The sequence below is a fragment of the Sceloporus occidentalis genome, unplaced genomic scaffold (genome assembly GCF_023333645.1).
Source record: "Sceloporus occidentalis isolate IW3139 unplaced genomic scaffold, rSceOcc1.0.p SCAF_271, whole genome shotgun sequence".
In the NCBI taxonomy this organism is placed as follows: Eukaryota; Metazoa; Chordata; class Lepidosauria; order Squamata; family Phrynosomatidae; genus Sceloporus; species Sceloporus occidentalis.
This window is the reverse complement of record NW_028317251.1, coordinates 616,489-760,667: the sequence shown is the minus strand read 5'-3', so window position 1 is coordinate 760,667 and position 144,179 is coordinate 616,489. Positions and strand designations below refer to the sequence as shown.

Sequence of the window (144,179 nt, the reverse complement as noted above, 5' to 3'; positions counted from 1 at the left end):
AAATGCTTTTGACTTGATAAAGGGAGGACTCCCGAAAGCTCGTCTATTATTTTAAATACTGTTAGTCCAATAAAAAAGGTATTACAAGATTCTGCAACATTCTGTTTTTTTGCATTCTAGCCTCAGAGAATAACGGCTTCAGAGACACGGGGGGGAGACCGGGGATCCGGACCTGAGGCAGGGGGTCTGGACAGTATGGAGGGGTATTATGGGGCTAATGCTTTGTGTAGAACAAGGTACATTACCATGCGCAGGAATTATTTTATGCCGTTTCAAAACGATACAATGTAACACACATTTTAATAAATATACGGGATTCCTTTGTCTAAAACCCACGCTCCTGCCGACACATGACCCGACACACGGCTTCTGCATACATTGGCACATACAGATAATCCACGCCGTCAGACTTTATCATCATGGCTCAGACTCTCGGGCTGACGGGGGTAGTCGTGCCGGACGTTTCAATTTTCTGACATATTTCTCTTTATTTAAACCCGAGCTGTTTAAATGGCAGAAATTCCCACAGAATTGGGCCGAATTTGGCAGTTTTTATGAATCTCCTGCATTTGCTCCGGTTACATTCTGATTTCTCACGGGGGATATGTTTTGATAAATGACCCTGGCTGGGAATTTGCTTGTAGATCTCAGAATTTCCCTTTATCTGGGTCACAGAGCGACACACACCTCCCTGCGTTATATTCCTGCCTGCGTTATATCCCCTTTACAGACCGCCGGCGCACGCTTTGGGGTTTATTCGGTGTTTATTTGCCAGTATGGCACGCGGCTTTTAATTCCAAATGATATTAACTTAGTGTCTGTACCAGGGCTGATTAATGGAACTGCCTGAGCGTCCTGGGAGTTGTAGATAGCAGCAGCTGTTCTACCTGCCCCTGCGTGGGTAACAGAGGAGGTGGAATCGCGGACTTAAACGAAAGAGGAGGATTTAAGAAATGCGTTGGTCTGAAGGGCATGGAGGGGTGGGTGAGGGAGGGATACTGTCTCGGGGTAAAAAAAAAAAAAAAAAAAAGACAGAGGAGAGGACATTCTGAAAATATTTCTTAATTGTGCCCCCTCCCCGCGGACGCCTCGCATCCCCGACCGCTCTCCTTCAAACGCGTTTCCAGTAGACAGCAGAGCGTCTCTTGATTTATTTATGTCCCAGATTTGGGGGTCACACTGTCACAGGTCTGCGGCTGCCTAATGTTCCCGGCCGATCCCCACTAAATCCATGATGTGTCCCTTTAAATGCGCCATGCGGTCCCTGCTAGCGCCAATGCACATTGAGCACATCGCACGCATCATGCCCGACCCCTGTGCCAAGGACATTCATCACCTGCAGGAAAAACCAGAAATCATCCCAAAAAAACATCTACGTTCCAGAAAAAGGTTTTTCACTGCGGAGGCATTTAACCTAAAAGACTTGAATTTCACCTAATTGGAGACATGTGAGATAATATAAAAGAACCCCGGCACATTTGGGGGGGTAAAGATCTGTCTTTCGGGGTGTGGAAGGGTTACGGGGAGCTCGGGGGTCTCTCTGTCACTGCAGGAAGGTGTAATGTACTTGCGCGACTGAATGATATGCGAGCGTGGAATGGGCCTCGATGTGCGTCAATAATAAATTTTCACTTAGGTAGCATTTCCCGTTTATGTTTCAAAGCACCTCCGAGATGGAGCGAACGCATCACTTCAGTTTTATTATCACATTATAATTTGCCGGCTCCCTTAACGGCTTGGTGCGGCGGCGGCGTCTGCCGGAATACGGATGCGGGTCCGATAAACACTTTGCCCGTGTCAGAATGCGGCACGTGGGGCGGAATTACACAGAAAACAAGAAGCGTGGAACATTTTGATAAATTTTTGATATTCATAAACGTATACATTCTCCACGAGTCCCGCGGGGACACCCCGTCTATACGCCCCCTACGCACCCGCTGTAACCTTCAAACAACTTTATTATAATTAACGAAACAAGAAAGATTTGTCTGTTGTGTTAAAGTATCTAAAAACTGCCCAAAGAAACTGCCTCGGTACACCGATGGCACATCGAATTACCCCCCATCATCAGTACCTTTTCTGTCCTCTGATTCCTGCACCAGTCAAAAAATAAATCAGTGAGTTTTAAAAAAAATCTGCAGCGTGACCATCCAATCAGAAAGAAGTGCAGTGCATTATGGGAAAGCAGGGCATTTCCACAGGTATGTACATATTTCATGTCGGCAATTCTCTGCTTTTACGATGATCGGTTGACTGTATAGCGCATACATATGCCGGGGTGTCTGATTTGCCTGCGTAGTTGCAGTCAGTTATATATCCATACATTAGAGATCTATATCACACCGTGATTAGAGGATAATAAATACCCAGCAATTCCCTCCCCATCTTAATCTTCACACAAGTACCTTGAGCAGGTTCCTCGGTATTAGGGTCCCTCACATTAGCGCACGGGGCCCGCCTGTCCATCCAGTGCTTCCTTACAGACCTCCTGGGCCTCAGGGTCTAGCTCGATGAGCACAGGTGGGTCTGTCGCATTGATTGAAGCGCTGATTGCTGCACCTGTCTTTGTGGGAAAGGACAGAGCCGTGAATGGTTTGGCGCGCATGTTCCTTCCTCACTTATGTTTGTTGTTTCCGCTGTTGAGGACTCTCAGAAATCTGCCTCATAAACAGACCTCGTGAGTAAAAGATGGCGTTTGATACCCAGTGACATGATGCCCCGGGGGGGGGGTAATGCCCATTTTACCCCAGAGAGGGGCATTAAAAGCCATAACCTATGCTGGTACTGTAACCCTGAATGTAAGGGGTCTGGGTTTTAAATGTGCAGCCGGTGACCGCCCTGCCCCTGCCAGGTGTAGCAGGGGTACATTGCGTTTGGGGGTACCCCTGGCCGGCAGGGGACGCTGTGCCGGAATTCTGCAGGATATAATATCTGGGTTATTTACTTTCACTCGCTGAAATAAATCATCGAAACGTGACAGATATGCCAAGTTAATAGCCCCAGAGCAGGCATTAGACATCACTTTAGCGCGTCCTCAAATGGCACCTTAATGAGCGGCGTTCGCATCTCTCGGTTCCTCTGCAGCATCTATTAGCTCGGCGGAGTGTATCTACCCCAGAGGGGGCAGGAAACGGCCCCAAAGCCACATGCAGCACATTGCTTCAGAGGTGTGTCTGGCACACAAAAGGTGTTGCACTAAGCTCTCACCTGATCTGCCCAATTAAGAGTTCTTGATATATTTTGATCACGTGATCGGCTTCACTGGCAGTGATTGATCACATGGTCATGCATAACAGTCAGCTTAACCCTTGTGATGCTGGGAGAGAGGGCTGAATTGCTGGTTATTCTGGCAGCGAAGGGGTTAAACCAGTCGGTACAAACTATGCCCCGAGTAATGAAGGTAACCTAATGCCTGTCTGCACCATCACCACGGAGATGAGTGGCACAAGAGCTTGCACTCAGGTGTGGGTATAGACTGTGTACCTGCTGGGAGGGTGCAGGGAGTAATGACAATGACCTGTCCGCAAACCGCACTGCTGACCTCTGGCATTCTGATGTCCATCTCTGATTAGCTGCCAATGAGCGGGTCTGTCCCTCTGTGGTCTGTCCCCCTGTCCCCTCTGTGGTCCCCCAGCCACCTCTGAGGTCCGTCTGTCCCCTCTGTGGTCACCCTGCCTCTCCTCCTGTCACCTCTGTGGTCTGTCTGTCTGTCCCCTCTGTGGTCTGTTTATCTGTCTGTCCCCCTGTCCCCTCTGTGGTCTGTCTGTCCCCCTGTGGTCACCCTGCCTCTCCTCCTGTCACCTCTGTGGTCTGTCTGTCTGTCCCCTCTGTGGTCTGTTTATCTGTCTGTCCCCCTGTCACCTCTGTGGTCTGTCTGTCTGTCTGTCCGTCCTCCTGTCCCCTCTGTGGTCTGCCTGCCTGTCCCCTCTGTGGTCTGTTTATCTGTCTGTCCCCCTGTCACCTCTGTGGTCTGTTTATCTGTCTGTCCTCCTGTCACCTCTGTGGTCTGTTTGTCTGTCTTTCCCCCAGTCACCTCTGTGGTCTGTCTGTCTGTCCCCTCTGGGGGCTCTGGGCGGCCGGGACACTGAGGTAATATTTAGGCGGCAAAACAGGAGAGAGGAGGAAACGGGGGCTCGAGGTACAAGGGTGACGGGGTGCAGTGAGGGGCAGGAAGAAGAGGTGGTGTAGTGAGGAGCAGGAAGAAGAGGTGGTGTAGTGAGGGGGGCTGCGAGGGGCATGGGTGAGTACAGGTAGTGTTGGGGTGCATTGAAGGGCGGGCAGGCAGGGGAGGGGTGCATTGAGGGGCAGGCAGAGTTGGGGTGCATTGAGGGGCAGGCAGGGGAGGGGTGCATTGAGGGGCAGGCAGAGTTGGGGTGCATTGAGGGGCAGGCAGGGGAGGGGTGCATTGAGGGGCGGGCAGACAGGGGAGGGGTACATCGAGAGGCAGGCAGGCAGAGTTGGGGTACATTGAGGGGCGGGCAGACAGGGGAGGGGTACATTGGGGGGCAGGCAGAGTTGGGGTACATTGAGGGGAGGGGTACATTGAGGAGCGAGCAGGCAGGCAGGGAAGGGGTGCATTGGGGGGCGAGCGAGCAGGCAGGCAGGGGAGGGGTTCATTGAGAGGCAGGCAGCAGTAGGCAGGGCAGGGGGCGGGTCCGGCCGCTCAGTCCGGGCAGGCAGTAGGTAGGAGGCAGCAGAGCCAGGGGATGCCAGGCTGTGGCTGCCGCGGACAGTCAGGGACGGAGCCGCCGAGCTCGGGCTCAGAGTCCCGGCCGCTGGAGCACAGGCGGGAGGGCGTCATGGACCCACAGCGCCCAAGGGCCCCCAGGGGCCAGGGCTACTAGGCAGGCGCCTGAAGCAGATGGAGGAACCGGGCTCAGCATGGGGAAGATGAGCTGCCCCGGGGTCAGTGCCCTCCTGCTGCCCCTGCTGCACCTGGCACTGGGTGAGTAATACGTGCCCTTAACCCCATCACTGCCAGGGGCTGAGCGGCTCAGTGCTTGTGATTTTTTTCACAGTTGAGGTGCAGATAGTTCTTGCAGTTGATAATTGGGGGACCCTCTCCTACACCCCCAGCCTTCACCCCATTAACCCCCAGTTCTCAGCCTGTGCAAGTGCCCTGGTGCTGTCTGTAATATATATATATATATATATATATATATATACACACAGACCCACCCACCCCGTTAACCCCTCAGTTCCCAGATCCTGTCTATAATATATATTTACACATTCACCCCTCTTACTGATAATCATTTGCCCGGCCGCCAGCCTCACCCTCCATACCCCTCTCTCAAGCCCCATTCCCTCTTTGCACCCGTCATGTTGTATCTAAGTCCCCCTCCTTGGCTCCTGCACCCTTTCAGTGGAACCCCTTCTCTGAATTTGTATCGCAACTTTGTTACCCCCCCCCAATACATTCAGCACCTGCCCTGGCAGACTGGGGGTTACCTCTCTTTTTGAGCAGCATCCCCTCTCCAGTACCCTCCATCTCATAGACTGTATTGTCCCCCCATAACACTGTCCCCCTCTGTCCCTGTATAAGAACAATCTCCTCTTTGTGGGGGTCCTGCTTCCTTGCCCTCCATCCCTCCCTAGGCATAGTCACATATTTTTTGCCATTTGCCCCAATACCCTTCCTCATCCAACCCCACTCAGAAAACATGAAATGTGTATCTTTATTCAGAATTCTGTGTTCATTTTCTGTATCATCATACATGTTGCTGTGTATCGCGTGATATACGATGGGAAGCGTGTAGATACAGATACGTGCGTGTAATCATATTGGGGAAATCACCTGTAATAATTTTGTTTTTATTATTGTAATTGTTCTAATAATTTTTTTATTATTAAATCCTGAATTATTTAAGGAGGAAGGGGTCGCTGCGCGAAGACGAGCTGATTTAGGGTCCGACGCTCAATACTGGTTTTTAAGAATCCCCTTTGCACGGGGTGAGATCGTTTTCTGTGCGTGATAAGGGTATAGATGTTTACGGAGAGGATTTCTGTCTAATTCTGGCTCTTTTAACCAGTATCACGAAAAAATACACGAGGATCGGTTTCATTTATCCTGATTTTTGGGTGTCTGTATAGCTGTTCTGTAACACTGCTCGTGCTACGGCTTATCCGGCATTTTCATTAGAGACGGGACATTCTGCGCTGATGGATGAGGGAGCTGAGCCAAGGCACTGCGAGGCAAAAACTATTCTGCCTAACGTACTGCCGGCGCTCAGAAGGGTTAAATCCCGTCTCCGTTGAAGCCCCTTTGCACATCTGGCACATGCAGAAGTGATGAGCTCGTTCTCATTTTAAAGGGACATGCATTAAAGAGACTTTGGGTTTAGCCGGTTACAATGTATCTCTCTTTATTAACCGTTCTTTGTATGCCGCACGTGTGCATTCGCAGCCATTCCCGATGAAAATGATGTGCGAGCTCGGGAAACATCGCAGCGATAAACTTGCCTTGGTTTTGAGGTTACATAACGTATGCGTCTGGAAATCTGACTGGGAATGAAACGATCGTAGCGTTCCAGCACTTTTTGGGGACGTTTCACTGTTTAAAATGCTGGCTGTGGCTGCTGAGTGACCCCCGTCGTTCTGGGTTTCACCTGCCGTGCCATTCAATTACTGCCTATCCCCGGCACGGTTCCTATTAAACTGTTTGGGGGCCGGATAGCTCCAATTGATCGTCCATGTCCGGCATTGGGAGGGTAGATGTTGTAAGCGTTTAGTGAATTCCTGTGGAAATAAATATCATCTGTCCTAGAAAATCAAAAATGTACATTTGGTTCATACTGACGGGATATAAAGTCATCTAATTTATCATGGGAAATCTGTTTCGGAAGCCATGCGTGTACCGCGGGCACAGAGACGGTGGCGTGTTGTGACGATCGCTTTTGGCGTCGCCTGTATCCTTTCTGGGTTGTGCCGTTGTCCACGCTCGTTGTCTTTTGCGTGTGTACTGATGTTGTGACGTGTTTGTGACGTCGTGTGCCTGTCCGGATTGTTTTAATTTAAAATGCACACGATGATGAGCCTTAAATGTAACAAATATAAGCCATGCGCGTGTGTTGTCGTCCATAACTCCTGAGGATCTTTTTATTATCTCGGAAAACTTGGATTGGGGTCATGTATACAAACTAGCATTATGAAGCCGGCTCGTGGACCCCCTGTAATTGACTAAAAGTGTTCCCAGGGTCCCGTGCCCAATAGTTGGGATTTACAGGTTCATCTGAGAAGAGATTTAGGATTTTTGAGGGATAAATTCCCAACGCAATGCCGGAACCTTCTAATCTGAGAGTCACCGAGGCTCTGCCCTCTGTCTGCTCCGCTTCCGCTTCCCAGGTGGCATTGCAGGCCCAGTTTATCTTTATGGTCATTTTCTGACTGTAATGAGTGTACAGAATAGGGATTATCATCAATTTTGGATACTTAATCTCTTGTTTTAAGGTGAGGGATGTCGTTATCCAATCTCTTGAACGCATCTTCGCCCAGATTCATTTTAAGATAAAAGTACTAATTCTCAACCACTTGGAGCCAAGATAGAAGACATAAAAAGTATAATTGTATGTCTTCATTAGTCTGGGTACAGCTGCGATTATACATTATTTCTATCATACAAACGTGCGTTTGTTGACCTACTTAAACATGTGACCCACCCAGAGATGGACAACCTCTGGCATGTGGACCGCAGTCTTCTGCTCTTCATGCTGCGAGGTGGCTGAGCATTGTGGGGTTGAGCGTCCGCAGCAGAAGGAAATGCCGCGTGTTAATCTACCCTCGAACGCTGCTGAACATTATCATTATTTAGGTCAATCATGTCCGGCTTTTAAGTCAAACTCCTGGGAGCCAGATGCTGTTAACTCGATGACGTAGGAGACACGGAGCGATCCACAAATAGGAACTGACTGTGTGATGTGGCCCCGTAATATACTTTCCATGACCGGACCTGATGCTTGAAGCCACATCCTCCTTATTTAATGTCGTGTTGGTTACCCACTTATGAATTTGGTGCAGAACTGAGGATTTTTTAAATAAAATACGTCTGTAATATGCCATATACTATTTTTTGGGCTCAGAATTTGCCTAATGTTCTCATGACCTTCTCATATTATGGAATTATCCTTTGTATCACGTTTTGTGTCTGAGCTTGTGGCATGTGTGCTACCCAGTAAAAGAAAAACACCCAAATACCTCACATTTGGTAGAAATAATTAAAATAGTTGTCTGTAGCCATCTGATTAAAACTGTAGGTTTATAAACACTTTTTATTCTTAGTGTCCCGATATTCCAATTTACACTCACAGGTTAGATTATGGAATCTTATTGTCCAACCGATAGATCTTTGGGGTCGTGACTCCTCCTTCGGTGCGATAATTAGAGGTTTCTTTTGGCGTTGGGTGGCTTGTAGCTCATGTGCATGGGGTGGACAGTGAGCAGGAGAATTGTCCAGCCATTGGGAAGGACATGGACATGGTCCCTATGAGCTGACTTGAGGGGTTCTACCATCCAATTCTGGGTTTCAAACACTAGAGTTTGGTCGGGGAGAAGAGCCGTTCGATTCATGTAAACGCTTGAGTCTCATATTGCCTGGAAATGTTGCAGTTTCTGTGGGAATGTTGGATATCATCAAAAATTCCCAGACCCAAACCAAAAAAAATAGATCAATCCAAAAACCTTGAGATCGAGGCACTACGCAAACCCCTTTGCCTTCCGGGCAGAGGTGCGCGTTTGGCTATGATATACCCCAACGCAGAGGAACACTGAGATGCAATCTAGGATATGCGGCGATAACTTGTAACAAGCCAAAGTCTCCCCGTTTACTGGGCTCTCGCTGGAAAGGCTGCTATTTAACTGGGAACCTGTCCGTGGTGTTACTAATAGCTCCATCTGCGACTCAATTATACTGGCGATCAGAATCATTTATTCCTCTCTGAATAAAACGTGTGGCAACCGATAAGATGATTATGATAGCGGAGCACGTGTAAGTAAATCAGGGTTAAGATACAAAATACAAAGTCTGCCTCTTGGGACATTTTATTGTTTTAGTCTTAAAGTAATAAGGCGATGATAACAGAATCCAGATTAATCTTCCAGGACAGCAGAAGAATGAATTTCCATAGAAACAACAGCTTTTTAACCCGAGATTTGGGCTTTTGCAGCATGGAGAGAAGTTTTGGTAGTGAACACCTGGTAATTGGACTCATTTTATTTGTAGGAGATGCCTCTTTAATGAGATAAACCTCCTGGCCGTGCTCGGTCTGAAGTCTGGTGCGCGCTATTACCCAAAGTTAATACTTATTGGCAGTTACCGCTGAAGTATTTGGAAATTCATTTTGCCTTTCAGTAGGGATAGGTATTGTCTGATTGACTGGAAGGCGCCATCAAAAGATCTGTGAATTCATTTATAATTATGGTCTACAAGACACACAAATCATGCCTGTTTTGAGTAGAATTGCCAACTTTCCCAAAACCCGACTAAAAACAAACAAAGTTATAGTTGAATTATGTGGTTTTTTTGGCAGATAATCCAGGTGAAGATTGGGTTACCAACCCAGGTGATGTCCCACCACCACAACCTCAATGTGTAGCTGTTAGAAATAACTTGTCCTTTGGGTGGGGTCTTGGAGTCTTGGAGATGGACCACTTATTTAGTGAGTGCTGATTTTTGACTCTTTGGATCTAATTTATTCTGGTCCGTGGTTTAGCTTCTTAGAAGTGATATTATTTGTCAAAATTCTCTTTTATCACCAGAAGTTATGTAAATAAGCTTCGCTTTGATGGAGAAATTGTAATAATGATGAAGTTTCTCTGTTGGTGGGAAAGCTGGGGGAAAAATAAATTGAAGCAAATAAAAAAATGGCTCGTACAGCACCGAGGATCTGGTAATGGGTTTGATCTAGAGTTTTGGAGAGCAAACGCGGCCAACTCTGCTGCCAAGCTTGGAGCTGGTGTCCACATGCCACCCGTACATAAACCTTGATTAATATCTGCAAACTAAATTAACATTTGATCTGTACATTTACTAACGTACTGGCTAGCCTGGCACATAGGTAAAAGGATAGACGCAGCGCCGTGTTGAAGTTCGATCCTTCTGTACGATGATTTTTGATCTTCGTAGAATATACGTTTACTCGATTTACTTAAATTGGCTGTTCTTGTGTAATAATATTGTCAGACAAGTTTCATTGTTTTGTATTTGTTGAATGCTTTTTAATTTTTTTTTTTTTTGCTCACAGTTTATACTTTGGGAATGGTTTCTAGATCAGAAACATCTTCCTTCTAGATAAACTGTAATTACTAATCAAACGGCAAACTAAATAAAGCAGAAATTTACAAGACCGTCTTTTCTACGGAAGATGCGCGGAAGTGGTTGCTACGGCTTATCTCGGGGACTTTAAAAGGAAAGCAAATAAAAAGCTTGATTACTAATTAAACAAGAGAATTTATGAAACATTGTTTGTTTTTTTATATATAATGCCGAATACGCTAACCAATTTTTACTGCTTTTTCTGAACTTTGATTTTGATAGACACGTTCTAATTAATAATTACTTTCGGTGATAATTAAAACATCCTTTGTTTTTTTTTTTATGCCTTTCTATTCATGCGTAAATGTTTAGTTGGTCAGGAGCAGTTAGAGAATGCATTTGCCCCAAAATGCTAGCCCATCACGGCAACGTGCTTCCGAGATCAATAACTCTATGGAGTGGCTTGCATTTTGGACACTAGAGCATCACCCTAATACCGGACATGTTCTATCTTTCTACAACAGTGCAGATGACCTGGCAGAAGTTTTCATGTTTTTTCCCCCCTTAAACTCTCTAATATTTCACACAGGCGGCTCTTGTCCTCTGGACACCACCTCTTTTTTGTTTCTCTTTGTAAATAAGCGCCTCGTAATTAAAACGCCCGGCCTGTCCAAGAACGAACTTCATGTTTCAGGCTCTTATCTGAGTTGATGGACGTTACAATCGAGGAAGGACGACCACAAAGGGCACGTCTTCCAGGCCACCAGTCCTTTTGTTCTGATGGCATCCGCTCGTTTCTTCGTAGAAGCAGATGGCTTGGCTGGTTAGAAACGTTAAGCTAAGTACCGCTGCAAGGCGTCTCCGTGTAGCTGTTAGAGAAAAACAAATTGGATCTAGACCCAAGGGACCAACAGTAAGTAAAACAGAGCAAGGCCTCTCCAACCTGGTAAAGGACAGAGGAGATTACTCTCCGAGCCCTGGTGACATTGGCAGAACCTCTCCATTACTCTGTGTGGCCCCCAGGGCCCAGGAGCTAAATGGTTCGTTCACATCCTTGAGTTAACACATTCTGTGTCTCTGGGATGAGTGAGGCGTGTAATGTAACGTCGTCTGACTTGCAGATGGTTTCAATAATTTTTTGTGACAACAATAAAATGTGAATTTTTTAATACTATCAATATTGCCCCTAGTACTAGTAATATTGCCCAGCCAGCAGGTGACGGGGCAGCTTTTGTTGTGTTGCTGAGGGCCGTTCATTGTGTGCGTCACATATTAAATCATTGCAGGCCTTGGTACCCCACAACGATCGGCTCCCACCTTGTCTGTCATCCCGGTTCTGTGGCTCGGGTTAGTAGGTTGAAAGTTAGCGACCTGGATCACGCGGCCCACTCCGGTATATCGCGCAAGTAACTAGGAGACTCGTCGCTTGTGATGAGGTTACATTAAACAGCAGCTTTCTGTTTTATTAACAGTATTTTAATGAAAAGCTTTAGAAAATGGGAAACCGTTTTATTAGATAAATTCAAGTTGCCCTCTAATGAGATGAATTAACCTTGGATTCTCTCTGCGCTGGACCGGCTGCAGCTCATTAGTTTACAAAACGACAGGTTTTTAGGGTGATTCCAGACTGTCTGGTCCCTGGATGATTGTCACAAAGCGCCCCGTCGTTTTTTCTTTGTTATTATGATTCTTTTTGTAGTTTTGGATATTTAGACCCATCGCATGGTCTGCAGCTGGGTGTTAATAAAAAACGCTTCAAATCTATATTTATACCTTTTTACTATTTGGTATTTTGTTCTCATTATTTAATGCTTTTTTTTCTTGGTTATTTGTGTGTTGACCTCATGCCCGGTTGTTTTTGGAAGTTTGTTGCCCGTTTGACTTAATTTTGGCGCCGTGGTCTCTAGACTTGTCCATTTCTCTCTGTAACCTTGTTTGAGAAGATGCAGCTCCCGGCGGTTTTATGCGTGAACAGCTTTAGGAAGTTGTGGCTCATTGATTTGGAACTTCACGTGAACTTTTCTCCTACAGAAAGCACCCAGCCCCAGAGGGGTTTGACCCAACGTGCTTCAGGTTCCACCGTTTCCGAAGAACAGACTTCATTAAATATCTAAGGGTATTTGGAATAGATCGGTATAACCGTTCAGTAACTCTATCTATGGTGGTTAGTTGTTGGACGGGTGGGACGCGGCTGGCGTTCGATATTCCTTCCCGCTTTTCCTGTGGGATTTCCCTGGCGGTTACGGTTTCGATATCAGAGATGCGTTAGTTCGTCTGCACATCTCTTATGAACTAGGTCATTCTTAATAGAGTTCATTCTGGGCCAGCTATTCGTACCTGGTTAAAAAAAAAAGCTGAATCGATAGATTTTTAGTCGGCGCACCGTTTCAGCATGAGGTAGCCGCTGGGATTAAAGATAGGTCTTGGTTCAAATCACACGATTGGAGGAAAAGTCACCAAACCTCTCCTCAATGTTCTGGCCCAGCGGAGGAGGCCGAGAATCCCTCATACGGGGGAGATGTCGGACAATTTCAAGTTACAGCCAGTCTCCTGGTTCGCCCATCTTTCATTAACCCTTCCAGTATGGAAAACGCTTTTTGGGTTTTATTCTCCATTAATAAAAGCAGACATCAGCTCTCTGGGGGCAGCAATCTTCCCATCAATCACTCAATGGGGTGGCTTGCTGTAGCTACCAGGTGTACCAGGTTTTTTTTTTATTTTAAGAAATTCTTGTGCCCTTCTTCCCTACCTTGTGCGCCTCTTTTCCAGACCCTGAAAATGTTTCATGGGTATAAGGGTGTTACAGGGTCCTATACTCTTAAAAGTCCCAATAATGCAGGTGTGTTATTGCTACCGATTAATTCCAGGTTTATTACAGCCTAGTACTTCTAGGGCCACAGCTGGCAGCTAATTCAAATTATGGCTTTCCAGCTAACCTCAAACTCATTAATGAGTTTCACTTTCACTGATTCTGCCCCCCAAAAACATTAAATTAACATGGAGGGAGGGTTAAAAACAGAAAACCTACAATTAATTGAAAAACCATTCCTTGCAGAGCCTGTTATTTGCGTATAGCGGCAGGCGTTTCTTATCAGCATCCACAAGAACAAACTGCGTCTCCGAGCACAGGACCCAGGAGGCTATTAATTGACCAATCACAAAGAGCAAATTGACTTCTGTTTGCCTCCTTGGGGCTGTTTCCTTAATTTTTTTTTTCTGCGACCACAATGAGGTTGAATAACACAGGGAAAGTCATTAACATAATTTGTACAAATGAATTTACATGGAAGGATGTGTTGTAATAGAAAAGACCTTGCTCGTTAATGCCGTTTACTCATTAATGTGGAAATTGTGTTTGTTTTTTTGTGTATTTTTTTCCCCCTGCTGCTGAAATGCTAAAAGGCTCCCAGAGAGAGAGAATTAACCATGAATAAAATGCGCGGGGCGTCCGGCGGTAGCATCGGTACCGTCTCGGTCCGTGGGCCGGCCGAGGACACATTTCATGACCATGTACGGTGTTTCTGAGTGGCCCACGCTGCCTACATTATTAGCAGGTATTTAACCTCAGCTAGAAATGAACGCCAAGCCAATTTATTTACCAAGGATTTGTTTATTTTGCATTCTCTTCAAACTACTTGTTTTTGTGTTTCTATTTTTAGAGTAAAATTACTCATTGTGTAACAACACGGGCCTGGTCTGCAGAACGCCCATAAAATTACTGCGTTCAGTCGCAGAGCGTTTGCAAAGATCTGCTAGGTGTTAAGAACTAGAAAGGGCTGTGCTTATACACACAATTTATATATATATATATATATATATTGCGACAACCCCTGTAGCACGAGGGCCATAAACGCCACAGTTAGGGGTCTTAAGCACAGTCCTCTGGGGCAATCAGAGTCAGGAACACCAGTTTGTAGCAAAACAGTGCTTTATTTTTAATCGCTCAAACCCCAAAACCAAATCATAAAAAGAAAACCTAGCTCCCAATTGGAGCCGTCTCTAACTAAACTATGCTGGTCCAGACTGACCAGCCTAATCACCCACTAACGTGCCCTCCCAACCAGACCCAGCTACGCCAGGCTCTGGAAAACCTCCCCCAGACAGCACACAAAATATCCAGGCAGGTATTGCCTCACTTGGCTCAGGGATGGTCCTCTTGTTCAGGGCCTCTCCTTGCCCTGGGAGCTCAGGGAAACTCCCTCTTCCCCCAACAGTCTCTCTGAATATCAGGCTCCAGGGGTTTTTAATGCCCAGCACCTGTGCCTGACGCCGGCCCCATAGGAATCCCGGACCGGATCCTGCGGACTTCTTGCCTCCTGGGAAACCCGGCATGGAATTTCCACAAAATGGGGAAACGGAGCATCGGCCCACCCTGCTCTCAATTGCTCCACCCCAGGGACCCATATGTAAAATCTGCATAGCAGCTGTACTCAGATGCCATGCTAATCATCTCCCTGGGGTTCACAGTCTCACACAATATATATATATATATATATATATATATATAATGTGTATATATATAATATATAAAAATGCGTAACCCCAACATTTCTGCTGTCCAAATCGGGAGACCTATGTTGGGGTAACGAGTTCGAGAGAGGTGGTGCCACTCTCCTCTACCCTACCTCCTTGTTTCGCTCGGCTTCAGGGCCTTGTGAGGAGGCCACATGGGAGCTGCAATGGAGGTCTGTGCTGATTTTACACCTTCCTGGGCCAGTTAGGGGAGCCAGCTGGCCAGCTGCCCGGGACACTGCCTGAAAACTGGGACTGTTGGGAGGTATGTATATGTGGTTTTTCTTTAGACCTAACCAACTAGGATTTGGATTCCATAGCACTAGCTGGAGTTCTGAAAAGACTTCTCATTTTTCAGTTAAGATTTTGTTGGGTTTTATATCAAGTGCTTGTTGAGAAGCCTGGGAGGAGAGTGACAGAGGATAATAGGTGGAGCTACACAATTGTCACACCCACGAGGACCTATGGTCTGCATAATAATCCAACTATCTCTCTACTTTTATACGGAAAGTTTTAAGCTAACGTAATAACATTGCAGGGATTTCTCTTTAGCTTGATAAATTTGCCTTTTAAGTATCTCTACTATAGTAATGGTAAAAGTCAAGAGATGGCACTTTCCATGATGCTCATCCATCAATAAACTGATTAGATACTGAGTGGTTTAGCTATTGGCTTCTCTTGGTATATAAAGTGCTAACTCTCTGACCCTTCCTTCTTTTTAGTACATTGACGAAATTCCACATGGCTGAGGGGTAAAATGCTTTGTGGCAGCCATACTTACACCTGCAACTGACCAGTAAGCATAAACGTGGTACAAGCAGGCGGTCCCTTCGGTGCCGCGCCGTTACAGACGTTGCACCATTTGAGTCTTTGGTTAGGAAGACAATATTAATGCTTTTTATTGCTTGTCTCTCGCATCACTTTCCTGTTCCTCAACCGTTGGTGACATCGTAAGGGTTAACCAGACATTTTGTTTCCGCTATGGTTGACCGAGCTGCCAAGGCAGCACTCTGCGTGGTGCCAACTGCTACCAGTCCATCTCTCGGGAGCCCTGAATTAAAGGAATATTTTCCGTTCCTATGCTTCGTTATGCTTCATCAAAAGTTTAGTGCAGAATCGTCTCCTCTCCATACATCAGCGACCAGGGCTGAACGTAGAACCCCCCCCCCACACACACACATATACACACCGGTTCATGGGGCTCTCAATCCACATCTTCTACCCCATCCACATCAGAGCCTCCCAACTGGCCCCTCTGAAGCTGAGCCGGCCCTGAACGGCAGGAGCAACGTGTAGATTTCCATTCATCTGTAAAGTGATTACTAAATCACTGGTGGCAAAATTTAACAGATACAGATGAGCTCTTCCCAGGAGGAAGCGAGACACGTACAGCATAGATTGATCCGCAATGCAACACTCGGAGCCCTGCGCTCCTTTTCAGACACACTTATTGCCACTTAAAAGACTTTGCTGGTCCCTTCCCGCGCACGAACCCCAAATTGATCTGTGACGAGGACCTCTCGTGGTACGTCACACTTCAAATACCTGGCTTTGTGGCCGGCTACAGGCCTCCTTTGTCATACACAGTATATGATCCAGGGGTCTGGTATGACCGCTGTGCTTCATTGTACTGACACGTGGGAAGGGATACTGTGACGTCTCTTACCGGTTTACCGGAGCGCAGCCAGCGGAACCCTCTGGACACTTCTACGGATATACAGTAAGACATGCCGCGGCGTTCAGCCCAGTCGTTTTAGGAGCCAGTCGGATTGAAAAGAAATAACCATAAGACCAAAAATCTTTTAGGTTTTTTTTTTATAATCTTATTTTTTTTTCCTAAAATAGGATGGATTTTTCTTTAAAAAATGTAAAGCAAATGATAAAACTTTCGTCGTCTTGGTACGACATATAGAATGCCCGGTTTACAGAAGTATAAAGAAGATTTTCATCTGTTGCTGTTACAGTTGTGCGTATATGTATAATCACGCTGTACCTGACCTCGTCTAATCGTTCTAAATGGATGTTGCTGTTTATTGGAGAATTTGTGGTCTTATATGATGGTCCCCCTTGAACGCAGCGTGCGGTGAAGCCTCTGAATGGGAAGAATAACCCGTCTCCGGTGGGTCAGCTGTTAGATGGTGGCACGGTTGGCCACGGGATCCCCAGGGAGCTTCTTGTGGCTGTCCGCCAGCGAGAATATTGATAGCCGGTCACATCCGTTCACCCGATGGCAGCTCAGAGACTGGATGGCATTAATTAGCAGTAAGTCGTGAGCCGGGAGAGATGGATGGGTCTCGGCTCCGGGTAGGTGAGCTGCGCTGGATCAACATTACGGATGGCAGGAAAGGCAACGTTCTGCTTTTTATTAGCTCAGAAACGTCGGCTCTCTGGGCCACTGCAAGTGGGATAATCACTGAGTGATGTAGCTGCGAGACACTCCGGAGGTTGATATGGGTTAATATTCTCAGTCTAGAGAGAATCACTTGCCTGCGAGAGATCACAGCCAAGCGCGTCACGCCGGAGACGCCAACTTAAACCATTTGCCTGGTTATGTGGCTGCCCGCCAACGGGGCTCTGATAGGAACAGTAAAGATATTTTATTTCTTAGGGGGTCCAGGTGGCCATATTTTAAACAGAAGGATAAAGGATAATCGGTAGGAACATTCTATTTGTATCCATGGCAACTTCACATATAGAGCTTTCCCCCAGAATTTACCTTTAAACAAATTATCCTGCGCAGTGGGTGTGGCCTCATTGCTGCAAGGTTAAAATACCACTATATATAAATATATGTATGCGTGCTATGTGCCTGTATATACACCCTTGAATATTTTTTGTACATTGTATGTACATCCATGGAAAAATTTTCTATTCACGTTTGTTTTACATTTTGCAGAATTAGATGCACACTCTCGCCTCATGCAAAGCCTGCTCGTTTTCTGCTTTTCCTGGGAAACGCAAAAGAAAAATCAGATTAAACTGGTGGAATTGCTTATTACTGCACAAACCCAGTGCCAGATCCTGATTCTCCACAGTCTGCACTGAATATTAACTCCAAACGCACCGTGCAGACCCAGGGCTGTGTTATAATAATTGATTGGTTTAAAGCTGCCTCGCAACCTTATCTACACAAAAAAATGGGATTTAAAAACCTTAAATGCTGAATAGAAATAACCTCCCTGTCCCTCTGGCAGACTCTGCAGAGGTGCTGCTTTCTGTGTATTGGAATAAAGATATTGATATTAAATAGCCCGGAAAAGTGAAATACATTATTTTTTATCGTATATTAGGGGCCAGCACCCTGACTATTGCCCAAGAGGTGCAGTCTTCTGCTCGATGCAACGGAGGTGCCTGGGACCGCCTTTCCACAAGGCCGTACTTAACTATGATGCCCCCTAAAGTGCAAAGAAAGGGGATTTTCTTTTATGCCCATCAATATGGTTGAGTTAAAATCTTCAGAATTTTTACTCAAAAATTGAGTAAAGTACAGTATGATTGGAAAAATATTTTGTAAGCCCTTACCTTTTCTGACAGATGTTACCGTTTAGTAGATAAAACCTCTAATGTGCTTCTGCTTCCTCCATCATGAAATCTCAGTTGCTGTCATCTGTGCCAAATCTTTTTCTTCTTCTGATAAAAAGATGGTACAGAGATACCATAAAGTGGAATGATATCTGCCATTGACTGCAGAACAAGCAAATCCCCAGATCCCTACAGTGCTGGAAGTAGAAGCACAGAAAGGGATTTGTCTGAGAATAACACTTGGAAAATGTAAATGAAGGAAACACAGACATTCTATTAAGAAGAAAGAAGTGTATTAATAATTGCCCCTGAAGAAGCATGTTGCAAGTGTTACTGTTTAAAGGGGTATCTGGTTGCAGCCGTGGAGGGAATTTAAACATGCGTGAGGCCAAGGACCAAGTACGTTGTGAGCTCTTACAGGAGCTGGAGAAGGCCCGTCGGATTACCAGCCGTCAGATCGTATGTCGGCCAGAAGGCGGAACGATTCCCTGTGAAAGTGAGTCGTGTAGTCGGCCTCTCTTGGCGTTTGTTGGCCCTGACGCGTCTCTGCGGCTGTGGATATGCACGTTGCTGCTGTAAGGACATCGCTTACGAGGCTCCATCAGATTTATTTTTGCTTTCCGCTGATGAACCATTGTGATTGTATTGTGACGGAATCCGATGATGTACTGCGGAGCAATTACCGCGCTCCGCTTGCCTGACCACACGTTCACCTTCAGTTCTGTCTGCTATTTAGAAGAAGTAAAAAAAACACCAAAACTGCCATTCTTAGAGACGTTATCTAACATGGAAGTTTACTCCGATCCAGAAAACTATTTCTGAATCAAATGCACGTTGTCTCGATATAAACGCTTGTGCAATTGCGCTGAGTGTGTGGATCAGCTCAACAATCCTCCAGTTCTTTGGCCATATTAGCTTCTTTTTTTCTTATATATAGAAACTGAATAACTGAATAAATAACATTTCTTCTTCATCCGCTTTAATGGTATCTGCGGCATGAAAAGATTTCGCTGGCAAGTGGCTCTTGGTTCTATAATAATTCTATGGAAGCAACATATACACATATTGGGACGCTACACCTTCCTAGCTCCCCGGCGCTCCCCGTTAAGCGAGTTGACGTGCTGGAGATCGACGGGCGAGACCTGGGCTTTGGCGTTACTTGTCACTTTTATGTGGTTCACTTCCATTAGATGATCATACAATTTTTAGATACGTGTATAATTCGCTCCCAGTAAATGCAGCGTGAAATAAAGAGCCTGGCACACAATGTCTTCATTATAAAGAACGGGTGGATTTCTCTACAAATGCAAAAGAATCTTTTTTATTTTTCTGTGCTCCGCAAAACAAAGAACTGTGAAAATTGACCTCTGACAATTTTTTTTTATTATTTAATTCTACCGTTCGTATGAAACCCATAATATCTTACACATTTACAGCTGTTCGCTTAATTGGAAAAATATGAACTTCCCTTCCCATTGAAATGAGTCAATTCATCATTATACAAAGTCACTGGCGCTTAAAAAAGACGGATGTACATGACTCAATTAGATCTCCCTTAAATTCAGGCTTTTTTTTGTAATTCTCACATAATAGTGTAAGAGAAATTTAATTTCCGCGCTCACCTTGCTGTATTTCACGATGGGAGACGAGCGGTTACACCGGGGACGGCGACCGTGCTCGTAAACCGTCCACCGTGGGCGACCCAGATGCCTGTCGGGGGTGCCGAGACTCTTTGATCCGACTGATCATGGTAGGCTGGGTAAAGTCAGATAAATCGTATTAAAAGTTAAAGAAGCTGCAGTTTTTGGGGTGAATTAAATAAGAGGCTCTTACGGGCAGAATTATGGGCAGGTTTTCGTAATTTGGGGATAAAGCAAAAACACCTCTTCTGACCGAGTTTTAAATATTCCGATGTTAATATCTGTTTGCTGAAGAACGCGAGGACAGGAGCAGGGCGCGTTTTAAATGTTCTTGCACACGGGTGTCTGTTTAAATAACTTAACTTTGGCGTAAGCATTCTTGTCCAAAATCCTTGTCTTGAGTTTGGAGACACCTGTAACCCGAGTGACATTCGCCACCAGAGTATTAACTTGGAAGAGTCTTTAGAAAATGTTACTCCTTTCATCGCTTTTACTTTTGTTTTTACATTGTTACATTTGTTGTTTTGGTATATTTTGGTGGTGGAATGTCCAGAACATGAAGGCCAGAGACTGTCTGTTAAAATCCAAGAGAGCTGGCAGATATGTCTTCTGCCCTGGCTCTTTTTATCGCTGCCGTTTATTAGGTTGTGAGAAAGTCATTGTAGGATTTGGCCTGCGGTGTGCGCGTCTTCTGCCGTGAATGTGTAAATGCGTACCTGCTTTATGTTAATTAAGGTTGATTAGGAAAAAAAGAGGGTGTGCGATCTTTTTTTAGCATCTGATAATATTCAAATATGACTTTCAGCAGAAATTACATGATGACATTAATTAAAAAAAAAAAAATCTGGTGTGAAATTATCACCCTGGAATAAATTGCGCACGTGAATAAAAGAGGAGCCCGGGAGTTTGTCTTTCAGATGTTCCAGGAGACAAAACTATTCTATTTTTATTTAAAAAAAAATCAACAATATATGAACTGATAAATATGTTTATGTGCCAATCTGGGGGCTCAGTTATATTTTCTCTAATTAGCAATTAAGCCTCCTGTATGGGATCTGTGATCGCTCCTTCTACCGGGGCTTATACCGTTACTCCGCTAAAAGCTACTGCTGTTTGGATTTATCTTGGGCAATTCACGGGGTATTTTTTTCTTGCCAGATTCAGAAGTTTCTTTGAAGAAAAGTATGTATTGAAAGATATTCTAGAGCTTATAGGATAGTTGTGTGTGGAATTTGGGTCAAATACTTGCCTTTTCAGCTTATAGTAAATCTTCAGCCCTGTTCCTGAGTTCTTTATCGGGATTTACAAAAACAGATTTTCCTTCCAAACCCCCTCATCCTTACCTGTAGAGAAATGTGCTAGAATTAGGGGGGTTTTGGCCAACTCCAGTAGGGTCTGAATTCACTTGGATCCGCAGCGGTGTCCGTGGAAAGCCGTGGTTATTGGTAATGAGCGTCGGGGAAGGTCTAGAAAAATCCAGAGAATGCAGATAATCTACTTGTTCAACAATGAATTCACCTGCATCAGCTCGTCGAGACCTTTTATGGCTCTATCACGCCGCATTCATCACTCTTCATTATATGCTGAAAACATCTCTTGCAGGCGCAGGAAAGGCATTAATTTCTAATTACCTGCCTGGCGCTTAAATATTTTAACGAAAGCAGGAGAGTACTGCAGGCACGACCCGAGGATATGAGAGAGAACCCTGAGAAGCATGTTACGTATTCCTTAACATCGTGCCCCCTTCCCGATGATCCAGCGCAATGTTTATCTGGGAGACCTGGCTCCCCCACCTCCGTAGGAAGTATCTGACCCTGCTAGCACTCGAAAGGTTAAGAGTCCGTGGCAAAAGGCAGGCGGCTGCGAGCCACCCATCCATCTCCTCCAACCATCTTCTTGACTCGAGCGGTAATCAGGAGCTGAAAAAATCATCTAAAACACTTGAGGTCAATGCAAAGCGAGGAGCTGTGATATCGCAATTGATATTTTTAAATTACTTCTCAGCAAAGATAATGAAAATAGCTAAAACTGAACAAAAAACGTAACACATCCACTGTGTTTATCTCGGCCTTAGACTTTATACGTCGGCGCGTATAGCGTGAAACATTCCGCCTTCTCTCTAATTGCATTTTGTATTTTGATCTGCCGTTTTGATAAAACTACCGTATTTTTCGCTCTATAAGACGCACCTGCTGATAAGACGCACCTAGATTTTAGAGGAGAAAAAAAAAGGAAAAAATATTTTGAGCTAAAAAATGGGCTAAAATATTTATTACAATAACTGAATAAGCTATGAACACAGTAAGACACACACAGTAAGACACACACAGACACAGTAAGACACACACAGACACAGTGAGACACACACACACACACAGTAAGACACACACACACACAGTAAGACACACACACACACAGTAAGACACACACACACAAACACAGTAAGACACACACAGTAAGACCTCCCTCCCTAACCCCCCTTCTCAGTATCTCCCCTCTAACTCCCTAACCCCCCCTTCTCAGGATCTCCCCTCTAACTCCCTAACCCCCCCTTCTCAGGATCTTCCCCCCCCCGCCCCGGTCACTTACCTTAAACTCCTGTGTTGGAAGCGTGAGGCGTTTGTCTCGGGTGCCGGCGCTTCACTGCTGAGCGCCGGCGTCTGACGTCATATGCCGGCGCCCAGCGTAAAGCGCCGGCACCCGAGACAAACGCTTCCAACACAGGAGTTGAAGCGCTGAGGCAGGCGGCGGTGGCGGCCGCCGCCAGCAAAGGATTCCTGTATATCTGTCAGGCAGGGGGGCCCGAGAGTTGCCGAGCGGTTGTCTTCAGCAACCGCTCGGCACCCCTTGGGCCCCCCTGACTGGCAGAAATCCAGGACTCCTCTGCTGGCGGCCGCCGCCGCCTGCCTCAGTTGCGACCCCGGATTTATCGGCGTATAACACGCAGGTAGGGTTTAAGCTCCGGATTTTAGTTAAAAAAGTGCGTGTTATACGCCGATAAATACGGTATATCGTTGCCCCCCCTCCCTGCCTCCCTGCCTGCCTGCCTGCCTGCCTGCATGCATCTTCGCTCCATAAGACGCGGCTGATTTTTCATCCTACTTTGGGAGGAAAAAAACTGCGTCTTATGGAGCGAAAAATACGGTATTTGTCATTTCGCCTGCCGCCGAGCCTGACCGCAGAGCAACGCAAAAATACCACTTAAATCTGCACACCTGGCTCGGGAAGGAAACAGATGTGTGATTATGGCTGCGTCGTGAACGGTAGAGCTGAAATATGGCTTCAAATTTAGAAACGCAGAACGATGCCGGATCGCCCCAATACAGCCCTTCTAGTCGCCTGTTCTTCCCGATGTAAAGAGTCAAAGCTTAATCAGCCCCCGGGTCTCGTCTTATGCCTATCCCATGCCTGCTTTAATGTGTTAACCTCTACCACGTTTACTGGGAGGCTTCCATCTTCCACCCTCTTCTAACTTCTAAATGTGTTGAAAAGGGGACACTGTTCGACCGTTCTCACCAATCGTGCAATTTTAGACATGGCTTCTTCTTTGCTCTTGGGGTTACTTCACTTACCAGCTGGTGGGCATGAGCTGGGTATGGACGTCACCATCTTAATAAAACGTTCAACAAGATGCCTTTCCAACGGGTCAGCTCTTGAACCTATGTAGACGTCGGGCACTTCCGTGGCGGTAAAGAAGACATTTTAGAAACAGAAGCCCAGGATCTGGGGCATTGCTTTCAATCTAGGTTTGATTGCCTATTGCTGGACCTCTGGGATGGTGCCCTGGGGAGGGCGGTATAGCCGTGCTCCCTGCACCCCTATAAATATTAACCCCTTAAAGCTTACCAGATGGGTCGAAAAGTTATCTGCAGTCAGAGTCTATGTTTTTTTGAGCTTCTGCTTGCGTTTAACAGTTTTCTGGGCCCAAAGGCTTACGTGACATTAAAAAATACCGTACTACAGCTGAAATGTCAAAATTGCACAGAAAACACATTTACAAAAGGAAAAAAAATCATGCAATGGTAAAATCAGAAAAAAAGACAAAATGAAAAGCAGAAGCGTATCTGTGTTTGTAACATGAGCTGTCATATTGTAACAAGGCGGCAGTGGAACAATCCTATCGGGTCTCATTCACGAGGCTCTGATAATAGACAGTTGTTCTGCATACTCATTTAAAAGTGCATTATCCTGTTACTATGAGGATAGGATGCCCATTAAATGCAGGGAATTAAATATACATGCGGTTTAACTCTTTGCTGTTGGTTAGTGAGCCAGTCTCTTCCACCGGGCATATGCCATGAGCTGCCCATCTTGAGGGCTGCCACAAGGAAGGAGGAGAATGGTGCATATTGTGTAAGGCAGACTAACGGACTAAGCACAGACTGGAACATTGCGCCAAGAAGCTAACAATCTAGTGTACAGGGAGGTCCCTCACTCAGCGGCTGCTCCAGACCCCAATAGTAATTAAAGCATTAGGAGGCATTACTGCCATGCACACATACTGGCAGGTGTATCACACTGAAGTCCTGCCAGTACCTGCAGGGTTAAGGATTGTGATGCACCCTCCTTGTCGGGCCGGCACATGGGGCTCTGCTCTGTAACCCGAGATACACGCCAAGCAGGGCTGACGCAGCGTTTACCAGACAAACCCATATCAGGTGCCACCCAGGGGCTGAGACAGTCCAGAGTTAGTGCATCGATAACATGGAAACGGACAGCCTTTATCACCCGGTACCCTCGGACATATATTCCGTGTGTGTGTATATACATATACATGGAGGCCTATGGTTCAAACTGGTGTTTGAATGCGGGGTCTCCATTATTTGGGGGGGTGTTCCCCTTTTTTTATTTACTTTTTATTGGAGGTACTAGGTTTTTGTACATCAGCCACTCTAAGTAGTTCTGCTGTACTTTTAGGTGGACTTGGAATTATTTGGAGAGGTTTTGGGTGAATGTGCAGTAAATAATCGGCAGGTTATATCTCACCAGTCCTTCACAATGTCCGAGTAGGTAACTCTCTGCGGTTTTATTCATTCATTTTGCTCTCTGATCCCTGTGAGAGTTAGCCATGACGAATGGGCCAAAGGTAACGCTAGTTTATATTACCTTTATTTATTTTCCTCCTTTAAGAGGACATATAAACCAAGGAAATTTAGAAAAAAGTCTGAAGCAAAAAATAGAACAAAGTTTAACTTAAAGCCACAGCTTTTCCCTTGTTCCTGTGATGATGTGCGTATAATGATTGCTCGAAGCGTTTCTGAGCTACCTATTTCTACATATTAGCCCATACGTTCTAAATAATGTCCATATTACCGCACTGATCTTTAGCAGATCTCGTGTTCTCACCGCGGCAAAGCCTTGTTACAGATGTATCCTTGCTCAGCTCTCCTATACATATTTTCTGATACTGTGACATTTTAAAAATAATCGTAAAAATCCTACTCGACTGCTTTGGATGAGATGTATTAACACAGAAACATAGAAAGTGGCGGCAGATAAGAACCATTCGATGGTCTCTATTACCTCGATGGTCTCTATTACCCTGATGGTCTCTATTCAATGTCGGTTGAGTTGGTTTCTTGAGGGCAGTCAAGCTGCATTGGTTCAAATGACTCAAACTGCAGAATCGGTTCTGAAAGGCAAGTTGACCCAGTTTCCATCTTGAGTGAAGTTGCGTTGGAACGCACAGCCTCTCGTTTATTCGCAGAAAGTGTAGTTTTTGCTAGTTGGCAACCGGGTTGAAAATCAGCTTGACTCCTCAGAATGAGGTGAATTGACCCAGAACTTTACAAGGTCTCATAAATCAAGTAGACAGAACTGTCATCTCATCAGCCAACTCTATAACTTCATGGTCTGAACAGTGCTCAACAGCAATTGGACTGTCACTCAACAGCGGCTCAATCTCAGCGGGGTCTCCACTTTCAGTGAATCGTCGAGTTGCCACTTGCTGTCCACCTGGAGGCCCATGACCTGAATGCGTGTTTATGAGATGTGTGTTTATGACAGAAAATAAAAAAGTAATAATAAGGAAATAATTTATTGACTGTACATAAACAAGCAAGACCAATGCCCAACGTTTCGACTCAGAGTGGGTCTTCGTCAAGGGACAATAACTCAACATGGACAATATACTAGATGTTACATTTAAATACCTCCTAAGGTGTGTGTGATCCATTCAGAAACATCTTTTTATTGGTTATTAATTAGTTATCTGTTTTCATTAGTAGTTTTTTTTTTTTTTAAATCATTTTAACGCATCTTCTGAATTTGTCTTTTTACACTAACATTTCTGTGCTATTGTAGCAAATGTTACCGGTTCCATGACCAGACTGGTTTTAATTGCTGCATAGATGCTAAAGAAAATAATTTGTAAGACACACAATTCCCTATTCTAGAAATGCTGTCCCTCTCGGCTGCAAAGAGATGAACTCGGCGGGCAGGAATTCCACCCCCGGCGGTGAAAATTCACTGACCTGTTACTTACGTTCTGTTTAATCCACAGATGAAACCCTAATAAAGGCAGGGTAGTAACTCACTTCCGTGAGAGCGTCTATGGTTTGGCTAAGACATTCAATTTGCTGAAGGACCCGGTGGAATATCTATCAAATCTTCCTCTGAATTTCTGAAAATTAATCTTGTTCGTCCTCGATTGGAAAATGGAAATTTTGATTTTGTGTGAAAACAAAATGAAAGCATGAAAATTAAGTTGAATGCTTAAAAGCTTCCCAATTTTTTTTAAAGAAAGAGTAGCTAGTTCTTCTGGGAAAAGGCCAATATATCAAAGATGTCTCACGCTATAGGCAGCTCTTCTTTGGTTCCCTTTTCAATGATTGACGTGGTTCATATCGGGTTGAACTCTACGTATGCGTTGAAGGCATTAATACCATCAAAAGCCATCAACGCCAACATACCAATGTGTCTAGGGCTGGTGGTTCCTCAGAAGTCTGAGGCTGGAACATTGGGAGAAGAGTCGTCTGTAAGACTAGGAGGGTATTTAGAAGGACATCTCCAAGAATTTATTCCTCCTCGGCTGGGCTTTTACTACAGACTTCAGAAATGACCCTAAAGACATCTCAGGGAATGAAGAGAAGTTGACTTGAGTTAATTTGAGATCAAAAGTCTTGCATTAAACTGTGACATTTTATATATTTGGGTTCTGGGGACAAGGTTTCCTCCGTCAACTACCAAACCCTGGGTTCATTATTTAAGATGTTTTGTTTTAACCAATGAAGTCTCAAAACCGATTAGGCGTATACGTAGAGAAAAACTCGGCAGGATAATGGTTAATAAGCACTTGGCCAATGAGATATTAAAATAGAAATTTGTCAGTTCCCTGAATTATTTCAGATCTTGGCTGCATCTCCTTTAAAGGTTAATTGCTTTATTTTTTTGTTTGGGATTTTTTTAGTCTGTAAGTTCAATGAGTAATGTCACTTTTAAAAGTTTAAAAGCCAGAGTCTTATAAAACACTCGCCAAAGTGCCTTAAGTGCTCCTCATGTCTGAAAATCGAAAAAAAAATGATAGCTTTCATAAATATTCAGCATTTACTTTTATATATATATATATATTTTTGTGCATGCAAAGTCGCGTAATTAGCAGTTAATGAATAGATGGGAAAATCATTAGTACCTGCGCAAGAAGAGTGCAGTGATTTTCATTATGAAATCTTCACGGTTGCATTATATAATTCTATCTGTATATAACATGGTGGGGGGGCGACTTCCAGAAGCTGGGTAAGACAGCCGTATAATTTGGATATACTTTTTAGAAAACGGAAACGGGGAGGCTGTCACGCTTAGACTTTGAAAGGAGCAGAATGTGATTACGAGGAATCGCTTCTCTAGATATCCAGCGAGGCTTTTCTGGGCATCGAACATTTCACGGGCTCTTGAAGGTTGTGTTTTTTGTTATTTGTTATGAAGAGATGGAAACTATGGCGCAGGTGTCTGTGTGTGGATAGGGGCTCCAAGGCCCACAGCTTTTGCGGAAGTAAAGACTTGAGTTACACGGGCTTTATTTTACTCCGGGTTCTATCTTATGGATATTGTTTCATTAAATTCCAGTTAATGACCAATCCAGTCAAGCCGCCATGGAGACGCCTAACACTACGGAAGGTTCGTCTTTCAGGTCTCTTTCCAAGGATTTAGCATGGAGTAAAGAGAATAACCCTAGTGAGAATGGGTAAATGCAGCTGTTGCCCCGGGGTTTGGGGCTAAAGAAGCAAATTTCTACATAGAAGTTTGGAGAATAAATTATTAGATTAGTCGGAACCTATCCAAATCTGAATATGGAGGACCATTTGTATGGTGGGGGAAAGCTTTTGAGACATATATTTAAAGGGTTTATACGAATAAGCTGTCTTATGTTTTCCCTTTTAAACTGCTGTACATTATTGCCGAGACCCCCTTGTCCATCAGAGGGTTAATATTCTCTCTGCTCCAAGGCTGCTGAGTGGGTGCCCTGGAGCATGTGTTTTGGGTGCTAGGAGCGGATCACGCAGATGTAGTAATTAACGGTGCAGGTGATAAGGAATCTTCCTCGTTTATCTTAATAATTGAGGTAAAGGGTACATAATTAAATGCTTCACTAGAAATACCCAGCACTCCTCGATCATGTTCATTTTAATTACAGGTGCTTAATTGTTCGGTCACAGTGTTAATGGGGTATTTATACAACCCTGACACTTTCACTCACACCTGAGCTCACCCCAGAGCCTGATCCCAGCCAATCCTAGCTCAAAGGGGGTTTAATGACACTTCCACCGGCCAATAGCCTTGCAGCATCTGCAGCCGATGTAACACACAGGTGTCTCGCACAGACATAACGGGCAGTACGTGTAGGGAGAGAATTTGCCGCTGTGCTCAATGTCTGCTTCATCATCTTTGTATCTCTTGAGCCCCATGCAATTTACCGGCAGAAAGTCCAGTCCATTGTGTCGGAGCTCTGTCTCCGGACAGTCTATTGATCACAGCCAATGTTTTCCATTGGTTTAATTAAAACGGCAAAAGTAATAAACAAAAACCTCTGGTTTAAGGGAATTTTCTAAAAGGTTACATTTTTCTTTAAAAATCCATTAGTAAAATAATTGTTTTCAAATATGCGATTGGTAGACTAATACATCCTTGCAATTTGGAGCTCGAGCTGCCTTGGTATTGGATGTTGTTTAGTTGCCCTCGCTGTTCTATGTCCTGTAATGATACCCCTCTCTCCTGGATTAAAACCAAAAACATATCAGCAGAGCAAATGCAAAGTCCAAGACCCAATGGGCGTCCCAGCTCAATGTGCTTAAAATGGTTAATTAGACCAGAAGCGCACTCATGCTAACACACATGTACTTACACTAACACACACATACTTACACACACTCCCTCTAACACACACATACTTACGCACTCATGCTAACACACTCCCTCTAACACACGCATACCACCATACATACACACATATGCATACTCGCTAACAACCTTATGCTCTCTCTCTCTCTCTCTCTCTCTCTCTCTCTCTCTCTCTCTCTCTCTCTCTCTCTCTCCCCTTTCACTCATGATTTTAGCTACTCACACACATCACCGTACAGAATTCCGCGGTGTTCTTGTCTCTGCAAGGGGGCCGGTACAAGTCATGCTGGCCTGTTTTGAAGAATTTTGGCCTAGCCCGGGGGGGCAATTTCCAGTCCACCCTTGCCAGTTACAGACCGTTACTAAATTACAATTTATTAGAAAAGCCCGATCCTGTGGAAAAAATTGTTACGTGTTATACAAAAAAATTTCTGCAGGTGATACAGTGTTACCCATACAAATATTTTCGAAAAGGTGTGACTTTCTTTTTAACACAAATACCAATTGAGAAACATTGGATCTCGTCTGCTGCTCCGAGTCTGTTTTATTCTTTATATATATAATTAAAAATCTCATTCTGTTTCCCTCCTGGCAGTCCTGTGACCTGCATATCAAAGGGATAACGCCAGCAGCGGCTGTATGTAGTGTTCTCGTGCGCCGAGTGTTATACGGCCCCTGCCATCCGCAGACAAATACCTTGAAGGATTGCGTGAAACACGGAGCCTAATCACGGCCGGGCTATAGACACGTTGGCTATTTATAGACCCCATTCGCGGATAACCAGTAGTTACCCTTATTTACTGGAAGGGATATTTCACATTTTTAAAGCCCTCTCGTTACACGGATGTTTATGTGCATGAAAGAGCTGAGGCTTTCATTCCTAATTAAATATTAATGAGTTTGGATTTGGATCCATTTGTCCTTGGAGCGGACGGATTATTAATTAGCCCGGCAATAATTTGCGGTGTGTGAAAGGCCCAAAGTCGTTTTGAAGTGTCAGATCCATGAGTGTTCTGCCAAATTGAATTATACTTTGCAACACTTAACTCGGCTAAAATATTTATCTTGCTTTCCTTGTGTAAGTGTCAGTTATTGGACGGGTCTCCACGGACCTGTCTCTGACGATGCACCGTGTACATGTCGCCGTGTGTACGCGTGCGAGGCTTTGGCCTGCACTTCACAGCCGCTCATTTACCGCGGAGTAATCATGACCGTGGCATGAGATACGCTAACAGCATTTCTTCTCGACACGTCTCGTGTAAACGGGGCTCCAGAGTGAAGCATTAAGAGTATAAAGGGTGTTTTTCCTGGTTTTATTGGTAAAAACCCAAAACATTCTAATATTATTCATTAATATGAAGCACTGAAATATTTGGGGTTTTGAGCCAATTCAACGCATTGGGTTTTTCAGTAATTTGAAGAACTGGGTATGTTTTCAGGTTTATGTTCCGGTATTTTTTTAATCCGTGTACTTGATGTTTGAGCATTGAAGAATGTCAATTGGGGGTGACCCAAATATACATCTTTTATCAAAGATATTGTAAATAGATTAAGAAAACTTCATTATGCAAAATGTTCTTATACAAAAGTATGTTGTGAAACATACAATCCAGAGTACATATAAATGTGCAATATACCATATAAATACTAAATATGGTAGACAAATACTGTATTAAATAGACCCTGCTGCTCTCCACGGACGCTGAGAAGGCCTTTGACAGGGTGGATTGGCCTTTCATGCTGTCCACCCTGTCGCATATGGGCTTCGGTCCCGGTCTACTGACCTGGATTCGGTCCTTGTATTCCACTCCCTCAGCTCGCGTCCGGGTTAATGGCTCCCTCTCGGATTCTTTTGCTATCCGTAATGGGACGAGGCAGGGCTGCCCACTTTCCCCCCTGCTGTTTGTGCTTTCTGTTGAGCCCTTGCTCCAAGCCGTGCGGATGAACCCTGATATATGTGGGTTGCAAGCTGGGGGTACCCATCATAAAATTTTAGGTTACGCGGATGACCTGCTGTTCGTGGTGTCTCGCCCCCAGATCTCTCTCCCCAATATCCTCCGTGAGTTCTCTCTATATGGTGCCCTTACGAACTTCAAAATTAATGCCTCCAAGTCCGAAATATTGAACATAAACCTTTCTCGTGAGGTGGTCGGTCCCCTGAGGACCTCGTTCCCTTTTGCCTGGTGTAACACTAAGCTCAAATATCTCGGGACCTGGTTATCGCCTGATTTCTCTCAACTATTCCAATATAACTTCTCACCCTTGCTGACTACTCTCCGGTCTGATCTGAGGTCCTGGAAGTCATTGACGATCTCCTGGTTGGGTCGTATCAATGTGCTCAAAATGAACGTCATGCCTCGTTTTCTGTATCTGTTTCAGACCCTCCCTATCGCTGTCCCCCCCTCTTTCTTCGCTTCTCTGCGTACGGCATTTCTTCGCTTTGTCTGGGGTTCTCGGGCCCCTAGGGTACGCCTTGCCACACTAATTCTCCCCAAATCTAAGGGCGGTCTGGCCCTGCCTTGCCCTCGCACTTATTACAGGGCGTGCCATCTGCTCCGTGTGCTGGAATGGTCCCACAGCCCGGCACACAGACAATGGGTGGCTGTTGAAACCGCCTTACTGGGCCTTCCTATGCGCTCTTTGCCATGGCTTCTACCCCCTACTGCCCGGGGAGCGGCTTTGCCTCACCCCTTCATACGGGCCACTCTTGATGTCTGGTTTCAGGTTCTTAAGCAGACGCGCCTATCCTCGGTGCCATCGCCGCTGACCCCTGTTCGAGATAACCCTGATTTCCCCCCTGGGATGGGTGGGGCCCTCTTCTCGGCCTCGTCTGGGGGCGGGAGGTCGGAGATCCGCGCTTTTCTCTCCAGTGAGGGTCTTAAGCCTCTGGATCAGCTTTCCCCCCCGCACACCCCCCTCTTTTCTAGACGCATTCCACTATGCTCAACTACGTAACTTTGTGCGGTCACTCCCCCGGAGACATGACATGTCGCGAGCACTCACAGTGTTTGAAGACCTGTGTGTTGCTGCTGAGCTCCCGCCGCATGGCGTCTCACGGCTTTATGGTTTGCTCCTTGGGGCACTTAACCCAGTGCCCCCTGTGTATATGGGACGGTGGGAATCCGAGCTGCAGGTCGTTTTTACGGCGGAACAATGGGAGAAGATATGTGTCTTCACTCATTGCTGCTCCAGGAGTGCTAGCGACCAGGAAATGTCATATAAGCTATTGGCCCTTTGGTACCGACCCCCTGCCTTGACTTCTGTGTACCGCCCCGACGTGCCGAACAGGTGCTGGAGATGTGACGCCTCCCCAGGCTCTCTCCTGCATTTGTGGTGGCAGTGTCCTCATATAGTTCCTTTCTGGAGAGCTGTTCATACCCAGTTGCAACGCCTCACAGACCGCGTGGTTCCGTTCACGCCGGAATTTTGCCTTCTCCTACATACCCCCCTCTCGGAACGTTGGTTCCGCAGGTCTCTTACGCGCCATCTGCTCACAGCAGCTAAGGCGCTCATCCCGCTGCACTGGGGTGATCCTGCCCCGCCTACCTTTAAGGAGTGGGTCCTCCGAGTTGAGCAAATAAGGGTCCTGGAGGAATTGCACCTGCTTGCCACGGGTGCGGAGGTGAGATACCAGAAGACTTGGTTTCACTGGCTGGAGTTTATCGCAGGCCCTTATTCGCCCTCTATTGGATTAGTTCCGCAGAGATGTGTTCCCTTGGCGTTTGGTTGTGGTGGCCAGGTGTGGTAGTAGTTTCTGTTGTGGTGTTTGTGTGTGTATATTTTTTTTTTATTTTTTTTATTTTTTTTTCTCTCTCTCTCTTCTTCTCTCTCACTCTCACTCTCCTTCTTCCCCTCCCCTCCCCTCCCCTTCCCCTCCCTTTCCCGCGTTAGTGATTCCCCTTCAGCTTTGGGGCTGCTGGAACGAGAGCTTCTCTAGCTACCCCGTATGCAACAACACAGTGCCCTTTGTACTACCTTGCAAACCCTTATAGTAGGGGTTATTATGTGTGCCACTTTGCCTCTTGTGGTATGGTTCTCTCGTGCACGAGTGCGCTGTTATGTGATCTGCCCGTCTTACAATGTACTGTTACATACGTCTCTTGATGTGTGGCTCTCTCTATGCGCAATGTGAGCTACCCTAATGCACTCTGCCTCTTGTATTGAGCTATGTTACTGTGGGTCTCTTGTTGCGACCGTTGTTTTTCTGTTTTACCCCACATTTCCCCCTTTTTTCCTTCTGTATCCCTTTTTCCTGTAAAAATTACAAATAAAGAAATCTTGATTTACCCTAAATAGACCCTCTACTTGGAATGAATTTATAGAGGATTGAGAATCACTATTGGCATTTAGTGCTCTCCCAAGCAGCTTTTACTGCCTAAAAATGATAATAGTTTAAAATAATCTGATCGATAGGATGCAGGTTCTCAGCATGATGTCATCTCTATTCACATTCCTAGGCTGTTAAATTATTATCTTAATTTCCTCTGTAAAGTTTGACTTCTACTGCCAGATACAGTATAATTCAAGTTGTTCCTACAATGTATAGATATAGTGGCTATATGCCTTCTCCTTCAACTTGCTTGTCTATTAATGATAGACTAGTAAAGAATGAATCAAACCATTTAAGCCCAATATAATCCACTGATAAATATAGACCCGACGTGCGTTACCTCACACAGAAGTGCATTCCTCAGAGGATGTTGGTAAGAAACCAGAATCCTGTGAAAGGAGGTTTTTTTTTTAACACAACAAATGCATAAGGCACACTTTTGTTTTTTCACAATATACGTTTTCTTGTATAATAAAGCTTAAGTTTTATAAAGAAGGGGCTTTTATTCACCATGATCCCTAGAAATGTTGGCCATCATCTGGACCTGGACATCCATTCTGAAACCATTCTATACCCCCTGAGATCCAAAGACTTTGGCCAAGCCAGTTAGTCTTAAGACCTGGCATCCTCCCAGAGACCTCTAGACCCGAACCATCCTCACTTAGACTTTGCAATCCCCACCATTTATCCTCCATGAGATATTAGTACCCCAAGAGTTTGGTCATACATGAAACCATGAGCAAGACCCCTTTGTCCATCCACCAAAAGACCTTAAGAGTTTAGCCATCCATTTGGAGACCTTATGGTCCTCAAGCTTCAGTGCACCCCAACGTCGTTATGATTATACATAATACTGATGGTTGATTGATAATGTGCTTGATACGTCCAATGCTTCAGGTCCATTCCAATAGTGACTGCCGTCTACAGTTTTACAGAGTCTGAAATGAAATCGTAAATTGTGTCCTCCCGCAAAGGTGGTACAAACACAAGGTATGGTAATTATCTCCTGTCAATCCAACACCCACCTCGATTAACCCAGGAGACATATTTCATACCCGGAGCAGCGAGACTATGGAACTGTTTCATCCCAAGAGCAGGAGCTGTTAACCTGCAGTCACAACTCCAGTTTAGGCTGAGAAAGTATAAATCAACGTATTCTAGAATATTGGCATTTCCAAATTTTGTGTTCATTTAGGGACTCGGCTTTTGTCTGGAGGGTCTGATGTAAACAATGTATCTCCTTTCCCTCTAAGGGAAAGAACTAAAGATGTAATTCTGTAAGAATAAAATACAGTTTTGTACTTTTATGAATCGACACGTCCATATTAAATAAAAAACAACAACTTTACAAGCAAACTAACGTTGCTGCGGGGGAGCCGAAATCGGAGGCTGGTCTACTAAGGATATAATAAGGAAATGGGGAGCAGGGATCTCTCTCTCCTAATGCTTTGAGGAATACCACTCATCCAAATTAAGAGCCGTCTCTTTGTAATGTCCACTGATCATGTGCAGCCATTCCTTTTTGATAAAATGTTCTAAAATAAATGAGAGGTCCCAAGGGTTTTAAATAATTTAAACACCAAAAATCATTCTGTAAACTTCTCTCCATTAAAACAATCCAGTTACACGTTAACAAACCAATCAGGCCCAGATTATTGCCAAGTCTCCGTGCTGCAGCACATTATTGGGGCTTTTAGGGCTGTAGAACCCTGTGATACCCTCATACCCGGCAAACATTATGACCTCCTAGAAAAGAGGGGCATTGGGTGGGGGGAGGGATTTGTGGGCCAGGCAAGGGACTGGACAATCTAAACAGGGACAATTGGTAAGTATGGGGGTGGGGGCATGGGGGTTCAGTGCTTGTCCTTTACCCCTCACAGGGCTTGGGCAAGTCTGGAAGCGATTCCATCTCAGCCCGTCTCATTAGCTCCTCTGTGCAGTGACAGGCAGTAAACTCCAAGCCTCACAAATTTCCCTTGAAGGAAACTAGAAAATAAGATCTATTTCATCTCCAGGGACCCAGCAACTCCTGCGCCCATCACCTAAAATATATACAGAGATGTATATTCTACCCTTGGATAAATATCTGCTGTTTGTAGGGCGAGAGAGGGGGTTGTGTCATGTGCTGAAAAATGGCACCTTTCATGCAGTCTCTTTTCCCTGTGAAGGGAGCGGCGTCTCTCTCCGCATACTAATGTCCGTGGCGGGAAATCTACGCCTCGAGAGCACTGTTCTTTCTATTGCATTGAGCTGTTGGCCCTTACTTTTCAAGGTCAATAGAGGAACTCGGAAATGCTGGATAAATCCATTAGTGGATTACGTGGCTGTGAATTTGCAGGGATGGCACAGGAGAGGAGCCACTGGTGGCACGGCACGTCTGCCCCTGTCAAGGGCTTAATTCAGTGCAAGTCAGCGTCTGTCTGTGACACCTCTCATTGCCGAAGAGCGCTAATGGGGACCGAGAGGCGTCACAGAGAAAAGGACAATTAGCTTGCAATAACATACAGGCTTTAACCATCTGTGAGTCTAGGGTGAGTGGTATATGTGAAGAATCAGCAAGGTGATGCTAACCTTGTTGTCAATGCAAAGCACAAATTGTAAATATAGAAGACTTGCTGGGTAACCTCACCAGGTTCTCAGTAGTTGGGGTATGTGCAGTGACTAGGACACAACAGTTCTCCAACCCAGATCTGTGCCTTCTAGAAAATCAAGTTTGTCAATCAGGGCAGCTCTGGGGCGGGGCAAGGTGGAAGGGCCCCGGCTGCTCAGGGGCTGGACATGGGGAGCCAGTCACAGAACATGTTTTGTTACTGACAGACCCCGCCCACTTTACTGCTCAGAAAAGTGATCGGACCCTGCGTGGATGTCAGGACTAAATCTGAAAAATCTCTGCAGCCTGCGTGTTTCTGTTTGGATGCGGGGATCTGTACAGGAACGGCAATGTCTGGAGCAGAATATTGGGAGGTGGTGTTCGGCAGTTGTGTGAAGTGCTTCTGGGCTGTTTGTGACCTAGACAATGTAATTTCCTCTTAACTTGTCATGTAGGTGAAGAACAAACTGCCAGGGAGTCTGGCGCCGAAAAGGTTAATAATGTTGGACATTGCCGGTTCATACAGCTCTGGTCCTGCCCGGGGCATTCTTCCTAACGCAGGACATGATTGGCCCCTCTGTGGGACTGGTGACTGCACTGCGGAGCTATCGATAGCCCTTCAGTGTCCCGTTACATTAGTGTCCCTTAACATACACACAGGTTACAGGCTGCGCTGACATACGTGTCCAGGGTATAAAGTCACCCCGTGATGCTGCTGGTTTACATAAATGGTTGACGATTTGTGCGTATTCCAGATATTTGGTCATTTTATCTCCTTCCAAGAAATATAGAAAATTTCCTGTACCGTTATTTTATTATCCTAATACATTTATTAAAGGGACTGGTACTATTTTACTATTCGAATTCTGTGATTATAATTTTTCAGCGTTTGGGGCCCCTTGTGGATGGAGAGCCCGCTAGCCTGCCGCGAGCGCCGGCAACCTGCTCTGTATACACAGCACGAGGACGGCAGCGAAGCCGCGCACGGAGAAATATGAGTCCGAGACGAGGCGAGATGCTATCTGCTGAGCCGGACGCAGCCTTCAGATGCTATCAGACGCGCGTACTTTATAGCCCAAATAAGCGAGTCTCCTCCAGTGCTTTCCAGGAGGGTAGAGAAGACGAGGAGCGCATGGGAGATAAGAGTCGGGCGGTGGGAGACAAGCGAGACTATTAAGCATTGCGGGAAAACTAATGACACTAAGAGAGTCCAGACGCGGCCATTAATCGCAGAGTCTGCCCCCAGCTCAGGTCAGGAAAACTATTAGACGCCTTCATTCATCGCCCCGTACGGCGGCGCGCCGGGGTCCTGGGCCTGTTACCCCAGGATTACACACAGGGGCATGAAGCTGTTTAACACGGAACGTTCCGCGGAGGTCATGTGATAATCGTGCCGTGCGTCTGTTTAGACATATGTAGGACAGACATTTTTCTCTGTTCGTGTCCTCCAGATGCCGGCATAATTATTACAGGGGTTACGGTCGCCACCTCCAGCCGCTGGAAACGCCGCTATTTTAAGGAAGGAATAGAGAGTTTTGCCCATCGGGTTTTCTCATGAAGCTTGGCCACGCTTTTTTACCATAGATACTATGATGAGCTGTCAAAAGGGTTAACCTTTTGAAGAGTCTTGGGGTCAGCTTATTCAAAAAGTGCACATTACTACCAAAAAGCTTAAAGCAATTTGCTCTGGCGGTAATTAAGGGGTTAAAGGAGTCTTTTGGTTTTTAGGTTTTTTTATTGGTAATTTTCAGTAGGTTTTTTGTGTTTTGTTGAGTCCGTTGCGGAGATAAATGCCCTCAGTAGCAAGAAAACAGTACAGATCTGCCGCGCTCTTACCCGGGGCAAATATCGACCACGAGTAAAGTTATCCGCCTCCGCCTTGCGTCCTGTAGCCTGACGTGGAACTTGTCACGGAACGCGACAAACACCATGAAAGAAATGTTACGGGTCTCTCAGCGGGCGGCGATACGGGGGGATTTCACATTAAAAACTAACACAGGCTGCTCGCTATTTATTAAATGTATCAAAGATGGGACTTTTACAGGAAAAACGGATACACATTTATCACAGATTCACGTAGTGAAATAGGGGTTTATTTTCTGGGATTTCAATGATAAATGCAAAATCAATAATTATCAAATTTTTTAGATCAAAATCCTAAATAATAGAATAAAAAAAATCAAAGCTCCTTTGGAGCCCTTAAACGTGGCCGCTGGCCGGGCTTGTTTAGGGTCAGCTTGTTAGGGGCGTTTCAGGGGCAAACGGATGGCTTAACGATGGCCGTTCCCAGTTCCTCGTGCGTCTCGTCTCTCATAGTGAGTGCCGTGCCTTTTCTAACAAACTGCTTGGTGCGTTATTGTGTTTCTTCTCCGGGATGTTAATTCTGCAAACGTTGTTATCCGTTCGAGAACGTCGATATGGGGGTCTTTGGGGTCCGTCCCACATCTGACCATGCCTTTTGTTTTCTTTTAGGATATCTCACGGTCACCATCGAGCCTCTGCCTCCTGTCGTAGTTGGAGACTCTGTGACCCTAAAATGTAATTTTAAGACAGATGGAAGGATGCGAGAGATCGTCTGGTATCGGGTAAGACATTTGAACCGTATTTACATTATAAATATACTGTATGCCCCGACGGAGCCGGTTCCGGGACGGGGTCCCTTTAACGACCAAGCAGTACTTATTTCCGGAGCCTCGGCGTTACGGCAGCCGGTGGCTTCTGTAAGATTGGATTAACCCACTTTTCCCACCGCAGCGATAAAGCCTCCTCTGGATTTCACGGCCCCTCGCGATGCTCCAAATATACGCCCGTGTGTGGCCCACTTTGTGTGTCTTGTGCACGATTGTCACGGCGTTAAGTCCGATTTTGACTTTTTTCCACCGTACCTTTTCTCCGTAAATGTTTGTATTTTGGGCAGTAAATTGCTCTGTTGTGTGTTTGGGCTCTATTTATAAAACTCTCCTACGCCGAGATGTGTTCATCAGCTGTTGTGTACTGTGTACATTTGGACTTTTGCCACAGAGCTGGCTATATATTTGGTATTATGAAATCATTTAAAGCGTTATCGCCCGTAGGAGTCAGATTTATAAGGTAAGTATTTATCATTTAATAAAGTATGCATGGCACAAATGTTCCTCTGCTGGCCAATAACGACGATAAGATGCTAGCCGCCTGTCTGTAGCAGATATGTGTCGGGGAGGGAGCAGTCTTGTTAACCTCAAACATAACACCCCCCCCAAAAAATAGGACTCGATCTCCGTCCCCTGTGCGTTATTATTAATTACAAAATACATTTATTTTGTGTATCTATTATTTTTTTCTCCAAAAATGTAAAAGGATGAGAGATTATTCGTGGAGCCCTGCCACGTGCCTGAACAATCATTCCTAATGCTCTGCTGAGACCTCTGACGTATCCATGTCTCCCGGAGGGGTGGAATAATCCGGCGTACCGGTCGCTTCTTTTCTAAATCTTATGACAGAATCAAGAGGATCTTGTTCACTGACATTCTGGATTCCTTTTAGAATCAAACCAGTTCTGTTTTTTTGGAACGCACTTTATATAGCAGCATGCCGGCCCTCGTTTGGAAGTTTAATAGCCCGCAAAACAATTTTTTGGTCTATTAATACAGGCTACGGAGAGAAAAGTAGCAAAACTAATTATACTCCTTTTTCCCCCTTTTTTTCTGTGAAAAGCATTTTTATACATTGATGCTAAATGTACAGCCGATACCTTTTATTATATCTCTAGAAAATCTCTCATCCCGCCTGTAAATCTCCTTTTATTTGTTGGAATTAACACGTTCTAGACGCAGGATATTTTCTATCGTACGATAAATACCTGCGTGTCCAACCTTCCCGTCCAAGAGGATATGCGTTCCCAATAATATCCGAACGTATAGGCATATAAATAAATAATCGGCTCAATTCATTCCTTATAACAGATAAATAATAGATTCTTCCCCCATATTTATTGCAGTCTGTGAACACACCGTTAAGTAATATTAAAACACTACACAGTGCCGGGGAAAGCGATTGTTCTATAGTCTCCGGGTCTTGTCTATAAATGTAATGCTTGTGTTATGTCCAAAATAAAATATTAATGACACCGAACGAGGATTAAAGTGATGTCTTTGTGTTTGCGCATGCTGAATTATTTACCCAGATTTTCTGTACTACCGACGTTTGTACATTCTTTGGGAAAACACGCACTCGCACACATGCACACACGCACACACGCACAGATACATACACGCTCACACACCCCCACATGCACACACGCACACACTTGCCTTTTTCTTGGCAATTTAGATAAAATAATTTTTCTTAAGCCGTAATCGCTCTTGTGTTCCACCAATAATCCCCCCGCCACCGTCTGCGGTTCTAATCTCTCAATCCCACATCCTTCCGTATTAATATTTTTAGCGCAGTCGCTCCGTTTTACCGTTGCCACGGATTTGAGTCTTAGTTGTAGATAATTTGAAAGAAAACGTTTTGTATTTTAGCCTAAAAACGTTGCCGTTTGTGAACCCGGTTGTATTTTATGCTTAAGAAGAAATAATATAGATTTTTTTTATGCACTTATGGCAAACGAGTGATTGCAAGCCTGTGGATACTTAGAATGATTTATTTGTATTCCTTTACCAATATAAGGGATTATTTGCCCCTCTCAGAGGTAAATGTGCCCTCCGCATGGACCGGTCCGAGCGTGTAGTGTCTTCTTACTGAATCCTATAAAAGTCCAGTATGGTTAGTGTGTGCGCCGCACAGTAACTCTCTGGGGGTTGGTTTGTTTTCTTCCCGGGGAGGGATAAGTACGTTATTTTCCTTTGCCCTAGTAGTGAGGGAGGCGGGCTGCCATTTTTTTCTGAAAAGTAATCCCCCTGGTAATTAAACTCGGCTGCATGGAGAAAAATATTATTTCAGGGGTCGCTGATCGTAGAGCTTAATGTGAACTGACATCCGTATGAAATAAAGTATCACCCGGCACTGTGCGAGAGCGTGTGCGGAACATCCACGGCTTGGTGACGGGCAGCGTGTGCCGGGAATGGCGATCTCATGGGTTTGGTTTGGTGCCCATGTGCAATGTGGCATAGGGGAGTACCTTATTACTAAATGTGAAAAGAGCATCGCTGGAGCAAGCTCGCTCGGGTCTGAAGTGAGGACATGTCACATGGCAGAGTGCTTTCTCTATATGAATGCTTATGATCACACCCTTGCTGCCGGTCTCTTCTCTATATGAATGCTTATAATCACACACTTGCTGCAGGTGTGCTCGGTGCTTTGCTGCTCCGGCGTTACTGGCTGAGTAGATCTCCCGATATCTCCACTCTGTGCTTTCTCTCTCTGGGAGGAAAATTTCAGCTTCGCATTAATAAATTGAATGTCACATTAACAATTTGATGTCACTTTCGCACCAGCGTACCCAATGAAGCGTAGTAACATCACTTTAACAAATTAAATGGGGCATACCACCGGTGCTTTAATAAATTGAGTGAAGTGCGGTGACATTGCAGCATGCGCGGAGACCGTATTCACCCCCCCCACCCTCAACATTTGCTCTGGAAGCTCGCATCCTTGACACCACGATGGCGATTAATATGTATGATGCACCGAGGAACCCTGATAATCACTGAAATGTGCTTTTGGTGCATAAACAGGGTTTATTCCAAATCTCCTGCATTTTCCTCTTTGGCCCCCAAACCCCTGATACCCCCTCTCTCCTCCCCTGATACCCCCTCTCTCCTCCCCTGATACCCCCTCTCTCCTCCCCTGGTGCCCCTCTTTTCTAGGAGGTCAGAATGTTTGCTGGGTATGAGGGGATCGCAGGGTTCTGCTGCCCTAAAAGCCCCGATAATGTGTATAGAAGCAGCTGGTTGTACTCCAGTCCATAGACCCTTAGCACCGGTTTGCCGATCTGGAGTCTTGGCCCTGCTGCTGTGATTTTTGGCCGGATCCACCGGCGCCCGGTAGGTTAGGCTGCTCTTTGGGTTTTATTTACGGCTGGCGGATTGGGGGTTGGCTGTGGATCTGGGGCTCCCCGCCGACGCTCTATTGTCTCTGTCCTTTTCCGTTCGCAGCTCTGGGGACATCTGCCTCGCTCAGTGCACACAATACAGGAAACTCTGCCACGCTGAACACGCTCGAACAGCATCCAGCGCAGCCTCCGGCCGGGAGAGGTTGCCATGGCGACTTCTTTTTAAGTCCTGTCTGAATCTCCCAGGGTAAAGGTCCGTGTTTTACTCAATAGCAGAGACCGTAGGAACAGGTGGGGAGGGAGCCAAGACGAGATCCTCAAACTGCCAGTAAAACGGAACTCGAGATCAGGAAATTAAAGATCTGGGATTGTTTTATTTTTAAAAACCTCCATAGAGGCTCCTCTGTGTCAATCTGTGATCTTTTTAATAAATAGTTTTTATCCCTGCCGGCTCCTGCTGCACCCAGCTTCTCCATGTGGATTTCATTTTTTTTCCACATATAAGCAAAGGCTTTGGGAAGTATAGATTTGTATCTACAGATTAACTCCCCAAATATCTGGATAATCGACTGGTGCTGAACCCGGCAGGGTCTGCCAAGAGTCTACCTGAAAATCACTGACTGGTTTGTTTTGTGCTGTGCTCAGTACGCAGATCTGGGTTTCAATGAAAAGGAATCTGTTTATGTGAACGTACACACCAAATCCGCTTGCAGAGGCAGTCTGTCACTAGGGGTCCGGCAACCTGATCGCTGCAAGCAGTAGAATGTTATTTGTGGGACCAGCGACAAATCGATTTATATTTGGTGCATGAAAGATTTCTCCTTAATGGTAAATAACGGCTTGCATGGAACCATTTCGATCCTGCAACCAGTCTGATCGGCATTTCCCATTCAAAGAAATAAATGTGTAAAAAGGAATGCACCTGTCACTACGCTAATTTCCTAGTCACGCCGCAAACCAGTGGCATCTTTCTACAACCTATAAACATCCCCAGGATGTGTCCCATCCACTGGGGTTTCCCTGAAGCATTGCATTGGAAGACACTTGTTCAAGGTCTTGTTAGCCCGCGCGTTCTGCTTCTTGCCTTGTTGAGCTCTCTCTCTCCTGTTCGTCATTCCTTTACATGTCTGCTGTTTCTCTTCATCCTGTGCTTTGTGCATCAGTGTCATTTCTATCTCACTGCATCTGCCGGTATCACCGGCCTGTCTGATGTCGGCCACGCGACTTTACTCGCCTGTGAAACCGTAAAAAAAAAAAAAAGAGTAAACTGCTTTCCTGACTGAGGAAATTCTCTGCTTAAACATTGTGTGAAAACACGTAGGAAAGTGGAGGCGTCGGTGACAAAAGGTATTTGGCCAGGGTCCCGTACAGTTGGTATTCAGTGCTTTTTCCGTGGAATGGAGAACTTTATCAATAGAGGGGCCATTTCTGACGCCAAATATATAACCAAATGTGCGCTTCTTTCTAAAATTAAAAAAAGAAAAAAAAAATCACAAAATAGAGACATGTTTCTTTTAAGTGAGCGACACACATGATGTAGAGCAGGGAGAGCAGGTGACAATTGGCAGGAAGTGAGTGGAGTTAAATAGTAGTCCTGCTCCTCTGAGAATAAACCCGCCCCCGAGGACCAGCAATCCTCTCACGCCCAGCACCTCATGGTCAAAGCCAAGCATGAAACCAATTGCTTAATGTTTTGTCAGAAAAGTACTGAAGCTGCCTCTGTACAGAGCCCCATCGCTGCACGTTGTTTTAGCGTTGCCGGTATTTAAATATCCCTATCCTAATATTTTTAAATATTTAAAAAGTGGGGGGAAAAAATGCCCTTCTGCGTTTGAACGATGAAAACATCAGAGCTGCAGAGACCTTCAAAACCTCAAACAATTAACATTGTGATCCCAGATTTAAATGTATTGGCTTTCAAGTTCCGGTTTGTATAGTTTAATTTTTTTAGGTGTTTTTTTTTTTGTGGAGGGGTAGGAATATCACGGTAGAAAAAAGCTTGGATTATAATATTTTAAAATATTGTTCTGCAAAGCATCCTGGGATATAACACCAGCCTTCATTTCCCATGTTAAATGAGCGACGGGATGCCGCGAAGCTTTGATATTCGCAGTTAAGAAGCCGTCTCAGAATAAACAAACCCTCGGGTAAATAAAGATGAGTTTGTGTGTTTATTTGCTTATCCTTATTGTTGCTCACACACCGAAGTCACCTTCTGCAAACGTTCAGGAAACAGTACGAATGAATTAAACATGCGCGGCGCTGGGCGAAGTTCAACTGCTGTTTTTGTAACTTGGCTGCCAATTAGAGACGGGTCTCGGTCACTTGCTGAACCCCAGCAGCTTGTTTAAATTTCTTTAAAACTTTGTGCGCTTTGCCGTGTCCATGCGTGATAAATAGGGATTGCGCATGAATGCCATTCCAGACCCCCGACTACCGCCTGGCGCGTGGCTGCAGACCATCGGAGACCGAGCAGAACACCTCGGCTTTCGGCAGAACATGTTCCAAGCGCCAGTAAAGTCTTCCCGGCTGTTCCTCCCCACCACAGCTGAGAACATCTGGAAACCACGGCGGAGAACGTGGCACGGACTCGTCTTACGTGTCCCTCGGTTTATTCGTTGTGATTGACACGTGAAACGAAATGCCACACAGTGTTGGAGTAGGGTTGTGTGTTCATGGGGCGTCCGGGTCAGTGTTTGCTGTGGATCACACCTCATTCTTTCTCTGCAGGCTGAATTGGGTTGTTTCCGACGTTGGTAAATATCATGCCCCCAGACTGAAAAAAAAAAACTATAGAGGAAATGTATGTACGGGAAATAACAGACGGAAGCTAAAATTACTTCTAAAATTTACTCTGGGGATCATTCACCAGCCGTTAATCGTAGAAGTTAATCGTGTTTATTATCTGGACCTTATTGGTGGTTCCCAGACTCTGTCGTAGAGTTAATATTCCTGCAACAACTCCTCCGATCGGCCAGGCTGCGGACCTCCAGAAATGAGTGTGTGGATATCTCGGCCAGCTTTTTCTCGATGGGTTCCCCCATCTAAGGTCCGATCAAGAAGAACATTGGGCGTGTGTACTGTGCCGTGGAGCCCCTTGGTGCAAACGCTGGCCAGCAGGAAGCTGATGCATCCAGAACCGCATCGGACCTGATAGAAGATGAGGGAGTCGCTAAAAGCAGGAGTATGTATCAAGAAGGAGAATTCACGGCCAGAAGAGCTCACAGTCTGGTTTGAATTAAGAGCCTTTATCAGCTGGAGGTAACTGGCCGCATTGTGACTACTCTTGGATTACATTATGGGACCGATGCGTTGTATGGAGAGAAAACCCCCAACCTTTGTGGGGCTGCCAAGGGACTTCTGTAATTCTTTACGATAATAACTGACAGGACGTTGCTGCGCATGACGATGGAGCTGCTCAGCTGTTGCGTACGTTGCAGGTCTGTCTGTGCGCATCCAGATGTATTCTATGTACAGATATCATTAGGTATTGTTTGGATTTTCTGCAAATCGCTGTTATTTATACTCTGTTCTCTGGAGCCACGCCGGGGAGATTTGCCCATTACTCTTCATTTGCCAGGACATTTTTTTTCTACGTATGTATTACAATAACTCAATATTATTTAACCTCTTCTGCGGAACGAGGTCACTAATGTAATATCAGGCTGATTTTGTTTGCCGTGAAGAAAACAAACCATTAGTAATTCATCTTTTATCCGAGACCTTTTAACGTCGGGGAATATTTAGCAGCTGGTTCTCCGACGAACTCCGAAATCCTGAAAGAATCACTGCAGTCATTCGATACGTTGGGGACTACAATTCCCACAATCCCCAATGACCATTGCTTGCCATCCCATGCCAACAAGTGGTGTTTTTCCAATGCTATTAACCCCAAACTATTCCTAGCTTTTGTTGTAGTTTAATAAGTCCTAGAGACAGGATCCGCCTATTCAGCGCCCGATTGCAGGGCGCCACCTATTCTCACATTGGCTTCTTTTGATGACCTTTTCGGATCTTTTTTTTTTATTAAACACCCGAGGATACCTGCCTACCCCCCGTCGTTCATCCAGACGCAGAATACTTCTTTGGGGTTCCGCGATGCGGGTTAGCAGACCGTTGTGCGTAACGTGATTCTCCCAGATTGTAATGGAGCGACGGAGCCGGTAGTCAGGGCAGGAGGATGGGTATTTAATTGTGTTAGAAAAATTAAGTATCTCTACTGTTCTTCAACATCGTGCAGGCTTTGTCACTGATAAATCGCATCTATTGTCTCTTTTTAATTGCGCTCCAACCTGTGACGGATCTCCATGAGCAGAAAGTCGGTTTCAACAAAATCACTTTTGCAAATAAGCAAACCGCCGGAGAGCGAGCGATTCCACGCAGTCCGCTTCTCTGTAACGTTCTACACGTCTTACAAACCAACCTAAAAAATATAGGGTTTTTTTTTATTATACCGCATATTTTTACATATTTTGCAAAAATATGAATTTACAGCCATGTATCCAAACAGGAAAATATTAACGTTTAACTGCCTGCGTGCCAGAGGGGCGCCTTACAAGTTTGGTGCCGAGACGTAAATCTATAGCGTCAAAGTGGAGAACGAAGAACTGTTTTCATTTTGATGATAAAGCGGGCTCCGGACCTCATGTCTTCCTCCTTAATACGCACGCGGGGTGATAAAGCAGGGAGAGTTGGCTTCCCGTGCCGCCAATATCTGCACCTCGTAATGCCTCGCTCTGTACCAGAAATTCATCTCATGATTTCATTTGTATCTGAGGGAGGAAGAGAAGAAAGAGCCGGCTCTGGGTGCAGCCTGCACTATCCATCCATCCATCATCTCTCTCTCCCTGCCTGCCACCGGCAGATGATTTGATGCACTGCTAACATTTCTGAAAATTACACATCATTTCTCGCTACAAAAGCGCCCATCTTCAGTAGTGTGATATTTCTTTGTCCGTGGCGGTAATTTGAAGGCATTCCTCTAGGTGCAGGTCAGGTTAGACCACGTGAGATGCCAAGAGCGGGCAGAGAAGGAGCCGGCGTTCCCAGCATATCTGACGGGGTGAACAGAAACAACATTTTTTATTTTAAGAGCAGAATAAGCCGTGATTTGCAGGGTGTAGGAGGCGGACGCCGCTGCAGATACGGACGTTCTGCTGTATTTTACGCACACGCAGAAGATTATCGCAGATAAGAAACACTTGACCCACTTACTTTGCCCATATGGTCTCTTTTCGCTGTGTTGGACTCCGATTCCCATCAATGTGAAACCATTGCCTGGCTTTTCCCATAACAGTTTCTGACTGCCGGGTTTTGAAATGCATCGGGAGCCGTGGGGTTTTATTTGGCCGCGGTTTCTCTTGAGACCCAAACTATTTGTCGTAGGTTATTTTGGAAATCAGAGGAGACTGAATAATGATCTCTAAAAACAAATCACTGATTCTCCCCGTCATGTTATGGAGTGAATAATGAAGATCGCATTTATCAAACGCTTTAAAAAATGCTATTTTCCAGAAACTATCAGACTTAACATCGCTCCTGAGAAGGCAGAGATAAAGCTGGTGTTCTTTCTGCATTTAGTGAGAGCGTTAACAATAATTGATATATATGATCTGTCTGTAGGAAGCTGACTCTGTCCCGTATCTCTCTATAGAGCATATAGAGATAGAGTATACAGGGATGCTGCTCCTATATTGATTATGATGTTAATCTTGAAGACATTCACAGGAGGAGAGTCAGTACTGAAAAACACAACGTGTCAGCGCAGCACTGCTGTATTTCTTCACTGAAATTGAGAAAATATTTGCCGTTGATTGTGGGAGATGCGATTTATGAATGCCATTGGGGGTTCACGATAATTCTCTCACACGCTGGGAATGTTACAGGGGTTCTATGTTCAAGCATGTTCTGAAGCATACTGGCGAGGGGTATGTTGGGGATATTTGCTCTTGACTCATTCTGTTACGTGCCGGGGAGGGATACCTGGCCTTTGCCCATTCTATAACGTGCTGGGAGGGGGATACGCTGGGGATATTTGGTCTTCCCCCAATTCTGTAACGTGGGGGATCCCTGGTCGTACCCCATTCTGTGACATGCTTGAAAGGGATGGGTTGAGGATACCCGGTCTTTGTCCGTTTTGTAAGATATTGAGGAGAGATAAGTTGGGGTTATCTGGTTTTGGTTCATGCTGAGAAGGCATACGTTGGGGAAACCTGGTCTTGGTCCATTCTGCGACATGCTTGAGTGGGGGTACATTGGGAATACCTGGTCTTGGCCCATTCTGTGACATGCTTGAGAGGGGGTACATTGGGAATACCTGGTCTTGGCCCATTCTGTGACATGCTTGAGTGGGGGTACATTGGGAATACCTGGTCTTGACCCATTCTGTGACATGCTTGAGTGGGGGTACATTTTGAATACCTGGTCTTGGCCCATTCTGTGACATGCTTGAGTGGGGGTACATTGGGAATACCTGGTCTTGGCCCATTCTGTGACATGCTTGAGAGGGGTATGTTGGGGATACCTGGTCTTGGCCCATTCTGTGACATGCTTGAGTGGGGGTACATTGGGAATACCTGGTCTTGGCCCATTCTGTGACATGCTTGAGTGGGGGTACATTGGCAATACCTGGTCTTGGCCCATTCTGTGACATGCTTGAGGGGGGGTACATTGGGAATACCTGGTCTTGGCCCATTCTGTGACATGCTTGAGGGGGGTACATTGGGAATACCTGGTCTTGGCCCATTCTGTGACATGCTTGAGTGGGGGTACTTTGGGAATACCTGGTCTTGGCCCATTTTGTGACATGCTTGAGAGGGGTACATTTGTGATGCCTGGTCTTGGCCCATTCTGTGACATGCTTGAGTGGGGGTACATTTGTGATGCCTGGTCTTGGCCCATTCTGTGACATGCTTGAGTGGGGGTACATTGGGAATACCTGGTCTTGGCCCATTCTGTGACATGCTTGAGAGGGGTATGTTGGGGATACCTGGTCTTGGCCCATTCTGTGACATGCTTGAGAGGGGTACATTTGTGATGCCTGGTCTTGGCCCATTCTGTGACATGCTTGAGTGGGGGTACATTGAGAATACCTGGTCTTGGCCCATTCTGTGACATGCTTGAGTGGGGGTACATTGAGAATACCTGGTCTTGGCCCATTCTGTGACATGCTTGAGAGGGGTATGTTGGGGATACCTGGTCTTGGCCCATCCTGTGACATGCTTGAGAGGGGTACATTTGTGATGCCTGGTCTTGGCCCATTCTGTGACATGCTTGAGTGGGGGTACATTGAGAATACCTGGTCTTGGCCCATTCTGTGACATGCTTGAGTGGGGGTACATTGAGAATACCTGGTCTTGGCCCATTCTGTGACATGCTTGAGAGGGGTATGTTGGGGATACCTGGTCTTGGCCCATTCTGCTGGGAAAGGGTATGCTGGGGATGATGTGTCCTGGCTCATTCTTTGAAATCTGTTTTATTCCAGTTCCCCTCCTTGCCGTTCAGATCATTCCGGAGGTTTGTTCAAGCAGATCAATAGATAGTAATATGAGAAAAAAAAATAGAGCCGTAAACAATGACAGAATCAATAGGGAAAAAAAGTATTGAGGATAATTAACCCATCAGCTGCTGAAGGCTGGGATACATGTTGTAATGATTTTATTAGTTGACACTAAATTTAACGGGGCATGGTCTCCCAAGACTGAAGACAACCATTTGCAAATCCTGAGTCAAGAAAGGTGAGGTTAATAGGAGTTTGGGGACAGAATCCACTGACATTGACTCCAGATGAGTCATTATTTATTTATTATTATTATCTTTCCCCCTTGAAAAATAAACTGCGCATCAGGAAACTTTAAGCTTGATGGTCAATCGATGATCGTAAACCCAGGAGTAAATCAAGGTGATTGATTATCTTTCATTAAAAAAAAGACTAGTGTTCTATAGTAAGCTTGACTTTATATAGAACTGGGTTCCCGTAACATGCATAAACTCATTGTACGCTGTCCCTATATCATTATATAATCTTATATGAAGATCCTAAACCCGCTGACTACATCTGGTTTCTTCTGCCCCTCATATTCTAGCTTCGTATCTCCTCTCAGGAGCAGGACATCCTTAATCTTTATTATTATTAGATATTGTTTTATATATATATATATATATATATATGTGTATATAGCACCATCATATTCTGCAGCCGTGCACAATGGGTACGAACAGTGTCGTTGTGTTCTTGTGTGAGTGCCGGCTCTGAGTGTTGAGTAGTGTAGTTGTGTGTATTTGTGGGTCTGTGGATGCTGTGAGATTTCTGAGTGTCTGTCGTGCATTTTATGTATTTATGTTTCATGTAACTAAGCCGAGCTGTGAAGTATTTTATGTGCGTTTGCGGATGTTCGGCCCCCCGATAAGTCTCTGCCCAATTGGGTTTGACGCTCCTGGACTGGAGGGTAAATCCTCCCTGAATCGGGAAAAGTATTTCAGGCGGCTCGTATGTTTTTTGTAGTTGATGTTACTGTTCATTTAAATGCAGCCCGCGGAGTGTATGAAGTAGGTCAGGGAGTTTGGGCCGATCTTACGGCATACGCTGAACGTCACCCAGAAATATAACCCGTGTGCACTTTTACTTAGAATAACCTCAGGAAGACTTCTTTCCTGCACCAGCATACAGTCAGTATGTGACTTTCCTAATATGTTTATTAATATAGTTTGACCTGCCTGATAGTATGCTAGGGGTATTTATGGCCCTTACCAGCCCTACTTCTGTCGCCTGCTCAGAACTAAAAAGAGTTCTAAACCCAGCAGGCACATCATGAATATGTGCTGATCCGCTTTAGAAAGTTTGTAGCTATTGAGCTGTTGTTGAACTACAAATCTTTTATTCCCCCAAACTGAAGACGTTTACCCCTGGCTACCTGGTTCATCCTTGGATCGAGAATAGGAAGGTTGGGTAGAAGAGTTGAACTTGATGGACTTCGGTCGTTTTTCAACCTTATGAACTGTGTAACTATGTAAATTATAACACCGGGGCTTCTGGACTTCACTTATTTTCCTGTGGGCCCTTCTGAGCCATTTATACTATAATTCCCAACAATACATACGATGTGTCAAACTGCCCAAAACCCATACCATTTCTACTCAATTCTGTAGGGAAAAGGCTGGAGGGGGGTCTTTCCTCCTCCCGAATGACAGTGAGAGACACTCGAACACCAAGACATTCATTCGACGACTCGGTCTTTCCCTTGGTAGATTATAAAGGGTCGGGGGGGGGGAATCGGGTGCAATTAAAAAGGTCCATTCCTAGAAGAAAAAAATAAGAATGGTTTCATCTTTAGTCTATGTCTTTCTAAGAAGCAGGAGTGCGAGCGCAGTGACATGATGACAAACAGGATTTACATCTGAACTGAACACCTCGAGGTACAATAATAAAAAGGTGAGATCAAGGTGAGGGAAAAAGATTCAGGAAAGCAAAGGGACACCGAGAAAGGGCAGAAATAACCGTATGAGAGACGGAACCGCGGAGATCCGTACAGATTAGGAGCGGACCCCGAGGCACCGCGAGCGGACATGCATTATTTATCAGGCGTTCACCAAATCCCATTCTCTGCAAAAGAAATAAATGATCGGAGAATTTCTCGCTGCGCTGAGATATCCAACGCCTTTTCGTCCTCTGTACCCAGGGCCACCGTTTTTGTTATAACCCCCGTGCCTTTCTCGGCCATCTCCGTGCCATGTCGCGGCTGAATGTCGCGCAGAGGCCGCCGTGAGTGATAATTTGCTCTCCGAAAGCCTATTTGGGGAGCTTGAGTTTTGACAGAGACAGCTGGTGTCATAAATTGCCTTGTCTCATTTGGTTACTATACGGTGGCAGGCAGCGCCGATTTGACGGGGTCTTCGGAGAACGCTTAAAACCTATTAGACCTTCGGAGCTAAGAGTTTGCAGAATTGCATCGAAGGAACAAGGGAGGAAAAGCAGCCGAATCAGCGGCCAGCGCTGGATAATGCGAACGGAGAACTATTTTATTGCTACCTCCGAGATTTAGCCTGTCATAACAACTGGAACTCCAAGAACTCAATTCCGGTATCGCTGAGCTTGGGGACGGCTTTAACACTTTGTGTGCTAGAGGGGAATGTCTGGTGACGGCCCTGGACACTTTGTGTCCCTTGTGCTATAATTAACCTCACAACGGACTTCTTTTTTGGTAATACCGGTGCTTTTATTACAGGGATATATTAGAAAGGTGCACGTGAAAGAAGGATTTGAATAAAATCCTTGTAGGACCTACGTTAGGGCAGCAAAGAATAGATCCCTTCACCATTGATGAGCATTTCCCTTGATTGTTACACTCCTTAAAACAGTAATAACCTCCATGCTTTTCAGTGCCTTCTGATCTCCCCCCCCCCCCCAATAAAATGCAAGGTGATTTTATAACATTTTCAATTTTCTAAGACTGTCCTGCCAGATCAGCAGATGAGTTTTCGGAGGTCTGTGGGGGAAGCATTTTTCCGTTGCTCCCTCCACTTCCTGTTCTTTTTGCTTCAGCTGCATCCACATCATCGCAGATATGGAATTAGGTCACAATAAGCGATTACATGTATAAATGTGTGTGTGAAAGCGGCTAAAGTATCCATTCGTATATGTAAATCATCGAGACGTGTGCCAGCCTCTATATAATAAGAAAAGACCGTTGGCTCCTGCGTAATACTTTAGCCTCTGGGGGGGGAAGAAGTACTTAGTGGAAATTTAACCAAAAATTGATTAGAAATCAATGAGCAGAAAAAAATAACTCTTTTTCCTTAATAGTGTAATGGGAAGCTCTCAATAGTTCATTAGTAGCAGAGTTAAAGCTAATGGCAGTAGGGGGACCGCTTTTTACCAGCTCAGACGATCTGCTGGCACAGGCAACGCTCGATGTGTAAAGAAAACGAACTTAAAGACCGGTAGGAAAATCCCCTCGGTGTCCCGTTATTACCGCAGATCCCCAGCCCCGAGCCGGAGTGGCATATCAAGTTGATGACAAGTATTTTTGTTAGTAATTGTTTGGTTGGGAGGGCGAGCGGTAACAATGTGTCCTTGAAAGTGCTGCGTTCTCAGCTTTTACCGCGAACGAGGGTAGGACGCGGCACGGCACAGGCGCTTCGTTTTTAGGTAGGAGACTTGGATGAAAGTAATGTGCGCTTGATTGGTCTCTGCTGGGACTTGCTCAGAAATAAGAGGTGAGGCGGGGGTTTGCTGCAAGGACTACGCGGCAGAAACGCAGGAGGTCCCCTGTGATTGTGCTCGGTAAAGAGTTGGATGGCGGAAAAGAGGTCACCGCGTGTTTTACAAAGGAAGGAATAAATAGGATCCTGCGATGGAAGCGGTGAAACCGCGCTGCTTGCTTTTCTTGATTCAGTTATTTAGCTTCATTAAAAGCCAGATTCCCGCTTATGCCGGAAGTTATCCAAAGTTTTGGTGCTACCGGTGACATAAAGTGTCTGTCTCTAGTGTCACTATCAACGGTGATGGCAGCTTCAACGAAACAGCGATAACGAGTAGAGCCCATAACTAGATCGTATCACAGCCTGAGGGGCGAAAATAATCTGCCAAAAGAACCGGTTTTGGGCAGAAAGGATGACAGGAACCAGTTCTTGGGCTGGTGACATAGTTAAGGTCCGTGCCGGAGACCAAGGCAGGCAGTATGGAAGCTGAGGTCAACGCAGGCAGCAGGCAAGATACTGACGCAGTTTCATAAAGGCAAGAAAAGCGATTACTGAATGAGAAACGGGTAATAAATAACCCGACGCTCGCGCGCTCCTTTTTGGCTGAATGTTGCTGATGGTAGACATGTCCTCACAGGCTCTGTGACTAGCATGCGACGTACGGAGAAAATAACGGGGTGAAGCCACGAGGATAATTGTATATCCATACATTGTGCATCCATGCGTCTGCTTTCCAGTGCCGCCTACCGATAGTAACACCAAATCAATAATGACCACAGACACCGGCGCGGTCTTTGGGTTTGTGTCCAAAGCCATTTTCTCTTTGCCATGACTAGGGAAATGAATTGTGTGAAACCCGCAGTGAGAGAATATACAGAAATACATCTACTGGAATGATAGCAGCAGTCCGTATGGGGGCTTGGCGGTAATACAGGGGGCTTTTACGACGCTATGTTCCAGGCCTGGCCATTTAACTCCCATTGCGTGATTATAGACGATTTCAGAGATGAAGCCCTAATACCATCAAAAACCATGGATTGTTTTTAAAGCAATTGTGTTGGCGTCTTAGTCCAGAACGTCAATGTAAAGGGGAATGTTTGCCGCAGGTAGAAATCACTTGCATGATTAACTCTTTGAGAGCCACGAAGGATAGTTCCCCGCGGTTCTCTCAGCAACACTCAAAGGATTGCGGTTCTCTTGAGATGAGAAGGTAATTACAATGCGTGAGTCGCTGCGATAGGCTCATTACGGAGAGTCTATATCCCAATGTCCCTTAATCTGCCCAATATGGAAAAGTTTTTTAATTAATCTAATGGGTTTCACACAGCAATTAGCCACGGCGAGAAACATGAAGATATTACCTGTATGAAGGAACGGATGCAGCCTTTAGAAATGTGTTTGCTTTGGACATTTTAAAAAATGATAGTTATACAAGGTGGGAGGAATTTTGGTGCAAAGTGATACATTTGGCGATTTGATCAGATCATGTACATCAATCGGTCCCAATATTTCCTTGGATAAATGTCTTGTACACTAACTTTATATCTCCAGCGTCTCCCTGAGAATCTGTCCATTGACCCCCACAATGACCTTAAATCCCAAAGAGCGAGTGCTGAGTCGTGAGGTTGGAGCCCAGCCTGGGGTCCTACTGGCCAGGACCAGGAATACGGACATTAAACGCCGTCCGAGCTGGTGCTGCACTTCCAGGGAAAACAGAAGAATATTCATTTTTTAAATTCTATTTATGACTTTATTCAGGGCTCTTAAATACCGTTGTGGTAAATTCAGCCCAACGCAATATAATAAAGCGGGTCTCTGGAAGCCACGAATCTCCGTACGGCTGTATGACGGCCCTGATCGGCTGCCTCCGGCGCTCCGGACCCCCCGGTCCGCTCGGCTCTGTGGACTGTGAGATATTTCCTTGTAATGATATTTTTTCGGCTGCAGATTTTGTTCTAATGAAATCTTTATCCCGACGTGCCGTATGTGCTGGCGCTTTCTTGGCAATTTCTCCCTTCTCTACAGCAAAGTAATGAAAACACAGGAAAAGTGAAGGAGATTTGCTGTACCCCGGTGCTGAGAAGAATTTGATTCAGCGTCCCCTTCTCTCTCCTCCTGGTCTAATGAACCGGGGAAGGTTCCAGAGTTTCCGGATTGAAACATTAATTTGATGCTGAAGGCATCTTGGGGCAGTTCCATGCCTGAGGGGTTCCTTCTAAGATGCGCAGCCCAGCCCCGAAATAGTTAAAATATGAATGATTTTAAATACAGTATATAGGCAGGGAGGCAGTATCTGCTGATCAGGTCATGTGATATGCTACGGACTTTGGCACTATATAAAACAATAAATAATAATAAAATGATAACGCTACGCGTCTGATTTTCATGGCTACACCTTGGCTCTGGTCTTTAGGATGCGCTCGGGTCGTAACGTCTCTGTTACCGGCTTTATGCTATTGCCAGAGGTGGAAATGATCTGTAAGGATAATGAACCTGTTGGACGCATTGTCTTCCTGTTTGTTTCTTGCGTGTTAATGTCTTGTCCTACATTGTCAGCTGCCATTTTTAGCGTGTTGGCATCCGTGTGCCGTTGATAATGTGTTATATGGTCTCCTTTTTAGGTGACGGATGGTGGGACCATCAGACAGAAGATTTTCACGTTTGATGCTATGTTCTCTACCAACTATTCTCACATGGAGAATTACCGCAAGAGGGAGGATTTGCTGTACCAGTCAACTGTGCGGTAAGTCACTGACCCCACTACTCTACCCCCATAACCGTGCAGTCTGCAGACACCCCAAAAAACTAGTCTGCAGAGGCCAACAAAACTTCAGTCTGCATAGTGCCGACAAAAAGGTATTCCGGAGACCTCCCCCAAAACTAAACAGCTTGCCAAGATCCCCAAAACTAGTCTGCAGAGACCCCCCCAAAAAACTGGTCCTTCTACAGAGACCCCTTGAAACCTGTCTGCAGAGACCACCAAAGCTAAATCATCTTCAGAAACCCTCCCCAGTCTTCTGTTTGCAGAGACCCTCGCAGTGTATAATCTACAGAACTCAAAAGCTAGGGAGACCATACGGGTTGTGGATATGTGGAATATCCTTCCGGCAGAGGTGGTAGGTGCCAGTGCAATGAGAAGGTCTGGGTATGAATTCATTAAACCCTCGGCTCTCTTGAGGCTCTGACAAAATTCAGAACTGAGGTTTGCAACATTGTAGGCAGTGAGTTCTCTACCGCCTGTGTGAGCCTCTTGGGTCTCGCGTTTTTCTGTGTCACGGAGCGCCGAGGCACCAGAGACTCCCGGGTCCATTAACCGTTTATATGGCAGGAAAACCAGCAAACACACCATAATGTGCTGCGTGCCAAATCCATAAAAACCTTCCCAAGGTCATGCGTCGGACATGAATTGGTCTCAATCCAAAGTCATTAACTTCACAAGCGGGAGAATCAACCACAAAGCCTCCCTCGTTCCATCTGTAGGGTGAAAAGAGGGAGCCGGAGCGTGATTATACGCGGAGAGAGGTAAATGGGGATAGGGGAGAGCAGATGAAAGCTACTGCGAGATAAAAGTCATTTTGGTGGCGGATCCTGAGGCCGCGCAGACTATCGGCTGTTAGGAGGCAAATTTTTATCATTTCAAAGATAAAAATCCGCTCCTTCCATCCTCCGGAGCGATCTGGGTTTCGTTTCTGTGACTTTATTTGATAAGCTCCGAGGTTGCAGTAGTAATTATCCCACAAGAAAAAAAATCCCTCTGCTTTTTATTTTGTGCCGGTTTTGACATCTATTCTGCCCTCTGTTGCCTTGTAAAACAATAGTGAAGTAACAGAGGTGTACAGAGAAGATTCTAGAATAGAGAGAATCCCGGCAGAAATGTAGATGTACGTTACCATGTATCTGAGTCTTTAATATTTGAACAGAATTCTCTCTCTTTTGGGCATTGCAGCCCTCCATCCATTGAGCCAACCTGTGATGTCATGAAGCCCGTCATGATGTCATACAGCCAATAGAAACGCTGAGGTCCCTGACCCCTTTTAAAGGGGTTCGGAGCCGACGGGAAACAGGCTTCGCCGGAAGGTCAGACAGGCGGCATAGAGAGCTTAACACCAAAAATAGGCAATTTCTAAAATATCCAGACGTCTTAAGTATGGAGAATTTAACCCAACTTTGCATGGTGATGAGCCTGCCTGATGGACTGAACGCCGACGAAGACTGACAGAGGCCGCAGATGAGGGGCAGACAATCCAGAGACGGCTTGGAGATGACGGCAAAGTTATTGAAGTAAGAAAGGAAGGGAGAGAAATTAAAGGCAGGCAAATGTTGCGTTATGGCATGGAGCGCAGGGTAATACTGCAAGCAATATCGCTAGATTGGAATGGAGCGGAAAAGGCAAAATTTACATTTAAATGAAGGTATTTAGAAATTCTTACATTCCAACAGAGAGTAAAAACAGCAGGAGAGATGGACACGGGAGGTGGGAAAAGGGATGAAGGACAAAAAAGAGAAATAAAGGAATGGGAACAGCAGGTCATTTGGGTAATGTTCTGGGGAACGAGGAAGGAGCGCGCGGCTTGGTGTCGGCTGCATGGCTGCTCTCCGGGGGCCCTAATGTCTCCTTCGGTTGGGGGGCAGAATGCGGTAATGGATTTAGTGGTGTCTGCGCCCCCTGACAGGTACTACCTGGCCACTCACACGATACAAAGAGACATCCGAAACAACCTGGCAGTCCCTGCGCTGGAGGACGTCTAGCTAATGAGCTTGTTTATATCTGCATACCTTCGTGTCTCGCCTTTATAACTGGAGCGGTGCTTTCATTATCCCTCCCCAGAGAGCGGAGTACCCGGGAGGGACAGACTATTCTGTCCGACACCCATTGTCTACAATGTTGCAACCAAAGAATGATTTGTGTGAGAAGTTGTCAGATCACCACATGCCACCTCATCAAAGTAAATGGATCTACCAAAACTCATATAATCGCCTTCAGATAGTACACACCCCGGCCCCAGGGCCGTCTCTTCTGTAGGTCTGTTGGGCCAATGAAGGGAAATCAAGGAATTTGGAAAATTCTGCTAATTGCTCCAATCCCTTATTCTTGCGCGTGTCTCTCCACCTGCCTGACACCGTCTGCTGTGACTGATACGCTTATACTGTAAATGTCTGATCGCCCCGAGTATACTCCTCGCTGTGCAGGCAGTCTATTGTAAGTATATATATATATATATATATATATATATCTTAGGTAATTCAAACCCACCTCTGCTGCCGTCTCGACATTCAGAGCTTCATTAGAAAAATCAATTGTGTTTGTGTTCTCGAAAGCTTCAGAGGTGCCGTTAATGAATAGACTCGGTGTCCTGCTCTACCCGTCACGCGTTTTTTCTCCCCGCAGTAATCACAGCGGCCAGGAAAGTGCAGGTACAGGTGATCGCGGATGCCCCGCTGGCCCCGTTCAATGTACGAAGGGGGGAATTAAACTCAACAGGGCTACCGAGCTTAAAATAAATCTCTACTACTATCCATGCGTAAGCCGGAGGTTAGGCTGCACTATATACTGAGTGCGATAGACACATAACTTTGTCTTCTTTAGGGTAATAAAACCTCAATACCCCTCTACACCCCAATACCCATACACATGACAGATGCCGGGGTCTCCTGGAAAGTATTCTGAAAGGCTCCTTTGTAAAGTCGGACTGTATTCTGTCTCTCCTATTACATTTTACGGAGCATTAGGAAAGCCTGCGCTTTGAGCCGTCGAAAGGAAAAATCCAAAGAGAATTGCTGTGATCAGCAAAAACAATTGAGAAAAATGTATTTTTACAGTTTTTTTGTAAAAGTAAGGCAAAATTTTACTTTCCAAGTCCAGCGGTTTCAGGAAAAAGGTTTAATTTAAGACACATATCATCTGTGGTCCAATTAACGGTGTCTTTATTGCAGAAGCTGCTTTTTTGGTGTATAATTAATATATAGTTTGTATATTGGATTTACACCTTGAATGTAGCCCATAGGCTGACCTCTCCCACCCGTTATCCCTCCCCGGTAATACAGATGTCTGGTGATGTCATGAGACCTGCGTAACCTCATTCCCTCTTTATACAAGCCGGATATAATCAGATCACTGAACGGTGACAGGATTACTTGATTAAAGCGGCTCTGCTGAATACACAATACAAACAGCCTCTTTCATACTGCGCGGTACGTCTCGCACGCTCTAAACATCATTTCATTCTGCGCTGGTTTGATTTCCCAAATTGTAGGGATTTTGCATCAAATATCAAAAAGGTAAAAACCTAGAAACACGACGGCTTGTCCTCGGAGCATGGATCGTATCAAAAATACAAAATGTGATCAAATGGATACTTTGTTAATCTTTGTAACGAAGGAAAGTCGGTGAAGTCCTTCTCCGTCGGGTTCCTTCAGAATGGTTTAAAGGAACCTGTTGATAAAATGTATAAAACGTTCAGACTTGAAAAACACGTGACGTCTACCCCACCGCCTTGGTAGACCCCAAACAGCTGTGGTGTTGGAGACCCCATGACAGGGCGAATGAGGGACAAGGTGAAGAGCATCGCCCGTGGTGTCCTAAAAGCCGTTAAAAGCTTTATGGTCCGTATAGGATATGAACGCGTTCCTGGGCTGAAATAAGTAGCGTGAAGGGGCAAAAAAATCTGCACTTTTTTGCGTTACCGTTCTAATGTATGGTATCCGGTAAATCACATCTCATACATTCAAAGGGTTAACGGCAGTAAACATTGTGATTGGACGCTGAAATCCAGCTACATTGTAACAAGTCAATAAGTAAAACCCGTTCTGGACACGTATGATTAAGTCAAAAGTATTAGCGGATCGCCTCGCGTGCAGTAAATCGCGGGCCGTTTATGGCGTCTGCTGAGAGAGGCTTTTTGGTCTCAGTGTTTTGGGCAGCGCATGCTTTATGAAGTGATTCATATAAATCTAATTGGAAATGAATATTTTGTCTTTCTGCTGCTTTCAATAAACTGCCCGAGGCTTTCTGGGCCTCTTTCATCTGCTTTATTGGGAGATTGGAAATGAAAATGACCGCGTTATCATTTATTGAATCCTGCCCCACATTTGTCTGTCCGATATACTCCGCTGCTTATTTGGAATGCCGCCTCCGAGTTCAATCTCCACGAAGCACGTCATTTTTTTTGCTAACACGTTCACGTGCCGGGTTTCTGGATGTCAGAAGATCAGCGTCCTGCTACAGAATCTTCACAAACCTTCGAATTCCAGGTAGGTATTAAGTGAAGGTTATCTCGGCCCCGCTGGCGTTTGCCCCATCTCTCCTCCACCCTTCTCTGGTATAGATCTCTGAGAGGGTGGTAGATTACTCGAGCACCTTCTCTGACATCAACCTTCTGATTCTCTCATTCCCAGCTCCTCCTGGCTTCTAACCTCCCTATCTCAATCTTTTTTCATTCCTCATTTGAAAATCCTTTCTCTCCTCTCTACACTTTAGCTCTTCTCACTCAACCATATTTATTCCCTTTCACCCACAAGCTAACAAATGATGCTAGTTGTTCTGTAATAGTCCTTCTTTCTTCCCGTTTTTCTCTCTCCTTTTCTTTTTTCCTCCATGAGACATTTCTCTCTCTTCTCTCCTCTGCTTTTTTTCCCCTCCTCTTCTGGCCATTGGCCTTTCTCTCTGTCCTACTTTCCTTCCCATCTCTCCATTCGCTCTCCTTTTCACTCTTGCCCTTCTTTTGAACTCTTTTCTCCTCTCCTGCTCTCGGTTAAGAGTCGCACCCCTAACTCGCCCTCGTTTTCCTTTTTCCTCTGTACTCCATTTCCCTCCTCACCATATCCCTCTCTGTCCGCGTCTCGCTCTTTCTCTCCCCGTTTCTTCTCCTGTATGGAAGCCGTGGGTACATGAATGCATGCAGATTGGCTTCTATGGGTTAACCTTGAGATTTAGGGAGGTATTCTATGCGGACGGTAAACCTGCCAATTCCCAGCTCCGCCATTAGAACCACAGAAAACTGCTGCGTGCCGTTTATTCTATGGATGGGATTAAAAAAGCCATTTTCTTCCATCAATTTTCTGAGGAGCGCGCAGCGTTAATATGGTAGAACGATCTGTAAAATGGCTTATGATATTTGTCGAATGGTTTAGGAGGCTTTAATTGGGCGTCTTTATGCTGCGTGTACACAATATCCTCGTTGTAGCGCCGGTGCCGCGTGCTGCCGACTGAGGTAGCGGGGTCAGCGTTTTTAAATGGCACTGACCGCTTCGCAGGACACGCTCTTTACACGCGATTTAGAAGAGCGTGTCGGATGCAGACCGCAGAGGGCCAGCTAACGGGACGTTTAAATCCCCCGTTACCCAGCATGCACGGCAGATTCCCAGGAAAATCTAACATTCTATATCGCGTAAACACAAACTCAAGCCGGGTTCACAGTGAAGAGTTATTATGGGGCAGAGGAAGAGTTAAATCGGATCAGTACCCGCTGTATGGATCTCTATTCCCAGTACTAAGGTTTCCCCGCACGGCTTCTGCGAATTAATCAAAGCCTCTCTCTTCCAAAGCACTTTTTTCCGTCTTCATGATACTGGCGGGGATTTGCTTCTGGGCAAGAAAACACTCAATTATTTAACTGTCAAAAAAAGTTAGTAGTTTAGGTTTTTTAGAGAACAAAAAAAAAATCTGAAACCGCGAGGAAGAGAAAAGCCAAACCTCGGGGAAACGGTGTAGGCAAAGTTTAAACTGGCAAAAGGGAGAAAAGCAGTAAATATTGCAGCAAAGCCCCGGGGAGAAGAATCCGTCGGGACTCCAGCCTCCATCAGCCTCCCCCCGTTCCTTATCAGAGGGACTCTCCATCCGCTGCCAGCATCGTATGCTCATCTAACTACTTCATGGAGTTTATATATATATATATAATATATATACACACACAGTGTATATATATATTCACACTCCAGTTATATTAAAGCCGGTTCCTTTTCCGATTTTTCCGCTGACAGAGGCTCAAAAACATGCGGCCCGCCGGAACGCCCGCCAGTAATGAGTTTTTTTTTTCATATACATGATAACTGTTGCAGGCAGAAGTGATTTATTTCAGATGTGAATGACATGTTAATTTCTGAGCACTGATACCGTAGCTGCGAAGCATTCATTTTGTTTGCAGGATCAGCAGTCTCCGGTAGAGGTATCAGAACACGCTCCACTAAGCCTGGATTCATCTGAAATAGGTATTTTAACAATAAAACAGCTTTTGCAAATAATAAATATCATCTCTTGTATTTATGCTGCCGCATCGCTACCCAGCGTGGGCCAGAGAGAGTCCTGCGTGTTTCTGGAGCTCCGTGCTACAGAGTAACGTCTTCGCACCCAGGGGTTGCAGATAACCGCGGAGAATACTTTGTTTAATACACCCCACCGTACTCGGCGATCCTCCGGCCGTTCCCAAAGTGCGTTTCCCTAAAAGACAACTTAAACAGAGAAGCGTTTTATTACTATTTACTGCTCTAGAACCACCAGTGATATTACGACTGCAACACGGATTCTTTCCTGGCCTCGTTATCTGCCCAGGGGATAGTGAGCTTTTCTGTGATGTTCCACAGTGATGTAAAACTAAAGTGATGTCAAGTAAAACGTCCTTCCGTCCCATCTCAGCCTCCGACCCTCTAGTGTTAGATTCCGGTCTCTTGATGTAACTTTTATTCTCCTTTGAAATAAATTCCCTCCCGTCCTTAAACTCCTTTATGTCTCTCTTCTTTCCCCCCAAGCCGGAGATATTGAGACCCCTCAGTCTTTCCTGATAACATTAATCTGCAAACCGTTCCCCGTCGGCTCCTCTGAGCTCTCTCCCGAATGTCTATATTCTTCTGGAGATGAGGTGTCCGCAACTACACTCCGCGCCCTGCTTTGTTCTATTGCATTGCCTGCTTACCTTTGCGAGCCGGAGGCGAATCTCTTCTCCTGGTGGATACTGTCCGCTTTCAGCCTCGTGGCTTCCCCACCTGTTAGACTATGTGAGTAGACGCTCTGAAACAGACAGACTTTGAGTCAGGAATAAACGTCTTTGACACGCAAGACATTTTCCGTATTGAAAGAACATTTGCAAAGCCTTCCAGCTGTTTTAGTCGATGAACTAGCATTAACCCTTCACGTTAGATAGAGCCATCTCCCCAGTAAATAGACGTGTTAATGAGGACCTCCCCCCCCCACAATCTGCTACAAAAGAAAGATTACGGCAGTTTAACGGGAAAACCGGTCCCCTTGTGTAATGCTTTAAACCGGCAGCGTGGCAGCTGTGGTAACGCGCCGCGTGTCAACATCGAGACGCACAGGAGGCAATTCGTTAAGTTTGCGTCTCACTTTGACTTTATTAGGAGACGTTGGCACGGGTGGCTATTTCAGAGCTTAATGAATCGTTACTACACAGCTCTCTTAAAGAAGCCTTCTTCTCGTTTATCTGTGTAATGTTTCCGTTGAACAGAACGCGAAAGTGTTTTGATGATGATCTGCGGAATCACAAGGCCATATGTTGTAGGTGACGGCTGAGCTGGTAGGGGGCGCCACTCTGAGGTTCTAATGTTTGCAAAAGCGTGCGGTATGAGGCAGCGGTAACATCGTCTGGGGTGTCTGCTAACCCTGGGGCCGGGAGAAAAGTTCAAAATGAAAATGCCCAAACTAGGGCTCTTTGGGAATGGAAAGGCAGACAAGATGTATGCGGTGGGGTTAATTTTCTTAAAGTAGTGGGATTTCAACTCCCAGAATTCACTGCACATTACGGAGGGCCAACCTCCATTAGTTAAATCAGTAAGCTAAATCAAGAGATCTCCCCACATTCACTAAACATTATACGGGGCCAGCTCAAGAATGCGGTGTGTTGCATGTTTCTCTGATGAGCTCAGGAGACGCACCAAGGACTGGTATGACATCATTGTGGTGCACTGCAGTGACATCATCGCGGGGTAGACTGACAGTAAGAAACAGGTTGCAGCTGATGGGGACATTGCAGATGCTACATGATTTTAGATTTGATGATATTGACCATTCTGAGTTCTTTGTTGGTCTATGGTAGCGATGTCTGTATGGCGGGTCACACGCCGAGACGATGTCTCCAAAATATCTCTCTACATTTCAAGCAGAGGGCCGGACGTTTAATGAATTATCACCGGTGTAAGCCTTTCTGTTGGAGCATCGCGGCCTTAATTAATGGCTGAAAAGTTCCTTTTGGGCTCAAACTTGGTAAGCGGCTTCAGAAATCCATCTATCAAACTCTCTAATGAAAGTGATGGATCCGGGAGGCTCGTGGGGGAAAGTGGCGGTAATGGAAGAAGGGATTTCTCATCGATTTTCGTTAGCTAAAAACAAAGCTAATTGCTGTAAAAAGAATGTACCGAGGCTTCTTTCTGGAGGAAAATGAGATGGAGGAATTGGCCGCATCACAAAGGGAACCTGAACTCCACGTCCGCTCGGACCATTCTTCCGTCTGATTAAGGAACGGGATGAACTGCAGCAGCTTCAGTTCTTCTCAGCGAGGAGCCGTAAATGGTTCTCCTTTATGCTTCTTTATGGCGTCCAGGCAGGAGACGGTAATATGGCGTTTTGGGGGAAAGATCACTGCGGTTTCTATTGTGGTCTTCGTGTTTTGAGCGGCCGGTCTCCTGTGGGGCCATTATCTCTTGATGTTACAGTAATTGGAGGAATTATAATCTCCTCTCTTCTTTATTGTGTATTTGCCGAGGTATAACTCAGCCGCGGGACGCCGAGCTAACGCGCTGTATCCAGGTGTAATAAAACCCAGAAACCTAATGTATATCCCTGAACAAAAGTGTGCGTTTTAAATCATTGGGCGCATGCAACTGATCTGATTGTATGTATGCTCATTGTGAGACCCAACCTTGGCTCAACAGCTTACAGTCTGTCGTCCTGTGGTGTTTTGTGTCTATTGAATAAGGGAATACTTGAGTAGGAAGAGAGCTCTGCGTTGGAATTTTGCAAGGAAACCCTTGTCAGCCGGAGTCATCCTTAAGTCGATTCCAATTCCCAACATCTTAGACACGGCAGGATTGGGGTCTCTGCCCCACCTGATAAAGGCGTTTCCCAGGTATTTTATGTGCTTCCAGTTAAATAGAGAATTTTATTGATCATTTTGTGTAGTTTGGGTTAAAACTCCCAATTTTACTCACTGCCCATATAATAACGTTAACGTGCCAAGTGGGGCCCTTCGCGCAGGCCATGTACAAAGTGACATTAAAGACAACGAGTCTGGAGCGTGGGCTGTTGGACCCGCCGTGGGGACCTCCTATAAATACCCTTCTCAAATCACGTGTGAAAAGTGCTCCATTGTCCATCGTAAGCAGACTGTGTAGAAGACTCTTGTGCAGCAACAGAAAAGCGCGCATGGGGTTGTTACCGGGTCATGCGGAACAAATACTTCTGATGGATGCAATAATTGGGTTCCGTGTACGGCGGTTAACACGCGCTCTCGGTCACTAACCTCTTTGTTGCTGGATTGACTTGTCATCCGCACGTTACACGGCAGCCTCGGCTGATACATAGTTACACAGAGAGACGTAACGCTGTAATTACCCGCAGAAAGGAATGTTTCTTCTCGCAGCTTTCCATTAAAGTGGTATATGATTGGCAGACACAGAAAATCATTGTAGTCGCTTTTTTAATTTCCTGACTGTAAGCTCTTTGGACCAGAACAACAACAATGGGAAAGTTCCTGGGGCTGGGAGCTTTCATTCTGTGAAGCGCGTCCTCTGTCATCCTCCGAGGTGCCGCTCCTGGCAATAATTTAGCAAGAAATGCTGATGAGAACATCCCGTCCATCCTCTGGCCAAACAAAGATTAACACAGCCTCACGGCGAAAGATTCAAAGCCCCTTAACCGCTGGCATAGAGGCAGCAGCGTGCCCCCCCGGGCCCACCTCTGCGCGTGTCCCCCCCCCCCGGCCCTCCTCTGCGCATGCCTCCCGCCCCTCCTCTGCGCGTGTCCCCCCCCCCCGGCCCTCCTCTGCGCATGCCTCCCGCCCCTCCTCTGCGCGTGCCCCCGGCCCTCCTCCTGTCCTTTGTATAACCCAGTTGATTGGGGTCTATTCTTTTATCTATTGGGGTAACATCCTTCTAGCCCTGGGGCTCTTTTAGCCAGTATTATACCGTAGCTTTACTGGAAATGTGGAGAACCTTTTCCTTAAGATAACTACCCAAATACCCCGTTCTGTGCCAGGGGGGCAATAAGTAACCGGTGGGGCAACGACTGATCGGTCAGACTGCGGCGGCCGCTGATCACATTACTCCAACCTTTCTCTGCTTCGTAATCAATCATACGTTTTGATTCACTGCCATTGAATTGCTATCCTTAATGAAATTGCACTTTATTACGCATCTTTCTGATCTGTAAGAAATGGAAAATTGCCTCATTTTGGGTATATTAGAGGCAGTGGATTAGGTGGCGTCGGTGGAAAGGCCGGTAAGGTTAGAGGATTGGGAAAGTTTCACCTGCGTCTGCCCGGTTTCATTGTAGATGGAGGATCGGGTTGCCGTACGGTCGCCGCAGGCAATGAGCTCGGATCTTCTCGAGCTGAGGCGCCGCGTGAAAACACTTGGCATCCGCTCTATTTTCAGTAACGATTTCCCGACATGAAAAATGAAGAAAAAAAAACTCTGGACAAAAAATGCCATATGGTTTGCAGTCAGTGTGGCTCTTAGAAGATTAATTTACCTGCCAAAACATCATTTAATTATTCATCCCGTTAATAATCAGTATGTTAATTAGTCTTTTGGCATCAACTTTTACCCCGACACATTACTGGAGTCTCCAAAAATTGCCTAAACTCATCTGTGTTCTTCAGTGATTGAATGCAACACAAAATCTTGCTTTTTACGGCTTTGATTTTTCTTTCCTCGCCCTGTTTCTGGTGTAAAATCTTGTCTTTACCGCGTTTACGGCCTGGCCAACGGCATCGGCCGATACGAGGAGCGTTGGAGTCTGCCCTCCAGCCCGTGATAGCGTTGCGTGAATAAATTAATCTGCGAGGGTCCGGCTCCTTTATCTGAACCCCTTTCTCCATGTGGGAGCGACAGGGAAGGGGGGATGATCCTGATGGACTCTGTTACTTTGTTACTGATGGCAGGAACCCGGCGCGTCCCCCCAGCCTCTCTGCGGCTAACGCTTTCTCCTTTCCTTCTTGGTAAATGTTTTTTTTGTGTAACAGAAATTAAAGCTCATCATTAGACCCTCGTTGCACAGAAACAATGAGCTTCCAGCCCACCCTGTTGTGTGTTTGATTCCTTCGTAAATAGTTTTGCTCCCATGAAGATGTCAGATAGAAAGCGAGACGCCTAATTTACTTGTCACAGCCAGTGGGGGATAACGGGATGAGGTAGGAGTGCAGCTCGTTGGGGCGTCTTTATTTAGTTTACATATTGTCAGATATTAACTCTTTCCCCCCCAGCCCTCCACCGGCTAAAGGGACCTGAATTATATCTCTGATACCGGAACATCGTTACGCTCTTAATATTTTGTACCCAACAAAAGTAATCTCCTTCCAACTCAACCAAAGTAACACCTTTCCTTGGGAATTAAGAAGGATGCATTGTCCGCAGAATTTGTGTGTTCAGATGATTGGTGTTCGTAGAACACGCTGTAATTCATCCTACACGGGAGTAACGGGAAAGATCAGAGCTGTGGACTTTATAAAAAGTATTCGTTTCTGTGCCATTCGCAGCTTTTATCCAACCATCCCATCCAAAGGAGCTCAGCGCTGGGGGAATCATCCATTATCAGCCAGTCAAGCATTAAACTCTTTTTATATTTTGTGTTTTGGTTTAAAAGGTTTAGTTTTTAAAGTTAGTTTAGTTAGTTTATGCTTTATGACTTTACTGAGAGGGTGGTGGATAAGTGGAGCAGACTCTTAGCAAAATTGGTAGCGCCTGATACAGTGAGGGAATCATGCATGGGATAGACATACGGCTCCTGAATCTAAGACGAGACCGACGACTGATTAAGGTTTGAGTCTTTACAGCAGGAGAAACGGGCGACTAGACGGGGGCCGGATGGGGCCGATCTGCCGGCGGGTTCTGAGTTTCTATACAGCCTGGAAATGTTTTTCTTTTATTGTGGGTTAGATCTGGGTACAGCGTTCTGGTCGTTGAATGTTGTCCAGTACAAGCACCTGGGCCCCTGCTGGAGCCGACCCAGTTAGTTATTTGGTGATGAACAGAATGGGTATCATTAGGGGGTCAAAATCCGGACGGATTCGGCAGCTTCTTGTATCTCCTTCAGGTGGCAGCTCCGGCGTCAGGTGAGGGAGAAGCGGCCAGAAGATCTTTTTTGTGCCAAATGACAGCTTTTATTTCACTAGGAAAAAATTGAAAAGCTTCACCCCGCGGTACGGTGCGGCCGGCTGTCAGTCCGGATGATTCCACATCAATGGGCGCCCATCAAGACCGAGACGGGCTGCAGAGAGCGGGCAGCAGAGAAGCGGGAGGAGATCGGGAAGAGAGCACGACGAAATCCAAGCGTCCAAAGACCCCGCTCATCGGTTACGAGCAGGAGAAACGCTCTGCCTAAACCGCTGTGTCTGGACTTCGCTCTACGAGGACGTGTGGAAAGTAGACAACAGCATGCCGATGCCACGGTGCCAGTTATTTCATATAGATTGTAAGCTCATTAGGGCAGGGCCACCCTCAGCTTTTGTCTCTTTGCAAATTGTTTGCGCTACTGATGTCCTGTTTACCCGTTGTACAGCGCTGTGGAGTATGACGGCGCTATATAAACCAATAGGTAATAAGGAGTACTTTGCGGGAAGGTGCCAATATTTCCAGCCGCTGTTAGAGCTCAAGCCTGATCTTGTCTTATAATCAGGAGCCATTATCGCGTTGGATTAACCTCCGTTGGAAGCCTGTTCCACTTACCCACCACCCTGTTGGTGAAGAAATCCATTCTGAAATCTCCCCCTCGTCTATGAGGTCATCTGTGCCGAGCCATTGATTTTATTTGCTTTCTATAGAATTGTCACGGCTGCATTTTCTTAAATGATGGTAAATATTTCTGATTTTTAACCCTCTGAACCCCGGTTCTCTCATCGCTTTGCCCCTGGCTATTGTCAGATTAGCGCATGAAGGTGACAGCGGCCGGTATCTGGCGTCCGCAGCAGGTGGAGATTAGTCCCGGGGTTTTTGTGGTGGGGGGCGTCTGACTTTCTGTGGGATTTAATTCCTTTAGCCGCCTCGTCTTACCCTCTCCCTGCTCTGGCTGCTCAGCATGTCAGCTTCTTCTCTATAACACAATTACTTACTCTTCTGAGGAGCTGTCATTGTTGGTAAACTCAAGCGGCTAAACCGCATTACAAGCAGTCGGCTCGCTCCTGTAAAGTTATTAATAGTTTATTGATTTTGCCCTATTGCCGGTGAAAGCATCTCCGTCCCGGGCTGTTGTTATCTGAATCCCGAGCAGCGACGGCCGGCTGCCCCCTGATCGATACGCCTCAATTTCTGCAGTGAATGCGCGGTCCGTCTGCCTAATCCTTTTTAAACTGGGGCCCGGGCTTGTGGCTTACGGCGCGAGGAATAGATTACAGCTTCGCTCGCGACGTCTGGTGCCCGGGGTCAGCTGTAACCGCAGAACGGGGGAGACCTTGATCTCCGCCGACGGACGAGGTTTAATAAGGAAGCATGGTAACGGAGCCAACGGCGGCCGACACGAGCGCTACCCCCACGGACTGGCAGACAGAAATGCTCCGGAAGGCTTTGGTGGGCCGGGGATTTGATGGTTTGACGGACAGCGGAGAGCTTTGAAACGACGCGGGAGAGAATATCCCGGATAATGAACGGAGACGTTTCCCTCAGTGCTGGATGTTAGAAATACTAAAGGATGCGATTAAACTTTCAGATAAATGTATAAATAATGTACAGGAGGAGAACAGATTCCAGAGCGAGAAAAATCTAAACGCAAACCCTGGAGGGGGTCTGCGGGACGAGGCCGAGGATAAAACATCCTGATTTACCGCGAGCGACGCGGACCGGCGGTGGCCAGCGGAACATACAATCTCCCGTTCACTCTTTGTAATGTTACGATGGTCAGACATACATTCCTTTTACAATCAATGAAGAGTAATTAAGGAATAGAGACATTTTAATCGTATTTCCATTCCGAAATGCCGAGATCGATGACTTCATAATTGGGTACCCCTAATGTTTCGGCCCTTTCTCTGTTCCCGAATATATGAATTTCATAAAAATGCTCCCCTTTTGTCTGATTTTATTTCTTTTTACCGCGTTCCTCTCCCCTAATCCATAGACCGCTCCTCCGTTGGGCGCTCGCTGCGGGAAGAGGAAAATAAAGCGAGTGGGTGGAATCATTCAAAATATTATTCTTCCAGCTGCCGCAAATACCTGTAAACGCGGAATTAACCCGTTAACTACCTCTCTCCGCATATACCAGTCATTTGATGAAGTCAGAGTGTCCTTCTATACGTATTTTCTGGATTGTTCACTAGTAAAGAGAGTCACCCTTTTACCTTTCCAGCTCTGCAGTGTGTTCTCCGTGACTGTGGTCGCTGCGACCGACGGGGTGACGTTATTTGACACAAACTTTTTTTTGTCATGTTTTATTTTACTTTTTACTTTTATAAACGTAACTAATATTTCATTTTATTTCCCTCAGGCTTCCTGAAGTCCGGATTTCAGACAACGGACCTTACGAGTGCCACGTTGGAATATACGACCGGGCCACGCGGGAGAAAGTGGTCCTGGCGTCAGACAACGTATTCCTCAACGTCATGTGTGAGTAAAACCTATTCGTATGTTTCTGAAACCCCCCAACAGGCGGATGACGAGGTTTCCTGGCAAAGGTCTTTGCCGCCAGATTATCTGTCCGGCGGGAGGGTAAACGCGCTGACACTTTGTAGCCGCCGCGCACCAAACAAGGAACAGAGAGTGCGGCGGCGGGTATGTGCGGCCATCGCAGTTCCATCTCAGCAGCCCGCAGAGCCAATCCATCCACATTAATTATCCTTCACAGCTGGAAATCTCTTCTACTGGCCGAACCCGGCTAATAATCAAATTGTTATTCCTCAGCCGTTTTTACAACACAAAAAAATATGAAAAAGCTAATAATGCGGCCATCATCCAGGCCGGGCTCCGCTTGATGGATGTTATGGCTTTTTAGAGGTTCTCGTGTCAATAACTCTACTTGTTATCATATTGATTTAAAAGCTGAAGGCCGGTGATTGATGTCACCTGGGGCTTCTTCATGCGACAGATGTTTATTGTGCCGATGGATCACAATCGCTTGATGAGTCTGGAGATGTTGGAGTTTGTGAAATTCCAATGTATTTCGCTTATCGATAAGTATGAGTATCGAGAACACAAACTAACTGTAACGTCACAAAAACTGTAACACAATGAGACTTTGTGCACAAAACTACCCCTTAAGAATTGCTGGAGGGGCTGGGGGTAGCTGAGCCGGTATCCAGAGGTAACACACATTAAATGTAACCCTTTCGTTTATCGGGCCAGATACATTGAGAACATTAAGCTGTAAGTATGGAAGATGGGGCTGGTATCGACCATCATGGTGCCAGCGCAGCAGATCAGCGCCCCCCACGGCGGGCGTCGTGACAAATGCCGGGATTATATTGGTTGGCGCAGCGTGTGGGGGAAGCTGGCATTTGTTTTCCTGATGGCTACGGACTCAGATGTGGCAGAGGGTTAGACTTCAGGGGGTGCCACGGCTGCCACCGAGGTGGGGGTGCATTAACCTGTTGCTGGACGAGCTTAGCTGTAATTAGAAGTATATGTATCCCCAGGCACACAGCGCCATATCATCGAATTCAATTCTTTATCATCCCTGGTCACATTTTACATGCATTTCCCCCGCGTTACTCCCAGCTCACCCCCCAGCTAAATAGTTACTACGAGGTACTCTCAGCACCCCTCCTTTTACTCCTGCTTCTCGCAGTCATTTCATGATCGTTTCCAGGAACGGATTTTTCCACGAATGAATCAAATTCCTTAATTAATGCACGACTGTGTCAATGTAATTAATTAACGTTAATGCATTTTGGGGGATTTTCATACATATCTGTGGCACGATAGTGCGCATGAGTGTGCGTGTGCGGCGGCATGTGAAAACAAACGAGAAAAGATATTTCTAATGAAACTCCTAGTCCTGAAACGGTTTATCACACGGTGCGTTTTAACAAAGACCTGCGTCAGAAAGTCCTGGCGTGAAATCAATCATATAATTAGAAAGTGCAGTTAGCGGAGTTACTGAAAGAGACAGGTTTTTAACCCTCTGAATGCCGCCCAGTATCGTATATTACAGTATTTTGGCCGTATATTACATTATTTGATGAGTTTTAAGTATTCAGGCAGTTACTGTTATCAGAACTAACCCCTTACAGAAGCATTACCCTCAGACGTTGGTAACTATGTTACTGTCACTGATGTTTCTGTATCAATAATGGCCAAAAACAGATATTTGTTGTAATAAAAGCCGGCGGGGGGTAACAGGGAACCGTGGGGCTCCGATGTTCTAGGTTGAGATCATTTGTTGGGGACGTCGTGTAAAATGGAACATGGAGTCGGTGTTTGCAGAAGCTCAGAAACCATTCAGTTTAATGTTTTTTGGCGCATTTCTTGTTACCGTATCAAAGCGCCGTTACACGAAAGCCCGGGCAGCGCATCAAACACCCGCTTTAAGCTTTTCTCCCGTGTCCGTAGACGCGCACGCTGAGTTGGCCCAAACATACAGCGCCTGAACACGCGGGGAGGGGCGTTCTGAATAACAAGCGGGGAGATGAGCCAACAGACAAATCGAGGAGCCCATGAAGGAAAAAATGAAAATCAGCGAAAATGCCGGGGTCATTAGTCAGTAAATGAATTAATTCCATAACGTTTTGCCATTTTTCTGGCTGACCTCAGGGCATTCTACCCGGTTCTAAAGAGGTTTGAATCTGGTCCATTTACAAGTCCAAAAATCCTACCCCCCCAAATCAATCCTTCCCGTTGACGCGACTTCTTTATGAGTTATATGTATCCCTCCTTTAAGGTTCTGCGGCGCTACTAATCTTTACAATTATTCCAGCGGAATTGAGACAAATGTGATACTTAATGCCAACGGAGGAGGATTCTGGAGCCCTTTTCACGGATCCCGATCTGGAGTTGGTTCCAAGAGGCTTCTATCGGACAGATTAATCACGAAGCCGTCGGCGGAACAGAATAAAAACCCTCTGTCGCCGGAGTCTAATGGAAAAGGTGCAGAGGAAAGAGATAGTTATGGGACTGAAGCGAAGTTTAGACCTGGCTTGTGGCGGCGTGCCAGCGGGAAATCTATCACGAGTGCCGGGAGCACCGAGCCAAAAAAGCTTTTGTTTCTGCTGTCATTCTGGCTCAAGTCACCTTTTAGTGAAGAGGTACGTGATGGTGGAAATAACACGGAGGACGCTCTATCCAACTTTATACAAAAGGAAACACGATCCGAAGAAGGTTTGTGAATAATAATCCATGAGCCCCAACATGTGGTATCTCTGTCGGAGGCGTTTTATTGGACCTGCCTGTTTTACGCCTCGTTATTTCAGTATTGTAGTTATTATTGGTTTATGGATAAAGCTGGGTGAAATATTAAACGGCGCTTCCTTGGAAGTACCGCAAAAAGCTGCTTTTCCGCCTACTTCCGTGGCAACTCCCGCTGAAGTGTTGGCGAGCACGAAGCTGCCAGAAGTCAGACTGGGGTGTCACAAAGACGTACTTTTAATGTATGCATGTGGGGGTGTCTCGTTAGACACCCGGGAGCCCTCTCGCACGCCAGAGCTGGCGATCAGTATCCTACAAGGTGACTAGCCGGGGGGCTGGGGAAAGAGATCCAATGCGTAGAGGAGATCCGGAAGTATCCGTCTATTAATTTCCGCGGAGAAACCCCCCCATCGGGAATAAGGTAACACTCAGCTATGATATTTATTGGCGTGCATCTCCGACTGACAGTGATGGTCCGTTAATAGCTCCACTCCAAGAGCCTGAGGTCTGTTTAGAGAGTCCTGGCTTTAATTCCAGCCTCAGCCCGCGTCTCTGTGTTTATCCGAATACTCTTATTTATCATCCCGGAGCAAGTAACAGAAGAGTTTTATATGATTTCCTTTCATCTGCGTCGTTTGAAATTGTTAGTGCTTTGAGCCCCTTTGGGTAGAATGTTCGGTATCTGATGTGTGGTTTGATGCTGGAATCTGTTAAAAGGAATCCAATTTGCTTTCTAGCAAACAGGTCACTGTGAGAGTGTCGGGGACCTGGGGTGATGTCTAAATCCTGAAATTAGTACCAACCATAAAAGGATGAGAAGTACATGGAGCGTCTCGGTAACGATTAATCGATGTTCTGCCTGTTAGTTCATTGTTTGCTGGAGATTAATTGAGTTTATTTATCAAATCTGTTGCTCAAAAATAACCCTTTACAAAAAACCAGAGGTACTAAAGAGAAGTGACTCCTGGCTGCTCCGGAGGGGGCATCCACGCGTGGCTGCGGAGCAGAGCAAGTCCGGTCTTGGTCGGGATGCAGACAGAAGTCAGGACCGGCTGGAAAGCAGAACTCTGGATGAAATACATTGTATCAACTTCTGTATTCAGTCAGCGGATAGTCATGTATCTGGGGTGCCTGATTCCAGTCCTTAAAGTCCATGTCTGATGATCCAGAAGGACAAATGAGAAAACTGAAAGCTAATGGAACCATCCAAGGATGGGTGATATACTCCCTACCAGTAACACGTGTCACACGGAAGCACGCGGTGCCTGGACATGACGACTCCGTAAGAGCTGCTGGCGATAAAACGTTGTCCCTTGCCCCCGTTGGGTTGGAAAGTAAAGTGGAGTCGTATCCTGGTGCCACTAGATGCCGCGTACCTAAGCTTTGTACGCAGACTTTGTATTTTGCATTATGGAATATTACAGGCTTTTATTTAATTACTGTATGTATTGAACCGTAAGTGACTCTGCATATAATCTAGAGGCCACTTGAAGCTCAACAAGCTTCTGGCTTTAGCGTGACAAGTAAATCTTTCTGCTATTAATGCCATTAACTGTTCTCGTATAAGAGGTTTCTTTGTGGAAATACAATGGTTTGTCGGGAACGTTCTGCCATTTTCAGAAATATGTGGAACTGTTTATCCAGGAGAACGCGCCTCGTGAGGTTTTCTGATTGTAGGGTACGATCCCAAGTGTCAGGGAAGAAGTACGCAAAGGATCCACCGATACCGCGCAACGGGGGAACTTTACCATCAGTCAAAGGAAATTCACGTTATAAGTATATGTTTAGCAAGTGCTTCAATCTGTTGAGCAGAAAATCTTTTCGTGTTATATCTGCAATTTGAGGACGGAATGGCCTTTGTGTAAGTTATATGGGCTGTGCGTTTGCTTTATACAGTAAACAGATTCTCTCAGTGAACCCGACATGATGATAAGCAATGCTGGCTCTGTTGTATCCGGTGGATAAGGTTCATCCGTGAATATTCCCTATTCCTCCGCGGTGTTAGGGATAAGAGTTTGTTGGCTGTCCCTTTCCATCGACGGGTCTGTGTTGGAGTTGATGTCTGGTCCCACAGCCATGTTACAGCCTCATTCGTCACGCGTTTAGTTTTGTTACAGCTTGTGGGGTTCCGACACTCTTCTGAATGAGAGATTACTAATTACATGGGGCTGTAAGAGCTTCTGGTCCCCGAGATCTGCCATCCCCAGGGCAGGAACGTGTGCCTCTCCAGAGTGTGCAGACTTTGGTCTCCACCAAGCCCTTGAGATGCCTTCCTCGCTGTCTGGGTATTCATAATGTGCCCGGTTGGGACTAGACGCCAGCTGCGACTCAAAGCAGATCCCTTGTCGCTGGCATTAGTATGCCGGGTCCATGCAGCAGCCAATTAATTAGCGAAGGGGAAGATGCAAAGCAAATTGTGGCCTTTTTTATCTTAAAGAAGCTCTTCAAAAATATATGATTTCAATGGGCGTTTCAAGATGCCTTTTCCCCCGTCTGTCTCCTTGTGTCTGGCTGCATCAAGAGAAATTAACAAGTGACTGCGTTAGTTTCCGACTTGATGAGAATTTAAGGTTATCTTTTTTTAGGGTTTTTTTTCCCTTTTTTCATGTCTTGCGTCGTTTTCTCCGTGGCCTGGAAAAAACGGAAGATGCGGAGACATTGGGCAGTTGCTCATCGTTGATAGGAGTGAAAAATGATGTCCTGTCAAATGCAGACAGAAACAAGCTCCGGTAATAGTCCGCAGTGATTATCTGAGAGCCGGCGCAGGCCTACGACGGCTAAAACAGGACTGGTACAGCCATACGGATAACGATCGTTCCTCCCCGACACCTCTCGGGGCGTTTCCCATACATAATGGCGGGTTATTCATTAAAATCAGGTCTCTTTTATCTGTGGAATGGGGCATCTTTCATGATTTAGTTCTTAAGGCAAGTTTTGAAGGAAAGGAGATTGAAATTGTTCTGGGCTCTAGATTGTATCACGGAACAAGGGACTCGCACATGGACGTCTCCATGACCCCCAACCCCCGGGTTCTCGAGGCCAGACCCATATTGTGGCCGTTTGAGGGTTCTGCGGGTTCACGGCATGTCGTGCATTGGGTCGGATCCGTGGCGCAGCGAACCGTTTGACATGGAAGGATGATGATTGTTTTTGTTCTAGATCTCCTTGGTATATTACGCAGCCGGTTGGCACCATCATACGTCGAGATATTCCGAGATAGGACTGAACGCTCCATCCTTTTCTCGAATTATGTCCCCACATAAGCTTTTCTAAAGAAATAAAACCCGGCGATTTAAATGACGAGTGAATGTGTAATAATTTGTACATGGTTTTCTGCTTTGTTCCTTTGAAGCCTCGGAGCATCGCATACCTCCTGAAAACGCTCGGCGTGTCTCGGTTATTATGCAGGACGGCGCATTGTGATGTTTTTTTATCTGTAGATTCCAAAGGACAAAGGCAGCCTTTTAGGAAGGGCAAGACAATGCCAGCCTGTTTATCTCCCGCTGCCGCCGTCAATGTCTCCGCTACTCCGAGTGTGTAATCAGTAAGTGGAATAATCATATGCTGTGACATATAGGTGTTTCGTGAACAGTCCGTACTCTTAACTCTTTAACCCTTCACACGCTTTTTGCTGCCAAGTGGCCTAGATCAGGAAACGGTTGGCTCCGGTGCACATACCCGTTTTAAGGCACCTTGGGCCAGTATCCCACTTTGTGCATTATATCTGGGAAAGTCTTTTCTAATTTTTGTTTGGCATAGCTTATCAACCATCATGCGCTTACAGGGTCTGGACCTACGTGAAGCTAAAATGATGTCAGTGCCTTGGTGCCATTGCACATGTGTGTGTCCGGACTGCTCTATGTCCGAGGACACCTCCTCTGATTGGCTAGCGATACCATGAGTGTTGGATATCTGGATCAGTCCAGTTGTCACAACACTCAAGTAATGAGAATACTAAGGGAAATCTTATGTCGAAGTCCGTAAAGTAATGTGACCGCCGGTCACCAAACCTGGAGAAGTGAGAGAGCCCAGTTTATAATCCGGGTCATCTATAATAATATAATCGGACCGCTTGGAGATTATTTTAGAAAGTCTCCTTCAGAGAACCGCGATGTTACAATATATATATTGTTACTGCTCTGAATGAAGACGTCACTCAGCGGGAGTCCCAGTGAGTCGAGGCTGTTTTACCAGCGAGCTTTTGCTGGTTTTCGGTGTGTTGTTTTTTGGGGGGGAGATTTCTTTCTGAGTTTCTCTTCTTTATAATATCTCATCCCGTATAAAATGCCGTGCGATCTGCCTCCGCTTGTCTTTTATCATCGCTGGAAGGAATCCTACACCCTGATTCCTCACCAGCCGGACTCTTTGCTTGTATTACTAGGTCGCTCGGTAAATGCCTCCTGCTGGCTGCCGGGTTCACTTACAGACATTATAAACACAAAGACCGTTCCGCGAAATAATTCTTTAATCATAGAAAATTGTGCCTTGTTCAAACATTTTTCAGGGAATGCTTAATTGTCATGTGACACAAAAGCAGTCACTGATTGGTCAATTCCACGGAAATCTAAAGAAGAAGCTTACGTTGCCGGTATTATGTGATTAACCTTCAAAGGTTAGAATAGAGCGACGGATCTTCTCAGAGAACGTTATTGTTGGGAGTGGACGAGGTTTGGGATTATTTGAATCTCATTTGGTTTGGGATGACTATTAAACGGGGAGCATTGTGCGTTATTGACATGGAATAACTTTGAGATGATATCGGGTGATTTTCTGGTTTTCTCTCCTGTGTTGCGGCTCCGGGACGGAGGGGAATAGATTGTAACGAGAAGCCGGCTTTTCTGCTGTTTGTTTCCTGTGAGCCAGGAATTGGTTTCATTCAAATCAGTAGCGACATAATTAAAAATGTGACAGGTCTGAGGTCAGGTGTAAAGCGTCTGCGGCTCCCGCGCCATCTGCTGATAAATGTGACATCTGTATACGGGGAGAAAAGCGTGTTTTCCGATGGACTCGGAACGTAATTACATGCGAAACCTTCTCTGTAGGAATTCAGATATTAATGAAAGGCGCCGGATCACAGGGGTCTGCGACAAGCCTCCAGCTAATGTTATAACCGGTGGAAAGGAACTGCCCACATGTTACCCCACATGGTATTCCTGCCTCCGGCTGAACTGTGCCCGTTCTTCCTTTAGATTGTAAGCTCTTATGGCCTTCTCACTTCTACCTTTGGTATCTAAACTCTCTGTTGGTATGTTGTGTCTCAGTATTGTGCAGCATGTTGTAATAATTCTAATACTACTAACGTACCTTCCGTGTGTCCCTGTTTAGTTTGGCCAGTCCCTCATTGGTCCTCAGGCCTTTCTGCCCCTCTTTCTTCCTCTGAAGTCCATCTTGGAGCGGATTTTGGTGGCCACTCTATGACCAGGGCAAATATTCAAATGAGTGTTTGTAATAAAAGCTATGAAATCTATGAACGGATGGAAGTTACATTGTTAACGTGACATAGCATGTTGGTAAGAGTAGAACTTTCCCCGACCACCTGACAGAGGTACAGTATCCTGGAGACATAGGAGTTCTCCTCACGACATAGGAGTTCTCCTCGCGACATAGGAGTTCTCCTCGCGACATAGGAGTTCTCCTCGCGACATAGGAGTTCTCCTCGCGACATAGGAGTTCTCCTCGCGACATAGGAGTTCTCCTCGCGACATAGGGTTCTCAGGTATGTTAGCGTCATGTTTTTCATGAACATAAATGTCCATTCATTTGGAAACGCTAATTAGCGATTGGGCTTTAACAGATATGTTGTTATGACGCGCGGGTGATCAGAGAGAGAGCCCGAGGAGCTCATAGTCTTTATACACTCCGCGGTAAGCGTTGAGAACTGCCGGGTTAATTGGGGTTATTTGCCACGGGCGAACACGCGATCAGAAACAGGGGCATAAAAGAGAAAGACGGCGACCAAACAAGCTCCGGAACCTCTAACGCGCGCCCTGTCTTTATGCAATTTGTCCTGCGTTCTAAATGTCTCAGAGTAAGGAATCTCTCGGCGTTAGACACAATTCTCTTCCGCTCTCTTTTACAGCGCGTTTCTGAGTCTGTGCTTCTCAAACCTGTTCTCAAGGCCAGACCTGGATCGTTGGTGATGTTCTGGAACTGGTGTGAGGATCACCGTTTTTTCTCCTAGAAGTGGTAGCGGGTAATACAGTGAGGGTATTAAACATGCATGGGATAGACGTACGGCTCCTGAATCTAAGACGAGACCAACGATTAAGGTCTTTACAGCAGGGCGACTCAATGGGGCTGATCTGCCGGCGGGTTCTATGATTCCTGCATCCTCTGGAAGTATAATCCTGACACTAAGGGTTCGGTAAAGATAATGTCTTCTTTCATCCGATTAGATTCTGAAATGACACAAACAGATCTGCTCCAAATAGTTTAATCTCCGAACGTTGCGTCCACCTCCTTCCTAATGGGGCTGTGTGAGGGCTGTGCTCGAGGCTGCCCTCTGGTGGCCATGGATATACAGCAGGAGGAACATCTTACTAAGTAGCCGCGGGTCTCAGCTGGGAGGAAAAGGACTTTAATGATCTTGTAAAGTTTAAGTCCTCGGTTATTGGAACAGGTATCACGAGACTGGTTTTTGGAAGTGTAAGCAGATAGAACGAGGCCAACTTAATCCAGTTTGTTAATAAAAACCATCTCAAGGGTGAATTGAAGTCATATTCTGCTCATTAGCCGAACGACCGTCATCCCAGTAGGATCATTAAAGTCGACTGTATTGCTTTATTTCTCTTGATAAAAATTAATCTATTTGGATGTTTCCATATTGCTTTTTCTGATCTTATAGCCCACGTGCAAGCAAGTTATAGAGCCCAAAAGACCTCCGATTCTCTCTACGCTTTCAAATAAAAAACATATAGAATTAATTTTCATGAGATGTTGATGTAATGGTAATGAGTATCACCGCCATGTAGCAAGCAAACCTATTGGGGGGTCCTGGTGGAGCGTTGCTCTTTGGAGCTCAATAATTTGAATGGAGTGGTCCAGTTTGCTTTGGAATAAGGGGCCCTTATTATTTTATTGCCAGCAGTTAGAGCGTCGCTGATTGGCTTCATCCACTTCTTTACCCATAGTGCTTTGCATAGTGCTCTGTTTCCGGAGCACATGTCCTTTTCATGGTCTCCTTTGCATGCTGTAGCAATGGCTTCTGGGATTCCGTGGGAAGATCATGTGATTTGCCGTTCTGGACCATAAACAGAATGTCTGGCTTGTTTTGGCCGATTAGGCTTGCAATTCGATGGCCAATTCCTGGGAGTCAGACACCCAACAGTTTACTGACAAATAATGCCGGGTGCGTTTCAAAGGAGACTTATGAGACCTTGGCCACTTATATATCTTCTTCAGTATTCTGTAGGGTAAGTTCGGCAGATGGGGCAAGTAGTTCGAGGTGCAAGCCCATTGGATTCCAGTAGATCCATCCTCCAGCAAGGCCGACGGGTACCTTCGGAGGCCTCGTACAGGACATAGGAGCCGGGCGGCATGCTGCCAGTACCTACCAGTTGGCATCAGAGGATCTCCTTCTGCTTTGCCCGGAAGAGTTTAACCCCGAATAAGCCAGCTGCACCCATGGGCTCGCTCATACCGGGTATAAAGAGATGATGTGACCCTTTAACATCACTTTAATTAAAGAGAAAAGGGAAGGCTGTAGCAGTTTGCTTTGTACCGGCAGATGTTCAAATTGCTGCCATAATGAGATTTTTTGCTGCACATTTGAATATCTGTGATTTATGCCCCCATTTGATCCTCGGTCGCGTGCGGCTCGTACGGGGGGGGGGGGGGGGGGGGTTGTACTGTGACATTGCTCTGAGCGTGGAGTCTCCCGATCATGTCGTGCAGCTGCATTGCAGGTAATACCGGCACCAAAGGGGGTTAAACGAATATCCCAATGACTTGCACCATGCTGAGAGCAAACAGCAAGGGTTTAATCTGAGTAAAATGTCTCCTCTCGGTGCGGGGCTGTTCGTAGGGCTTTATCAGAGCAGCTGTTCGCCGGCTGCCGGAGGGCTCTGCGCAGTCACGTTATTTACAGATCCCCGGCTTCCTCGGCATCGCGCCTCGGATTCATTGGAGATCCCGGCTGATAATAACGCTTTCAATCTTTCCTCTGCTTCTTCATTTTCTGTACGTGAAATTGAAGAGTCCGTCCGTTCTCCTCCGAGGAGAATTTCTTCTGCCTTAAAATCCTCTTTCCGGTTTTCTGGTTAAATTTTCCCGTCTCTTCGTGTCACATTTTCCTTTTTTTTTTTAGCTTTTAAAGAGACCTAACCATAAAATCTGCAAAAACTGAACCTTTTGGCCCCTCGAGGACCACGTTTATCTAACCCATGACCTTTCTAGGCCCCGGGCATTAACCCTTTCCTTGTGTGCCTGCTGGTCTTAGTCACTAAATCATGTTCCCCACTCTTGCTTATTACTGAGTTAGTATTACTCGTCGTTGGGACATCAATAATTCCTTAAAACACAATATACAAGAAAAACAGTTATTTCTAATCATTTAATATGCTCTATGGGCAAAACCCATTTATTTTTCCACAACCCTTTAATCAAAGCCTTCCTGTCATCTGCAGAGGGTTTCTATGTGACAAGCTCCGCAGAACTGCTCGGCTCCATCGATTCCAGCTTTATATCGGTGTGCGCCACGCCACGGCATCTGTCTGACCTCTGCAGCGGGGGAATGATATAATGACACACTATAAAAGCGACATGATATAATAACACTTGTGTGTACGCCTGGCAGAGCGCTCTCTGCTATATCCCCTAAGGGCCCTGGGGTCCAAGAAAAGGCTGGCGTTATCGCTGAAGGCTAAAATCTATACGTTGATTAGAGTTCTAATTCCCATTGAGGGGGCGCAGGGCACGGGGTGTAATTACATTTCATGTTTCCTGCTTGTTGCAGTTATTCAGCTGTGCATAATAATTATGTGCGTCTTAATTGTTTAACTTCCTAATCCCCTGCTAACCAGCCTCCTATTGGACGGCCCTTATTCTGTATGAACCGCCATAAAACCCGCACTCGCTTTCCAGGCTTGTGCAGAGGGAACGCGCGGCCGAACTCTAGTGAGATCGAGAACGCGGCCGGACGCGAGTAAAGTGTGTGTGATCGCATTATCTAGGAGATTAATCACACAGCTTCCCGGGTTCTACAGAGATGGACACCCCAGAGACGTCAGAGCTTGGATTAAACAAGTTTTATTGGGGAAATATTTCTTGTTTTGCATCTTGGTGCAAAAAATGAAAATGAAAAAAGGTCTTGGCCAGTTAATTGGCCACATGGGTTAAATTGGACAACCCCTGGCTCTCAAGCAAAGATGATCATCGTCCGAGCCAGAGCTGGGTGGCTGGTAGCAACTTCTGCCCAAAGGAAAATATTGGTGGTTTGCTCTTGAGCGCAGAAGCAGCGTGTAACTCATGACATCACAACCACCATGACTGGAACCATTGCAGGCCAATTTCCACCCACTTTTTTGCTTGTCGGTGCTTCTGTTGGGAAAAAAAGGAAAAGGGAGCCTGTTTATTTTATTTTTTAAGTACCGTAAATGCCAATTTTAATATTTTAACTGCACTCCTAAATCGCATAGTATGACGCCGTAGTCACGAAGCCAAGTCGTGTCCTCTTCTCTGTAAGCGATGGCCACCGCTGACCTTGTGCCAGTTGAACGGGGAATTGTCACTGTCACCGGGAAGGGTTTTAATGGATGAATGTGACACAGCCCATTACTGCTGCTTCACAAATGAATAATCGCCTACACCGCTCGGATTTAACGAAATAACGTTAATGGGCAAAACACATTAATTACTTTATTTCTACCATTTCCCTTCCAAAACTTCAGACAAACCTCGTGTCTTCCTGAGCTCCTCATCGGTGGGCATACGGTTAGAACGAGAACATCACATTGGGCTCCAAGTGTCTGAACGCCACGGGACAGGCAGACATATTCTCACCTAATATGCCTGGATCACCAAACTCCAGCTTACGTGTTCCAGGACATCTCCTAAAATCCCAACAAGCTTTTACTAAATCCACTTGTTAGAAAAGGATGAGAAGGACTCTCTGGCCGTATGAAGACACTCTCGTCATTCCTCCGGATGGCAGTTTGTAAAGGTTGGACAATGTCGGATAATGTCACAGAGATGTAGTCAAATCCTTTTTTGGGTTTGTCTCTTGTTGTTTTGGTAACAGTAAAAGTAGGTTCAACAATGACAAACCTAAATCTTCTGAGTTTCATGTTGGGGCATTGACCACGAAGAAGAAAGGAAGAGTCCACCGTGGAGATAACAGGTCTCGTCTTTCACTGATACTGTGGGCTATATGCCACAAGACACTCGAAATATCCCGGGCATTAACTACATTGAGACCAAATTAAATTGGCCAACTTTGCCTTAAAGTCATTTGAGTAGAAATCCATAAAATCGAGGGCCCGGTGGTGTAGTTGAACCGGCAGAAACGCTGATGGGCATACGATTCCTCTATTGTTAATTAGTTCTCCTGATCTAATTAATAATAAACAGAGGGATCGTATGCCCATCAGCCTTTTCACCTCTCCAGAGATGTCACTGACGTTTTCTACGCAAATTACTTTGTAGAGACAGAATCTGGAGCTGTGGCCCCCCTGACAATCATTTGACTACAAAGTCCTTGGCTCTTTGGACCTGTCACTTTTTAATGTGTTGGGTACAGAGGACAGGAGGAGAGAAGGGTTAGGATAAGTAGCACCTTTTTGGTACATGATCAGGGAGTTTGATGGAACAGAGAAAAGGTCTAGGACAAGAGGCAGGATTTGGGGCGGACGTGTGCCACGGGGCAGAATGGAAGAGGGAGAAATGCAAAGTGAAGAGTGCATTCAAGGTCGGGGCAAAACACAAGCGGAAAAGAAGATACAATTTAAAATATTTCAGAAATAAATTGCCATTACCGTGCTGTTCCGGATCAGGATTAATACTTGATGAATGGATTCACTGCTCTGGAACTGTCAAGAACAACAGAAATGCAGCAGTAATCTATAACCGCAGCAGGAGACATCACTAAATCTCATATCAAAATAGATGGATTTCTGCCCAAAATCCATTTAGGATTCTTTACCGCAGGAAAACTGTATATAGAGCGGTAATATCCAGCGATAGCAAGCATCGCCACAGAAAGGGCCATTATCTCATCGTTTTAATAGTTCTTAGGCCACTGTTAATGGATCGTCCATCTCAACGCATCTCCGAAACCCGAATTCCAGGACGGAGGCCAAAATGACCTGCAGCAGCCGCGCTTTAGAGCAATGAGAGTTGTGAAGGACCACACCGCGCGCGACCCGGGTGTCAAAACTTCCCAGAAATCACTTGTTTAATGTTGGATGTTGTCTCTCAGCCACAAAGGTGCACTTTTGATTAATGATTAATAATGTTCTCATCTTCCCACTGAGTAAAAAGCAGTAGAGCCACGTGGTGTGAAAATCGGATTTACATATTTATAAATATTCGGTTGCATGCAGCTTCCCCGAGCCGCTCTCAATCACTTCCCGCGGCTGATGGAGTCAGAGACGGATAGGTGTGGCCCGGGGGGGGATCTGTCTCGCGAAGTACATTCATCAAACCTGACTTCATAGCCTGTAATGAAAGATCTCCTAGCAGAGCCCGAAAGCATTTCTCCCCGCTAATACAGACAGAGGAGCGTTTTTTTCCCGGACGCGCTGCCGGCTAAACCCGGGTCACTTGACTGTACTGACTGTATCGGCGCGGCGGTGACCGTTTGTAATGGCTTTAGAAAATTACAATCAAAATGTGTGCGTTTTGTGTTTTCAAGCCATTTGACTACAGCAAGAGAGCCCTTCACAGAGTGAGATTATCATCGTTGTCTGTCGACGAAGGGTTTGGTGGGATTGCTGATCCCGTTGCCGGCGGACGGTTAGTTCGGTTCCGGGTATCAGCTGTAGCGGGAGATATTAGATCAGCCGGAGATCGGCGGAGGATCGCTGTCACATCACTCCTTTTATCCTGCATTGTGTAACGTGGCGGCGCTGCGTGTCGAGGCTCATTTGTCCCGATGAATAATGTTCTGGCGAGGCCTCTTGTTAAAACACAGGAGGAGGTCTCCTCCCCCCCGATATCTCATCCATTGTTACTCGTGGCTTGTAATTTGCATATATTACTAATAAACTATTGCATCGCGAGAACATGAAAGCCGTCTACCTTAGCCTGTGAAGCTACCTTGTGTTGCCGGCCGCTTCTCACCGATGTCTCCGGACGGACTTGATGGATGCTTTTGGGGGAGGTTGTTGAGGCTTCGTGCAGTGGGGGCTCTGTGGGTTCTTCTTCCCCTAAAATCTGACTGATAACCTGGCCAGTTTGCCATTATTTGACACTTTGCTGAAAGGCTTGTCGAGTTCTGGTGGGTTGTGTCAGGATTTGTATCACTTCCTTCCAGGTTGAGATGGTGGACGCGGTAATGGCGGGATCCCGGGGCATGCTGGGGACTGGCAGGTGCCAACCGGCAAGTTGTGGTAAACTCACAGTTTTGTGAAATGTTCCTCTGGGGCTGGAGTCTCCAACAAAGTTACAATACAAACTTCTCCTTCAAAGCCAACGTTATTTACCTGATTCAGCGAGGCATCGTTATCGGGATCCTCTGTACAGAAATGGGAGATCATGTAATCATAGATTAGCATTTTTTAACACTTTGTATGCTAGGAACCGCCGTTCCCCGACCCTTTTCAATATTTTGCTCAGATTTGGAAAAGCAAAGCATTCGTTGATTGAGTTTTTTCCTCCGGAGGCCGAGTCCGTGTTTAATGTGACAATCTGTGATATATAAGCCGCGAGGCCGTATTTTAAACTTGTCTGGAGCTCCGGCTTTCTTTTCGCATAAATAAGACAGAAATATTGGGTCATCTGAGGTCATCAGCTTTTCTGGCGAATAATTCAAGGCTCCCGGTGGTTCTTATTCACATTTGAGATTTATAACCCTCCCTCCGATATCTGGTTAAGGAATTCTTTTTTCGGTATGTTAGGATGCGTTGCTGTGGGCTGCGATATCGTTCTCTGCTGGGGGCTTTTCATGCGGTAGGAAGTATGTTCTAAAATAAAGACGGCTTTAACTCAATGCTTGCCAGAGGGATGGAGGGATGGGGCTGCTGAGAACTTCACCAGGTCTGCGCCAACCCAACATATAACACGTGAAATAAAGTCATGGAGATTGTTCAGATCACAAGCTGTATTTTATGGGTGGAAAGATGTGAAAATCTGTCATAGAAAATGTAGAACCCGCCGGCAGATCGGCCCCATTCGGCCCCCATCTAGTCCTGCTGTAAAGACTCGAACCTTAACCAGACGTTGGTCTCGCCTGGAAACGCTTCCAAATAACCTCCTCCTTCAGCTCTTGGATCCAACACGTTGTATTTCACTTTTATTTATACGGTTATTGTGCTAATTACCGGCATTCACCGATCCTGATAACCTTTGCGCTTCTACCGGACCCGGTGCCATATTGCAATACTTCTAGTACTCATGGGGTTAATAACCTCCCACAATAACCAGTTAGAATGGCTTTTAATTTCTTCCAGCGCGAGAGTTTAAGGGTCATTAGGAAATTTCAATTAGTGAAAACGGCTATAATTATCAGTTTGGTTTTGTGTCGTGACGCAGCCGGGGGTTGTGAAGTCTTAACATTATCCGGCACCGTTTTCCAGTCGGCTCTCCGAGACGTTCACGGCCATCTTAAAAAGAATAAATGGTAGTTTCAGTAAACACTAACATCGTTCCGACCTCCCCTCCACGTGGCGGGAACTTCAAGGACTTCTCCGGTGATGAACAAACAGATTCTACCGCCGAGGCCAAGAACATCAACGGAAGGGAAGAGAAACAGAAGCCAAAGCCATTCGTTACATCTCGATGGAATGATGCGTTCAGAACCCGTTCGCTCGCAAGCAGAAATCCAATTCCTATCCTGCTGGCAGAACTACAGAACTTACTATGCATGCGATACACCTGAAAACGAACGCAAATAATGAAGGACCCGACGTAACGGGGTTCCCACGCCCAACGTCTTTTGAGCCAAGAACAGTGGCACTTGAATACAGTATGAAGTAAATCGCACCCATGCGCTGATGTTTCATGGAAAACAGAACGTTCCTAGGAGCTGTTAGTGAAAAGAATCAGATCTAAGGTGCCTCTTAGCCGAGGAAAACTGGCTTTCAATTGCTTGGAGGCGTTCAATAAGTTCTTGGGACAAAACATTTTTCAGCGTAATTGAAATGCCAGGTGTGGAGGTTAAAAATGAGCGTTCGAGTAGCAGTCGTCGTAAGAGCGGGGTGAGGAACAGAAAAAGACCTTAACGTGGTTACGCTGTGCAGCAAACTAGCACAAGGAGCCCAGGAAATCGGAAATCTCATCCACAGATGGAGCCGAGATGATCCGGTGATGGGAAGGGGAAAAAATAAAATCTGAAAAGGGTAGGATGCTCTGGGAATGCTACAAAAAGGTGGCTGCAGGAGGTAAGAAGTGAAGCTAAAGCATCTTCCTTCTGTCTTCATAAACCTGGCGGCTTGATGGAGCTCACGATAATGGGTGATCTGCTTCCGGCATGCAGGGGGAAGCAATTACTGTGTGCACGCTGCATTTTCTGAGCAGGATAGTACTGTAAGAAGCAGCAGGAAGTGATGGGTGTAACGGATAAATGCTTCCCCCAGTTGCTACCGAACTAAACAGGAATGTAACTTCTACAGTTAGAAGCTTCTCTTTTCTTGTAGTTTTCCATGCGCTTTTATGTTTGTTTTCAGGACTCTATACCCGGTCTATAAAGCAGTGTGATTTATATACGGGGTATTTGGTGTTTCTTAGTTCAATTTGCTACCGGTGGGAATTAAAGGACAAGTGCTGTCTCCCTCCTTCCCCCAACTCTAATAATTTGTGGCCCGTGGATAAATCCATTAATTTAGCTGGGGGTAGACACGCTGTAGACAAATAAAATAATTTATGTTGAGCGCTAATTTAGGAACATTCTACTCTCTTTTGGTGACGACTAACAGAGATGGCAACGTGAAGTGCTCAAATCAGTAAGATTCGCAGAATCTGGACCAGGGGATGACATTTTAATGGAAAAGCTCCGTCTTTAATGAGTGGAAGTCAATTTGTCAGTTAGACGGCTGATGGGAAAAATCAGTAAGACGATGAAAATCAAGGTTTTTGTGCAGTCGGCGGGAGGGAGGGGAGACGGCCCTGGAAGCCGTCGGTGGTGGTGGGGTTACTCGGTGCAGGAATAATACTGAGCTTTGCTTTTACTTGCAGTCCTGGGGGGATTTGCACTAATAAGTGTTTTCCAGAAACCCCCTTCTTTGCCCCAAGCCCCCATTATATCTCTGCGTGAATCACTTTAGGTTTGTTTGGATGGGTTTGTAAAACACGGCCATCAAATACGCGGAACATTATACTTTTCTAACACCCGATCGCGACGTTTCTGGGTAACATATGGTATGTTTTTACATTTTTATCGCATTAATATTGACATTTTTTCTCGATATAGCTGACAGTTCTGAATTAACTGCACCCGGCGGACCTGCCTTAAACATATAGAAGAGCTGCTTAAAAATACAATAATGATTCATTTTAAAAAAGTTCTGGATTTATAAGGCGGTGGTTTATAGGAATCTGTCATCTTAGATATGGAGCACGGAGCCCTGGAGAGCGCGTGAGGCAATCATCGGAAGTGTGTTACCATAGAGAGCACTCGCTTTACTTCCAAGCCTGCCGCTGTGACCCTGGGGGGTCGCAAAAGGACCATGCATGGTGGCATTTTGTCCCCTTCTCTCTGAGATGAAGCGGGTTCGTGGTATCGGGTCATGATGTATGGAAGGCCACGCGTCGCCCATTCCTCCCCTTACGCCCTGGAGCCGAAGGCCGTTTCCTTACACCAGCCGGGAAGCTCTCTGTGATTCCGATGTGGAATTGTCAGGATTAATCTAGGCTTTTACCCCAATTCCCAGGCTGAATGGGCAGATTCTAAGGGGTTTTTACCCCAATGTCAGGGTCTGGGGGTGAATGGAAAACATACAAAATAGCGTGGGGTGTGTGCACATAAATAACTCCATACATATACTCGCTATCCATGAAATGCTGCCTCTTCATTATGCTCCAAAATTCCAAATAAATATACAGCAAGGATGGAGCAGGATGTCCCCAAATAATGTCACATCAACCCCAATATGTATCAATAATGCACAAAAAGACACCCATCAAGCAGATATCTGTCCCAGATCGTGTCACAGCCGGAAACACTGGAATCACTCCGATCACTCCGATCAAGCAGTGCTTCCCAAATCCGGCACTCAGAAGAGGAGAAGATGTAGATGTTCACAGAACAGGTCGCATCTCTTCTACCCCAGCCCAAGGGTGAATGGGCAGATTTTCTGGGTTTTTACCCCAGCCTCGAGGTAAATGGGCAGATTCTCCGGCCTGGAATTGACTCTTTCATATTCTTTTCACATCTAATGACATCTGAGCATCTCAATTGGTGCTTGTCTCCCTGCTTGAATACAGGTGACTAAGAATATCTTTACCTCCTGACAAGTTATGGTTTCCGTAACGGCATTAGAGCCATTAGTCTGGCGCCGTTCGTGGATTATTATAGTAGTCTTCCCCACGTTTTCCGTAACCGCAGAAGGCTTCAGAGCCCCGGATCGAGGATATGCGTATAAGAAGCCCGTCATGTAACGCAGCGTATGTTGCGATTATTGTAACACAAACTATTATCTGTATAATTATTGTTGAAAATGTTACTTAACGAATGTTAAATAAGCATCGCCCGAAGAAACATTTATTACAGCAAATAATTCAATTAACTCTGAAAATTGACAAGTTAAGTCTGGATTAATCAATGGATTATTTTTCCAGCTCGTGCAGAATAAACACTTCACACGGCTCGACTGCTCGCATTTAAATCATTTTAAACATGCGTGTTAAATAATTCATGCCGATAGCAGCGTGAATACACATTAGACAATCTGTGTTCCTGCGATGACGAGGAGAGCGCTCCTTAACGTCTCCGGGACGCTAAAAGATCGTTACTGGGCCGATGGTGGCCAAACTCTTTGGGCTCCCCCCCCCCCGCCCCGATGAGCTTTCTAGGAGTAACAGTAACTACGTGTTGACTTAGTTTAAGGCCGTCGGTGTCTTCAGTGTTTGTTTTAAGGGCGTTTTGGGATTTATTTACAAATCCTTCAGAGGATGACATCAAGCGCATTTTCTGTCTTGTCTTAGTCATGATGTCATCTTGGTCTGTGACATACAGTTATATATACATCCCCCGGGGTTGGGAATTGGGGTGGAAGGAGCTGGTTTTTGGGGTCACAGCGAATTCCTCATTAGCTCTGCAGGAGTAAATGGTGAAGAACATTGCTGTCATGCCGACCTCAGCAGCACCATATACAACGTTTACATCATCGGCCAGCAGGAAGTAGAGGGCTACATGATGGAGTAAAAGGCCAGATGAGGTCATTACTGGTAAAATGACCTCACAGATGCATCTCGCAGACCGCAAACCATGCATCATGTTACAGATACGCCAGCCTCCCAGCCATCAGCGGCCTTGATACGCATGCGCAGCGTTCCTGATTGCTGATTACTGATTTTCAAATCAAGGCAGCCGTTCTGTGTGAATAGTATGAAGCGTTTCGTCTAATACAGGAGCCTATTAACGGGATCAGGATAACCGCGTCTGATCACACCGCCACCGCGACATGTTTCCGAAACAAAGGTTTGACGTTTCACGTGTATAAGGGCCACGCTACCACCTTTCGGTTCTGGACACCAAGCTGGGGGCTGTGAGAGGCTACGGGTGGGTTTCGGTGTCGCCTCCACTTGCTTTATCGCGTCATGTCTGTAGCTCTTATGCCTTGCGTATGATGTCATGCAATTAACTCTCCCGACTTTCTGGGATGCAGATCCTGCAGATTCATTGATGATGTTTAACCCAAACGATTCCGGTTTCAAACCTATAATCCTGAAGAAGAGGCTGAGGTAGTCTCAGGAGCTCACAGTCTACCCAGTAAAGGTATCAGCTTTCCCAGATCTTCCAGTAACCCTCACGTTACGTTTATTGGGAATCACTCCGTTCAGCGCTTTCTTCTGGTGGGATGAAGGTTTATTTTATGAATCCGCGGCCTGGTGGATAAGACATTATCCGCGGTCTAATCTCACCCGTCCCACGCAACAAAACACAAAGGTGTAGGAGGTGCAGATCACCGCGTTTCACGCTAAAGACGTATTACATTACGACTTCATTAAAATGAGAGGGAAAAGGTTTCCTCCCTGGCAATAAACGCATCTGTATAAATCTGTGTAGGAAAAGACATAAAGTGAGTGAATATATATAAAAACTATAAATAAGTGAACACTTCTGTTTAAATCCGCCCTCCGAGACGGTCGGTTTTGTGTTTTTATTTTAAGCTTAGTGTTGGCCAATCCCCTCGCGTAACGCTGTCAGTCCCTCTGTCTGTCTGCCGACTGGGAACGTCTGAATCCCCGAGATTTAACACGAGGGAGCCGCGTTCTACGTTATGACGTAAAATCTGCCCCTGCCTCGTTTCCTGCGAATGAAGGGTCAAAAAGCACCGGAACCCGCTGCCGATCTGTGACCATCGAGCCAAACGCGGCAACCTCTTCCAGACCTTGAAAACCCAGCTTTAATGCCCCTTTCTGCATCGAGTAACCGCCAGCTTTTTTCATTTGTGTGTTTCAAGGAGTCTCTTCAATTTCCTCTTCGATTAATCAGCTGATTTCTCCGGAAACGAATCCCGCAGCCTGATTACAATTTGACCGAGACGGACGTTTCTGGTGATCAATCTTAACCGGTTCAATATGGGCTGAGCAGACTCTCCGGTCCTTTACCTGAACGCTCCTGCGCGACAGACACCTCCTCGCTTCCCCACATATTTTATTTATCCTGCCGTGGTGACGACGATGCCTTCGTTACGCCCGCCGGAGCCTTCGTTACGCCCGCCGGAGCCTTCGTTATGCCCAGTGGGGCCTTCGTTAGACCTGCTGATGCATTCGTTACACCCGCCGGAGCCTTCGTTACACCCGGCAGAGCTGGTTTCACCTCCTTTTATAACCCTTTATTCGTTACAAAGTGTCTGTAGGTTTTAACACTTTCATCTCTGGTATATATGTCTCAGCTGCTCTGAAAGTTTCATCACATAGAATCAACGCAGAAACGTTTAACTTCTGTATGGCAACAACCTATCAGAGGCTGCTTTTGTATCACCTGATAAATAAGTGTTCCCGGCACAAACTGTGGTCTTTGGGCCCTCGGCAGGCCCGGGAATTCTGTTGGGAAAGCTGTGTTTAGTTACTGGAACGGCACCTTTAATTATTTATTTAACATTCATCTCCAGACGCCTCCCGGTAGCAGGCAGGGGAAGCGGCGGCGCATGCCTCCCTAGGAAACAATTTGCATTGAAAATTTTCGGCTCCAGTGAATAACTCTTTATTAATTTGCACATTTGGGTTTCTGGGAGAAACGCGTCGGATGATCGGCATCGTTTATCCAGATACATAATTAGAAAAAAAAATAAAGAAAAATATAATATATCTGCTGCGCCGGCCCCTGAGCGCTTCGCGGTTCCCCGGCACGGAAACGGTTACGGTGTTTGGATATTAATTCTCCGACAAATTATTTGTTCTTTTTTTATCGTTAAGTTTTCTAATAGAATTTTACATGGGATCTGAATCCAAAAAATACTCTGTGAATTTAAACCACTAATAGATGACGGCGTTAAAATAGCTGAATAATAATAATAATAATAATAAGGTTTTGCCCTGAAGTGAGACGTCACGATGCAAGGCGAGAGAAATCTGCCGGAATCCGGAGTAAAAACGGTTAACTTGATTGGGAAAAGAATATTCCACAAAGGAGGCGAGTTAATTAAAGCGTGAAGCGCGCTCTCTAATAAACCTGCCCGACGAGGTTTTATGCGCTCTCGTAATTTGCTTTTCTTCCCTGACGTGGTGAGCAGCGAGACGGGGTCATTAAGGGTCCGGCCGACCGGAAGCCCCTTCTGCGGCGACCCCTTTTCATATATTTGCGTCTCTCCCTTTTCTCAGCGTTTTAATTGGCCTCTTAATGATCAGCGTGCGGATAATAAACCTTCACCTCTCCCCGGATTCACGGCGACGGAGGAGAGCGGCTGCACCTCGCGCCTTCCTGTCCATCTGCATCGGAAATATAAAAACTAAATAAAAATAAAATTAATCAGCACCATAATAATAATGATAATAGCATATGATCATATTAATCTCAATAATATAGTATTAATAATCATATTAATCATACTAATAATGCTAATAATAGTATTAATAATCATATTGATCATGCTAATAATAGTATTAATATTACTCATAATATAAACAATAATAATACTACTAATAATAAAAATGCTAATAATAATAGTTGGATTTGGCCAGCCGGTTAGGTGTCAGTAATGGCGGTGCATGAATGAGGGCCGCGTGTGTCTGTTGATCTCTTTCTGTATGAAGCGCAGGAACGAGGAGCGTGCCATTCATTCACTTCCTGGAAGGACTCGGTCGCTGGACCCGTCTCGCTCCCTGTACGTCTCATTTCTGTTATATAGTGAATATTGTGTGTAAAGGGGGTGTTTAACTCGGCCGACAGACTGTTTTATTACCTGATCCCCCCCCGATCGCACAGTCGGCGAGGCACCCGGCGACACACGTTATTTTCTTTACAAGCAGCCGGTTATGTTTGTCGGGTTTCTTAGCAAAATGATACCCCGGTGGGACGCGTGGAGGTCTCCGACAGATCGGGAACAATGGGGGGAAGGAATGTCTCTCCCCACTTCACGCGCTCTCGCTAACGACTAGCGGCAATGTTTGTTCATGACTTAATGTATGTTTAGTGTGATCTAAACCCGAATGTGCCACGAAAGAATGAAACAGCCCCGCTGAAAGTAATCTCACGACCGTGTAACGTGGAGTTACCGGTTACCGGTAATGTCACTGGGAGGCTGGCCCTTGAGCCCCGTTGGGTATTAACCGTTTGCGAAGACGGGGCACCCGGTGGAGGTAGAATAATGAACGGTAAATTCTAAGTACCTCGTCCGGGAATCTCATCTGCGTGAGGTCATTAATGCGCGTCGGGCATGTGATTGGCCTCGGAGCCGGACACTAAATACTCGGACGTAACGATCGTTCCTCTGCGGGGAATCCATTGAAAGACTGAATAAAAATGCCAATAAGTCCGATAATATATTTTGGATCTGTATTCGCCTCCCGCCAGTCTTGGGATTTCTCTCCCTCCACTCTGTGGGATACGAACCGAACAAATGTTATTCACGCAAATGATTTGATATGAAATCCAATATATATGGAAGTCTGGCCAAAAGTAACAAAAATATGCGGATATTACCAAGAGAGGTTTAAATCCCCAAAATACGTATCCTCCTAACGTTATTTCTAGCTGAGAAATTACCATAAATGTATGGATCGAATTTTGTGCTTTTGATGATTTTCATGTTTTCCTTGAGATTTAGAATTAATCTTTTTCTCTCTGCTCTTTGCAGCTCCTCCCACTTCCATAGCCATCATAGCTGCCGAGTCTCCGGCGCCATTCAGCCGATACCAAGCCCAGAACTTCACGCTCGTGTGCATCGTGTCTGGAGGGAAGCCGGCCCCCCAGGTGAGCGCCTTTAACCGGGGTCCAGATTCACAAAGAGAAGTCGGGACGCGGCGCTGAGGGCACATTAATGTTCTCACCGATATGATTTATTTCACCAAACGATCCTCTGTAAATCGCTAACAATCCTTAAATATTCCCGTGCAAAACCCAAAATCAGCAGTTTTACCCCCCAGACGGTTCTGCGTTTGATGGATTCGTTGCGATGTTAAAACGCTATTTAAAAGGGAAACAATCCGGTTTGCGCATTCGGTGCGCGGCGTCTCCGCGGCGTCTCCGGGGTAAATGTCTTCTAATTGCACCTCCAAAGTACTTTGGTATCAAAGAGAAAGCACTTTTTTGCAGCTGTCCCCAAGAAAGGCGCCGTCGTGTGTTTTGTCTGCTGCCAGCGCCGTGTCTTGTGAATAGATTGCGCATGTTCGCACCCCGGTCCCGTCGGCTACATACCTCTCTCTAAGGAGCTTCATAACGCTTCCCCGTAAAGCATCAATTACATCCAAGGCGGCCTTTCGCGTGGCGGGCCAGCAGAGGGCACGTTGGACACGGGATCGGTAAGCGCTGCCCCGTAGCGGGATGGTCACCGGTGTCAAATCACAACTACGTTTTAAGACATTCCCAATGTAATATTCCTCCCCGATCGCGGCCCCGGGGCATTTCTCATAGAGTCTTAAAAAGATACAACTAAGATCAGAGCTCTGGAGAGGGATATTCATCGCTGCCATTCCTTCTAATAGACGGAGAGATTTATCCGTCCGAGTCTGTAGGTGGAGAGGATATATTTCCCCCATAAATCCCGCGGATCGCCTCTCTCCACTGATTCCCGCGGGAACTTTTACCGGGGAGGAATAAATAGAAGAAAGGAAATGAAATCAAATATTAGGGAGTCCAAATAATAACGCTGAGGCTTCGCGGCTACAATTCCCATTATCCGTGCGGTGCTCGGCAGTGCGTGTGTGTATATATGTCTGTATGTGTATATGTGTCTGTATGTGTGTGTGTATATATGTCTATGTGTGTTTTTATATATGTCTGTATGTATGTGTGTGTCTGTAAGTGTACTTATGTATGTGTGTGTGTGTATATATGTCTGTATGTGTGTGTATATATGTCTGTATGCGTGTGTCTATGTGTGTGTAAGTGTATGTATGTATATATGTGTTTGTGTATGTGTATATATGTCTGTGTGTGTGTGTAAGTGTATGTATGTATGTGTGTGTCTGTATATCTGTAAGTATGTATATGTGTAAGTATACGTACGTATGTATGTGTGTGTTTCTGTACATATAGCTCATGGTGTTGGGATCGGTGCTTGCAGTCAGGTGGGATTGTTTCAGGTTATCAGTAATCTCATCATTTTTGTCCTTTTGCAGGTTTATTTTAAGAGAGACGGGGAGTTAATAGAAGTCGTGCCGATGCTGGAGCCCCCGGTCGCCGCAGCTGGACTTCTGGCCAATCGGGTGACCAAAGGCCTACTGAGCCGGGATCTGGACGACACAAAGATGCAAAAATCTCTTTTGCTGCTGGACACAGAGCGAGGACTGGGCTCTTTCACGGAAAACCCATACCGCGCACGCTCGGGGGACCCGGGACCCGTGTCCAGCCCGGTCACCGAGGCCATTCCGGAAACGGTGGTCAGTCTGGAGTTTCCCCGCTGGGTGCACAGCACGGACCCCGCGTATTTCTTCCACCAGATGCATCTTCCAATGAGCGACGGAACGGTAGAGGTTCGAGCGATGCTCACCTGGACCTTAAATCCGCAGGTGGACAACGAGGCCCTGTTCAGCTGCGAAGTGAAGCACCCGGCGCTCTCCATGTCTATGCAGTCGGAGGTCACGTTAGGTAAGAGGAGAAATGCTTTAATACCTTTCTACGGGCTTCATCTCCCCGGGCCCAGGGGGTCACCTTTCTGCCCCTTTAGGGAGGTGCCAGGTGTGACCCTTAAAACTCATCACGCCATCCTCAAGCCTCCGGAGCCAGCAGAAGGTAAGAGGTTCAAAAGTATCCCCGCCCACCTCTGCCTAGTCTCCGCCCACCTCTGCATATATGGTCATATGGATGTTCAGATGTGCAAATAATCACATAGAAATGCTGCAGCCTATTAGAGATCGTGTTTGTATCACATGACAATTAAGCACTCGCCCCAATGATTATTTCTGGGTGTTGGGAATGACCGGGAAGCGGATCCTTTAGGGCTGAAGCTCCAGGTTTTACTTTCACCGCTGGCTTGGATTTCAAATCCAGAACATCGATCACCGCCGCCGCTTCCAAACGGAACGTTATTTTCATGTATCTGATCGAGTCCTTCGTCCGGCGGGGTAAAAGCCGCACACGTGATGCCAGATAAAGCGACAAAACATGATATTTATCATTAAACGGCATGATTTCACCCGATTATTAAATGTGGGAGTGTTTTCTGTGCGTTCGTAGCGTTTGGGAGTTCCGCGCGGTGCATGCGCTGCACATTCACTGCTTTTATTGCCAATTCAAACCGTCTCGCCTGCTGACGACGTTGTTGTGAATATTCACACCGCGGACGCGGCTCATAGTTTGTGGTGACTAAAAGTTGCATTTAATGCGGGGACTTTCTCGATGATCTGCATTTGCCCCCCGGATCCCAGCGTTGGAGAGTAATTATCATGTGGACGTTGACCTCATCCTCACCCGGCTCAGGGAGGAATAACCGAATGTTCTGCGTGGACGGCGACGGCCCCCAATAAATGGCAGGCGGGGGGGGGCGCAATTTATGCATCTGATGCGATTCCCGCAGCCTCTCCCCCCGGCCGCTCTCGATGGAATTCCTCCCATCCTAATGCAGTTTGTATGCAGATGCTGCCGCTCGGTCTCATTCATTCACAAACCATTAAGGTTAATGCGCGTCTTGTTTAAAGAAAGTGCTGAATTAATAAGCTGTGCTGAGAGCGGCGCCTCCCCAAATCCACACCCCCTCCCGCATATAGACGGCGTTACTGAGCCTCCAAAGCTGATTGGCTGCAGAAGTTAGGGAGTTAAATAATTGGACTGTCTGGGGAACTCGGCATCAACCTCCCTAAATGTAAAAGCCGTTATAATACATAATTATTAACCTTTGTTTATATAGCGCAGGTAAGTCTCCTCGGGGGGGGGGGTATGGATGCCACGCTGGGCTCCCCTATATACACGGCATGAATTCCATGTAGGTCACAAACTCTCCTGTATACGTGGAGTGTCTGCGCTCTCTCTGCTCCTGCTGTCCTCCGCCCTCCAATGAATTTACAGAAAACTCTTTTTACTTTGTAAATATGATTATTTGTGGCCGTCGGCACGGTTGCCGCTTCTGTAAGAGCCGAGACCTGTGGGCCGCGCATGCAAAGCCGCCGAGAGCTAATGAGTTTACGGGAGATGAGGTAGTGGAGCAGACGTGGAGCGGTCTGGAATCAGAGTGCTTTGTGTCATTGCCTGCTCCTCCGCCGGAGAGTTGGGGTGATTTATTAACGCGCGCGATGCGCGGGACGGTCTGCCGCTGCATTATGGGACTCAGCGAGCCGGATGCGGTCTGTGTGATTGATGAGCTTTATAACCAATAGGCATTTAATATGATTATTGGCCTCGTAGCGTTCAATTTATTCTTCTAATGGATATGGAGAGGAAGGAAAATATCCACAACTTTTACTAAACATTCCTAAGAGTGTATATGGGTAACGGGGGAGGGGGCTTCTGGGAAATAAAACGCTCAGGGGACAGGAAAACTAATAATATCAGTGTGGGAGCGGAACTGTCTCTCGGCTCCCCTGTCTCTCGGCTCCCCTGCTCCCCTGTCTCCCGGCTCCCCTGTCTCTCGGCTCCCCTGTCTCCCTGCTCCCCTGTCTCTCGGCTCCCCCGTCTCCCGGCTCCCCCGTCTCTCGGCTCCCCTGTCTCTCGGCTCCCCTGTCTCCCTGCTCCCCCGTCTCTCGGCTCCCCCGTCTCCCGGCTCCCCCGTCTCCCGGCTCCCCTGTCTCTCGGCTCCCCTGTCTCCCTGCTCCCCTGTCTCTCGGCTCCCCCGTCTCCCGGCTCCCCCGTCTCTCGGCTCCCCCGTCTCCCTGCTCCCCCGTCTCTCGGCTCCCCCGTCTCCCGGCTCCCCCGTCTCCCGGCTCCCCCGTCTCTCGGCTCCCCCGTCTCTCGGCTCCCCCGTCTCTCGGCTCCCCCGTCTCTCGGCTCCCCTGTCTCCCGGCTCCCCTGTCTCTCGGCTCCTAAAGAAAAGTCGTTATTACGGCCCCAGATCATCAACCGGCATCTTCAGGACTTCTGGAGTCTCGCACCGACTCACTTGCCCACATATGTGATTTAGAGAGATGTGGCAGTGTTTGGGGCTCCCGGTAGTAAAATGCCCCAGTCTCCTGCGCGTCGGTTTGGGTGGCTTTCTCTGGGTTTGAGGGACATTTGGCTTTCGGAAGGTTGAGCGATGCGCTCCCTTTTTCAGTCGGACACAAATTATTCATAAAGTGCCGTTAAGGAGCTGAACACAGCGATGTTTCGATTAAATATTTAAACTTCTCCTTTGCAAGAAAAGGATTGTTTAACAAAATGATGGCCCATGATTTGTAAGAGGAGAGAAAGTGAGAACGCGCCGGGCTCCTCGCCGCCCGTCAGCAGCGATCAAACCAAACGCAAGCGACGGCAGCGAGAGAATCGGCATTTACGTGAAGCAGCAAAATGCGGGGACGGCACCTAAACCCCCCAACATTAATAACAATGCCCTAAACGTTAATAAATTGCTCATCCCCGCGCGCCGCTCACGTTACGTCTTTAGAAATGTTTTAGATCCAGTTTGATGGGAAAGAATTGGCCGCTGATTTCCGTTATGAAATTTATTCCAAAAAACTATTTCAAATAAAAGAGTAACCTTTTTATAAAAGAAGAACCCGGCTTAAAAATGGCGGCTGCGCGTTTTGGTGACACTCGTAGAACGCGCGATGTGAGAGCCCAGAACAGGCGTCAGCGTTGCGCGGCTGCCCCGCTCGGCTGGTAACGGCAGCTCAGTAATGCGCCGGGGGAGGGGGGTAATAGAGGTGTCTGTCGGAGATAAATGCGCCCGCTAATTTCTCATTTATTACGGCTTATTACAAATCGAGAAAACAAAGGCATTCATTAAACCACTCTACAGAATTTCATAGAAAAGTAAATCCAATTTATTGTGTTGTGAGAGAATTAAACAGACGTGTCTGCCGTCGCCGCCGTCATATCGTGACATGTTGTGATGTGATAATCAGGCTCTTTATTGGAGGATGGAAAGCAGGGAAACGCTGGCATTAGGAGCGGGACTCGCCGCGGGTTACACGCTCCGCGCTGTCCGCCAGTCACCGGAATGAGAGCCCGTCGTGGCCCAAAATATCTGCCCCATCTGAGCAGCCAATGGCTCCGTCCCCTGAGACTCACCTGGTTTTCATGTGTAGTATGTTAGTGTATGTATGTTACTGAGCGTGAGTTAGTATATGTATTAAAGTAAGTATGTTATCGTATGTGAGTATGTTACTGTGTATGTTAATATATGTGTATTAAAGTAAGTATGTTAGCGGGTGTGAGTATGTTACGTTGTATGTTAGTATATGTGTATTGAAGTATGTTTGAGTATGTTACGGTGTATGTTAGTATATGTGTATTAAAGTAAGTATGTTACTATGTGTTAGTATATGTGTATTAAAGTATGTTTGAGTATGTTACTGCGTATGTTAGTATATGTGTATTAAAGTAAGTATGTTATCGTATGTGAGTATGTTACTGTGTATGTTAGTATATGTGTATTAAAGTATGTTTGAGTATGTTACTGTGTATGTTAGTATATGTCTATTAAAGTATGTTTGCGTATGTTACGGTGTATGTTAGTATATGTGTATTAAAGTAAGTATGTTAGTGTGTGTGAGTATGTTACTGTGTGTTAGTATATGTGTATTAAAGTAAGTATGTTAGCGGGTGTGAGTATGTTACTGTGTGTTAGTATATGTGTATTAAAGTAAGTATGTAAGCGGGTGTGAGTATGTTACTGTGTGTTAGTATATGTGTATTAAAGTAAGTATGTTAGCGGGTGTGAGTATGTTACTGCGTATGTTAGTATATGTCTATTAAAGTATGTTTGAGTATGTTACTGCGTATGTTAGTATATGTGTATTAATGTAAGTATGTTAGTGTGTGTGAGTATGTTACTGTGTGTTAGTATATGTGTATTAAAGTAAGTATGTTATCGTATGTGAGTATGTTACTGTGTATGTTAGTATATGTGTATTAAAGTAAGTATGTTAGTGTGTGTGAGTATGTTACTGTGTGTTAGTATATGTGTATTAAAGTAAGTATGTTAGCGGGTGTGAGTATGTTACTTTAATACACATATACTAACACACAGTAACATACTCACACACACTAACATACTTACTTTAATACACATATACTAACATACACCGTAACATACTCACACCCGCTAACATACTTACTTTAATACACATATACTAACATACACAGTAACATACTCACATACGATAACATACTTACTTTAATACACATATACTAACATACACCGTAACATACGCAAACATACTTTAATAGACATATACTAACATACACAGTAACATACTCAAACATACTTTAATACACATATACTAACATACGCAGTAACATACTCACACCCGCTAACATACTTACTTTAATACACATATACTAACACACAGTAAGTATGTTAGCGGGTGTGAGTATGTTACTGCGTATGTTAGTATATGTCTATTAAAGTATGTTTGAGTATGTTACTGCGTATGTTAGTATATGTGTATTAATGTAAGTATGTTAGTGTGTGTGAGTATGTTACTGTGTGTTAGTATATGTGTATTAAAGTAAGTATGTTATCGTATGTGAGTATGTTACTGTGTATGTTAGTATATGTGTATTAAAGTATGTTTGAGTATGTTACTGTGTATGTTAGTATATGTCTATTAAAGTATGTTTGCGTATGTTACGGTGTATGTTAGTATATGTGTATTAAAGTAAGTATGTTATCGTATGTGAGTATGTTACTGTGTATGTTAGTATATGTGTATTAAAGTAAGTATGTTAGCGGGTGTGAGTATGTTACGGTGTATGTTAGTATATGTGTATTAAAGTAAGTATGTTAGTGTGTGTGAGTATGTTACTGTGTGTTAGTATATGTGTATTAAAGTAAGTATGTTAGCGGGTGTGAGTATGTTACTGTGTGTTAGTATATGTGTATTAAAGTAAGTATGTTAGCGGGTGTGAGTATGTTACTGTGTGTTAGTATATGTATATTAAAGTAAGTATGTAAGCGGGTGTGAGTATGTTACTGTGTGTTAGTATATGTGTATTAAAGTAAGTATGTTAGCGGGTGTGAGTATGTTACTGCGTATGTTAGTATATGTGTATTAAAGTATGTTTGAGTATGTTACTGTGTATGTTAGTATATGTCTATTAAAGTATGTTTGCGTATGTTACGGTGTATGTTAGTATATGTGTATTAAAGTAAGTATGTTATCGTATGTGAGTATGTTACTGTGTATGTTAGTATATGTGTATTAAAGTAAGTATGTTAGCGGGTGTGAGTATGTTACGGTGTATGTTAGTATATGTGTATTAAAGTAAGTATGTTAGTGTGTGTGAGTATGTTACTGTGTGTTAGTATATGTGTATTAAAGTAAGTATGTTAGCGGGTGTGAGTATGTTACTGCGTATGTTAGTATATGTGTATTAAAGTATGTTTGAGTATGTTACTGCGTATGTTAGTATATGTGTATTAATGTAAGTATGTTAGTGTGTGTGAGTATGTTACTGTGTGTTAGTATATGTGTATTAAAGTAAGTATGTTAGCGGGTGTGAGTATGTTACTGCGTATGTTAGTATATGTGTATTAAAGTATGTTTGAGTATGTTACTGTGTATGTTAGTATATGTCTATTAAAGTATGTTTGCGTATGTTACTGTGTATGTTAGTATATGTGTATTAAAGTAAGTATGTTAGCGGGTGTGAGTATGTTACGGTGTATGTTAGTATATGTGTATTAATGTAAGTATGTTAGTGTGTGTGAGTATGTTACTGTGTGTTAGTATATGTGTATTAAAGTAAGTATGTTAGCGGGTGTGAGTATGTTACTGCGTGTGTTAGTATATGTGTATTAAAGTATGTTTGAGTATGTTACTGCGTATGTTAGTATATGTCTATTAAAGTATGTTTGAGTATGTTACTGCGTATGTTAGTATATGTGTATTAAAGTATGTGAGTATGTTACTGCGTATGTTAGTATATGTCTATTAAAGTATGTTTGAGTATGTTACGGTGTATGTTAGTATATGTGTATTAATGTAAGTATGTTAGTGTGTGTGAGTATGTTAGTGTGTGTGAGTATATGTGTATTAAAGTAAGTATGTTATCGTATGTGAGTATGTTACTGTGTATGTTAGTATATGTGTATTAAAGTATGTTTGAGTATGTTACTGCGTATGTTAGTATATGTCTATTAAAGTATGTTTGAGTATGTTACTGCGTATGTTAGTATATGTGTATTAAAGTATGTGAGTATGTTACTGCGTATGTTAGTATATGTCTATTAAAGTATGTTTGAGTATGTTACGGTGTATGTTAGTATATGTGTATTAATGTAAGTATGTAAGCGGGTGTGAGTATGTTACTGTGTGTTAGTATATGTGTATTAAAGTAAGTATGTTAGCGGGTGTGAGTATGTTACTGCGTATGTTAGTATATGTCTATTAAAGTATGTTTGAGTATGTTACTGCGTATGTTAGTATATGTGTATTAATGTAAGTATGTTAGTGTGTGTGAGTATGTTACTGTGTGTTAGTATATGTGTATTAAAGTAAGTATGTTATCGTATGTGAGTATGTTACTGTGTATGTTAGTATATGTGTATTAAAGTAAGTATGTTAGTGTGTGTGAGTATGTTACTGTGTGTTAGTATATGTGTATTAAAGTAAGTATGTTAGCGGGTGTGAGTATGTTACTGCGTATGTTAGTATATGTGTATTAAAGTAAGTATGTTAGTGTGTGTGAGTATGTTACTGTGTGTTAGTATATGTGTATTAAAGTATGTTTCAGTATATTACTGTGTATGTTAGTATATGTGTATTAAAGTAAGTATGTTAGCGGGTGTGAGTATGTTACTGCGTATGTTAGTATATGTGTATTAATGTAAGTATGTTAGCGGGTGTGAGTATGTTACTGCGTATGTTAGTATATGTGTATTAAAGTAAGTATGTTAGCGGGTGTGAGTATGTTACTGTGTGTTAGTATATGTGTATTAAAGTATGTTTCAGTATATTACTGTGTATGTTAGTATATGTGTATTAAAGTAAGTATGTTAGCCGGTGTGAGTATGTTACTGCGTATGTTAGTATATGTGTATTAAGGTAAGTATGTTAGCTGGTGTGATTATGTTACGGTGTGTGTTAGTATATGTGTATTAAAGTAAGTATGTTAGCGGGTGTGAGTATGTTACGGTGTATGTTAGTATATGTGTATTAAAGTATGTTTGAGTATGTTACTGCGTATGTTAGTATATGTGTATTAAAGTATGTTTGAGTATGTTACGGTGTATGTTAGTATATGTGTATTAATGTAAGTATGTTAGTGTGTGTGAGTATGTTACTGTGTGTTAGTATATGTGTATTAAAGTAAGTATGTTAGCGGGTGTGAGTATGTTACTGCGTATGTTAGTATATGTGTATTAAAGTATGTTTGAGTATGTTACGGTGTGTGTTAGTATATGTGTAATAAAGTAAGTATGTTAGCGGGTGTGAGTATGTTACGGTGTATGTTAGTATATGTGTATTAAAGTATGTTTGAGTATGTTACTGCGTATGTTAGTATATGTCTATTAAAGTATGCTTGAGTATGTTACGGTGTATGTTAGTATATGTGTATTAAGGTAAGTATGTTAGCTGGTGTGAGTATGTTACTGTGTGTTAGTATATGTGTATTAAAGTATGTTTGAGTATGTTACTGCGTATGTTAGTATGTATATTAAAGTAAGTATGTTAGCGGGTGTGAGTATGTTACTGCGTATGTTAGTATATGTGTATTAAAGTATGTTTGAGTATGTTACTGCGTATGTTAGTATATGTGTATTAAAGTATGTTTGAGTATGTTACTGCGTATGTTAGTATATGTGTATTAAAGTAAGTATGTTAGCGGGTGTGAGTATGTTACTGCGTATGTTAGTATATGTGTATTAATGTAAGTATGTTAGCGGGTGTGAGTATGTTACTGCGTATGTTAGTATATGTGTATTAAAGTATGTTTGAGTATGTTACGGTGTATGTTAGTATATGTGTATTAAAGTATGTTTGAGTATGTTACTGCGTATGTTAGTATATGTGTATTAAAGTATGTTTGAGTATGTGACGGTGTGTGTTAGTATATGTGTATTAATGTAAGTATGTTAGCCGGTGTGAGTATGTTACTGCGTATGTTAGTATATGTGTATTAAAGTATGTTTGAGTATGTTACGGTGTATGTTAGTATATGTGTATTAAAGTAAGTATGTTAGCATATGTGTATTAAAGTATGTTTGAGTATGTTACTGCGTATGTTAGTATATGTGTATTAATGTAAGTATGTTAGTGTGTGTGAGTATGTTACTGTGTATGTTAGTATATGTGTATTAACGTAAGTATGTTACTGTGTGTTAGTATATGTGTAATAATGTAAGTATGTTAGCAGGTGTGAGTATGTTACGGTGTATGTTAGTATATGTGTATTAAAGTAAGTATGTTAGTGTGTGTGAGTATGTTACTGTGTATGTTAGTGTCACGGAGCTGGCTAGTCCGAGCGACTACCTCCGCTGACTTCTGCTCCCTTAGCCCGGGACTCACACTTTCCCCGGGTCCCCAGTCACTCGCCGAGACTCAGTGTATAACATTAAGAAGGATTTATTGTACACAGGCACAGGTATATCTATCCCTGTAATCACACCAACACACAGAATGAGACGTCTGAGTAACATAACCGCCCCCTTTAGCTGCGGGATTCAGGTCTCCCAGGAACAATAGGGGAGATAACGGGATTAGCCTCTGATATCTTCCACCAATAGTCAGGCTGGAGCCCTGGCTGGGCACCCTGTGGAGATAATCCTGTCTGGTACACATAGTGGGCAGGAGGCTATTCTAGCCGCCCAGCAGTTCTAAAAGTAAAACCTGTATGTCCTGGTACTGGGCCAGGCGGTGTGGGCGGCTTCTGGGTCGGGGCAATAGGAAAAAGGGGTATAACATAGAAACTGGGTACATAGGGGGTCCACAGGCAACAGAGGGATATAAGAAATGTTCAGTAATATTTTCCTCCGGGATTAGCTGCCTGGTCCGGCCGAAGTGGGTTCCAGGCGAACGGGGGGTTGGGCCGTATAATATCCACCGCGGTGTACCTGGAGAGACAAGAGTCACAGTTAGTATATGTGTATTAAAGTAAGTATGTTAGTGTGTGTTAGTATGTTACTGTGTGTTAGTATATGTGTATTAAAGTATGTTTGAGTATGTTACGGTGTATGTTATTATATGTGTATTAATGTAAGTATGTTAGCGGGTGTGAGTATGTTACGGTGTATGTTAGTATATGTGTATTAAAGTAAGCATGTTAGCGTGTGAGTATGTTACTTTAATACACATATACTAACATACGCAGTAACATACTCACACACACACTAACATACTTACTTTAATACATATACTAACATACACAGTAAGTATGTTAGCGTATGTGAGTATGTTACTGTGTATGTTAGTATATGTGTATTAAAGTAAGTATGTTAGTGTGTGTATGTTACTGTGTATGTTAGTTTGTGGCACCTAAATCCCTACCAAATGTGTCAACCCCTGATTTAGATAACCGGTCCCACCTGAGACTGACTGTGTAGAGCCAGACCACAATATTCATTCTGAAAATGATCAAATAGAAGAAATTATTAAATAATAAAAAAAAATTATTGACAAAATCCCATTTTCTCAGAATATTTCACGTGCTTTTTATTGTTTGTGCCGTTTGTCTTGTTTTTAGAAGTAAATGACATGAAATGATGTTTATTTGACGTTACCCGACATGAAGCGGTGTCACGGGGAGTGGTAGTACGTCGCCGCCGGTCACTCGCCCCGCTGAGCACGGGGTCCTTGGAGAAATTCTTTTTGTTCGGTTTGTCGGAAGAAATCCACGAGTAGACCTTATAAAACGAGTATTTTCATATTATCTTTTTATTGCGTTTTTGGTTATGTTAAGGAACTTCCTCCTCTGAAAGATTAAACCTGACGGGCTGAACCCATCGCGGCTTTTATCACGCATTCCAGCGGTTAATTATTTACACCTCTAATTAAATAATTCAGCGCACAAAACTTTCTTAAAGTCAGGCCCAGAAAAAAAAACCAGGAGACCAGAGAATAAAGTAAAGTTTTGTATAAATAACTCTTTATGGTGTGGATGAATACGGCGCGTCCCGCAGAACGGCCCCCCGCACACCGAGGCGGCTCCTTTAGGGTTCTGTGAGGCTGCCGGCTCTTCTCTGGCGTTTCTTTGAGGGGAATTTGTTTCCATCTATCAGGATACGTCTGACTCTCTGCAATTTAGGGTCCCCGGAGGGCGTTTGAAGAAGCCGATCCTGTTAAGCGTCTGGTAAACAAGACTCTGTGATAACCGGAGACGTCTGTAGCCGCTTTCTCTTCAGCAAAGTGCTGGGTAGATGCGAGAAATCACAGGTCCCTCTCGTTACCACACAGTAATTAACGAGGAAGCGGCTGCCGCGTGATGAGACCCCGTCAGGAGACACATACTGCCAAGCGGGTTATCAGCCCGGACGAATACGATATATATATAACGCTGAATTATACCTTTACTCCCACGTCCCAGAATGCTTTGCTCCATGGAGGCTCTTCCCGGCACTTTGCTCGGATCCCTCTGTCGGTGGCTCCATTTCTAGCTTCTCTTCACGTTGGACGCAGTCTGGCCTTCCTGGGAAATCAATCGAGGCGCGCGGTATTTATAAAGCTCGGTGTGATACATCGATCCCCGGCACCTATCAAACCCCACTGAGTGCCGGCAGGAATGGCTGTTGGCGGCTGCCATCGTCTTCTCTCCATCCCTACAGAGGTCATGATGAAGCCAGAATCCCGCCAGCGTCTACGGCTGCACTTCCCTCCGCTGTAATCCTATAAAATATATATATCATTTCCATCCTGCCCGTGGCTTGTAAATCAATTAGGTCTTTGTGTGCGACACCTCGGGCTCCGTTTTATTGGTGGAGTCTTTATAAGTATTGATCGGCAGGAAAGCAGAGAAAAAAAACACAAAGTAACATTTGTCGATCGTGTTTCACAAGGGATAAAACCAAATGGTTCACAGAAGAGCTCCTTTATAGAGCAATTTCCATTCCTCCCCGTATTGATGATCTGCTCCGTGTTAGAACATGCCCCGCGCTTTAGCTTCAATGGAGCGCCCGTTTCCTTAATGAATGGAGGCGGCGGGTTGTGCCGGCGGGTGGCTGGCTACCGTCTTCATTGCTCGGGTTATAAATCGCCCTCCCGGGTCGGGGTTAATTCACTCAACAACAAAACCTTGGTGATATTTCTCATCTTTGGGGTTCAAGCCCTTCCCTGCATTCTTCACTCCGTCACACGTGTCTCCACTGTTTTCACCTTCTGGGTCGATGTTACATTCTGCGGGGCTTCTATTTACTACGGTTTAACCCATTGTTACTTTCTGTGGTACTGACCCGAACCCCTCCTGTACCGGGTAACCGAGCTCCGCGGGCTCTTCCGGCCGCTCAGACCCTGCAGAGTTTGCTTTGAGTTAGTGGGAAGCTGTTGGCTTGGGCTGAACTCGGACATCATATGGAGGAACATATGGGGAACGTTTCCGCAGGAGAATGCGATTGCCGTGACGCAGATGGCACACGGGAATGGATCCGCACTGACGAGTCGTAATGAAAGCGCCGGTGGGTTTGGGGATGTTGCCCGTCTTGCTCTGAACGTGGAACGTCACAATAACCTCTCTCTCATTGAGCAAAGCCAGCGAAATGATTAAAAAAATATGGATTTTTGCAGTTCTTGACCAGCGATTAGCGTGGAGCTCATTTCTAATTGGTTATTTGTGTATGAGATGGTGTCCTGGGAGCCAATTCTACCAGAGCGAGGTACTCATAGATGCAGCGGCAGAATGTCAGTGGAAGAAAATGTCATTTCTTTCTTGTTTTTAAGATGCTCTGCTCCCTGAAATAGAATTCTAAATGAATGGACGGGCCGGCCGTGTAACGAGACGCAGTCCTCCCGAGCCGCGGAAATATATTTACTCTCTGGTTTCCCACGTAGCCGCGATCTATAAATCTGAAAATAGGATTGATTCCTTCCCCGATTTTTATTCCGTCTTTTACAGCCGGCTCAGAGCTGCTCTCCGCTCAAACTGTCATCCTCCGGCGCGGCCGAGCCGTAATCCGGCAAAACCAGCGGACGCGGAATTTGAATCTCTTAAGAAAAGTCATTCAAATCGCCGGCTCCTTCCGTGGCCCTTGTCTGGCGTGCGTCTGCCCTCGGGGGCCTTGAGAAGATTAGCAAATATTGTTAAAGTGGTTGATCTTCACACCGTTATCCTGATCGGGCCGACATCTCGGTGGCACCAGGCAGAACATTCTCTGTCCAAACACGGCCCCTGTGTTACTGCGGCCCTCAGGATGCTTCCCAGGATGCTTGAACTCGGACTTGAAAGGCGTTGGGAAGTGATGTGATGCCGCTTTAATACACAAACATCACAAAGCGCCGCTGCGCGTACAGCGGAGACAAAGGCGGCCGTTCCCCCGAGTGCCGGGAAGACGCTTTGTTCCGGAGAGCGGGGAATGTTAGAAACGCGACCCAGTTATATAAAAGGCCGGTAAAGATATATATATATAAACACAATCGCCAATATTAAAAGTGTGAAAAGTCCCACGGATTCGGTGGACGGCGCGTTAGAGGGGCCCCTGAGTGCGCGTTGGAAAGTCTGGACTCAGCCGTGCAGCATGCCGGTGATTGTCGGGTGTCTGCGTGGGAAGCCCCCCGTTCTCTCACATAAAGGCATGAAGAAGGCTGTTAATTGTGAGGGCCGGACGTCAGCAGCGGGGCCGGCTGGGGACAGCTTTCTCATCAGCTTCTGCTCAACTTGATGCCGGTGATTGTCCTTTGATGGCAGCCGGGTCCTTAATCACGGCTGCCGCCTGCAAACTCGTCCACAGCTGCGAGGCAAGCGTCAGAGCGCCGCGTCGGTGCGGATCTCCCGGAGAGAATCCCCCCAACACACGAAGCGCAGGCGGAATTAACCCTATGACAGCCAGACAAATATCCACAGCCTCTGGAGGAAAATCTGTGTTCGGCGTGAACCCCTCCAGTCAGAGCGGGAACTCAGAGCCTCCCTGTAAACGGGATCCAGACATGGAGGCAACGCAGCTGCTTTACCAGCTCATCCGGCAGGAACGTGTTATTCTGCGAACTGGGAACGACGGCTCCTCCGCAGTCTCTCTCTCTCTTCTTGGAGCCGCTGCTCACTCAGACTCAACCACTGGCTCGGCCCCGCTTGTCCGGAGAGGGGTAGCAATAATCTGGTTTATACCCCCTCTGCTCCCTTTGGACGCTCATCTCATGCGTGATTCAGTCCTGGTTCCAAGTTAGCGGGACAGACAGAATGCAGCATGTAAGATAGCGGTGATTGAATGCACCTCTGAGGTCTCCAGAGCTGTATCCACTACTCTAGAAGAGGCCTGAGCAGAGATCTTTAAAGCGGGAGAACCCCTTCTCTCTCGCCCTCAGCCTGCCGGCTCACACACAGTAGTCACGTATTGTGAAGAAAGATGGCTGCGCCCGGAGACGATAAACCCTCCATATAAAAACATGCCTGTCTGTAATAATCACACGGCTGCGCTCCGTCATAACCAGACCCTCCAGCCGCTGATTGTGACACGCAGGAACCCAAACCCTTCATGCACATGTACAGCCGTGCCGGATATTAGTGATGCCCAGCAGTCGCCTTTTGATTACCCCCCGCCGGGTAAATATTAGGCTACTTTTACTACAGGATTAGTGTCTGCCGAGCCGCCGCCTCGGGGAAGGCAGCCGTCGGAAGCCAAAAAAACTCTTTAAGAGACTTGAAGACGTAGAATCGCAGGGAGCAGAAATGGGGTGGCTTTGGATCCTCGGCTCGGCTGTGGGATCTCAATACATTTATTCCGGTCTCAGGTCGCGCTACGAAACCAGTCTAACAAAGCTAAGCAGCCATCTCTCGGAGCCGTACTTACCAGCTCTCAAGTAGACCGGATCAGAACCAAGATCCATCCTAATGTCTGCAGCACAAGCGTCCGTCTCCCTGGGTGGGATTAACCGGAGTGTAACATTATATATAAGTGAGGACTTCCCTCCCAGCCGGCAAGCGGCCCCTGCCGAGACCCCCGCTCATAACACAAGAGCCGGCTTAATAACGAGCTTTAAGATATAAAGAAAGTGGCCACCGGAGCGCGCAGGGACTACTCCATCACACCGCAAACCGTAACGCAAAAAGCTGCACGGACTAGGACGTTATGCACTCGGCCACCACGGGGTTAAAAGCTGGCCATTTGGCTCATTATGTAAATGTGGCTGGAGTCCTGCCACGGCGGCTTTTAACTAACATCATATATCAGGGTAATTGGTGTAAAAGGATAGAAATGGCGGATCGCGGCCGGGTGACTCGCGCCGTCCCCACCTTATAGGTTATGAGAATTTGTAAGAACAGACGGCTTCGCGGGTCCGGCCGGCGAGCGGCGCGGGAGTGGGAGGCTCCGGCTCGTAATGAAGTGTTCCTGCTCTGTAATTGAGGGCCCATCATTCAAGGCCTTTGGCTTAATCATTACATGGCAGGTGACAGGCCGGCGATTACGCGCCATGATTTGTGATCTAATGAATCCCGCGGCTCCGTTATGCAGAATGACGGCAGGAGACGGGATCGTTTTATTGCTCTCCTCCCGGCTGTCTTATAAAACAAAGCGTGCAATGAACATGTAACCCGCCCCGAGCGGGCACTCCTCATCACCCTCATCCGCGCAGAACTCACCAAACCGTTTCCAGACACCAGAACCCCGATATATAAACTCTGTAACTCCTCCTGTATTCCGCGACCTTCTCCCGCATTCAGAACATTTTCTGGCCTCGGCTGCGATTTGCGTAATAATAAAAGTTAAAGCCCAACGTGCTGCCCGGTGGCCTCTCGTCCAGAACTCTTCATAATCCTCTCGGGCTCCGCGTGGAGTAACCTTTTCCATGACTTTAAAACCTCCCGTTAATTCTCCGGCGGCCTGTCTGCTCCGGCGGGTCATTCCATTCATGTATCAAGCAGCGGGTAAAGGTGGAGCAGCACTTAGTAAATGGTGCCCGCGCGGAATTGTTTAATGGTCTGGGGTTCGGATGCACAAACTTCCGGAAGATGAAGGTAAATCCATCCTACACGGCTTCAGGGGATACGTTTACAGATCGCACTCAGCTCTCTAACTGTATGTGGGTGCCCCCCCCCATAATGCTCTCTCCCCAGTTGTCTCGTTGGGCCTGATCTTCTAAACTAGTCTTCAGCCGTAATCTGCGCAGGTTTTATGAATATGATTTTCGATATGTTTTCATGCTGTTCATGAAGCTTGGGGGAGCCGTTTTCCAGCGCTCCATCACTTCCTGCTGTGTCTTTTAGCCGCACAGGAAGTGCTCATAAGAACCAGCGCTCCTGGAAATTGCTTCCCCCAGCTGGTGAAATCCAGCGTAACGTCAAATATCGTAAGGCCTCTCCGGATGAGAAATTAACAGATATTTGGGAAAGTAAAACTTTGGTCCTTTTTCTGCTGATAGGGGCAGCCGTCGGGGGCCAGTTTTGTGCACCCCTTAACTCTTTCCTGTCAGAAGAGGTTCTGTCTAATGCTGAAGTCGGTGTTAGGCAGATTTCTTACCCGATAAAGCTTTGCTCTATAAAACCTTCACTGTCGGAGCTTTAATGACCTTCATTTCCAGTGCGACGCGATCTCAGACCCCCTTCCGTGTCACCTTATCGCTGATTTATTGTAAGCGACACATTTTAGGGCCGTCGTCTCTGAGCAGCGAATTAATTCTGGTTCCAGCGCTAAGTAAATGCGGAGACGCCGGGCTGCAAATCTCCACCTTGTGCCTGATAGAGATAAATGTCACCGCGGGAGAGAGAGCTCCGTACAGCTGCGGCTTTAAAAGGCATGGAGCTTTCTGAGCGCCGGGCCTCGCCGCTGCGCATGGTGCCAGAGGATATATTGGAGCTCTTCATAACCGTTTGGCATGCAGGCCTGGGAGCATCCGGCACCGCAGCCGATGAACCCGAATACAATTATTTCAGCGACTACTAATTTCAGATGCTGGGAATAGCCCATGACGTGGGAAGCAGCAGAGGATGATGGGGTTTGTAGTCCCACACACAGCCTGCGGTATGTTACACGTTAAGGCCTCTCGGCGCGGGATGTTGCGGCGGCGGCCGTCAGACAGACGCGGTTACAGAACAGCCCCTCGTGTTTCGCCTTCTGTGCAGCTGAATCGATATAAACCTCGTTTCCTTTTGATTAAGGCGGCTGTCACCGGAACGGTCTGCAGAGCGGTTACCCTCAGGACACGGCGGGGCCTGCTTCATGTGATTTGTGGGTGTCATTCTGCCTGCGCTGATCCGCGCTCAATGTTACAGCAGCCTGATCACCGACACGCAGGAGGGACAGGCCACAAACACGTGTGCCTCTCCCCTCCCCTGATACCCCCTCTCTCCTCCTCTTTTCTAGGAGGTCAGAATGTTTGCTGGGTATGAGGGGATCGCAGGGTTCTACAGCCCTAAAAGCCCCGATAATGTGTATAGAAACAGCAGGAAAGGGCTTTATAAATTAAACGGGGTAAATAAACCCCATTATTCCTCTAATAGCCCCACCCAGTTACACATAACCCCGCCCCAAACGTACATCTAACCACACACCCTGAATGGAAAAGCCCCCCCCAGCCATTGAAATGTGTGCTGCTGCCGTTATGTTAAAGTGTGGTAACGCCACAACCGATCCTTTTTAGGGTTTTTAGCAGTCACAGAGTATCACACGGAATCTAAAGGAGAGACCTCTGAGGTCTTCAAAGTTTCAGACTCCACATCTTACTCTGCATGCTGGGCAGTAAAAGGTATTGCCCTGCCATCCCGGGACCGACCCAACGATATCCAGTGTTTGGGGTTAATACCCCTGTACATTACGTATGACAATCTCACCACGGTTGGCCGCAATATCGCATGATTATTATTTATATAGAACCACCATATTCCGTAGTGCTGTACAAAACTATTTGCCATCTGTATCAGTTTACTGATTACTTCAATTATTTCTGCTGCCTCTACCCCCACTGGGGGCACTTGGATGGGTAAAATTGTTAGCGGTGCCCAGAAAAGAGCCTGGAGACGCGGTATTGAGAGGTTAATGTTTTAAAGCATTTCTGCCTAATTTAGAGAAGGGAGGGCCCCCGATGGCCCATTACCCAGAGAAGCTCGGCATAAACGTCTCCGGTCTAATAATAAACGTGGATTTCAGGAGCGCCGAGCCCACGCTGACCATAACCTTAATAACGGCTCGCACTAATTATTATCCGGAAAATTCCGAATGGTGATGGAGGAATCGTTACAGCACATACTGCACGCTCCTCGCGCTCCTCTTTCTGATGTATCTGGAGCAGGAGTTACCGGGTTTGGAGTTACCGGGTTTGGTAAATGGGTCTCTCTGGGCCCTTTTAATGAGTCCCAGCGGCTGGCACTCCATGGCTTTTTAATAAGAGGTCCCCATCTGGACGCGGTTAGCCAAGGACCCCCACCGGGGTACGAGGCTCAGACCCCACAGACAGCGTTATATAGACAGCGAACAAAGTGCCAGGAACGTGCTGCTCCCTGCCCTGTGCCCGATACCCGCTCCCCGTACCTGACACGCCGGCAGCAACAAAGCTTTCCATATGAACCACGCTGCAGCTTTCAGTCCAAGACTCAAAGACTGAACTTGACTCCAGTCACAGACTCCGGCGTGTGATCACTCAGAGCAAAGCAGATTCACTAATCTGTAAAGTGTTCACAAGTGCCGGTGACTTTAAATTGCATGTGTTATAGGTGAGGGCATGTGAGGGCATTCAGTGTGAATTTACACACCCTCGCCTATAACTCTCAAACTAAATTATTAAAATAAATGACCCCAATAACCAAGGGGGAAGGGCGACAATTGCCTCCACCCTGTGTGCTGTGGGGCTAGGGGTAATGGAATGACCATCAGCCTCACCTCCTGTTACCTTCTGACTCCAGATAAGTGAAGGATGAGCAACCCTGGATTTAACCGCTGCCATTAAACGCGATGGGAAGTGACAGGGCTCGTTAATCTTCATCCGGTGGAAGAGTTCAGTGTTTGAGGCCCAAGTCGCTTCCGTCCGGAATCTGACACTAGAGGATCAGAGGCTGAGATGGAACGGAAGAAAGTTTTACTTTACTGAGAGGGTGGTAGATACGTGGAACAGCCTCCCGGCAGAGTGCCATATTCTATGTTTCTATGTAAAATGCCATCTTCAGCACAGAGCCAGCGAGCGGCACAACCTTTGCTTTGTTCTAGAATCCAAAAGGGTAAATTGTAAACAATCAGCCGAGATGTAAAACGTCCCCGTAATCCCGCGCGGCGGGGAAAGCGATATCTGACTTTGTTTGCTACTCGGCGAAGTGTTTTGCATTTCCCAGCGTGATCCATAATGAAGTCCCCGAGACGGGAGGAAAGCAGACGGCCGGACGTGCTAAATAATAAAGAAAAACAGAGGAGTGGAACAAATAGGAAAGATAATAAATAACGCAACGGCCGGCTGTTTTGCACAATTGATTTTTATTGCTCCGAGCCGCCATTGGTCACACATCTCCGTGGACTCGTTTAAAGGATGTCTCGCGGTCCTGCGGCGGTCGGGAGAGACGAGCCGTTACCGACTTGGCTAAATGTGCTGTTTTTTCTCTCTCTCTGCAGCTGCTCCAAGAGGGCCCAAAATTAGCATGACCCCGACGCGTGCGCGGGTCGGAGATACCGTGAGGATCGCCGTGCACGGCTTTCAGGTAACGCAGATAACCTAAGAAGTAGAAGGGGGTCTCAGCAGAGGTTTTAAAGCCGCAGGACGGGGGTGTTAATAAATTGCCCTGTGAAGAAATCTGTTACGCCTGTCAGACTCACCGGCTCGCAGTCACCCGCTGATTACGTGTTTCCCTGGCAGTGATTGTTTCTTGTGGCTTTGTTGTCACTTTGTTTCATTTCTACTTTTTCTGCAGAATGAGGTTTTCCCGGAGCCCCTCTTCACATGGACGAGGGTGGGCGGAAGGCTGCTGGATGGCAGCTCGGAGCATGACGGGAAAGAGCTGGTTCTGGAGAGAGTGCCGGCGGAATTAAATGGCTCCATGTACCGGTGCACGGCGCAAAACCCGCTCGGCTCTACAGACACGCACACCAGACTCATAGTGTTTGGTAAGTAGGAGGAAACGGTTTAAATGCTGCAGCTTTGACCCTTTGGGCGAGCGAGGCGGGGTATTACCCCCAAAGCCCCAGGCGCTTCCGTTTGATAAGAGATTGTATTTTAGGCGCATTGGACTCTGCGTCCATCAGACTGGCGAGGATTATTAGAGCGCTGGATAACGTCTCACCGTCCTCACATTAAACGCGCGTCTCGAGACGGAGGGAACGTACATTTTGTACATTTTGTGCCAGACGTGGGTTTTTACTACATTTGAAAGGATTTTTTAGTTTTATGAACCTAATTAGGAGAAGGAAATACCGGCGACCGTCAGTAACGCGCCCCGCGCCGCAGAGCTAACCCCCCATCCGTGTAAATCACATTCATAATGAGCACTTTTATTACACGGAGGCCGAGCGCACCGACCGGGGCGATATATCTCCTTACGGCTCTTTATCCGGGGGGGGCGGGGGGCACACAATACTTACAGGAGGTTCTAGGCCACAACCCAACCAAACGGGAAATGGGGCAAAAATTCTTCAAACTGGTCCTAAGCACTGAAAACGCTTAACGTGTGTGGCGTGACTGATGTGTTTGGAGCTCCACAGCCATGAAGTGAAATCCCCATACCGGTTACACAGCTGTTCCTGCCGGGTCCATGCAGCTCTCTGGCATGTTTTGGGGTGGAATAACTTTCTGTCCCGTGCAGTAACGCACCCGATGTATCTGTTCTTCTGTATTCTGTATGATGAGCTCCGTTCCGCGTTCGGTGGGAGTCGTTCTAACCCGGCGTCTGTTTCTTTGCAGAAAATCCTAATATTCCGAGGGGAGCCGAGGACTCAAACGGTGAGTGAAACCTGCGGCTTGTCTTACGCCTCACAATAAATCCTCCAATGAGACTCCAGGCGACTCCTAAACGCATCGCAGAGACTCGCATCTTTATATGTTTTTTAATGTCGGGAAGTAAATTAATGACGGTTTCTATTAGCAACAGAAGCAAAATTAGATCAAGCAGCAGCGCGATAAATGATTCCCAGGCCAAGCTGTAGGAGGTGCGTGCGCAGGGCTCGGCAGGCTCCGGCACAAGGAATGTGTAGTCTGTCTCCCCGCCGCGTGTGCTCCGTGTCTCCGCACCGCATCTGCTGTGTGTCTCTGTGCCGCGTGTACTCCGTGTCTCCGCGCAGCGTGTGCTGCATGTCTCCATGCACCACGTGTCTCCGCGCATGACTACTCTCACGCGCTGTCTTTTCCGCAGGCTCCGTCCCCGCCGTTGGTGACTACGGACTGGTTTTGGTTCTCCTCCTGACAGTGATCCTGGAGCTCACGTGAAAACGTACAGACGTGTAAAGAACATCCTGGCGCTTGGCTGACTCTCTAAAGACTTCACGAAATCCCCCGTCTCCTCCCGGCACCTTTCTTTTGTTTTCTATTCTAGCTCCAGTCTCGTTATTGGTCGGTTTCTGTCTGTGTTTTGGCTGATAAATTAAACAAAAAAAATCTTTCCTTCTCCGTATTCGTTATTCCTTCTCAGAAAACGCTTTTAGAAATAAAATCGCAGCCGTCCATCTCGCGCGTTTGTAAATACTCTCCTCTACACTATCCCATCACTCCGGGCCGAAGGGAACCGCGTCGCTTTCCGGGTCAGGACCGGCGTTTAACGAGCAGACAGACGCGATTCGTTGCGTGAAACACGGATGGCAGAGGAATTTTTATTCTTCACGTACTGACTGGTCGTATATCGGCCCCGCAGGCCCCCCATACTGCCGAAGTACCTGGGGGCCACATTAGCGCGGGGATGCAGTAACCCACGGATACCCTGCAGGGGCATCTTTTAGAAGCATTTGCTGATAGGCTGCTAAAGTCACCTTAATAACCAATAGGAATCGAGATGAAGTTAAGAGAGAGGTTCATAGGAAGCTGAACCTCGGGTGTTACTATGCGGCGGGTAAGCTGGGCGGAGGACATTGTCTCTAATAATTCTTAAATGATACAGGAGGAGATGGACCTGTTACCGTGACGACTGCCCAGCAGACCGAATGATGGTCGAACCATCTGGGCAGAGGAGAAAACCTGCGGGGCCGGCACCCTTCCTGGGCCAAACGCCAAGCGCTTCCTCCGATGTGTAGGACTAAGAAGAAGACTCACTGATAACCAGGACGTCACCGGCCGGCAGGAGAGCCACGCAGGGGAATTAAGATCTAAAACTAAACGCAGCGACCCGGATGAAGGCGTCCTGGAAATTCAGGCTCGTTACTGATTAATGCCGGACAGGTCGCTCCCGGTTCTTCCTCCGAAGGCCTCGTTACCGGAACGTCTTCTATCTGTATATCTCTGTTCATCGCGGGTCAGACAGAGAGCTCAAAGAAGCCACGGCCACCACGTGAAGCATCGTCTGTATTACCCCCTCCGAGCTTCCAACAACGGGCTTTATTCTTCAATGGTCCATCACACTGGTAACGCTTGGCTGCTGAAGGGGCCCCTGGGACTTGGAAGACTTCTGTGGCTTTAAATCTGCCCTGACCAGAATAGTCCGGAAGGCACTCATTTGGGGTCCACAAGATCCTTGAAGAGCTGAGGAAAGTCTGAGGTCTCAAGAGACTCCGTGAGCTTCACTGAGCGGCGAGACAATCAACAAAGAACTCTCATCCAAGTGAGAGCGCCCAGCGCATTCTGCGGCTGAGACACCCTGAGACACGCGGCATTCATCTCTTTAATCAATGATAATCCTTCACAGGAAATGTGCGGACGATGCGCTCGCTTAGCTTCTTCCTCCCCATCATGTTTGACACTTTGTTCCACTAATCATGAAGCGACGGTATCTTTGGGGAAGCTGCGGTCCAGACATTAAAACATTAGAACTGAGAGTTGTGTGTAACGGAGCGGCTGAACGCGGAGTCCGGATGGAAGAGTCCTGTAACTAATAAGAACTTTCTCCAACATCTCAGAGTCCTGTCTGATCAGACTCGAGGCATGAAGTCCTTTAAAGCAGAAGTTATGTCCCCTCCCAAGACCCCAAAGAAGATAATCAGAACCCATCACCGGCGTGGAAGGCTTTTCAGATCTTGAGATGAAACTCATAATTCAGACGGGAAGCATCCGTCTCCCTGCCGCCGCCGTCCACGTCAGACGCCGGCCCGTAGCGATAAGACGTTCGCGTCGCTCTGGGGAACTCAAACACTTCTATACATTTTTGTCAGAATCTGACACTCTGGAGGCAATGACGGTCACACGGCCCGGCCCCCGCTAACACCCTCGCTCCAACGCCTCCATCCTTAACATATCCGCACCCTGACACGCGGGCCTTAGATTGCAAGCTCTTTGGGCTTGCATTGATAAAGGCAGGCGGCGTCACTTTAAATGTACCCCATGTAACCCCCGGCTCCTCGCACGCGGCGGTGAATAAGTAATGCTTTCCCCATAAAAAGCCCGAACGCTTCTCTCCGAAATGCTTTCTCAGTAAAAAGCGGTTTTATGGCCTCCGTCCTCCAACTCCGGCAGCCGATGAATCCTCCTTTTATGATTTGATACAGTTACACTAAAAAGAAATACCTTAGTTGTTCTCCGGGGGCTATTAACGAGGAATCATTTATCCTGGAAATTTGTTATGTTAGAATTACCAATTAGATGTAATTAGGACTTAGTGCGGCTCTCTGCTCCGCACACCGAGAAAATAAAATCAAATTAGTTCCCCTTAATATGGCCGGCCTCGGCCGAGAGACGCACCGCGCGGGTAACTGACCCTGAAAACGCTGCTCATTGGCCGCGAGAGACGCTGAGAGGATCTATGGCGGCCGCGGGGTAATGGCTTCCGCTCCGCGGATTAATGACCCGTCCTTCAGTCTCACGCCCAAAACATAGAAAAATGATCATCATATAGAGAGGAAATGAAAGGAACTCCAGGGAATCGCCGGCCCTTCTCATGTCTACCGGCCCCCCGGCTTCTAAACACAAAACACAGAGACGCAAAATGCTTCCAAGAGCCCGGCGTTTACCTGACATCCCTGTCCCCTTAAATAAATTCATCGGCACTGCTACTTATTATTTATCTGTATTGTGGGATAAACAACCGCCGGCCAGGGGCCGCTTTAATGTTTCTACATATCAGAGAATGGCTGAGATTCCTATAGCGGCCGCAGGCGTCTGCCCCTATAGACGAGGTGACCCTGATTAATCCCATAACTCTCTCCTCATCATGTGACCGCTCCGGCCAGTACTGCTTGGAGAAACCAGAGAGAGCGACGGGAGAGGAGAGTGACGGGGAGAGAAGAGAGAGACGAGGAAAGAAGAGGGAGACGGGGAAAGAAGAGGGAGACGGGGAGAGGAGAGGGAGACGGGGAGAGGAGAGAGAGACAGGGAGAGAAGAGAGAGGGGATGGGGGAGAGATGTTTAAATACATAAAGGCATTCAACAAAACACAGGAGGGACGTTTATTTGAAAGGAGGAGAAAAGTTACAAGAGACCAGAATCTAACACTAGAGAGTCAGAGGTTTAGATGGAATGTAGGGACATTTTATTTTACTGAGAGGGTGGTAGATAAGTGGAACAGCCTCCCAGCAGAGGTGGTAGAGGGTAATACAGTGGGGGTATTAATCATGCGTGGGATAAACATACGGCTCCTGAACCTAAGACGAGACCAACGACTGATTAAGGTTGGAGTATTTACAGCAGGAGAAACGGGCGTCTAGGAATTGGCAATGAATCGGAAGCATAGGAGATCCTGGGAAGAACTGGAAATCGCACCAATATTATTCAACTCGCAAAGGGAAATTAGTGAGGTTCAGACAGTAGAAATGTGACATTTTATTCTACGTTTAAAGGTCTCTGTGCCACGCGAAGAAGACGGTGGAGAACTGAGAGGAACGGTGGATGAACAGCATGTCTGCAGGACTTCTAAAAGCGGAACAAGAGGCAAGAAAGTTCCATCGGTTTCCGTGGTGATTGTGCCATTTTTACATAATGTTCTAGAAACTAAGCATATATTCTCTGAGCCCCATGGGGTGAACTGCAACTCCCATTACTCTTTGATAAGCCATAGCCATGCTGGGTCTTATCCGGAAGATCCTTTCTATTTGCAGATGTATTTAAACCCGGTGGAACGGTCCCCAGAACCGCACAATCCCTGCTACCGGGGACTCGTCGCGATGGAACACATAAGGCTCAGATGCCGGGCCCTTTCTCCCGATCCCAGAGATACCTCCAGGTCATTGGGATCTCAAGCGATCCACTCAGAGACATCACCTGCCTCTCCCCTCCTCACACGTATCCTGGCCGTACATAACCATGGCATGAACCGGCTGAGACCTAGCGGTACATGGCAGGACAGCGGTCCATAGATACTGAATATACAGGCTGTATATATATATATATATATATATATATATATATATATATATATTTGCTCCAGACTGGTGTCCGCAGCAGTATGATTAGTGTAGGGCTTTTTCCCCCACTGGGTGACACCACCCACATATATTTCGTACCCACTGTGGAATTTAAAAGATTGAGCTAAAGATTGAAAGACGAATCAATTCAGCCTCAACCGTTGCAATTAGCGCGACAGCAGAGAATAATCCGGAAGCTTTCGCTATCTGCCAATTCTTATTTTGCTCTCTCCTTCCGCTTGTCCTTTCCAGGGAGTGTTAATTAAACCTCCATTGTTTCAGAGCAGGTTTATAGCACCAAGTCAATGACAGACGCGAATCTGAAATTTCTGCGAGATGGCGGCTTTTCCTGAGAGTGTTGTGTCATTGATTTATATCAAAGGTTACCTGGAGATTTTTGTCATTGCGATTGCAGAACAAAAGCCGCTCTGTTCAAACACAAAGCATTACAAACTTCATCACTTAAAGATCACAATCGCCGCAGGAGCCCGAGACTGACTGCAGAGCAGGGTCCGAACCTGCTTCGCACCGCACTCCCCCCCGCCTCGCAGGGTTCTTAACATTTAGTTAGTGAAATTATTTCAGTCTGTCCTTAAAAACTCAGTAAAAAGAGAACATATGTTTCTCGCTAACGCAGAATGCCGCTTCCTACTTGTAATGTCATAGATTTGCAGAGGCGGTAAGTTTCAGAGGCGACGCAGTCCATCTGTGCTCCGGTGAGTCTCCATGGACCGGCGTCAGTCTGTGCAAAGCCCAGGGGGTTGGGGGGAGACGGCATTTTGGGGTCACTGGAATCTCAAATCGACAGCAGCGGACGTCTCGGTTTTATTTAACCTGTTTGTATTCGGAGTTCATGTAATGATCTGTTTTATCCGAAACAGAAACATCCAACAAACAGCCACAAGACTTTGGAAGGGAAAGGTGACATGTTAGATTTTGGGGCCAGAAGAAGTGCCCCGTCCATTAAGAGGAGCTAGACTGTGAGGGCCGTCTAACAGAAGCAAAGCTAAAGATGGCAGTTTGGTTTACCCAGGAAACAACATGCCTACAAATCGGCGACTAAAAGGTCCTTCTGAAGAGTCACGCAGCAAGCAAATTCCCACCATGTGCTCCAGGCACAGGGTTTACGCTTCTGCCTCTTCAAGGGACTCACCAGTGAGCTGCGCACGTTTCTGCCTCTCCCGGGTCTCATCTGTAATTAGTAAATCCTGTCCACCACTGTGATCCAGTACCGGTAAGAGTGCTGAGACGGTCCGCTAGGCAAAGAGTTAACAGCCACATTGTGCTGAAGCCCCTGCTTTACACCATTAATGAATACAGACTGCAGATTAGCAGCTGCCAGACGCACTGAAAGGGGCTAATTTATTGCTCAATGGACTGATTGAGCTGATAATGAAGTCATTGAATATGACGTTTAAAGCAGACCCTGTCACCCGGAAGTACAATAAATCACTCAGGGGTTTAACAGGGCGCTGTTTTTATGACCATTTCTTTATAACGCCTTCTATATTCATTATCTGCCGCTCAGGTTTTTTGGATGTTCTTAAATCCTCTAAAATACCAAATTTCATGGCAGGAAATGTAGTATTGCAAAATAAAGCAGACAATTCTTCACTGATGCCGTTTAATAATGACATTTTCCAGCTAGATACATTCTATCGATCACAAGCGGTTTGTAAGGGAAGGGGCTCGTGGGAAAGTAGGTACACGTTCCTATCTCCTTTCATCACCATGAATGATTATTCTACTCCTGTTTATAATCTCAACAAACATAATGACCCAAAATGTACGGATCCATATGTGGACCCTCAACCCCCTCCAAAGGGTAAAGAATCACCAAGTTTCGGGGAAAGTTTTGCCAAAACATTTGAAAAGAAACAAAAAATGGAAGATGTTCAATTCACTTTACTTTATTAGAAACCAAATGGATTAGGTTGACTTCTAAAGGCAGAAATCATCCGAGATGTTTTACGGCTCTGAGCTCGTCAGAAGGGCTAAAAAATAAAATCAAGAGAAAGCGTAAAAAAGGAACATTAGAATAATCAGCCTTCTCGTTCTCCCTATAAAGGAAATAACAGCCGTAACAATTACTCTGCCGGGGAAGACGCCACGTTTAAATCAGGTTAAATGCCTCAAAAAAATGGATGTTGTTCCTTTTTGGAACGTTTTGGTCGTAAAGAAAAGGATATTAAAAAAAAAACGGAAAAACATAAAAAATTAATTGTGAAATGGTCACATCAAACTTCTTAACCCTCGCAGAGCTGGTAAATATTCACGATAATAGAGACCTCAAACCGTCTGAGGCTCCCATTGGGCTGTTTAATTAAATAGAGCCTTTGGTTTTGGTGACGGAGAGGGAATCCGAACCTGAGACCTAATTCCATGACATGGTTTTACCCGCACCCTTTCAGGCCCGGGGGGGGGGCTTTGACACTATAGATGTGGCAGTGAGACGCGGGGGTATGTCCTCTCCCCACCTTTGCGGGAGCGCGTGCGCCCGATTTAATATGCGCTGTCCCTTTGCTGCATTTCAGCTGCAGGCTTCATCTGAACGTGATTAAACAACCATTATGCCCACTCACTAAGAAAATTGAGATTTACAGACTTCCAACTCTCTATTTAAATGCAAATGAAAAGTTTTAGCCTGGAACCAAGGGAAAAAAAGACAGAGCGTTAAAGACACAGGAGTGCTATAAAGGTCCGTGGACCACCGGAGTGATGACTGCGGCAGACTGACAAATCTCCGTGAGCATTAATGTCCATCTCAGCGGATGTCTTCCTGAAGCCAAACAGCGGTACGGCTGCGAAGCCGACGTGCGGATCGAACGAGCGCCTAGCGCATGGGGCAGATCGGGCACCTGTTAGGGCACAAGACGGTTAAAGGGCCCACGCTGTGCAACATCCAGACGTGAAGTGTTAAGAAAACGGATGTTTCGCGCTTAAAGGCTGTGGTTTATTCCAAGGATTGGTTTGTTTTTCTCCATTAGGGCTGTGAAAAGGAAGCCTTGTTGGAGCGAGATCCTGAAAACATGGCGGCCAAGCTCTTCCCAAGCACTCCATACCCAATGAATGGCTGCTGCGCCTGGCCGGCTTCCAGTACATCGGCAGGTCGGCCCCATTCTCCCCGTGACCTTTAGTCTGATGGGATGGAAATCCAGACATTTTATACAATGAATTCTCTGCCGGGGGGGGGGGGGGGGGGCTGGTTGATAAACCCTGCGAGGTTCGATTTCAGTAAACACAGCCCGCCAGGTCTACTCGCTCCTGAACCCACCTGGGGGAAATTATCTTAAGAGGGGCAGTAACATGGGGGTTAGTCACCAATCGGTGGCTTGCGGTCCTGCACCCCACAAGTAAGGACCTTGAAGAACCTATTGATGACCTTCATACTAAGCACCTGCTTCACAAAGTAAGCCAGTGATTACCGAATTCCTAAAACTTCCCGCAAAGGCAATGGAATGAATTTGTGATGTGGCCGGGGGAAGCATTAGTCCGTTGCACACCTCACTTCCTGCTGGAACTGACCACCATTCTCCGTGTTTATAAAAAAACAGACAAAAATAATGACTACTCGTCCCAAATGGTGTCAAAAGACAAATAGGGCGCTTCATAAAATGTTCCTGAACTCTTTCGGTCAGGTTTCCCGGTATTCTATACGTTCCCGGGATCCCGGTATAGAAGAGGAAGTTAATGGGTACGGATCGTATCCATCAGACCGCTCCCCGTGACATTCGCGTGAGAGACGTTTTCTTCCAAACGCATATTTTACAGAAAGTGAAGCGAATAAATCCCAGTTATTTCCGCGATGTGCCAGCGGGAAGTTAGGAATCATTCGTTTCATTTGCAGGTGTCAGCTACTTCCCGATCTGCAGAGACTCCGGAATATATATATACATCCCGCGTAATTAAGAACGTGATCATCTATTCTGGCAAAAAAAGAGAATATAGAGCAAAATCCAAAAAAAGCACAATACTGGATTTCTCACAATGGTGTATTTTTATGTTCCGTGCTTGCTAAGGGAATTTTTCTTCTTAACTAAGGTAAAGCTGAGCGCTGGGGGGGGGTGAGGAGCGGATTCCCCACCAGACATTAGGGGGGGCTTTACTTACGATGCAGTCCAGTGGATTTTAAGACAAACTCTGTTAAACTCAGATAACCTGTGAGCAGCGGCCCTGATGGTTCCCCAAAATGTTTGCGTTTCCCTGGTTACGGAGCCCCTTCTAGTTGTCCGCTTGTTCTCTGGATGGAGTTGCTTGTGCAGAGAGTTTGCATAGCGGTCGGAGAGTCCGTCCCATGAATTCTCCTTCCCCCGCTCTTCATTCTAATTACAGTAAAGCTGCACAAAATCCCAGTAAGCGAGGCTCCAATTTGCGTCTTTATCCCATCCGCTTTCCTTGGTAACCAATGCGAGTCTTTTCTTATCGAGTTCCAATTTCTTTCGGTAATTGAGCCGCTTTTAGTGAATAGTCTTTTGTTCCGTTTATAATTTCAATGGGCGATTCGCCCGTCACTAACAGCCCAGACAATGCAGGAGGGAGTCAGCGTGACCTGACACACCGACTGCGTGCGGATCACAACGCTGCAAAAACACTGCATAGAACCTCTTGGCTCCCCTAAAACAAAACAGACTGCGCTTCCAGATGTATGACGAGGCTGCGCTCCCCTAAATATGACGAGGCTGCGCTCCCCGATGTATGACGAGGCTGCGCTCCCCGAAATATAACGAGGCTGCGCTCCCCTAAATATAACGAAATATAATGAGGCTCACCGAAATATAACGAGGCTGCGCTCCCCCAAATATAACGAGGCTGCGCTCCCCCAAATATAACGAGGCTGCGCTCCCCCAAATATAACGAGGCTGCGCTCCCCCAAATATAACGAGGCTGCACTCCCCGACATATAACGAGGCTGCCCTCCCCGATATATGACGAGGCTGCGCTCCCCGAAATATAACGAGGCTGCATTACATTGCATTTCTTTGCTAAAGAGCTCACAATCTACTTGTTTTATAAACAGTTACTTTCTGCTGGTGAACAAACCACGTTTCCCTAAACCTGCGCCGCCTTAACACTTCTCCGAGTTCAAACACCCAAACATGGCCCTGGGCCCCTCCCCGTCCTTCTTCCCCCCGACACGCGCTCCGCGGGCTCTCTTCGGGGTCGCTTATTATTGTAACGACTTCCATGGAAACCGACCGAGAAAAGCTGCCTCTAAACGCCGCAGAAAGAGGAAAAGTCTTCACAGTAGAAATAAGACTTTGTGGCGGCTTCTTCCTCCGCGACGTCCCCGACGCATCAAACATTAAACTCGGAAAATAATCCAAAAACCCCAACGCCAAAACTAAACAACACAGAAGTAAAAGAGCTTTTTCAGATTTATTCCTCCCCCTTCCAGGCTTCTTAGTGTAATTTTGGATTCTTCAGCCCGAACTCGAATCTAAGGCGCCAAAATCCTCCCCGAAGCATTGGCTGCCCAGTCTCTACCCCATGAAAGGCTTCCTGTAAATGTAGCTGGAAAAGCTTCAGGGTGAAGGTGACTACACTGTACTGTACACCTGTACCTGCGCATCACAACACCTGTACCAACAAACACCTGTACCTGCGCATCCCAACACCTGTACTGACAAACACCTGCACCTGCGCATCCCAACACCTGTACCTACAAACACCTGTACCTGCGCATCCCAACACCTGTACTGACAAACATCTGTACCTGCGCATCCCAACCCCTGTACCGACAAACACCTGTACCTGCGCATCCCAACACCTGTACTGACAAACACCTGCACCTGCGCATCCCAACACCTGTACCTACAAACACCTGTACCTGCGCATCCCAACACCTGTACTGACAAACACCTGTACCTGCGCATCCCAACACCTGTACTGACAAACATCTGTACCTGCGCATCCCAACCCCTGTACCGACAAACACCTGTACCTGCGCATCCCAACACCTGTACTGACAAACACCTGTACCTGCGCATCCCAACACCTGTACCGGCAAACACCTGTACCTGCGCATCCCAACATCTGTACCGGCAAACACCTGTACCTGCGCATCCCAACACCTGTACCAACAAACACCTGTACCTGCGCATCCCAACACCTGTACTGACAAACATCTGTACCTGCGCATCCCAACCCCTGTACCGACAAACACCTGTACCTGCGCATCCCAACACCTGTACTGACAAACACCTGTACCTGCGCATCCCAACACCTGTACCTACAAACACCTGTACCTGCGCATCCCAACACCTGTACCGGCAAACACCTGTACCTGCGCATCCCAACATCTGTACCGGCAAACACCTGTACCTGCGCATCCCAACACCTGTACCAACAAACACCTGTACCTGCGCATCCCAACACCTGTACTGACAAACATCTGTACCTGCGCATCCCAACCCCTGTACCGACAAACACCTGTACCTGCGCATCCCAACACCTGTACTGACAAACACCTGTACCTGCGCATCCCAACACCTGTACCTACAAACACCTGTACCTGCGCATCCCAACACCTGTACCGGCAAACACCTGTACCTGCGCATCCCAACATCTGTACCGGCAAACACCTGTACCTGCGCATCCCAACACCTGTACCAACAAACACCTGTACCTGCGCATCCCAACACCTGTACCTACAAACACCTGTACCTGCGCATCCCAACACCTGTACCGGCAAACACCTGTACCTGCGCATCCCAACACCTGTACCAACAAACACCTGTACCTGCGCATCCCAACACCTGTACCTACAAACACCTGTACCTGCGCATCCCAACACCTGTACCGGCAAACACCTGTACCTGCGCATCCCAACACCTGTACCAACAAACACCTGTACCTGCGCATCCCAACACCTGTACCTGAGCATCCCAACACCTATACTGAGAAACACCTGTACCTGCGCATCCCAACACCTGTACTGACAAACACCTGTACCAGCGCATCCCAACACCTGTACCTGCGCATCCCAACACCTGTACCTACAAACACCTGCGCATCCCAACACCTGTACCTACAAACACCTGTACCTGCGCATCCCAACACCTGTACCTACAAACACCTGCGCATCCCAACACCTGTACCTACAAACACCTGCGCATCCCAACACCTGTACCTACAAACACCTGTACCTGCGCATCCCAACACCTGTACCTACAAACACCTGCACATCCCAACACCTGTACTGACAAACACCTGCGCATCCCAACACCTGTACCTACAAACACCTGTACCTGCGCATCCCAACACCTGTACCGGCAAACACCTGTACCTGCGCATCCCAACACCTGTACCAACAAACACCTGTACCTGCGCATCCCAACACCTGTACTGACAAACACCTGTACCTGCGCATCCCAACACCTGTACCTGAGCATCCCAACACCTGTACTGAGAAACACCTGTACCTGCGCATCCCAACACCTGTACTGACAAACACCTGTACCAGCGCATCCCAACACCTGTACCTGCGCATCCCAACACCTGTACCTACAAACACCTGCGCATCCCAACACCTGTACCTACAAACACCTGTACCTGCGCATCCCAACACCTGTACCTACAAACACCTGCACATCCCAACACCTGTACTGACAAACACCTGCGCATCCCAGCACCTGTACCGACAAACACCTGTTTTTTGTATACATTGTACAGCCAACACACTGTATTTGCAGTGGCTCACACTGTTTGGTAGGCCTCGTGTTATACATTTGTATTATTTGAGCCTGAGACTAGCTTAGCGCACCGACATTTTTTCTTTTCCCTGTTTGCATATATTTGAGGTTGTTGGCTCCTCATCAGTTTGGTTGCAGATGTAGGAGGTGAGAGTCGGTTCTCACCCTATTGAGAGTGTGCCTTGACGTGGCGGGTGAGCTTAATTATGCTTTGGCCAATTCATATAACCAAAACCTCTCGTTTATATTATGTTTATATATTTGTTGCCAACTTTATTAGGGTGAGAAGCGCAGACAGTTTTTGTTTTTTGCTGACAAACACCTGTACCTGCCCATCCCAACACCTGTACTGATAAACACCACCTGTACCTGCGCATCCCAACACCTGTACTGATAAACACCACCTGTACCTGCACATCCCAACACCTGTACTGACAAACACCTGTACCTGCCCATCCCAACACCTGTACTAACACCTGTACCTGCGCACCCCAACACCTGTACCGACAAACACCTTTACCTGCCCATCCCAACACCTGTACTGACAAACACCTGTACCTGCCCATCCCAACACCTGTACTAACACCTGCACCTGCCCATCCCAACACCTGTACTTGCGCACCCCAACACCTGTACCTGCGCACCCCAACAGGTGTTTGTGCGGCGGGGGTGATGTGCTGCGGAGGTGATGTGTTGCGGGGGTGATGTGCTGCGGAGGTGCACAAGGTAGATCCACATCGTTGCGCCCGTGTGTGGACAGGGGGTAGATATCTGCAAATAAACCTTTGGCTTATCGCTGCTGCTGCCATTCTCAGCGCACGTTTGATGCGGGTCGGCTTTTCATTCGAGTTTCAAAATGAAAAGAAATTCCTACCGGGGAAGGAAATTATTTTTTTTTTAATTAAGATTTCTGGCAGTGGCTCCGCTGGATCCTCGTGGCTGATAACGCTGTCACAAAAACAAACGGCAGAGCAGAGAAGTGCCCCAGAAATCCTCACCAGGGGCAGATCCTCGGTTCTGTCAGAGATGCCCAGCTTGGTGGGTGCCACGTAGTGGGTAACGGGGAGAAAAATAACCCATGACCAAAATGAGATGGAAACAGCAATTAGATGCGGGGCTGTCGCCATAGAAACTAACAGAATGTTCCTCCTGATTGATGCACAGTTAGCACTAGTGTTGCTCTTATTATTTATTATTTATTGTTTTAAATAGCGCCATCAAATTCCGTAGCGCTGTACGAATACGGCCCAAAGTCAGAGGAGAAGATAGAGAGGACTGATGGGGCCTCAGCTGCTGAGGACTACAATTCCCATCATAATCGCCCCTCTGGCAGCAGCCTCTCGCAGCCCCCCATTGGCTGGAAAGCGAGCCGATGCCCTTCCTCATTCAGAACACAACAAATCAATACGAGTTCATTTCAACCCGGAGAGAAAACGCACAAATCTAAACATTCCTTCCAAAAAGCACAATTCTCTCCGTGTGAGAGAGCGTCCGGCAGACGCAGGGAAGGACAGCTAAGAGCCGCCGCCGCCGCCGCGCATGCTGCTGCTGACCACGAGGGGTATTGATTTCCCCCTTTCTGCCTCTTTAATGAAACGAGCGCGTTTCTATCGGCTGTGAAAGGCACTCAGGTGGCTCTCCTCTCGAGTGGCGCGACCTTCGCAGGGCGGCATTGTGCAGACGCCACGCTTTTGGCACATTGTGTCCTCATAAAAATATAACATTCCGAGCCGGGAAAGGGCGCAGCGCATCTTCTGTGTCGTCCAATGAATGCTAAGAGGATATGGCCTTTACCGGTCCTGGTCACGAATAATGTGTCGTGGCTGAGAGTGGTGGAAGTGTCAGTTCAGTGAGTTTGGCCCCCGTGGCCCTCACTTGGTTGTCTCATTTCATCGCTCGCCTTTGCTGAGAGCTGCCTAGAGGTGGAAAGGTTTCCGTGGTTTGGCGGGGCATCTACCGGAAGGTTGGGATGGCGTTAGCTGCCCCAGAGCCCGGTCTCTGACCCCGGGGTGATTTGGTCAAATGTTATTGTTAATAGGAAAATCCCGCAGATTAACACTTCGCTGCCCTCCTGACACTTGACGTGTTAATCGTGAGTCTTGCACACGGAATGTCCCCACCAGGTACGTGTTTCTTTAAACGTGGCCGACGTGTGAAACCGGCTCTACCGGTCCCGGCAGCTGCTTCTTCCCATCAGCCCTCGCGAGGGAAGAAAAACCCTTTTGCGACACAATGGAAGCCCTAATCCGGCACGGAACGGACTTGTTTATTTGCATTTCACAGATATTTGTTTTAGATACGACGATCCTCCCTTTGAGCAAACACGGGGTTCTGGGGAGGAATAAATAGCGGCTGTGTACACACGCAGAGCCTCCGATCCAGCGCCCAATTATCTTTTCATTCTCTTCCTGTCTCCGTTTGTTCCTTTCATCTCCTTGTTCTCTTTTAAAATAATTTATTTCGGCGCGCGGCGTCTCGGCCCCCGGGACCGCATCCAGATTCGCATATTTAATCGCCAGCTTCTGCCAGATGCTCCGAGTCAAAAATAAAGTCGTGGCGGCCGTTTAAAATTACACTTTGATACTAAATAAATACCCAAGAAGTCCGTTCCCATCCGTCGCCCCGCAGAAGCCGCTTTCCTCAGCAAAACAATTCGCCGCTTAGAAGCCACTTCAATGCCTGATCTCCAACTCCCTGCCTCCATACTACATGCACTGTACCCGTGTAACATGATACGCAACACGCTGCCTCCATACTACATGCACTGTACCCGTGTAACGATACGCAACACGCTGCCTCCATACTACATGCACTGTACCCGTGTAACATGATACGCGGCACGCTGCCTCCATACTACATGCACTGTACCCGTGTAACATGATACGCGGCACGCTGCCGTCATACTACATGCACTGTACCCGTGTAAGATGATACGCAGCACGCTGCCGCCATACTACATGCACTGTACCCGTGTAACATGATACGCGGCACGCTGCCGCCATACTACATGCACAGTACCCGTGTAACATGATCCATCAGGAGAGATGCATCGCGTGTGACTCTACACGTTAGACAGGTGATTATTGTGAGGTGTGTTTCCCTTTAATAAATGTCACGCATGAACAGATATGAAGGCCGATTCATCCCGTGTTAAATACAGCCGATCCCATTTGCACTGATTGGCACCGGCTAATCACTATTTGTATCAGGGCGGCCGCCATGTGCCGGTGTCCATAGAACCGTGGGCGCCGTGTTGCGTTTCACACTCAGCGGTAGTCGGGACACAGGAAGCCAGCCGCGATCAGGAGTAGGTGGTGCGCCTGCGGTTGGGTCCTCAGCGTGAGAAATGTTTTCCAATATATTTGCTTGGCAAACAGCAATCCCGTGTCACGTTGCTTCCACGGCTGTTTGCTTTACCTGCCCTCCCCACCTTCCTTCAACATGCAAACTTGTCAGCATTATGAAAAACAGATGCCCTGGCAGACCCGAGCCGGCCACTCTGCACCCTACCTGGCCGCTGCGGCTCACCTGCTGGAGACGAGCGCGCATGCAGAGCAGATCAGGCCGGTTCTCGGCACAGGATCATTAAATGGATTCCTGACATTCTTCAGCCCGCACTTAATGCAGAATAATGATTAACACGGGCAGGGAGAGCGCAGACGCGCACTTGGACATGCCGCTCATGGGGAAAGTGGCTTTTTCCCTGTCTGCCCTGTTTGTGCTGGCTTTGGCGTATAGATTCTATAAATCCCGAGCACCTGCGAGTGTCGGAACATGCAGGGGAGATCGTGCCGGTGTCACAAGGGAAGAAGACATGGCTGCGGAAGCTTCTCTGCAGGGTTATGAGGATGACGACACAGCTAAGCTGAGGCTCCGGCATGTAAAGGGCACCTTGTCGGGCAGGAAAGTCACAGAAACAGACAGCGGGCACCCTGTCGTCGACTCTCAGAGGACACGAGAAGTCCTCCTCACAGACCTGAAAACACTAAACAACTCTGCAATCTGCGAAGAGCAACAACATTTAAAGAGCACCAAGGGGCCGCTGCAGAACGCAGGGGGTGTCCGAACACAACACGCTGAAGAAGACAACTTTGCTGGCAATGGAGTCTGTGGCCAAACGCCTGATCCCCGTTACCGGCAGGATCCAGAAGGGAAAGAGATGCAAGACAGCTGGCATTCGGGGACTACAGGTGACTGTTCAGCTCGAGCTGCTCAGAACGCGAAGACACAATGTGACGTTGACGTGTCAATAAATCAGGACCATCAAACCATCCATGAGATCCACAGGTTTTCATCCACGTCTGAAGTCCGGCTGGTAGAGGGCGTCATCAGAGAGAAAAGAGCAGAGGATGGAGTTCCAAACCGGGTGCATGGAGCAGGGGAACTGAGAGGAAAGATCTATAACTACCACGTGGAGTCCACCTCAGAGTCGGTAAGAGAATGTTGTGTTAATGTTGGAGTCGGCCCTCCTCATCCATCTCTTGTGCATATTAAAACAGACATAGAAAAGGAAGAACGTGAGAAATGTCAGGCTGGGGAGGTTGGAGACGTGGATGAGGCTGACTTGGTACCAATAACTCAATCTCAAAAGCTCAGTCTATCAGAGGACAATGAGGTCCACAATGTAGACTTGGAGACAGGATCTTCAAGTGTGAGCAACACACCTTCTGCCGCACAAGCCTTCGGCCCTAGTCTGACCGGGCACGGCCCAGACGCCGCCGCGGATATACTGATAACGCCTGGCACTTCCACCCATCATGTCACCCTGAGCCCAGAGTCTGCGTTTGATATACACCTTAATCTGGAGAACTGTTATGAAGTGCTCTCCTTTGCCAAGAAGCACCATCTAGACGCCCTTAAAGGAGCTGCCTACAAAGTCATGAGCACCGACTATCTATTGGTATTACAAAATCCTTCTGTCTACGGACGCCTCAACGCAGCAGAGAGGGACTTGATTCTTGACAACCGAATGAAGGGAAGGAGGTATGTAGTTGTTGCAGACATAGACGCCCAGGGGTATTCCACCTCCCAAAAAAGCAGCAGCCTCAGTTATTACGACAACGATAACGACTCGTGGCAACTGCTGTCCTCCATCCCAGACGATGCGGTGAGCAGAGGATGCTCGATTGCCACTATGTTCAATTATTTGTTTGTTGCCCTTGGATCTGAAGGTCCCGGGAGACAAATGAAGCCATCCAGGCGCGTTGTCTGCTATAACCCCCTCACCGGCAGCTGGAAGGAAATCAGTCCCCTCAACGAGGCTAGGCCTCACTGCAAGCTGGTGGCACTAGATGGTTATTTATACGCCATTGGAGGTGAATGCCTCCACACCGTGGAGCGGTACGACCCACGCCAAAACAGGTGGACTTACGTGGCACCTCTTCCCAATGACACCTTTGCTGTTGCCCACATGGCAACAGCATACGATGACTCTATCTATGTTACCGGCGGGACGATTCGGTACATGCTATTGAGGTATCGTCCCAAGGAGAACGTCTGGGGCAGCAGCATTATTAGCGGGAGCAAAGACCGGACCACAGACATGGTGGCGGCCGACAACTTCCTGTATCGCTTTGACCTTAACCGCAGCATGGGGATCAGCGTTCACCGCTGCAACATCAGAGCCAGAGTTTGGTACGAATGTGCCAGTTATCCAATGCCGTATCCGGCGCCCTTTCAGTGCGCGGTGATGGACAATAACATCTACTGCGTCGGCAGAAACCTCCACCTGCGGTTCCTGGCTGAAGACATCTCGCCCAGGTTCATGGACGGGGATCTACAAACGCTGCCCTCTCCCAGCGGCCTGCCTCTTCCGCTGGTCCTTATTCTCCCCGTCAAGGCTTCCCAATGAATGCTGTTTGACATCAAATCATTTTCTATCGAGTTCCGCGGCTTTTAAAGAGTCTTCTGGATAATTAATTTTCAAAAGTGGTGGGATTCCAAAAATGTGTCCGAAATACACAAATGTATCTTTCTGAAAGTTTCCCTTAAAACCTGCTGAGCGCAGCATATAGACAGTTTTGCTGATTGATTACACATTTTTTTTTTAGAATATAGTTTTCGGGTCTAATTTGATTCTCACACAGGCAGTAGACACGCACAAGTCGTTAAACCGGGGGCCGTTCATTATAACCGGGGGCTGTTAATGATTCCCCTGCCCGATGAATGCTTAGTTATACATTGTATCACCATACAAAGTTCTCCGCACTCCGAATAAGTCCGTTCTCTCTGTACAGCACTGGGGGGGGGGCGTAGATTCTGTATTCATAAAGAGAGAATGAGAGGGAATGAGAGGGAATGAGAGTTATAAATCTTCCGCAGCCTAGCAGGGAAAAATCCCAAAATTCGCAGTAATTGCTGCGCATTACTCCAGTAATTCACGGATATGACTTTCTAACGGTTAACCACATGATCTTTATATTTGGAGGAAAAGGTATAATTCATGGGCAGGATGCAAATGAATTCTCTCTGATGCATAACATTACCCAGAATATTACCCAGCGCGGCGGCTGCGCAGGTTGGCACGAGCACCACCTGCAGCGGCTTTATGGAGTGGGGGATGGTAGCAGATAGTCGGTAGAAATGGTTAAAAAGAGAATGAATTCCACGCACGGTGCCCGGTGTTTTTGGCGAGCGGCGGCCCCACGGTATGTATTTAGGTTTTGTTGGAACAGAATAGGGATTATGATTGAAAAGTTGTTGCCAGGTTTAAAAGGTGGGCTTATTACTAACGCAGCGAATGGGGGGTCTAAATGGCAGAACCCGCCGGCAGATCAGCCCCATCCGGCCCCCGTCTAGTCGCCCGTTTCTCCTGCTGTAAAGACTCAAACCTTAATCAGTCGTTGGTCTCGTCTTAGATTCAGGAGCCGTATGTCTATCCCATGCCTGTTTAATACCCTCACTGTATTACCCTCTACCACCTCTGCTGGGAGGCGTTTCTACTTACATAAGCTCACTGACTTAATACATAATTGTGCTGCGTTCCAGTAAAAACATTCCAGACAGTTGTTTATTAACACCATTGCCCCACAGCCCTGTGCAGTGTATCAATCATTACCCTGATCGGGGCGAGCGGCTCCTGTACAGGGCGAGGTGTCACAGTAAGGATGGGGTTTGGCGAGTTACCTTCCGCTCGCCCCGTGGGTTTGTGAGTCATCTGTGAGAACACTCAGCAGCTGCCACGTCACACTCAGCACGGAAGGGGTTAATTTACACACAGAGCATTACCGTGCCTGGCTGGGGTAAGTATTTTAGATAAATAATGTCTGCCTCTCGCCCCAGTTACCCCACAGGGTTCTGCCCCTTTAAAGCGCTTTTCTATGTATAGATCCGGATCCGGTTCTAATAGACAGCCCAGTAACGTCCCTCAGCAGCCTGCCTGTACATTCATACCAAGTGTCCCCATTTCATTTGGCCAGTCCCTCTGTGTACCCAAATCCGAGTGCCCCTCTTTCACCCCATGATGCACTTTTCCCACCCGTGTGACGAATTATTATGTCCTTCGGGGCGGTGAGGATTTAAGAACGTACGGAACATTTCACCCTTGTAACCAATTATTGAAGTGATTTTGTTAAAAAATATATTTTATTTTACCGAGATTAATATAATTTGTCCAAATAAATATATTTACCGAGTCTGATGTCTGCATTTTTTCATTAACCCTTTCATTGGGTATATAAATAATAATAATACCCTTATCATTCAGGGGGGGCGTAGAGGGTAAAGGTCGGTACGGTGTAAAAAGTTTAAAGGGCAACCGAGATAAAACTATAACTGTATATATGTTCAAATTTGAGGCATAGTCAATGGAATTTGCGCAAATGTTACTTTTTCCCATGATCCCTCAGTGCAGGCGGCATCAGAATCCCATTGGTCAGCCCGCGCAGGAAGTTGGAAGCCGCTTCCTGTTGTCTCCCCGCGTTGGTTTAGCGGACGGCGCATGAGCCTCTAGCGCTAGAGATTGTTTCCAGCCGCGCAGGCCCCTCCATAACGCTATTATCACAGATATCTCAAAGCCAATCCCTTTACTCCTGTGATTCACGGAGTGTTTGAGGGTCCCGGACCCCTTTCACGTGTTGTTACAGGGAAGACTTCTCTTAAAGCAGCGTTATTACAGTCGGGTTTATTCCGTACGCCCGCCGAGCAAATCAAATCCACGGGAGACCGGCTGCAACCAATTTCACTAATGGATTGGCACTAATGACTTATTCAAAGAGTTCAAATGACCCCTGACCCCTCGGAACAGCCCGTCACACTCGCCGGTGTCCCCTGCGCGTCTCCCCGGGGCCCATCTTCATTGAGTCTGCGCTCTGAGGCTGCCCTCAGTGTTCAGCCTCCATGTCTAATTTATCAGCCGCCATTATCCTGACGACACTTGGGGAACCGATTGTTCCTTTACAATCACGTAACAGACAGTATTACTAAAGAGACAGCGGAGTATTACTAAAGAGACAGCAGAGTACTGCTAACGAGACAGCGGAGTACTGCTAACGAGACAGCGGAGTATTACTAGACAGCGGAGTACTGCTAACGAGACAGCGGAGTACTGCTAACGAGACAGCGGAGTATTACTAAAGAGACAGCAGAGTATTACTAACGAGACAGCGGAGTATTACTAAAGAGACAGCAGAGTATTACTAACGAGACAGCGGAGTATTACTAAAGAGACAGCAGAGTACTGCTAACGAGACAGTGGAGTATTACTAAACAGACAGCAGAGTATTACTAAAGAGACAGTGGAGTATTACTAAAGAGACAGCGGAGTACTAAAGGGAGATTCGTGATCAAAGGAATGGGAGGTAATACACAAATACACAAAATACAGACTCACCATAAACCAACAATGTATAGATTACCCCACTAAACCAACAATGTATAGATTACCCCACTAAACCAACAATGTATAGATTACCCCACTAAACCAACGATGTATACATTACCCCCCACTAAACCAACAATGTATAGGTTACCCCCACTAAACCCCCACTAAACCAACAATGTATAGGTTACTCTCATTAAACCAACGATGTATACATTACCCCATTAAACCAACAATGTATAGGTTACGCAATTAAACCATCAATGTATAGGTTACCCCCATTAAACCAACAATGTATAGGTTACCCCCATTAAACCAACAATGTATAGGTTACTCTCATTAAACCAACAATGTATACATTACCCCATTAAACCAACAATGTATAGGTTACCCAATTAAACCATCAATGTATAGGTTACCCCATTAAACCAACAATGTATAGGTTACCCCCACTAAACCAACAATGTATAGATTACCCCACTAAACCAACAATGTATACATTACCCCCCACTAAACCAACAATGTATAGGTTACCCCCACTAAACCCCCACTAAACCAACAATGTATAGGTTACTCTCATTAAACCAACGATGTATACATTACCCCATTAAACCAACAATGTATAGGTTACCCAATTAAACCATCAATGTATAGGTTACCCCATTAAACCAACAATGTATAGGTTACCCCCATTAAACCAACAATGTATAGGTTACTCTCATTAAACCAACGATGTATACATTACCCCATTAAACCAACAATGTATAGGTTACCCAATTAAACCATCAATGTATAGGTTACCCCATTAAACCAACAATGTATAGGTTACCCCCATTAAACTAACAATGTATAGGTTACCCAATTACACCATCAATGTATAGGTTACCCCATTAAACATGTGTTTGCGCATGGTACAATAGAAAAGACCCCCTACCTTTTGGAGAGGATCTGTGGTGGGCGCGCAGAGAGGGGTCATACTCTGTCCGTGTGCCGAGGCAGAGGGTACGTCTGTGAGGGGAGGCAGACAAATCAGCGTCACAGAGCCACAGCCAGACATACTGAGACTTTCTGGGGCAGTTTATAAAGGGCTGCATGGGGGGCTTTACTAAGCTTTCGGCACCAGGACACCTTGGCAAGTCTCAATGAGGATCGGTTTCATGAGCAGCTCAACTTGTAGGACATGCAAGTAGAAAGTTTTCCTATGACTGAGCAACTGGTGAAGCATTTAATGGGTGAACGTGTGGGACTGGGGGGCAACACCTGGGGTATCAGCTCCATCACCGGGGCACCCACTGTATCCTCACTAACATTAGTGTTACTCCTACAAAGATAAAGGAAGATATCCCTCTTCCAAAAGTATCAAACTCAACAGAAGCTTTAAGCTGGAAAGTAGAAACTAGAAACAACATGGAAGCCCCCAGACAGTCCTAGAAAAGCCCCCTAAACCTAAAGACCCCCATCATGCAGCCTCTATCTGAATCCTGTCAGACGCCGCGTGCGCCGCTCGCACTCCAGTCTTCATTATACAGAAAGATATTTTTCAGGAGCGTCGCCAAGCCGCCTAACCTTTTTACTCCATTAGTATCTAGTACTGATTTACGATAATATCGCGTTCTGACCCCAAAATGTAGGTGGATATAGTAACAATAGAAATATAATGGGAATGATGTGATTTCCCTTTTCTGTTTAGGGGCAGGTAATGTTTGTGTCGGTGGATGTTCTGCATTCTGCTGGGTTTAATGAAGCCTGCGAGTGCGTGTCGGCGCTGAAATCATTAACTGCAATTTACTCCCCAATTTTTCACTTTTTTCCTGCGTTTTATTAAATTTTTCAGGTGCCTCAAGGACTGATGTATGTGGGTTTGTAAAAACTTTAATGGAGACGTATCAACCTTTATCAGGGATAACTCGCCGACAAGACGAACGTAGAAAACATGAATATATTACATACTGCTGAAAATATCGAGTCTGACGAATATAAAGGAAAAGAACGGCGAGACTTTGGGTTCTCACTTTCCTTTCCAAAAATGAGGATAGGGGCTGCGGGGAGAGAGGGACCCCCGTAACACGATTTAGTTATTAATAACTGCAATTAGCCCGGATTTCGCTTTCGAATTCTGGACTTTGTCTTAACTGATAGCTGTGCAGAAGTCGTGGGGCAGGAGTTACATTTCACCTCCATGACGGTGTAATTATTCCGCTCCGGTCCTGTGTGGTCCCGAAGCTGCCGGGAGTATCGGTTCTGCCACAGTGATTAGAGGGGCAACAAGTGGGGGCAGCGAGGACGTTCCCAGTGAGCTTGGAGAGCTAGCACATCCCCAAGGAGCACGGCGGGGCGCTTACCTGTGTCCTCCGAACGAGTCCTGCCAACGAGAAGACAGGGGATGAGCTCATCAGGCGAGCAGGGCCACGTCTCTATAAGGGCCACGTCGCTATAAGGGCCACGTCGCAGCCTGGAATTAAAAGGAAAATGAATTAATTTACACTCTCAGACTGCTTCTTACCGCATTAAATAAACAATCACTGAATAAACGATCTCCCAGAGAACTGAAATAAGGAACCCGGCTTTAGAGCCCCCGTTAGCCGGTCCCGCGTCCTCTCGGGGACGGTCACCGGGTTACATTGTCCGATATCTGCGCATGGCGGGTAATAGAGTTCGCTGTCACATTAAATCTACAAATATCTGAACACCAATAATCTTCACCGAGCACAAAAAGGAGCTGTATCTACGTCAATATACCCCCCCCCCCGATAATAACGACCGAGGCTTTAATATTTCTAAGTCATTGATGCTGCGGAGGCCCCGCCGTCCACCGATCAGCAAAGGACAGCAGTACGGAGGACCGGTCACAGAGACGCGCGGCTCCGAGGAATACGATAAAACCCTTATCCCCGGTCAGCCTGTTAGAAGAATCCTTAAAGGACCCCCGATAATGCTGCAAGGGGTCTCCACCACGCTTACAAATGAAAACTATAACAATGGACATAAATCTAACGTAAGACGAGACCAACGACTGATTAAGGAAGAGCAGGCGACTAGACGGGGGCCGAATGGGGCCGATCTGCCGGCAGGTTCTAGATCGAAACCCCCCAATCTGTCTGTGGCCCCCGAGAGCCAGGGTCTGCGGGATTATAAGGGGCTTTTTATGGCTCCTGTGATATACGGCCGGCTCCCCCGCTGACCCCGGTCTGGAAAGAGTTTTGTGTATTTTAGAGGACGTCGTTAAAGGTTGCGTTTTAATTATTGTGTCAGATTAAAGAGGATTTGTGTGGTGCTGAAGGGCAGTCTCTTCCCCGTATATCGATGACTAATTTACAGTCCCAGTTGTGGCCGCTTGCGGTTGTGTAAGCGTGTTCTTCATTAGCGAGTATCTTGTACCGATCAACGTACAACATACTGGCAAAACAAGACAGGAACACGGGGGGGAATAATTCCTCCGAAACCTAGCAGTCTCTCGTTCTTGTGGGCCACATACGGAGGACACTCCGCACACGTGGCCGGCCGAAGGACGGGGCAAACGAATACGGAACCTAGTGGCCGGAGTCTGGATGTGTCCATAGGAATCATTGTATATAATGACACAAAGCCGTAATGGAGTCTTATTTCGCTTCTATTTTTCGTAGCGAGAAGGTAATGTGGGTTTAGTAAACGGGGGCCAAGTCCCACTGACTGCATCGGGAAGACGTTTCACGCGCAAAGAGCTTAATATTGCTAATTGACTTGATTTATTTGTTCACATAAACTAGGATTACATCCAAGAACTAAGAACTGCGGGGGAATAAAATGTTACCATATCCCGTCGCATTCTGTTAAATACTTTTCGGGAGCGTGGGGGGGGGGGGTTCTTTATGCTTTTACACCTGGCAGAATAAAATTAAATGTCCGATTGTTTCCATAAATAAAAGGGATTTTTTTATTACTAGAATCAGATAAAATATGTTTCAAAAATCTTGTTCTGTTTTCTTTTTTTTTTTAACCAGCCCCCCCATCATATAATGTTTCCAGGCAGCTGCATATCACTTCTCACTCTGTTATCCGACCCCCATCTACTAGACAAACACCCGACTCCTTATCATACTGCCTGTGGGGAACAATAGAATTGCTTGGTCTTAATCACCCAGCTGGACACTCTGATGAAAAGTGTATAGAGGAACGGACTTCATTAGCATCGCCATAAAGCAGCAGCTCAGTGTGGTGTCTGAGCTTATATATTACTGTATACAGCGCTGGGGGTTATATTACTGTATACAGCGCTGGGGGTTATATTACTGTATACAGTGCTGGGGGTTATATTACTGTATACAGCGCTGGGGGTTATATTACTGTATACAGCGCTGGGGGTTATATTACTGTATACAGTGCTGGGGGGTATATTACTGTATACAGCGCTGGGGGTTATATTACTGTATACAGTGCTAGGGGTTATATTACTGTATACAGCGCTGGGGGTTATATTACTGTATACAGTGCTGGGGGGTATATTACTGTATACAGCGCTGGGGGGTTATATTACTGTATACAGCGCTGGGGGTTATATTACTGTATACAGCGCTGGGGGTTATATTACTGTATACAGCGCTGGGGGTTATATTACTGTATACAGCGCTGGGGGTTATATTACTGTATACAGCGCTGGGGGTTATATTACTGTATACAGGGCTGGGGGGTTATATTACTGTATACAGGGCTGGGGGTTATATTACTGTATACAGCACTGGGGGGTTATATTACTGTATACAGGGCTGGGGGGTTATATTACTGTATACAGGGCTGGGGGTTATATCACTGTATACAGCGCTGGGGGGTTATATTACTGTATACAGGGCTGGGGGTTATATTACTGTATACAGCGCTGGGGGGGTTATATTACTGTATACAGTGCTGGGGTTATATTACTGTATACAGCGCTGGGGGGTTATATTACTGTATACAGCGCTGGGGTTATATTACTGTATACAGCGCTGGGGGGTTATATTACTGTATACAGTGTTGGGGGGGTATATTACTGTATACAGCGCTGGGGGGTTATGTTACTGTATACAGCGCTGGGGGGTTATATTACTGTATACAGCGCTGGGGGTTATATTACTGTATACAGTGCTGGGGTTATATTACTGTATACAGGGCTGGGGGGTTATATTACTGTATACAGCACTGGGCGTTATATTACTGTATACAGTGCTGGGGGGTATATTACTGTATACAGCGCTGGGGGGTTATATTACTGTATACAGCGCTGGG

The 144,179-nt window shown here is 46.3% G+C and overlaps 2 protein-coding genes across 2 annotated transcripts; both read left to right on the top strand.

Moving 5' to 3' along the window:
• The first annotated feature begins 38,650 nt into the window (after positions 1 to 38,650).
• On the top strand, positions 38,651 to 118,377 carry LOC149275689 (immunoglobulin superfamily member 21-like). The gene is made up of 9 exons (XM_089504475.1): positions 38,651 to 38,764; positions 55,974 to 56,095; positions 70,994 to 71,112; positions 95,460 to 95,575; positions 96,943 to 97,411; positions 116,574 to 116,659; positions 116,870 to 117,062; positions 117,856 to 117,894; positions 118,304 to 118,377. The coding sequence occupies exons 1-9, from the start codon at positions 38,741 to 38,743 to the stop codon at positions 118,375 to 118,377; spliced, it is 1,242 nt and encodes a 413-aa protein (XP_089360601.1). The 5' UTR covers positions 38,651 to 38,740.
• A 15,374-nt stretch (positions 118,378 to 133,751) lies between these two features.
• On the top strand, positions 133,752 to 135,971 carry LOC149275688 (kelch domain-containing protein 7A-like). The gene has a single exon (XM_089504460.1). It carries the CDS (start codon positions 133,752 to 133,754, stop codon positions 135,969 to 135,971), a length of 2,220 nt encoding a protein of 739 aa, XP_089360586.1.
• The last annotated feature ends 8,208 nt before the right edge of the window (positions 135,972 to 144,179 follow it).

What these genes read in the sequence shown, in the direction of transcription:
- LOC149275688 (XM_089504460.1), top strand. Translation starts at nt 133,752, where the DNA reads ATGATTAACACGGGCAGGGAGAGCGCAGACGCGCACTTGGACATGCCG.
- LOC149275689 (XM_089504475.1), top strand. Translation starts at nt 38,741, where the DNA reads ATGCGAGAGATCGTCTGGTATCGG. An exon ending in GAGAGATCGTCTGGTATCGG is followed by an intron (nt 38,765 to 55,973) that starts GTAAGACATTTG and finishes TCTCCTTTTTAG; the next exon opens with GTGACGGATGGTGGGACCAT. An exon ending in TCGCCGTGCACGGCTTTCAG is followed by an intron (nt 116,660 to 116,869) that starts GTAACGCAGATA and finishes CTTTTTCTGCAG; the next exon opens with AATGAGGTTTTCCCGGAGCC.